Here is a 144,179-nt window from a genome sequence, read left to right as displayed (position 1 = left end):
TTTTAGTGATTTATCATTTATTTCCCCAATTTAAAAATATCATCAAAAATTTATTTATTTATGAATTTCTAGAAGTGAAAATCGAACAATCAAAGAATTAATGACAATGTCTAAAATATAGATGAAAAGAATTATTTTAAATTTATCTTCTTCTGTTAAGAGCTGATCCATAGATTTTTCGGCATCAAATTGACGCTTTTTCTCCTGGCTCGAATTTAATTTTTCGCTGAAAATTCGAAGCTTATATCAAGATTTTCTGCAATTTCAATAGCAGTAATCTTCATTTGGTCATAGCCAAATTTTTTGCAACTTTTAATTTTTTTATTGTTTCTGAAGCGCGAAAATGGGTCCCACAAATAGGATAGGACCCATTTTTCGCGCTCCATTTTATATATAATGATCGCTTTTCTGACCGTATCCTTAAACTCGAGTGACACACATCATCGGATATTTTTCAAATATTCTATTTTGCACGCCCTTTCTTATTCCTATGATTATTTTGATGTATTTTCATTTTACTGATTATGCCGCCCCTTGTGATGCCGCCTGATGCGACTGCCTCACCGCATCATAGCACCGCACGGCCCTGAATTGATGGCATCGATTTATCCCTGGATGATATCTAGGCGTAGCAGTTTTCCTTTTTCTAAATAGAAGCCTTTTTCTAAATAGAAGCTTGAAGAGCCAAAAATTACAATTTACAAAATTTCAAAGTCTTTAAAGAGACACAATATTTTTTGTCAACAATAAATAGTACTCGCATAAATAAAGTTATTATTAAAAAAATTAATCTATTTATTCATAATATGTATATATGGGCCATTCCATGAACATACGCCTGTTTTGGATTACTTCGACAACGAATATTTTACTGTGCAACATAAGAAGTACGAAAGTAAATGGCGATAATAATTATTCCAATAAACAACAATGTAATTTGCAATTGACTTTCGTTCTTCTTATTTTGCACAGTAAAATATTCGTTGTCGAAGTAATCCAAAACCGGAGTATGTTCGTGGAATGGCCCATAGTGTTTTTCACATACATATTATGTATGGACTCTCTTACATTTCATTTATTCAAGTAAAAAATTAAAACATATATTCACTTACAACACTAACTTGTACTTCAATGACAAACAATTGAGCAAATAATCTCAATGGGAGCTTTAGCTTTGCATGGTTTTAGAAAGTTTGGATAAATCTGGCTCATAACTTGTTGTTTTAAGTTTCAAATACCACTCTAAATTTTTATTTGTTAGTTGGCTTTTTAGTTTCCTTTTAATTATATTCATGCAAGAGAACGCTTTCTCGCAAGAACATGTCGATCCAAAGATAGTTAGCACTTCAAATGCCAACTTCTTTACCTCACTGTAGCACTAGCAATCTGGAAGACTATTTCATGCGTCGAATATAAGTCCCTCAATTCGCGGCATTTCTTTCAAAGCTGTTCACTTTTGTTGCGTTACGTACATACATTTCTGAACCTCCAACTCTTCCAACTTGCTTTTCAATTCTGTAAATTTCCACTCCACAAAGCTTTATTTTTTAATCGATCAATTGCGTTTCTAAAAATCCAGTATAAGTTATTCCAAATGGCTCAACGTGGATTTTGTTACTATTTGTGCTGAGAGGATTTACTATGAATGCTAGAATGGTTTTGTCGGTTTTGAATGGTTCAAATCTGCCAGCAGATTCATCTTTATTTTTTTTGTAACTGTGCTGAAGTAATTTGTGTCAACAGTTGCACTGGCTTTATCGCGATAGTTTGGTTTTATTTGTTTTGATAAAATAAATCATATTTGCGTGTGGAACTAAAGAGGTCACATCCAAAGAGCAGGTTGCCTACCCCTGGACTAGGTGAATAGGGTTAAATTGTCTTAAAATTTTCTGAGGAATCTTCGGAAGAAGGAGAATTTCTGGACACCCCGTATGTACTAACAAATACTGTTTTGTTGTATTAAAAGAAAAACATCTCTCTAAACCCAAAATACTTAAAAATATTATTTTGTAAATATGTATTTAATTAAATATTTAAAACCAAGATTAATTCATATTTGAAGGAAAAATTGTACTTAGCTTTTACCGACTCTCGTTGTTATCTCATTATTATTATTATTTTAGAAATTATTGTCGTATATCTGTTTTGACATTTGTTTAAATTAATATAGATAATATGTGCAATATTATGACATGAGATATGTCAAGAATAAACTGATTATAACGGAATTGTCATTATAAACGATTAAAAAATGTTATAGTTGGAAATACCAGATATTCCACCTCGAGACGAAGGCTTAGAATTTCCTACTATTTTAGATCAGTGTCCGCATGAATTTTTTTGGATTGGAGTAACGCGGGTACCCTACTTTTTTTAAATTTTGTCTTTTGTTTTTCCCATATCTCATAGCTGGAGTTGGTATATATACTATAATTTATATTATACAGGGTGTCCGGAAAAGATTGGTCATAAATTACACCACACATTCTGGAGCCAAAAATAGTTCGATTGAACCTAACTTACCTTAGTATAAATGTGCTCATAAAAAAGTTGCAGCCCTTTGAAGTTACAAAATGAAAATGGACTTTTTTCAATATATCGAAAGCTATTAAAGATTTTTTATTGGAAATGGACATATGTGGCATTATTATGGCAGAATCATCTTAAACAAAATTATAGTGAGATTTGTCCACCCCATAATAATGTTATGGGGTTTTTGATCCCTTAAACCCCCCAAACTTATAGGTACTTTCCAATTAATTCATTATTGTGGTACCATTAGTTAAACACAGCGTTTTTAAAACTTTTTTGCCACTTATTATTTTTTTGATAAGCGGGTATTTATCGAGATGCGGCTTCTTTTTTAATATATTTACATAAAAATTGTATGAGAGTTTTGTTCCTTTAAACCCCCCAAATGTTTGCGTACGTTCCAATTAAACTATTATTGCAGTACCGTTAGTTAAACACAGTGTTTTTAAAACGTTTTTGCCTCTTAGTCTTTTCGAGATGTGGCTTCTTTTTTAAAATATACCCAAAAATGTAAATTATAAATACATTTTCAGATTATTAACAGGTTTGTATAATCGTACTTCACCATATACAAAAATATGTGGTGGTTTCGATAAACATTCAAAATATCTCAATAAACACTGGCTTATCGAAAAAGTCCTAAGATGCAAAAATGTTTTAAAAACAGTGTGTTTAACTAATGGTGCCACACTAATAATTAAATTGGAACGTACACAAAAGTTTGGGGGGGTTTAAGGGAACAAAACCCCCATAAAATTTTTATGGGGGTGTACCCCCCATATACCACATGTCCATTTTCAATGAAAAATCTCTAAGAGTTTTCGATATATGAAAAAAAAATTGATTTTCATTTTATAACTTCAAAGGGCTGTAACTTTTTTTGTGTGCACTATTGTATATAGGTAAGTGAGATTCAATCAACCTTTTTTTGCCTCAGAATCTGTGGTATAATTTATGGCCAATCTTTTCGGGACATCCTGTATAATATTAACAATAGCTGAAAGACTATATTTTATTTTTATTACAGAAACCAAAAACTGTTTACACATTATTTTAATAAATGTATAAGCCATATGGACGAAATTGAACAAGCAATAAGATTAGCAAAGACCAGAAAAGCGACGGGACCAGACGAAATACCGAGTGAAATAATAAAGCTCTTCGAAAGTTGAGGTAAAGATCTCTCCTTCATATTTTCATTAAAGTTTATCAAACTGGCTGTATACCAACGTATTGGCTGCTGTCGACTTTTGTGACGATACGTAAAAAAGCAAACGCGAAAAATGTAGTGACTACCGAAACATTAGCTTGATGAGTCATGTTTTAAAGATATTTCTACGAATTTTGCGATCTAGGATGTACCAAAAAATAGAAGAACAGCTTGATGATACACAGTTTGGATTCCGCAATAACCTTGGGACCAGAGAAGCACTATTTAGTATTCAGGTTATGGTACAGAGATGCAGAGATGTCGGATCTGGTTTATATGTGTTTCATTGACTTTGAGAAGGCCGTTGACTGGGTAGAACATACTGAAATGATTGCTATTCTTCAGAAAGTGGGTATTGATGATAAAGCCCTACGCATTATCAAAAATCTTTACTGGCATCAACGTGCAAACATCAGGATTGGCCGGGACACGTCTGAAGAACTTCAAATACGAAGAGGAGTAAGGCAGGGCTCCATTTTGTCCCCACTAATATTTAACAGCTATTCTGAGTTTGTTTTCAATAAAGCAGTGGATAATGCTCAATGTGGTATCAAAATTAATGGAGTCACTATTAATAATTTGAGATACGCGGATGACACGGTGTTAATTATTGCGTAACATCTGATTAATAGGATTACCACAACGTGTGATGAATATGGACTCAAGCTAAACACCGCAAAGACGATGGTTGTCGCAAGGTGATGGTTGTCAGTAAGACGCCAATACAACCGGAAGTAGTAACAGCTTATGGTGAACAATTAGAGAGAACTAACAGTATCACCTACCTTGGTTGTAATCTAAATGAGAACTGGTACATGAGCAAAGAAATTAGAATACGTATAGAGAAGGCCAGAGCTGCATTCTTTAAGATAAAGAAACTTTTATGTGAAAACAACATTACTTTGAATATTAAAATTAGATTAGTGAGATGTTATGTGTTCTCTACTCTTTTGTACGGTGTCGAAGGTTGGCCTTTAACAGATACTCTTCTCAAAGAATTGGAAGCCTTTGAAATCTGGGTATACCGAAGAATCTTACGAATAAGTTGGGTGGATAGAGTTCGTAACGAAGTTGTTTTGAACCGGATGGGAAAAGTTACGGAAGTCAGAACAGTTAAAAATCGAAAACTTGAATATTTTGGCCATGTTATGCGACACCCAGAGAGATATAATATACTCCATTTAATAATACAAGGCAAGGTAGACGGAAGAAGAGGGCCAGGTCAAAGAATAACGTCATGGCTTAAGAACCTGAGAGAATGGTATAACAGATCCTCTGCATCCCTTTTCCGAGCTGCCGTTAACAAAATTGCTATAGCCAATTTGATAGCCAACGATCGATAATCGAGCACGGCACATGAAGAAGAAGATAAGCCATAATGAACTGCGCTCATGCAACATGCAAGATCATGCAGTTTAAGGACTTGATTAAAATTAACTTGGAGTCAGACGAAATATTTAAGGAAGCCTTAATGGAGAAAGCAGAAAGTATTGTTGTGAAAGGTGCAACCACGAACAATGGCTTTGTTCGTGGAGATAGTACATGACTGGTTTCTGACTGATTCACAGTTCCGTTTTCAAGCGCTTCCGTCAGAAATCAATCAGAAACCAGTCATGGACTCTCCACGAACAAAGCTTATATTAGGTACAAGAATAAAAAACCGCTAAACGCCGAAAAAATGAGTGGCGCATAAAATATTCCAGCTACAAAAGATCGGATATGAATGTTACGTGGCGCGCAAATGGATTTTCATTTGATGCAAAACAAAATTTTAGTTTTCTTTTAAAATAGTTTTCCATAATATTTGCTAAATTTGAATTAAACGCGCCACAAAAGAGTAACTTTGATAGAGTTTGAATTTTGAAACTCTTTTGTGGCGCGTTTACTTCAAGTTTAGCAAATATTATGGAAAAATATTTTAAAATAAAACTAAAATTTTGTTTTGCATCAAATGAAAATCCATTTTTGCGCCACGTAATATTCATATCAGATCTTTTGTAGCTGGAGTATTTTATGCGCCACTCATTTTTACGGCGTTTAGCGGTTTTTTATTCTTGTATCAGGAGTTTTTCAAAGTTATTTATAAATTAAATGTATGAAGTTGAATGCAATGTTCCTGTATTACACGTCAAGCTTTATAAATTGTCACCTTTGTTGCATTATCTCCCAAATGATCTAGTGTCTATCGAATGTACACTAGATTTTTTTCTATTCGAAATAGATTGAAAAAAAATATATTGAGATGGCCGGTAAATGAAGTCCGATTGCCCGTTGCCAGATCAAATTTAGCGTCGTAACCACCACAACTACATAAACCATTTGGGGAATAATCGTTAATTGGAGTATACGTTTGTATCTTAATAACTTCTAAACGGCTTAACCGATTTTGATCAGTAAACATGAGTTTGAAACGTATTAACCAGTAGTATCTGATGGATCTAAGGTCAAGTATGATAACTGAAGCTATTACAGGAATTATTGAGCTTTCGAAACCGTTTTTCCCACAGGAAATAGATTTTATCATATTTATGAAGAGATTATATAGATTTTATCATAAAAATTCGAATTTTCCCGGATATGAGGTATACATCGTTAGATTCGTCTTGAGTCCTTCTACAAACGCTAAGTTATTGGCGTAATTCGTACGTTGAAATGTTGAGTAATTGTCGAAAAACCAAAATTTTCAAAGTTTAGTTTTTCAGTTTTTCGGCTATACTGAGCCGTGTATATATGTCTGATTCTGACGGCTTAGACACCATGCTTAAGTCAACACTATTGATTTGATGTATTTGCGGTTCTCCTGCCTCTTCGTGATCCGAATATACCCCCAAAAAATATGCCATTTTGTACCTACTAAGTCCTATAGCTGGCTTATGGGTGGTCAAAAGTAACAAAATACGCCGGTTCTAAATCGGCCCTCACCCCCTCTTTAAACACAGAGAAAAATATCAAATCGGTTTAACTTTCAAACACACATCCATACATATCCACAAACATTTCCCCTTTTTTAAATAAAAATTGAGTCACATTTCTAAGTTCTATAACTTTTGAATGGTATAATCGAGTTTCAAAATTAGACATGCGTTGGAAAGGTAATGATCAGCTCTATTAGAAGCCGCAAAGGTTGGACAAATTTTTTAACTTTTTGGGAGTTTTGGTGACGAGAACGAAAAAGGGGCCCTAAATAGGAAGGACCCCTTGGACCAAAATCGATGGTTGACATATAAATGGGTGAGTCTTTTCTGAACTTTAAGATGGGAGTTGGCCCAATTTTCAATTCAGTCAGATTTAGAAAATCGAACATTTTGTGTATATATAGTGTCGCGTATAGGGTGGTGTGGGTGTGCGCCACTGGCGAGAACTGCCGTTCTCTGGTAATGTTCAAAATTAGACATGCGTTGGAAAGGTAATGATCAGTACTGTTAGAAGCCGTAAAAGTCGGACTTAAATTTTCGAAGTTTTTGGGAGTTTTGGGGACCAGAACGAAAAACAGACCCTAAATATGAAGGGCCGTAAAATCGACACCCTTGGAGAAAAATGGATGGTTGACATATGAATGGGTGAGTCTTTTTCTAAACTTGAAGATGGGAGTCGGCAAAATTTTTAATTCAGTCAGATTTAGAAAATTGAAAATTTCGTATATATAATAGTGTCGCGTGTAGGGGGGTGTATTTCTGCGCCACTGGTGAGAACTGCCGTTATCTGGTAATCTTTCCGATATAAAACTAACAGCTTCGATAACTAATAAATCGAAAACTATTCATTTTATCAAAAAAATGTATAATGAACATTTTTTGCTTATAATTAATATTTTACCAGCATTTGCGGTCAAAATATAAAAAAAAATTCCACCTTCGAGATGAGGTGGCAACCACCCCATGGTAAAAGCGTCTTTCGGCATCATATAGATTTTGATCCTTGGACTATCCACTACTTATTGTCAAATTTTTAAGCAAATCTATCCATTCTGTAAAAATTGCGAAGTGAAAAATTTCAGTTCCTGTACTAATTATACTTTTGGAGCTCTATAACTTCTGAACGGCTTACCTCATGTTGATCACTAAACATGAATTTGAAACGTATTGACAAGTAGTATTTGATGCATTCAAGATCGAGTATGATAACTGAACGTATTACAGGAATTATTGAGCTTGAAAAACCGTTTTTTCCCATGAGAAATAGATTTGATCATACTTATGAAGCCTATAACTTAAAAATTCGAATTTTCTTAGATATAAGGCATACACCGTTAGACGTGTCCTGAGTCCTTCTACAAACGCTCAGTTATTGGCGAAATTCGTAGGTTGAAATTTTGAGTAATTGTCGAAAAACCAAAATTTTCAAAGTTTAATTTTTCAGTTTTTTTGGCTATGGTGAGCAGTGCGTCTATCTCAGCTTGATCGCTTAAGCACCATTTGAAAGCTTAACTCAACCCTATTGATTTGGTGTATTTACGGTTTTCCTGTCTTTCCTTGAACCCAAGATATATACGCCCAAAAAATATGCTATTTTGTATTTACCTAGTCCTCTAGCTAACTTACGGGTAGTCAGAAGTCAAAAATTAGACCGGTTCTGAATCGGCCCTCACACCCTCTTGAAACACAGAAAAAAAATTCAGATCGGTTTAGTTTTTCCACACACATACATACAAACATACATATCTACAAACATTTTCCATTTTTTTAAATAAAAATTGAGTCACATTTCTGAGCTCGATAACTTTTGAATGGTATGAACGATTTTCAAAATTAAACATGCTTTGGAAAGGTAATGATCTATGCTATCAGAAGCCGCAAAGGTCGGGCTTAAATTTTTGAAATTTTTGGGAGTTTTGGGGACGAGAACGAAAAACAGGCTTTAAATGGGAAGGGCCGTAAAATCCACACCCTTGGACCAAAATGGAGAAGTACATATGGATGGACGAGTCTTTTCCTAAACTTTAAGATGGGATTTGGCCCAATTTTCAATTCAGTCAGGTTTAGAAAATCGAAAATTTCGTGTATATATAGTGTCGCTTGTAGGGGTGTTGGGAGCCACTGGTGAGAACTGCCGTTCTCTGTGGATATACTGACGATACCTTAGAGCTGGCTAATTGCGGAGAAGGCCTTCAAAATCTAATGAACGAAATAAAACAAACATTTGATCAGTATGGATTAAAACTCAACGTGAAGGAAACTAAATATACGATGGTTCTTCTTAATATTTTTCTTCTTTTTGTATAGACATGACTCTCCCTATTTTTCAATGTGACTCCAGTAATCTGTTACCATCGTTTTCGTGGTCTTCCCACTGATCGTGTTCCTATTGAGAAACCGCCTCTCGCCGTCTTACTTATCTTCTAATCTAATTCCTTAGAAATTCTTGATCTTCCCCACTTTATGTCTTCGTCGTATATGTGTACTTCAAGCTATACCCAATAGGGTCTTACCATCGATTTTTTTTTCTCTGATTCTGGCTTTGGTTTAGAACTAGAACCTTTAGCCACGTAATTGTATAACTTATCACTAAGTCAGGTACTCACCGGAGGGACCGCAGACGTTCGGAAACCATCGATTTTTAGAGAAGTGTTTTTATCTTTGCTATTTCTAGCATTCTTTTTTTCCTATATTACTAACAAATATATTTATATTTACCATAATTTTCTAATTTTCTAAATGTTTCTCGTTTCTTATAAATGTCAAATAATAAAATAGGTTGGTGTGGTAGATATTTGAATTCCTGTTGTGAATCCCATTGGTCATTTAAAACAAGGCCAAAATATTTAAATTATTTTTAATTTCCGTTTATGTTCTATTTATAGTGAATAATTTATTATAAGATCAGTTTCTAGCTATTACCACTTTAACCACGAATACCGGGTTCTCTGGGAAAGTATTTGACTCATACAAATATTTGTGGGGAAAGTCAACCTTCAAAATTAAATCGATTATTGACAGTTAGGACACAGATTATATCGACTAATTAAACTCATTATCTATGAAATTTGTATATTTTTTATACGCCAGTCAATGAGAGTAAAAACAGGATCTTACGTCCGAATTGTATCCTACTGCATAGATTTTAATGAAATTTTGGGAGTAGCCTCTAATTATCTCCTAATTTAAAGTCTACCCTATGCCGATGTGTATTTTTATCTTGGGGTGATTCCCACCCCTTCTCGGGGGTGGAAAATTTTTTGGTCAAAATAACCACTGAAGTGGATAGAGAACTTAATTCTATGCAAAACTGTTCTATATTTTTTTAAACTCGATACTTTTTAAGTTATTCGTGGTTGAAAATTTGCCTTTTGCATTTAAAAATGTCGCCTTTTCGGACGGCGTTTTGCGAATACCATAAAAATTATGCCTCTGACGAAAAAAAATATATAAAACATTTTTGTAGCTTATGAAAAATCAAAGATACTCATTTTTTGATAAATCTTCTCGTTATGATACAAAAAGAGATTGGTAGGTGAAAAGAGATTTTTTTGGAGCGTGCTTAAATCGGTGTGCTTAACCTAAGATAACAGAGAAATGGTCGATTTTAAGGGTATAATACTACAAACATTTTTTTATAGTGCTTGAAAAGATCTTTAAAACAAGCACTGTTAAATATCAATTTCATTCAAACTAAGCAACAATTTTTTTTACTAATATATTTGAAAAAAAAATGCGAAGTATATTACCTCTCATCCATCAGATTTTTTTAGTTATGCTTTATTTAACAATAAGAATAAATTAACATCCTATAAGTTAAAGTGTTGGCTTGGAAGCTGGATTCCTCATTGGCGTGAAGGGATACCCTCCAGTGAAGGATTCCTAGGTAGTCTTCATGTCAGCTGGCCATAATCTCTTCAACCTTCTGGCAATTGGAGCTTGTACTAGCGGCTGTAATACTGCGTTGGGGTGTGTTTCCATTTTCTCGTGGTGTTTGTTGTACCTATTTTTAATGACATCTGTGATGAATGGAACCTTCAGATCTACATGTAATGTTAAATTCGACACGAGCCAAGGTGCATTTGTGAATCATGCGTAATATTTTTGACTGGCTCCTTTGGATGATAGTAATATTAGATTTGCTTGCACATCCCCAGACTTCGATACCATACATCCATATTGGTTTGATTATAGTATTGTATATCAGCAGTGTATTTTACAAACTTAGTTTTGATTTTCTACCTATCAACCAGTAGAGTTCTTTGACTTTCATGTCTATTGGTTTTGTCTTCTTTGCTATGCGCACTTTCCAAGTACGTTTAGAGTCTAGATGAATGCAGAGGTATGTGGAAGAGTTGTTTTTAGCAATAATTTTGTTATTTATGTATAGTGATGGACACTGATCTTTTCTTGTAGTAAAGTTGACGTGGATGGATTTAGCCCCATTTATCTTAATTTTACATTTTTTACCCAATTTTCTAGGTTTGCTAAGTCATTTTGTAGGATGTTGGAAGCTTCTACTGGATCTTGGTGAACTGCTAAGATGACGGTGTCATCCGCAAAGGTTCCTATGACAGTGTGTGGAGGCGTAGGAATATCTGATGTGAATAATACATATACAGGGTGTAACAAGAATACATGTCATAAATTTAATCACATATTCTGGGACCAAAAATAGTTCGATTGAGCCTATCTTACCTTAGTACAAATGTGCACATAAAAAAAGTTACAACCCTTTGAAGTTACAAAATGAAAATCGATTTTTTCCAACATATCGAAAACTATTGGAGATTTTTTATTGAAAATTAACATGTAGCATTCCTATGGCAGTAGTATCTTAAAAAAAATTATAGTGAAATTTAGACACTCCATAAAAATTTTATGGGGGTTTTGTTCCTTTAAACCCCCCCCCCCCCAAACTTTTGTGTACGTTCCGATTTGATTATTATTTTAATACCATTAGATAAAACACAATGCTTTAAAAACTTCTTTTGCCTCTTAGTACATATTTGTATATGGCTAAGTACGATTATGGAGACTTGATAATAATAGGAAAATTTATTTATGATTTGCATTTTTAGGTATATTTTGAACCAAAAAAGAAGTCACATCTCGATAAAATGTGCCTTATCGAAAAAAATACAAAGAAGCAAAAAAGTTTTAAAAACACTGTGTTTAACTAATGGTATCGCAGTAATAGTTTAATTGGAACGTACACAACCATTTGGGAGGTTTAAAGGAACAAAACCCCCATAAAATCTCTATGTAAACATATTAGAAAAGAAGCCTCAACTCGATAAAAACTGCCTTGTCGAAAAAATACTAGGAACCAAAAAAGTTTTAAAAATATTGAATTTAACTAATAGTATCACAATAATAATTTAATTGGAACGTACACAAAAGTTTGGGTGGGTTTAAGGGAACAAAACCCCCATAACATTTTTATGGGGTGCACAAATTTCACTATAATTTTTCTTTAAGATATTCCTGCCATAAAAATGCCACATGTCCATTTTCAATAAAAAATCTCTAATAGTTTTCGATATATTGGAAAAAATCGATTTTCATTTTGTAACTTCAAAGGGCTGTAACTTTTTTTATGTGCATATTTGTACTAAGGTAAGTTAGGTTCATTCGAACTATTTTTGGTCCCAGAATAGGTGATTGAATTTATGACCTGTATTTTTGTTACACCCTGTAGAATGGACCCAGAACACTGTCTTGCGGGACTCCGGCCTTGATTGGGAGTTTTTGCGAATATTCATCATTCACTTTTACATGAAACTGTCTGTCATGAAGATATGATTCGAGCAGTCGATAGCAGCATAGTGGAAAGATTTTAGATATTTTGTATAATAGTCCATCATGCCAAACGTTGTCAAAGGCTTGGCTAATATCCAAGAATACTGAGGGACAGTATTGTTTTTGTTCTATTGCTAGATTTATTGGATGTGTTATTCTGTGTATTTGCTGAACTGTTGAGTGGCCTTGTCGAAAACCAAATTGGTGTTAGTCCATCAGATTTCAGATTTAAATGTATCATTTTACTTCTAAAACAATACTTTTTATTATAGTGTTATTTCTATGTTCAAAAAGTTGGACGGGTTTAAAATGCATCGTTTTTGAAAAAAATGAGATCAAGTTATATAGCTCATTTTTTAAATTTTCTAAAAAATCTTTTTTTTATGTAACTCGAAAGTAATAATATATAAATAAGATACAGTAAGGAAAGAAAAAACAAAATTCGGTTCTGAAAAAACCCTACATTTTTTACTGTATATACATATTTTTCATACCTCTTATTTTTGAGTTACATAGAGAAAAACAAGATTTTAAAAAAAATTTAAAAATGCGTCTATAATTTGATCGTATTTTTTGTTCAAAAACCATTTTAAACCCGCCCAACCTTTTGAACATAGAAATAACGCTATAATAAAAGGTACTGTAGAAGGAAAATGATGCATTTACATTCCAGTGGATGAGGGGTTAAATACACTTCTCATTTTTTCCTTAAAATACATTAGTCATCAATCATCAATTTTTTTGCACCATATCTCGCTTAGTTTGAATATAACATACACTTAACAGTGCTCGTTTTAAAGGTCTTTTCGAGAACTACAAAAGGTATTTGTAGTATTATATCCCTAAAATCGACCATTTCTTTGTTATTTTAAGTTGAATACACCGATTTGAGTGTGCACCAAAAAAAAACTCTTTTTTCACCTACCTTTTTGTATTATAACTAGAAGATTTGTAAAGAAATCTCTTTCATTTTTCATAAGCTACAAAAATGTTTTATATAGTATTTTCCTTAGGTGCATAGTTTTTAAGGTATTCGCAAAAAACCGTCCGAAAAGGTGTAATTTTTCCATGAGAATGGCAAATTTTCAACAACGAATAACTCAAAAATTATTGAGTTTTCAAAAAAATATAGAACAGTTTTTGCTTAGAATTAGGTTCTCTAGCCACTTCCGTGATTATTTTGTCCAAAAAATTTTCCACCCCCAAGATAAAAGCGCCATAGGATATAGGGTAAACTTTGTTTCTTGAGTTATTTTGTACTTACAATGAAAATATCAAGTAAATTGATGTATAAGGATGGAATTCGCGCCAAATACCATCAATAACTGCACTATTAAGGAAATTGGGCTTTTTCCCGTGGTGTTATGTAACGGCCCATTGTATTTAAAGAGTATAGGTCGTGATTTTGAATTGTTTCTTTGTCTATTGAAAACTACGTATAATTTGTCAAATATAATGTAAGCTGCACAAAAACTACATTTAACGGGACAAATTATTTAAGGGGAAAATGTTTTTCTGAGTCTTGGTCGACTTTTTACTTTCGTTTGTTTGCATCTATACTAAAAATGTCTTTGGTAATAATTGGCAGATTCTGTTTTTATTACTTTTAATACAGAAAACTCCTAATTAACCATACCGACTTTACCCATGATGTCTTGAGCTCTTAGGTTAGGATCTCGTCCAACCTGCCACTACTGCAATTGAAACCTACTTTTAATGAAATACTAAATAACCCTACCGCGATCAGAGAAACTATACAGTTTCTAAATATTGCTCAGCTTTACCACAATATTATTAAACCTGATAGACATTTAGTTACAGTGATATAATTTTTTTTTTCATTATTAAAACAAGCTAAAAATGCAATCAAGCATTATCATAACGAAAATTTTGTTTATTTACGTATTTTAATTCATAATATGGAAAATTGCTATTATGAAAAGTTGTTTAGAATTAAAAATTATGTTTTAATGTACAATTATTGTTGGGAACTATAAATAATAAAACTATAAAATTAATAAAATTTGATATATGATGGTTGCATCATAAATCGTAAACCATGAAGAGCTTTTTATGAAGAATAACTTTTCTTCGTCAAATTAAAAATAAAAGAGTTATAAATGAAAATGTTGGTATTCATAATTTGAGAAAAATCTTCAAATATGTTTTTCCATTAGAAGGATGTAATTGCCCATATATCAGACCATAATTTTTTATTCCAAACAACATTTCATATAGTCGGTCGCTAAACTCAGACACAACTGGCAAGTAATTTTGCCAATTTGGCAAAAAAAATTACTAAATAGTTAATAAGAAAATCAGAAAACAGGAAAAAATGTTTATTTGACAAATAAATATTGGTTTTTGCTTAAATTCAATATTAAAGCAGCCATCCACCTGCCTCTTGACAGTTTGAACATTTAATTTAAGCGAAAATCAATAAATATTTTTCAAGAAAACATTTTTTCTGTTTTCCGAGAGCAGTAAAATGTATTTTCAATTAAATCAATTACATACATTCTTCTTTTTGTGTCAATAAATTTAATTCAAAAAAAATTTTTTGGACACCCTGTATAAATAATTATTTTAATGTTTATATTACTGAATAGAGAATTAAATTACCTTTTAAATGAGCTATCACACGAACCCTATTCTTATTTAAACAAATCATCGATGACGTCATCACGCCCAGATGGGTGACGTCACTAATATGATATAATATATGCCAACAAGTCGTAATTTAAAAATCAAAATTGACCTGTTTCGGGATTTTTTTCCAAAATTCCTAATCATGAAAAAATGAATTTATTCCAACTTTTAGGTGCTCACTGTATAATAAATTTAAAAGTGCAACACACTATAGCTTCAGATAATGAAAATATTATTCATATAACGGAATCAAAGGTTTTTATCTGCAGTTGTAAGGTGTGTTCTAAAAACGTTTTCATGAACAATTTATACATTACCATTACACGTCAGTATTACTAGCATTAAGTATGCATTACTGGAGTTAGTGTGCTCGTTCTGTATTCCGTAGAGGAGAAACTTGGCAAATAAGTTCTCATCCGCGATACATGTTACAATGGCCAATGGGAAACGTTCTATAGATATACAGGATAAGATATAACCAACTAAATTTCTGCTCATCAACTGAAAACATAATTTTTTTATTAATAAAATTTTAATTTGTTGATTGCACAGAACACAGCCCTAGCACGCTATAGATGAAATATCGTGTATAATGTCACTTCTTCCCAATTCGTAGTATTGCTATGGACATGAAGCCAAAAAGTAAGAGATAACCCAGAAGAGGACTTAGAAATAAATAATTTAATATAATATATAATATAATAATATAACATAATATAATAATTCTACAAATCAAATAGTATAAAGAGAAAAAAAAGAGAACTGACCCGTGCCTCCGACTCCGTCTCTACCCCAAATAAAGCTAAAAAACTGACTGTTTATCTTCATCTGAATATTTTCTAAACTGTGCTGTTCACTTTGACTTGTTCAAAAACGGTAATTGTGATAAATGTCACTGAATGTTTATTTGTAAAAGCTTGAATTTTATATGTAAGTATTATCAAAATAATTTTTCGAATATCACACGATAGTAACAATAAATAAGCAAATAATGTGCCAATTTGTTTCCATTCGTCAATAGTAACTCGAGCCCTGCGTGCTCTCGTGTGTTTTGCCAGGCCACCAGTTTTCGAAAAATTGTGGCATTATTTTCGATGTCTCCCTGTCTTGTGATATTAAGGTTGATTATTTCATTCGTAGAGATTCTGACCAATAGAAAGCTATAGAAATAAAAATTACAGCGATTTTTTCATTCACATGAGATTCTGACCAATAGGAAGCTAATTTTTGATAATATCCCGTCGTCAAGCATTACGTCAAATGCCCTTCGTTACTATACAAAAATGAACATTCAGTGACGTTAATGACAATTAATGTTTTGCAACTTGTCACAGAGAACACCGAGAAACACGTTTAGCAACTATTCAGGTGAAGATATCAATAAATGTTTCCCTCGTGCCACTTTGACATAACATAATTTCACTCCCCTTCGGGTCCCCTTCGGGTCGTGAAATTAAAACTGTCAAAGTGTCACTCAGGAAACTAATCGATAATTTTAGAGCTCTTATGCAATTACTTCTGATGATTTTTGATAATTTCCCGTCGTCAGACGTATTACGTCAGATGCCCTTCGTTGCTACGAAAAAATGAACATTCAGTGACAATAATGACGATTCATGTTTTACAACTTGTCAAAGAGAACAACAGGAGCAGGAATAGCAAATATCCGGGCGAAGATATCAATAAAATATTAGTTAAAATTATTTAAAAAACAGTTCTATTCATGAAATAATCTTACCGAACTACAGTCAAACTCTTAAAAATGATCGATTTGATTTGCCCTCGTGATCTTCTTCTTCAAGTGCCGTCTCCTAATCGGAGGTTGGATATCATCATCACTATCTTTACTCTATCCACCGCTGCTCTAAAGAGTTCTATAGAACTGCATCTAAACCAGTCCCTTAAATTCTTTAACCATGACACTCTCCTTCTTCCTATACTCCTTCCGCCTCTTATCTTTCCCTGTATTATCAGTCTTAGCATTCCATATCGCGGTCCCCTCATTACGTGTTCCAGATATTGTAACTTTCTTATTTTTATTGTGTTTATTATTTCGCATTCTTTACCCATTTCTCGCAGTACTTCCGTGTTCGTTTTCCTCTGTGTCCATGCTATTCTAAGCATTTTTCTGTAACACCACATTTCAAATGACTGTAGTTTATTTATGTGTTCTTGCTTTAATGTCCAGCTTTCAAGTCCATATTGTAGTATCGAGAACACGTAGCATCTCAAAGCTCTTGCTCTCAGTTGTAAGCTAAGGTCTTTGTTGCAGAGAACTGTTTTCATTTTTACAAACGCATTTCTTGCTATTTCTATCCTGGTCCTTATTTCTGTTGTTTTATCATTTTTCTCTGAAATCCAGGTTCCTAGGTATTTGTATTTATCAACCCTTTCTATCGGTACATTTCCCAAATGTATGCTTGTTTGTATGTTTGTTTTCTTAGTTATTATCATGTATTTGGTCTTTTTTATATTCACTTTTAGTCCATACTCTTTACAGAAATTGTTTGTTTTGTTCAGTAGTAGTTGGAGTTGTTCAGCAGAGCTTGCTATAATCACGGTGTCATCTGCATATCTTATGTTGTTAATAGATCTTCCGTTAATTATTATTCCTTCACTTTGAGATAGCAATGCTTCTTCAAAAATGGCTTCACTATAAGCATTAAAGAGTAATGGAGACATAATACATCCCTGCCGAACTCCTCTCCTGATTTCAATTTCTGGACTGGGTTCGTTATATATTACAATTTGTGCTCTTTGATTCCAGTAAAGGTTTGTTATTATTCGTAAGTTCCTTTTGTCTATGTTTTTTGTCTTTAGAATTTGGACTAATTTTTCATGTCTTACTTTGTCAAAAGCCTTCTCAAAATCAACGTAACAAACATGCACATCCACATTCATGTCCATGCATCTTTTGAGCTAACACATTAAAAGCAAATAACGCCTCTCTGGTTCCTAGTCCGTTTCTGAACCCAAACTGACTATCATCTATTCCTTCTTCTAGTTTTTTGTTTATACGTCCATGTATTATTTTCAAGAATAATTTGAGAATGTGACTTATTAATGATATTGTTCTGTATTCACTGCAATCTTTAGCGTTTGTATTTTTAGGGATGGCACAAAAGGTTGAGAGTAACCATTGTTTTGGTATGTTTCCTGTTTTGTACACTGTGTTAAACAAGTCTACGATAATGTCTAAGGTTTCATCATTTATACATTTTAAGCTTTCTACTGGGATTTGGTCTGGACCTACTGCTTTACCATTTTTGATGTTTTTTAATGCCGATTTAATTTCTTCTTTTAATATCTTCAAAACCGTATCATCTTCTACTTCGACTTCCATCTGCTCTGTTCTATTGTCTTTGGACAATTCATTTATGTATTCTGTCCATCTCTTTAATTTTTCGTTAGTACTCAACACAAGTTTCCCATCTGTATCTTTTAGTATTCCCGGTTTTCTTTTTCTGTTGATCTGCGTTAGTTCCTTAATTTTTTTTTATGTGTGTTAAAATTATCATGTCTTTTCTGGTGTTCTTCTATTTCTGCGCATTGTTCTTTTAACCACTGTTCTTTAGCCTGTTTAATTTTGGATTTTATTTGTTTGTCCACATTTTTGTACATCTGATTATCTTTGTTTTTATGCTGACGTCTTTCTTCCATTAAATCTAAGATTTCCTCCGTCATCCATTGTTTTTTTTGTATCTGGTTGGTGTAAGAATTTCTTTTTGACATTTTTCTATTTCTGTCTTTATTAATAACCATTTTGTCTCTGTTTCAGTATTTTGCTGGATTTGTTCTTTAACATTCATTAAACGGTTATTAATTTCATCTGTCAGGCCCTCGTGATACTTTGAGATAATTTCACTCCCCTTCGGGTCCTGAAATTAAAACTGTCAAAGTGTCACTCGGGATACAAATCGATAATTTTAGAGCCCTCGTGTAATTACTACTGAAAATATTTTCTTGAAATTGCAATTTACAATTATTTTTCTAAACATTGAAATTAATAGAACTAAACTGACGTAGTTTAACTAGTACAGAGGAAATTTATTTAATAATATCAAACTAAAACCACACTTGTTTGATTAAATTAAACATTACACAAATTTCAGCTTCTTAATGTGGTTACGATAAAAATATATGACATGACGCCACATATATGTTTACATAATATTATAAGATTTATAAGAAATTGAATATTTAAACCTGAAATATAGTATGCGGCAAAGCAAACAGTACTAAAAAAAATATTAAAATTTTTATGATTAATTATTATATATTAAGAATACATGATTTGCAAACATTATTCACGACGACGTTCCCGATAAAACAGGTGTTAAAAATGCCCTCTGGTACGAGAAAATCTTTTATAAACTAAAGGGGTAGTTCCCTGGGTTGGCTGTATACCTTAAAGTTAAACAAACTGGAACATGAAGTAAAACCACTTCTATGTAAAAGGTATATTTACGAAAATTTTTTTAAAAATCCCAATGGATTGAATAAAATGTGTTCATCAGAACGTTTTCGAACCTATCGGTCCATCATCAGTGAAATTGAATACTTGCAAAATAGCCCCAGAACCAAACAATGGTTGTGATTATAAATCAATATACATTATGTTGAAATAATATTGTAAAGGCTAAACACCGATGTTCATGGACATAACCTCTGGGAAGATGGTGATACTCTACCCGAGGACCCAATCAACCAACTTAGGTCAACGATGACTACCAAGTGACTTGATGACTACCAAACCATTGTTTGGTTCTGGGGCTATTTTGCAAGTATTCAAATTCACTGATGATGCACCGATAGGTTCGAAAACATTCTGATGAACACATTTTATTCAATCCATTGGGATTTTTAAAAAAAATTTAGTGAATATACCTTTTACATAGAAGTGGTTTTACTTCATGTTCCAGTTTGTTTAGAAAATCTTTTATTCTAGTCCGAAATTGGTCAGGAATTTCAGACGGTGGATAGGTCTACCTCCTTCAGCATTCTCCATATGTACGCATCAGGTGGCATTATTATATATTGATAAAAATGTTGAGCGTCTAGGGGCCGCTGAAAATCCAATAATGAAATATGAATTGATAATATGCTATTTGTGTATAATGTTTTTATTATATTTTTCCGCCACGAATCATTATTTTTATTGTTTAGTCCTCAGCGCAGCTTTTAGTGTCTGAATGTTTTGTATGCATTAAAAAAAATTAAAAAACTTATCTTTTCCAATTACGAGTATATAACACAAATTTTATTTAAAATAACATATTGTGAGTTAAGAGTAAACAGTAGCGATCAACAGGTAGCAACAAAATATAACTTCGGGAGATAGTATCATAATCTTTGGCAACAATGGTAATCTTTGACATTATCTAAAATTAATATTTTGACAATATCATAGTCGCGCTAAATGGAAGTAATAAAATACGATTTTATTAATAATAAATAGATATTTATAAAAATAAACCAAAATGGGTGAAAATTTTATGTTAAGATAGGTATTTAGAAAGGTATTTGCATGAAATATTTAATAATAAAACAATAATAAATAATCATTTTTTGTTGTGAAGCGAAACAAATTTCGATTTTCGCATAATTTTGGCACGGTTTTTAATGGACTTTTTCTTGGAAGGTTTCACTTTATTTTTCGTTTGATTTATTTTCCATTTTGTTAAATTATTGATAATATTTTTTAGAATAAAAAATCCCCCTAAAACTTTATATACTCGCATTAGAATTCGAAATATTTTTACGTAAAATATACTTACCTACCTACATATAACTAAAACTCACAATTAACAACAATATATTCTTTCAAAGAGCCCAACAACTTATACAACAACAACAAATATATAATAAATTAACTATCAATAAACACTACTTTCCTATGAAATAACAAAAACGAATTCTTAAATTAACACACTACTGCACTGAACAGATATCGATAAAGATGACAGAACAGATTAGAGAAAATCTGACGCAGGTTTGTCAAAATGAGAGTGATAATTTCTCTATGTTGTCTAATTAGTTATTTAGTTATAATATGTTCGATTTCTTGTTAGAAATAAAAAACTTTATTAGTTTTATTTTAGTAGATTACACAAAATCTAGGCATGGGATAAAAAAGTTTATTTGAAGAAAGTTTTTTTTTTTTCTTAATGGCGGTACAGGCTCCTTTTTTCAATATTTTATTTAGTTATAGATTTAGTATATAGTAATTTCCGCGTACTAACATATTTCTGAAATTGGGCTCTGTACCGCCATTCTTTATTAAATTATGAATATGTGTGCCAAATATCTCGACAAAATATTCAAAATTAGAGCCGCAATCTTGGAACGCGTTTGTTGCTACCTGTTTATCGCTACTGTAGCCTCCTAAAAAAATTGATAAATACTTTTATACAGTCTCGTTTAGATACCATGTGGTTCTCCATATTTATACAAACATTTGTTTAGTTATAAACAGTACAGATTATTTTGTATCTTACTGGATATATTTTTTTATTTTACAAAATATCTTCTTTCTGTGCCGTGCTTGTTTTCAAGCTTTGACTATCGTCATATTAACAAGTTGAAGAAATTTTTCTGGATCGACAGCTATAATAAAAAATGCTTCGATCGTTTTCTTTATACATTATGCCCCAAAATAAAGTATACCGAAAGTGAAATATATAATTGAACAACTAAGAGCAAACTGTAGCGATCAACAGGTAGCAACAAACGCGTTCCAAGGAATCTACGTCAAAAGGACGCGGAAAAAAAGACGCGCGACAAAAAGACGCCTATGAAATAAGGACGCGCGACAAAAGGACGCGTATCAAAAATGTAAATGTAGCATGGATATTTATGTAGTTATGTAATAGAAAAACTTAAATTCTACCGAAATCTCCCAGTTGCTTATTATATTACAGCAATAATTAGGATTTACTTTCTTCCAAGAAGGTTATAGTAAATCTTGACTCGGTCGTTTACTCGATATACAACAATAACGAGGGTATAATGCTGGCCACTCACATACGGATATCGAAGAGGCCGGGCGACTGACAGGCGGTTAATTGAAGCCAAAATCACCACATACACGTAGTTTTCGTAAAGGCGTTGGCACGCTCGATCACAAAACTGCATGTGTGTGGCGTCTCAACTGCAGTTCATTAACTTAACTAATCAAATAACGGCCTTCAGTCCTGGCCTGCATGCCACGGCCTCTTCGATATCCGTAAGTGAGTGGCCAGCATAATACATCGGGCAGACTGCAATTGCGCGCAGCGGTCAGGGAAAGGAGGAAGACCTAACCCTTCGGTCCTAACTTAACTTTCGGGTATTAGAGTGAGAGAGGTATTTGACCACAGGTCCATTTTTGGTACGCGTCCTTTTGTCGCGCGTCCTTATTTCCTAGGCGTCTTTTTGTCACGCGTCCTTTTGTCCGCGTCCTTTTGTCGCGCGTCCTTTTTTTCGCGTCCTTTTAACGGTACACCCGTTCCAAGATTGCGCGTCTAATTTTGAATATTTTGTCGAGATATTTGGCACACATATTCGTAATATAATAAAGAATGGCGGTACAGAGCTCAATTTGAAAAATATATTAATATGTGGAAATTACTCTATAACTAAAGAAAATATTGAAAAAAGGAGCCTGTACCGCCATTAAGAAAGACAAAAAACACACTTTCTTCAAATTAACTTTTTTATCCCGTGCCTAGATTTTGTGTCACATTGGAACTACAAAAAATCGATTTTTTTATAACAAGGAACCGAACGTCACTGACTTGGCAACATTTCGCGCCTATGTGTATAAAAATTATTGTTTTTGATAGTATAAACGTCACTGTCAGTGTCGAATTACCGACGCACTGTTGCCTCACTTTTGAAAGTTCGCAGAACTTTCGCAATCTTGGACCGCGTTTGTTGCTACCTGTTGATCGCTACTGTGTGCTCTTAAATAATTTATAATTTATGTCCCTAGAGTGCTAACATTACAAAAAATTGAAGAAAAAGATCTTCTGTGTAAAAGGTATATTAGTTTGAAAACCTCAATAAAGAGCTACATTAAAATACAGAACGTTTTCGCTCTAAAGAGAGCATCATCAGTGTTCTAAGCCTAAAATAGTTACAACCATAATTAGTGAAAACAAGAGTAAGAAATTTTTAAAGGATGACCAAGATAAAAAATTAGGTTAAACGTACAAGCTCTACAGGCTAAGCCACCAAAAATACATTAGTGGAGTCAATGAAGGTGGATATGAGTTATTACCTCAGATTTCGTTGAACCTCCATCGATTTTCATAAAAATTGGTGAGTGGTTAAAGGATACCTCAAGGAACAAAGGTGACATAGTGCCAACTTGCGCTTTTTGCATTTTAGGGGTGAAATACAGCCCTTTTTTAAAAATTATTTTTTAGATTTCTGAAAGTGCAGTCACTGTAAGTTTTCACTTCCTATTTCGTTTAACCTTCATCGATTTTCATGAAAATCGGTAAGTAGTTAGAGGATACCTCAAGCAATAAAAATTATGTAGCATTAACTTGCGCTTTTGCATTTTAGGGGTGTAATACACCCCTACTTTTTAAATTGTAAAAAATGCAGATTTCCGCATTATGGCGCAAGTAATCTCGTTTAATTAAGAAAAATAAATATTTTTTTATATATATGTGCATGAACTACATTTTTTTTTAATTTTTCAAACCTTATAGCAACCAAAAATCCGAAAATTAACAAGTCGAAAATCACGAAAACCTTATTCTTCTATATTTCTGAAAGTGTAGTCACTGAATGTTTTCACCCACGATTTCTTTGAACCTTCATCGATTTTCTTGAAAATTGTTGATTAGTTAGAGGATACTTCAAAAAAAAAAGTGATATGGCACCAAGTTGCGCTTTCTGCATTTTAGGGGTGAAATCCACCTTTTTTTTTAATGATAAAAATGAAGATTACAGCATTCTGGCTCAAGCAATCTCGTTTAATTAAGTAAAATAAATATTTTTTTACATTTATGCGCATGATTTATAATTTTTATTAATTTTTTAAACCTTATAGCAACCAAAAATCAGAAAATTAGCAAATCGAAAAATCACGAAAAAAATTAATCTTTTATATTTCCAAAAAGGCAGTCACTGAAGGTTTTCACCCCTGATTTCGTTGAACCTCCATCAATTTTCATGAAAATTGGTAGGTAGTTAGAGGATACCCCAAGAAACAAAAATGATGTGGTACCAACTTGCGCTTTTATCCTGGGGGTGGATGTTACCCCTTCTCATGGGTGAACACTATTTTATTTAAAATAACCCCATAATTAGATAGAGGAGTAAATTCTAAGCAAACTTTCTTTTATCAAGTTTATAAATTTTTTATTTAAATAATATTTCATAATTTAATAAAATATTATTGGTACAGTAAAACCTGACAATAACGGCCACTAAAAATAGAAAACAATTGGCCGTTATAGAAATGTGGCCGCTAATGCTAGGTTTCCGTTAGTAACTCCGTTAAATTTTGAAATATGAGATTTATCCAAAAACCATTGCAAAGCTAAGTAAAAGTTCTATAACACTATATTAAACATAATTTTCTAAATCCTTTATTTTTTTTTAATACAAGGTGAAAGGTCCCCGGTTACATGGTTCTCGCAGTAAAATTTAGGTTTTAAATGTTTCTATCTCGGTTATTTTTTGTCGTAAAAAAATATTAAAAAAAGAAAAAGCTTAAATATAGTTAAAACTAAAATTTTGTTGTCTACCATTTTTTAAGTATATCGAGTATTTTTGGAGTTATTATCAAAAGAAAATGAAATTAACGAAAATTTGAAAAATTCTAATTTTTTTTTAATCGTATTTTTTTTCAAAAATATGCATTCTAAACCGGTCAAAATTGTTGAAGTTATTACTCATGTTAAAATAAATAAAGTTTTGAATGGGTTACTATAAATTTTAATTTTTGTGGAAATGACGTATGTTTCATTTTTCATTCTTCCCTAAAAAATCTGAAAGGGTCCTTTTATTTCCATCATAACTTGCTTAATTTTGATGCTATCGACTTCTTATATAGCTTTTTGATAGTTACCTTTAAGTACTTTATTAAAATGTTTAATATCTATATTTAACAAAGTGCATCGTTTTCCTGTTATTTAAGCTTGAATACTAAGATTTGAGTACTCGCGGAAAAAAAATATACATTCAATTGCATATAACTCACTTTGTATATGTAATAAAGGATTTTTTGAATAATGAGCTTATTTATAATTATATTATCTTTGATTTTGGTAATAACAACTTTTTTGAAGAAACTTATGGTTTTTGAGTTATTTATGAAAAACTGCTTTAAAACATGGATCTTTTCAGGAAAAATCAAAACATTTGATCTTTAATAATTCAAAAACTATTGATTTATTGAAATAACTTTATATAACAAATTTTACAATTTGTCCCTCTATCGATTAGTGGTATTATTTTTAATAAAATAATTTCCACCCCCGAGAAGGAGTGGCATCCCCCCCCCCCAGGGTAAAAGCGCAAGTTGGCACCATGTCACCTTTGTTTCTTGAGGTATCCTCTACATACTTACCAATTTTCATGAAAATCGATGGAGGTTCAACGAAATCGGAGGTGAATACCTTCATTGACTCCACTACATGGGTTAAAACCTTTAAAATGCCGACCAAAGGTCTTACTGGCATATTATTTATGAAACCCTGGCGATGGGTGAAATTTAAAGGGTATACCTCAAGGCAACATATGAATATACCACAAGCATGTGGGTGGTTGAGTTGATTTCTATGTCTTCACAAATAGAAAGGTAAAAGCCAACTGATTACAGGTGACAGGTGTGAAAGCGTTTCTGACTAATGACAGTAGAGACAGAAAGTGTAACATGAAGTTGTGTGAACTGATATGTAGTTTGGTACATTAGCTAAAAATTTTTTTCTCTTTATAAAATTTAATTTGTGGTAAAATTCAATAATAACAACCAACATCGTGTGCTAGGACTACAAGTATTCCACATTAAGCTGACAAGAACAATATACAGAGTGAAAATAACGTTATTTAAAATGAATTGTCAACAGGGTTCAAATGAGTGTATTACTACATATAGGCAACCAACCATACATGCGATGAATCTAAAATATTATTTTGTTTTAATAGTTGAAAAAGAATAATTTGCCCATATGCTAAAATGCATTTAGGGCAGAGAAAATAAGTAGATTTTTTAAACTATTAAAAATGATGAGGATGAGGGCAATGTCTAGGTTGAAGTTTTTATTCTTATAAGCATGTAGTCACCTGACATCCAGCACAAAGATGATTGATGTACCTGACTGAATGAAATGAAAAGTCGATAAAAGTATTAGTACTAGTGGTAGGACTATAAGGCAAGAGCTCCGTATGTCTGATATTTTAATATTAATATGGAGGATGAATTAATGTAACTGTAATTACATTACTAATGTAATGAAATTCGTACTATAGTAAAGTACAGTCGGAAAAATGAAAGAATATCCATGAACGAACATAAAAACACGCTGTAATTTCATGTCACCGTGTCACACAAAAAATTGTCCAGTGCAAGTACATGTAATAATTATTATTACATGTACTTGCGCTGGGCAATTTTCTTTGTGACACCATGACAGGAAAATACAGCGTGTTTTATATGTTCGTTCATGGGTATTCGTTCATTTTTCCGACTGTATATGGTGTATGTATGGGTTACTTAACACTGATTAGGAATCATAGTTGTTATAAAAGGTTGAGAATAGTTATTCTGTCCTTATATGTGTATATCTAGGACAATGAAAAATTAGGTATGATTTTCTAAGTTATTACCTTTATGGAGAAAATAAAGAAAGAGGGTGTTGAGTAAAAGTTGTTGTTTAAAAAATTTTTTAAATATTAAAAAATTAAAAAGTTAAAGATTAGATTGATGAAAAGTAATTAAATGCAGTTAAGTTGTGGAATAAGTCAATCAGACAGCAGAGTGATTGAGATTGATGATTGAAATGAGAGACTGAGAGCCACAGGAGTCCGACCACCATAATATACCAAAAAGATGAGGATGATAGGCGGGAACATAAGATAGATAGGTGTAAATGTATGATTGAATCAGCAGAGGGTATTGTTGATGTTAATGAAATGAATGTTGTGTAGTGTTGGTTGGAAACTAGATGGGGACCCGTATAAATAGATCAAATTAGAGAATAGTGAGAGGATATAATTGAATAGTTGTGTACGAATTGTGACAGATAGGATGTTTAAAAATAAATGATATTAAGCGTTAATTAAGGAATTTTAAAGAAAGGTTGGTATAAATCGAGTAGTGAATAGATGTACGTTGAATGAAGTGACTGATGGTTTTAATAATATGGTAGCCAGAAAGTATAGAGGAGAAAAACAAAGAGTAATTTATGAAAAAAGTTGACGGTGTAAGGGCTGAAAGTCACGATTGAAAGACACATGACGATTAACACAATTAGGGCTTCTTTGTTTTTCTCTAACTATTTCCAACTCCTCATAAAAGTCCAACCGTAAAAAATTTTTTTGCGGAAGGTTATGAATTAAAGATACGTTATCCGGGATATTAAGAGAGTGGTTGTTTTGTTTTAGATGTAGAAAAAAGTTGATGTATTCTCTCTTTTTGTGTGTTCAAGTGAACGGGAGGTAAGTGACCTACAAGTTCTTCCTATATAAGTGGCGTCACAATCAGTACATTGTAGTTGACAGACTCCACTGCCATTCATGTAATTGATAGGGTCTTTAGAGTTGGAGAGACATTGGCCTAGATTATTTTGAACTTTAAAGAAAATTTGGATGTTGTCGACAGATCTTTTAATAATATCTCTAATATCTCCGGGCAGACGTTCTTGGTGATATGGCAGAGAAGTATAAATAGGTCTGGTGGTCGAATCTCTGGGGAACGCAGCCTCTCTCAAGACTCTGAAATGTCCCTTATGGATAAGTTTAGTTATGATGTTGGGGTCATAACCCATGATCGCTGTTGGGGTCATAACCCATGATCGCTGTTGGGGTCAAACTACATATCAGTTCACACAACTTCATGTTACACTTTCAGTCTCTACTGTCATTAGTCAGAAACGCTTTCACACCTGTCACCTGTAATCAGTTGGCTTTTACCTTTCTCTTTGTGAAGACGGAGAAATCAACTCAACCACCCACATGCTTGTGGTATAGTCATATGGTGCCTTGGAGTATATCCTTTAAATTTCACCCATCGCCAGGGTTTCGTAATTAATATGCCAACGTAAGACTTTTGGTCGGCATTTTAAGGGTTTTAACCCATGTATTTTTGGTGGCTTAGCATGTAGAGCTTGTAAGTATAACCTAATTTTTTATCTTGGTCATCCTTTAAAAATTTTTTACTCTTGTCTTCACTAATTATGGTTGTACTTATTTTAGGCTTAGAACACTGATGATGTTCTCTTTAGAGCGAAAACGTTCTGTATTTTAATGCAGCCCTTTATTGGGGTTTTCAAACTAATATACCTTTTACACAGAAGATATTTTTCTTCAATTTTTTGTAATTAATGGTATACAGCCAGCTACAGGAAAAATTTTCCCTTATGTATGCTAACATTACTTATAAATAGAGATTATGTGTTAAGTATGTCCTCCTTTGATCTTACCTGATGGGTAAGATCAAAAACAAAAGTCGAGGACATAACAACAAAAGTTGCCAAACTTAAATGGAGCTTCGCAGGCCACACTGTTAGACAAAAAGACCAACGTTGGAATGCAACGATACAACATTGGAGACCTTACCAAAGTAAACGACCGAGAGGAAGACCACAGATGAGATGGGTTGATGATATTAAAAGAGTAGCCGGAACGAATTGGAAATATGTTGCTCAGGATAGAGACCGATGGAAGGAGTTGGGAGAGGCCTATGTCCAAACGTGGACGATAGAAGGCTAAGAAGAAGAAGAAGATGTCCTCCTTGTATTACAATACATTTTTCATATCGCTCTTGAAGACTTTTAATCATTGCCTTACAAACGTCACTTGAAATTTCATTTATAACTCGACGAATGTTCTCTTTCACTGTGTTAAGATCATGCGAAATTGGATCCCTGTAAACCTTTTCTTTAAGAATCCCCCACAAATACGCATCAGGTGGTGTAAGATCGGGTGAATTAGATGGATAGGGGTAATCACTTCCTCTTGATATAAGATGCCCTGGGAAGTAGCGTCGCAGCAAAGCTAACGTTACTGCCGCAGTATGCGCTGTGGCCCCGTCTTGCTGAAACCACTGTGAGCGGAATGGTAAATTTCTAGCACGGCAAAACCGGCGAAGATCTTGGTAAAAAGGTGTTACAATGAGTTCTCTGTATCGCTGCTGATTAACAGTTACACGTCTGCTATTTTCATCTAAAAAGTATGGACCAATTATCCCAGGACGTGATATGGCGCACCACACTGTCACCTTTTCACTATAATGAGGTCTCTGAATAAACTCTTGTGGCTTTTCAAATCCCAAAGATCATCTTGTTTGTTTATTAATGTATCCACTCAATGTTATATGGCTTTCGTCTGAGAACCAAATATTCATGAGAAAGCTTTCGTTATCGTAAACCATACTAAATGTTCTCCCGCAGTATTCAACTCTTTCGCGTTTATCAGCCACCCTTAGTTTATTAACCATTTGAATGCAATAAGAAAAAGCACCCAACTCCTTTTCAGCTCGGTGGTCAGTAGACCTACTTAACCCGGCACCTGCCACGCGGCTTTGCAAGGCGCCAACTGCCACGTGGGGATCTCACAGCACCCCTTAACAATTTTCTGTGATCCACTTGTTTAAAAAACAAAATAATGTGTTGAGTAACACAAGAATATAAATAAACATGTTTTATTAACTTATTAGCCACTAATATGTTATAAAAGTTAAAAAATAAAATGAAAAAGGTGTTATAAGCAAATTAGCAAGTACCAAACCATATTAAATGAAGTCAAGTAAAATATCTAAAAAAATTAAGATATAGTGAGTATAGAGTCTATATTAATAATTTAAATCAGTTATTTCAATACAAAATGTAAATTTGACCTGTTTATATCAAAAATACAAAAAAAATTTAAAACATAAAGTGCCAGATGATGACACCCCAATTCGACTTTAGAGCTATAAGTTCAGAATGACACTAAATAACCACTTTAAACACTAACACATATATATATACCTCGTCCAATTTACTTACCGTTGCACGTCATCCGCGCCATAGCCTGTGACACGATACCAACACGAAATATTTAGGCGGTGGGTGTGTTCTTTTTTATAATCAAAATGATTCTAAAGGGGAACACACCTACCGCCTAGATATTTCGTGTTGGTATCGTGTCACAGGCTATGGCGCGGATGACGTGCAACGGTAAGTAAATTGGACGAGGTATACTATATAATATTATAGAAAGCTACTATGACGCACAGCTCGCTTACCAAACTAGAAATACCAAATATTTGATAAAAATATGTTATGGGGTGCTGGTAGATCCCCACGTGGCAGGTGCCGGGTTAAAGCAAGCTCTTTTGAAATTCGCCGTTGACTTTTCTGAGGAGAAGCCAAGATTTTATCAAGAATCCTTCCCATATTGTTGTTGTCCCTAGGGGTTCTCCTCCTTCCAGATCTTCCTTTTCGTTGGGTAGGTATGGAACCGGTACGTCTAAATTTCATCACAAGCAACAATATGCTGCTCTTTGTAGGAGATGGTTTGTTGAAACGTTCTTCAAACCTCGTGGAAACAATTTTTTTAAACTAGGCCCATCATTTCGCCCTACTCCGTATGAACTAAAATAGGTCTCAACAATAAATGATTTTTCTTGAGCACTTATAACCATCATCAATATAATTGTTACACCACTATTGTCAGCAAACGTCAAATATTGTTTTGACTTATACAAAATACTTTAATCTCTCCATGGCAACTGTGATCAATAGCTTTCAGTTCGGTATACTTTATTTTGGGGCATATTGTAGTTACTTTAGCTGATTCTATACTACAGACAATCTGCTCATACATATTGTTTTCTTATATGAAATTAACACTTATTTTTATTCAAATTAGTAATTTTCCATTTAAAATTCACTTTTAAAGTTTAAACTCCGATGATGTTCAGGTCTTCCTTCTCCATTTTTCCATATTTTATATAAAATTAAAATAAATTATTCAAAAATTTATTTCCAATTCCTATTAAAAATTTTATTTCTGCCATTGTGTTTTAGGTACTTAAAACACGATGGCAACATATTAATATTTTGCAATATGACTCTCAATTTCACAATGGACCACAATATTTTCCAATTTTTCTGCTAGAGCTATTGACATATAAAATATTCATAATTTATGTTAAAATTTTCAAAAAGAAAAAGTGGTTAGCGTACTACACGCCATCTCTTCACATATATTATCAAATTTGCACCTCGTTATGCAACAATACGAAAACCCCAAAAGAATTTGGAAAGTTCAAACCGCTAATATTTTACCTGAGCGGCAAATAATCCAAACATCACTGCATATTAAAACGCTTATTAAAAAGTCTGGGATGGGAATTTTAAGAAATCGTTTTGTACACTCACCGGCACAAAATTCCGCCACCCAAAATTTTTGATTAATTTTGACAATCCATAACTTTATTATTTATACTCCGATTTTCAAGGTTCTACACCAATTTGTAGGTGCGTGTATTGATGTCATTTTTTATTTTTCCGGTAACAAAAAATTGTTGCTTAGATGGCATTATACGGGGGTAAATAGAAGCGTTGTATTTCCTTCTAACTTTAAAAAATTCTGTGGAAAAATCGGAGAGCTGATTTTCTTTCATTCTCCTCTTGTATTGTCCTGGAGGTATCACTAAGGTTTTGTTTTTTGGATTATCCTAATATCTCTTTTCTTGTAAGGGCTGTAAATAAAAACACTGCTTTGAAAGTTTTTTAATTAAAAATATCAAACACACTAAAATTAACAAAACAAAATTAACAACAAAACAAAACAATTCAATAGCGGCTATGTCCACCTCTTGCAGCAACGACTGCTCGCAGTCTGTTTGGCATCAAATAAAGATGTGTTATCCTTGCCTGGGGAGTAGCCCGATATTCCTCTACCAGGGCCATCATAACTGTACCAAATTTTCTGGAGGCCTAGGATGACTGCGAATAGCTTTTTTTAATTCATCACATAAATACTCAATAGAATTGAAATCTGAGCTGCATGTGGGCCATTCTAATCTTATCAATCTAACCTCTACAGCTCTTACAAGAAAAGATGCCTCCGGGATAATATGAGAGGACTATGAAACAAAGACCAGAAAAGCGACGGGACCAGACGAAATACCGAATGAAATAATAAAGCTCTTCGAAAATTCAGGTAAAAGATCTCTCCTTCATCTTTTTAATAAAGTTTATCAAACTGGCTATATACCAACGGATTGGCTGCTGTAGACTTTTGTGACGATACCTAAAAAAGCAAACGCGAAAAGATGTAATGACTACCGAACCATTAGCTTGATGAGTCATGTTTTAAAGATATTTCTACGAATTTTGCACTCTAGGATGTACCAAAAAATAGAAGAACAGCTTGGTGATACACAGTTTGGATTCCGCAATAACCTTGGGACCAGAGAAGCACTGTTTAGTATTCAGGTTATGGTACAGAGATGCAGAGATGTCGAACATCCGGTTTATATGTGTTTCATTGACTTTGAGAAGGCCCTTGATCGGGTAAAACATACGGAAATGATTGCTATTCTTCAGAAAGTGGGATTGATGATAAATACTTACGCATTATCAAAAATCTTTACTGACATCAACGTGCAAACATCAGGATTGGCTGGGACACGTCTGAAGAAGTTCAAATACGAAGAGGAGTAAGGCAGGGCTGCATTTTGTCTCCACTAATATTTAACATCTATTCTGAGTTTGTTTTCAATAAAGCAGTGGATAATGCTCAATGTGGTATCAAAATGAATGGCGTCAATATTAATAATTTGAGATATGCGGATGACACGGTGTTAATTGCGAGCAATTATGAAGAACTTCAACATCTGATTAATAGGATTACCACAACGTGTGACGAATATGGACTCAAGCTAAACACCGCAAAGACCAAGGTGATGGTTGTCAGTAAGACGCCAATACAACCGGAAGTAGTAACAGTTTATGGTGAACAATTAGAGAGAACTTACAGTATCATCTACCTTGGTTGTAATCTAAATGAGAACTGGGACATGAGCAAAGAAATTAGAATACGTATAGAGAAGGCCAGAGCTGCATTCTTTAAGATAAAGAAACTTTTATGTGGAAACAACATTACTTTGAATCTTAAAATTAAATTAGTGAGATGTTATGTGTTTTCTACTCTTTTGTACGGTGTCGAAGGTTGGACTTTAACAGATACTCTTCTCAAGAAATTGGAAGCCTTTGAAATTTGGGTATACCGAAGAATCCTACGAATAAGTTGGGTGGATATAGTTCGTAACGAAGTTGTTTTGCACCGGATGGGAAAAGTCACAGAAGTCGTCAGAACAGTTAAAAATCGAAAACTTGAATATTTTGGCCATGTTATGCGACACCCAGAGAGATATAATATACTCCATTTAATAATACAAGGCAAGGTAGACGGAAGAAGAGGGCCAGGTCGAAGAAGAACGTCATGGCTTAAAAACCTGAGAGAATGGTATAACAGATCCTCTGCATCCCTTTTCCGAGCTGCCGTTAACAAAATTGCTATAGCCAATTTGATAGCCAACGTTCAATAATCGAGCACGGCACATGAAGTAAGTAAATGAAACAAAATTAGCTCTTTCGTTTTTCCACAGAATGTTTTAAAGTTAAGGTAAAAATACAACTCTTCCATTCACCCCCGTATAATGCCACGCAATCAAAATTTTTGTGTTATCGGAATAATACCAAACGATACCAATACACGTACCTACAAACTGGTGCAAGAATCTTGAAAACCGGAGTACAAATAATAAATCTTTAAATTTTCAAACCTAATCAAAAATTTTGGGTGGCGGAATTTTGTGCCGGTTAGTGTATTTGCTTACATGGCACTAATACACTGTTAAAAAGCGACTACGCTGAAAGAATATAGGCTAAGAGTCCGCTCACATGACAGACGCTTAACGCGCGTTTTGATAACGCGCGATCACAACTACATACATTTTATTTGAGACCGTTCACATGCCAATAGTCTAAGAGCTAGTGAACCCTCCGACTAACGGTGGTCCTGTAAGGCTAGAAATTTTTCTAGTGATAATTCATAGCACACCAAGGCTAAAAACCCTGACCTGGCAGGCCTCAGTGGTGCACGTGTATCTACCAGGTGAATCGAAAAGTGCAAATTTAGGGGGTAAAATAAACTTTCTCCTGTAAGGTTTAAATTTAAGTATGTGTTTGAGTAAGTCATTCAGAAGAAATGTGTACAATGACAGGCGATTCTGAAGAGCATAAGACCTTGCCAGGCGAGGGGAAAGATTAGGGGTTTTTCCTAAAATTATTCTTTTTGCATCGAACAATTTTTTTTAGGTTTTTTGAATCATTCCAAACAGAAAACGTCTTTAGTGATTTTTCTCTTAAGTTAATAGTTTTTGTTATATAAGCGATTGAAAATTTTGAAAATTGCGAAATCGGTCATTTTTAACCCTAAATCGGACATTTGTTTAAAAATTTCAATGTTGCCAAGATACGTACATATTCTTTAAACATTGATTGATGAAATCCCGAAGAGTTTTTTGCAATAAAATATCGAAAACCCCTTTGTTTTTTTAATTGCTAATCAAGCAGGTGCGACACTGTAGTTTAAGTGAGGACGTTTGAGTTTGCATAAATTCATTTTTTCGAGAATAGGCAAATTTCAAGAGAAATCCTCAGATAGGTCGATTTTTATTTTTAAATTAGGACTTTTTGGCATGTATATAATACTAATGACGTCATCCATCTGAGCGTGATGACGTAATCGATGATTTTTTTAAATGAGAGTAGGAGTTGTGTGATAGCTCATTTAAAAGGTTATTGAATTTTCTATTCACTAATATAAACATTAACATAATTATTTATACAGGGTGTACAAAAAAAATTTTTTTTTAATTAGCTTTGATTAAATTTGACAAATAGAAGAAAACTTTTTTTGTACACCCTGTATAAATAATTATGTTAATGTTTATATTACTGAATAGAGAATTAAATAACCTTTCAAATGAGCTATCACACAACCCCTACTCTTATTTAAAAAAATCATCGATTACGTCATCACGCCCAGATGGATGACGTCATAGTATTATATACATGCCAATAAGTCCTAATTTAAAAATAAAAATCGACCTGTCTGAGGATTTCTCTTGAAATTTGCCCATTCTCGAGATAATGAATTTATGCAAACTCAAACGTCCTCACTTATACTACGCACCTGCGCAGTGTCGCACCTGCTTGATTAGCAATTAAAAAACAAAGGAGTTTTCGATATTCTATTGCAAAAAATTCTTCGGGATTTCATCAATCAATGTTTAAAGAATATCTACGTACCTTGGAAACATTGAAATTTTTAGATAAATGTCCGATTTAGTGTTAAAAATGGCCGATTTCTCAATTTTCAAAATTTTCAATCGCTCATATAACAAAAACTATTAACTTAAGAGAAAAATCTCTAAAGATTTCTAAATGATTCAAAAAGCCTAAAAAAAATTGTTCGATGCAAAAAGAATACTTTTAGGAAAAACCCCTAATCTTTCCCCTCGCCTGGCAAGGTCTTATGCTCTTCAGAATCGCCTGTCATTGTACACATTTCTTCTAAATGACTTACTCAAACACATACTTAAATTTAAACCTTACAGGAGAAAGTTTATTTTACCCCCTAAATTTGCACTTTTCAATTCACCTGGTAGATACACGTGCACCGCTGAGGCCTGCCAGGTCATGGTTTTTAGCCTTGGTGTGCTATGAATTATCACTAGAAAAATTTTTAGCCTTACAGGACCACTGTTAGTCGGAGGGTTCACTAGCTCTTAGACTACAACGAGTGTTTTAATAACTTAAAACGTGCGTTACCATGTGAACGGTCACAAGTGAAATGTATGTATGTAGATGTAATCACGCGTTATCAAAACGCGCGTTAAGCGCTTGTCGTGAGAACGGGGTCTAAGGGCGCGTCCATAGTGCACGCTAGTTTCCGAGTCAGAAAGCCACGCCGAGTCGGTTTAGCTAAATCCTTTATTTTAAATGGCCCTGTCCAAAGTACACCAGCGCGCTGACAACTAAATACGAATAATAATTCGCACATAGACTCGGCACTGGCTGTCTGAATCGGAAACCAGCGCGCACTATGGACGCCTAAGTCTACTCTTTACTTTTCATTCCAACATTCCGTTGGTAGTCACCAACATCACCAGGGAATGCTACAATGAAGTTACATGGAAAATGACAGTAATTTAATACGTTTGTATGTGAGGAGTAATGTGAAGATAGTGCATAATGACAGCTAGTCAAAATTTTAAAAGAGTTTAAAAATTGTGTAAAAAAATTATACTACATCGATAAAACTGGTGCAAAAAGATCAATATCATGTGTTACACGATTGCATCTAGACATACCCAGATTTTTGGGTATGTTAAACTTCTACCGAAGGTTCATACCCAATGCAGCTGAGCTACAAGCACCACTACATGATGCCCTAAAAGGTAATGTCAAAGCAAAAGCACCAATTGAATGGACACCACAGCGAATCCAAGCCTTTGACGACTGCAAAACAGTTTAGCTAACGCTGCTTTACTGAACCATCCTGTAAACGATGTTTATATCTCCATCACTTGTGACGCTTCTGATTTTTGTGCTGGAGCTGTACTACAATAAAATACGGATACAGGTATGAAACCGTTAGCTTTATTTTCTGAGAAATTCTTACCTAGCGAAAAGAAATATAGTGAATGCGACAGAGAACTATTAGCTATATATCTAGCCATAAAACACTTCAGACATATGATCGAAGGCAAGGACATAACGATATACACAGACCAGAAACCAATCACCTTCGCCTTTACTCAGAAGCTAGACAAATGTAGTCCTAGACAGTTCAGTTATTTAGACTATATAGGACAGTCTTGCACTAACATTCAGCGCATTTCTGTATTAGCGAATATTGTGGCAGACGCACTATCTCGTGTCGATAGCATAAGAAATATATCGACATCATGGACTTAACTCTCGCACAAGAAACAGATCCAGAACTGCAAACTTTCTTAATAGAGAAAACATCACTGCAAATGAAGACAATACTCTTTTCCGAACAAAACGTGAGTTTGTTTTGTGACATATCAACATCTACAGCCAGACCATTTGTACCTAAACCACTTCGAATAACAATTTTTTGCACCATGCATAACCTAGCACATCCCGGAATGAACAGTTTTTTGAAGATGATCACACAGCGATATGTTTGGCCTTCCATTAAATCAGATGTGAGGAAATGGACTCTAGCGTATTTACAGTGCCAAAAATAAAAAATATCGAGCCACATTGTTTCACCTACTGGAAGTTTTCTACCACCTTCCAGCCGATTCGAACATGTCCACATAGACATTATAGTGATGCCGATTTCAGAAGGAAACAAATACTGTCTAACATGCGTCGACCGTTTCATACATTGGCCAGAAGCCTTCCCGACGCCTAATCAAGAAGCAGACACAGTAGCCAGAACAGTTTTTTCTGGTTGGATAGCTCGTTTTGGTACTCCCAAGCGCATCACAACAGATCAAGGCCGACAATTCGAATCGCATCTCTTCAAATCAATCTGTAAATTAATTGGAACTACCCATTTAAGGACAACCGCCTATCATCCTCAAGCAAATGGTATGGTAGAAAGGTTTCATCGACAGCTAAAAGCAGCAATTAGCAACAATAAAAGCAAGTGTGTCTTGTTTTAATCTGAAACACCGCCGGAGTGTGACGTCACGGCCAACTGCGGCTATATTCAGTGTTGTTATGATCACTTTTCCAAACAAAGAATAAAGATTGAAAACACGTTGAAAAGATACCCAATCTCAAGACCTTTTAATTCGTATAAAGTTAAAATTTTGCTTCCTCTGCTACTTTTTATGTTCAATTATAGTGTTTTTTAAGTTGACGTACGTACACTGACAAGTATCTGTCAAAGTTGACGTAAACTGGAAAGTATATCTGAATTAATAATAGACATGCACTGTATAGCTATCTCTGTCGTTCACAGCTACCTATGGTGACAATAATTTTGGATCACACGTTATGTATATAATATGTACTATCGATCGTCTTATTCTCTCGAACGGGGGTGTGTGGCGACACGTTTTAATTACTATTTTTGCTAATTTTATTTTTTAATAACTTTTCTCAAAACGGTCATATAAATTCACATCTAATATACAAACCAGATGCTAAGAAGTTTTACGAAACGAAATGTATATCTAACCATAATATGTTTTTGGTGTGTTCAGTTTAACAAACTGAAATCCCCATAAATTAATTACCTTATCAGACTTTATGTCAACTTCACAAAATACAGAAAGGTTGTCAACTTTTAAAATGCCAGATGTAGTAATTTATTGCCTTTTCTAGCCATATTGTAGAAACACAAACATATTAGCGTTTGGGGTTTTCTTCAGCCACAGTCAGTCGATACACAACCACGGGTCGATTTACAACCTCTTGTCGGCAGTCACACCCCAGCGGGCGTCGGGATAAACGTGGTACGTCAACAACACACCCTTTCGAGATATAAGCAAAACACGTATTTTTATCGACACAAATAAATATATTATTGTGCATTGTTTACACTTATTTTTAATTGATTCCGTAATCTACCATCGTAACATAACTACTAGGTCATTTGGGAGAGAATGCGACAAAGGCGACAAAGGCGACCATTTATAACGCTTAACGTGTAATCGAGAAAATTACATTCAACTTCATACATTTAATTTTTAAAAAATTCCTGATACAAGAATAAAAACCGCTAAACGCCGTAAAAATAAATGGCGCATACAATATGCCAGCTACAAAAGAGCTGATATAAGTATCACGTGGCGCAAAATGTATTTTCATTTTGATGAAAAATAAAATTCTAGTTTTATTTTGAAAGATTTTTTCCATAATATTGTCTAAATTTTAAGTAAAACGCACCAAAAAAGAGCCTCAAAATGCAAACTGTATCAAAGTTACTCTTTTGTGGCTCGTTGCACAGTAGCTCCGATAAGTCGGCCCCCGATAACCCGGAAGTCCGGCTAACCCGAACCGATTTTTATCAGACAAACATTTCAACAATAAAAATGTATGTAATATAATATTTGAGAGATAATAGGTATTTGTGTAATTTGATCTACATAATATACGATAGTAAAAATGACTCATGGCACACGACGTTCATTGTCGTGTTATCGGAAACAACAGCCACCTTTAGTATCCTTTATTTATTTAAAACTATCTTGGCATTGTTAAAAAAAGACTAAAAGACTAAAAAAAAAAATTTAAACAATGGTCTTAGTCTTCACTGTTAAAACGTAAAAATGTTGTAGTGACAATGGAAAAGAAACTAGAAGCATTAGGTAGAATTGATAAAGGCGTAATTGATACGTAATTTAGATGTGTACTGTGCATATATATTTCATGTTATTTCAATTATAACGGAGTTTATTTGTAAGTATTCCGTATTTTATTAATTTTTACCATTTTCTCCGGCTAGCCCGGATTTTCGATAACACGGATCGGTCGCGGTCCCGATTAATCCGAGTTAACGAAGTTCCACTGTACTTCAAATTAAGCAAATATTATGGAAAAACTCTTTCAAAATATAACTAGAATTTTATTTTCCATCAAAATGAAAATACATCTTCGCGCCACGTAATACCCATATCAGCTCTTTTGTAGCTGGAATATTGTATGCGCCACTCATTTTTACGGCGTTTGGCGGTTTTTTATTCTTATAATTTTATTCCATAAGTGTTTTCCATCCTATAATACAGTGCCTCCATAAAATAACGCATAAATTCATTTTTTCGTAAACCGGCGACTTTAAGGAAAAATCCCGAAACAAGTCGATTTTCATTTTAAAATTACGATTTTTTTGGCATATATATCATACTTGTGACGTCATCCATCTGGGCGTGATAACGTAATCGATGATTTTTTTTAAATGAGAATATGGGTCACTTAATAGTTCATTTGAAAGGGTCTAATTCTTTATTCACTAATATATACATTAACTTAATGATTTACACAGGGTGTCCAAAAAAATTTTTAAATTAAATTAATTGACACGAAAAGATGAATGTATGTAATTTGTTGAATTCTAAGTACATTTTACTGCTGTCAGAAAACACAAAAATATTTTATTTAAAAAATTAATATTGATTTTCGCTTACACGAAATGTTTAAATTGCCAAGAGGCAGGTGGGTGGCCGCTTTAGCATTGAATTTAAGCGAAAAGAAATATTTATTTGTCAAATAAACATGGCTTTCTTATTTTTGAAAATAGTAAAGCGTATTCTGAATTATCTAAATTACATACATCCGTCTTTTGTCTCAATTAATTTAACTAAAAAAAATTTGTTAACACCTTGTATAAACAAGTATGTTAATGTTTATATAATTAAATAGAGAATTGAATACCCTTTGAAATGAGTTATCACATGACCCCCATTCTCATTTTAAAAAATCACCGCTTACGTCATCAAGCCCAGATGGATGACGTCACTAGTATGATATATATGCCAAAAAATTGTAACTTTAAAATAAAAATCGACCTGTTTCGGGATTTTTCGGTAAAGTCGCCGGTTTACGAAATAATGAATATATGCGTTACTTTATGGACGCACTGTATATTAATACTTATATAATATGATTTTTCGTTCTACAGCGTACAGTTTTATTTGCTATTATCATAAACAGCTATTTATAAACCGAGATTTATCAGCAATTTTATTGGCTTCAGTACCATGTAAGCGATAATATAACTGTTTCTTAAAATTGCTATCTTTTAAAAAGCAGAGATTTTTGGATCATTCGCCACTCAGGTAAAATATGAGTAGTTTGAACTTTCCAAACTCTTTTAGGGTTTTCGTATTGTTGCACAACGAGGTGCAAATTTTGTAATATTTGTGAAGAGGAATCCATGGTGTTTAGTACGCCAACAAGTTTTTCTTTTATAGACTTTTAACACAGATTATAACTCATATTCAAGGGAAATAAGCTAGAAATAGTGCAGATATGTGAAACAATTGTGCATTTAATGATAGAAGTATATAATTTGGACCACATAATACAGGGTGAGGCAGATAAAAGTCCTATTAGAAATATCTCGAGACCTAAAGGAAACAGAATTATGAAAATGGGAATGAAGGGGTTTTGAAGAGTGATCTCTTTAATGAAAATATTTTCATTGATTTGCTACTTCCGGTTATACTGGAAGTGGCTTATAACTTCGTTTTTTTAAATGGAACATCTTGTATATTTTTACATTTTTGGATTCTCCTGGACGTCTTCTTTCTTAAAATATGAGGTTTTGTAATGTTATACAGGGTAATTTAAAAGATAATTACGTTTATTTTCTTAATTTCCTAGCAACATTCACATCCTGTCGAATTGTAGTAGTTTGACATCAAAAACTCTATTTATGTTCAGATGATTTTTAATATAGTCTACTATTGTTAAAAATTGTTAGTATAGCTAAATGTTGCATTGTACTATACAGGGTTGGTCGAAACTCTGAAAGAGTATTTTCTAAGTTTTCTTAAATGGAACACCCTATATTTTATTATTGTAATGAAGTGATATTTTGTGCTACTTTTTTATTTCTTAAGCATTCTCTATACCTAACTGCTTTAATTTGTGATTTATTGGTGATTCAAGCCAAACACTAATTTCAACACAAAATACGTGAAATTTTATTAGGTTGGCCGTGAAAATATTCAATAACAAATAATTTTTCGAAAATAAATACATATTAATCCAGACTGATCTTTAAAATTGTCAATAATGGTTGAGCTATCAAAATACCTACGTAGTTAACATTCTTGGCGCGATTAACAATTAAGCACAAATTAAAGCAGTTAGGTATAGGGAATGCTTAAGGAATAAAAGACTACCGTAAAATGTATTTTCATTGCAATAATAAAATACAGGGTGTTCCATTTAAGAAAATTCAGAAAATCCTTATTCCGAGTTTCGACCAACCCTGTATACTAAAATTTAACATTTAGCTATACTAATAATTTTTAATAATAGTATACTATATTAAAAATCATTTTAATATAAATAGAGTTTTTGATATCTAACTACTACAATTCTACAGGGTGTGAAAATTGCTACGAAATTAATAAAAAAACGTAATTAGCTTTTAAACTACCCTGTATAACATTACCAAACGGCATATTTTAAGAAAGAAGACATCGAGTAGAATCTAAAAATGTAAAAATATACAGGGTGTCCCATTTAAAGAAACGAAGTTTTAAGCAACTTCCGGTATAACCGAAAGTGGCAAATTGATGAAAATATTTTCATTAAATAGATCGCCCTTCAAAACCCCTTCATTCCAATTTTCATGATTCTGTTGTCTTTAGTTCTCTAAATATTTCTAATAGGCCAGTTATCTGCCTCACCCTATATACTACATATATAAAGGTTTAAATTTAGATAGGAGGCCATCTCAGTTTTTGCTCCTTTTACAAAAATGGTGGGCATTCAAAATTGCTACTATACACATGTGACTAATAGCACGATAACTTTTGAACGAGACATCAGATTTCAAACAAATTTGGTATATAGGTTCCTTTTTAATTAGTAAGATCGAGCTCCTGAACTGGAAGAATCGGTTTACCAGAAGCTGTGTTTTTACTGTTTTTTTTTATGTAAAAATATGTTGTTTCTTGTTCACTTATTTTACCCTGTATATATCAATTTTTTAAAAAGGTAATACCGCCACTAAAAAGAGTGTAAAACATTTTTAGAAAATATTTTGTACTTTTTAGTTATGTTAATTACCATTTAATAAATGCATAACGTTTATTCACATGTACCTATGGGCGACAGATTCATTTTGAATGCCGCCCATTTTCGTAAAAAACAAAATTTGGGATGGCCTCATATCTAAATTTGATTCTTTGTATGTGTAGTATGTGTGGTCCAAATTATATGTTTCTATCATTAAATGCACAATAATTCTTATATTATAATTTGCACGAATCTGCCGCCCACAGGTACCTACATGTGAATATACGTTGTGCATTTATTAAATGGTAATTAATATAACTAAAGAGTTCAAAATATTTACTAAAAAATAATTTTATGCTATTTTCAACGCCGGTATTACGTTTTTGAAAAATTAATATATACAGGGTGAAAGAATTGAAAAAATAAACAACATATTTTTACCAAAAAATCAAGAAAAACACAACTTTTGGTAAACCGATTCTGCGGATTCAAGAACTAAATTTTATACATTAAGAAAAGAACCTATATACCAAATTTGGTTGAAATCAGACTTTTCGTTCAAAAGTTATCGTGTTATAAGTCACATATCTATAGTCGCCAATTTGAATGCCCGCCTTTTTTGTAAAAGGCAAAATCTGATATGGCCTCGTATCTAAATTCAAACCTTTGTATGTGTAGTATATGTGTTCCAAATTATATGCTTCTACCATTAAATGCGCAATAATTCTTATAATATTTGCACGAATCTGCCGCATATAGGTACATGTGAAGATAAGTTATGCATTGATTACATGGTAATTAACATAACTAAAAAGTTCAAAATATTTCCTAAAAAATATTTTTACGCTCTTTTTAACGCCTGTATTACCTTTTTGCAAAATTAATATATACAGGGTGAAAGAATTGAAAAAACAACATATTTTTACCTAAAAAACCAGGAGAACCACAACTTCTGGTAAACTGATTCTTCCGATTCAGGAGCTCGATCTTATACATGAAAAAGAACCCATATACCAAATTTGGTTGAAGTTGTACTTTTCTTATAAAAGTTATCGTGCTATTAGTCATATATGTATAGCCGCCATTTCGAATGCCCGCCATTTTTGTAAAAGGTAAAATCTGAGATGGCCTCGTATCTAAATTTGAACCTTTGCATGTGTAGTATATGTGGTCCAAATTATATGATTCTATCGTTAAATGCACAATTCTTATAATATTTGCACGAATCTGCCGCACTAAAATAGACCATGTTTGGGACACTAAAATATCCAGGTAGTTGACTACCTTTTTCGTTATTGTAGACCTATATGAAGAAAACCTTCCTGTTTTCTGCCTAGATTTCGCGTCCGTTTTTTAATTATTAACAATTTAGTGCAAAAACACGGTTTTTTCGATTTTTTGCATCCGCTTCGAGAAAACCAAGGACGGCAGATGGACAAAACGTATTCTCAACCCAGACAGGACGCCTTTTGGAGTAGAGGACGACCACCAACAATATGGACAGATGACCTGAAGCGAATATGCCAAAACTGGATGCAAGCGGCTTAGGACAAGGATTTCTGGAGTGAACTACGGAAGGAATACGTTCAGCAGTGGACAAGTATAGGCTGAACGATGATAACGATGATGATTAATAATGGTTCCTCTTGTTATTATTATAGATTCTATTTTCTAATAAATTTCTCTAGGGAAATGTTGAATAAAAGGCATCATAGGCTATCTCCCTATCTCGCTGTCAAAGTCCTGGTTGTGTCTGGTAAGTTCTTGGTACTCCTTTGTACACTCTTACCTTACACTCGACTGCTGAGAGAGTTGCTTTCACCAATTTAACTAAGTGTATTGGGATATTAAATTCCTTCTTCTAAAGGTGCCTATCTTCTGGAAATTTTGGCGACCACATTGAGCCATACTATTCTACTCACATCAGCTCGAAATAGATCAGTTGACGTTAGACCAGTCAACTTCCTAAGATTGGTCAGCCAGGATATACGTCTACGTCCAGGGACTCTCTTGTCCTTAATCTTGCCTTGTAGAATCAACTGTATAAGTCAGTAATTATTATTACGCATAATGTGACCGAATTAAGCCAATGTTCTGTTCTTTACGGTGTTAATTATTTCTTTCTCTTTTCCTAGCCTCTGAAGAATAGTTATGTTATGTTAGTTGTGTGGTGTACATATGAGATCCTCAACATATGTGGGAAGCACCACATTTCAAGCGCCTCTAATCGTTTTATGGCATCTTATTTAAGACTCCAGCTTTCTACTCCGTAGAGGAGGATACTAAAAACGTAACATCTGATAATTCTTATGCGTATGTTGATACGTAAGACGAATAATAATTGCAAACAGGTGTTATCATAGTCTATCAAAGTACTTAGCTAACAAACGTCTGTCTCAAAAAACTCGTATAAGGCTGTATAGAACATTCATAGTCCCCGTTCTCAGATATGGATCAGAGGCATGGACGCTAACTAAAACAGACGAATCCGCTCTATCGATTTTTGAAAGAAAGGTGCTACGTAAGATATTCGGAGCGGTTTGTGAGAACGGAATATGGAGATATAACTTTGAACTGCAGAATATCTAAAAGCATACGTTTGGTGGAAAAGATATGATCACTATAATTAAGCGAAACCGCCTACAGTGGGCAGGACATGTAGCCCGGGCCCCTGAATCGAACACGATAAAAAAGATTCTAACAGCGCAACCCGTGGGAATGAGAAGACAGGGTAGACCAAAGCTGAGGTGGATGGACGGGGTAACACAAGATGCCGAGAACATCGGAGTCGGCAACTGGAAAATGGAAGCAAGGGACACAACAGAATGGCGTAGAAAGCTTGAGAAGTCGAGGCCCTCTAAGGGCTGTAACACCAAAATGATGATGATGATATTGATAATTAAAGATAAGTTGCAAAGAATTGCAGAGATTCCACCATCGATTTATATTTGCGTTCCTATCTGACATCAACAAATTTAAGATTTGTAGAAAACTTGTCTTAGAAGAAATCTTTGATGGATAGTTTACTTTTCTTTGCGAAACCCACACTGGTATTTGCTTATAATGCTTTAACAATATTACGACAGTCGATCGCAAAGAGTGTAGGCCAATATTTTGTAGGTCACATTTAGCAGGGTAACGCCTCTGTAGTTATCACAACCTGTTTAGCCTCCTTTCTTGTGAACAGGTACACTAATGATAACTAGGTTCCAGTTTTCTGGTAGTTTTACCTACTTCCAAATCAGTTCTACTAGCCTACTTTTACTACGCGTTAGATTTTTGCGCCATGTGTTAAAAATTCAGAAGGTAGGTCATCCGATCCAGGAGTTTTGTTTTCATTCAGTTTTTATATTGCTTTGATGACTTCTTCCTCTTTTGGAATACTTTTTCTCTCTTTTGTCGGCCATGCATTTGAGCTGAATTTCTACTTCTTGCAACCTCATCTCACTTGTTATATTTAGTGAAATACCATGAAGATTTCCTGCCACCTTTCTAGTAACTGATCCTGGTCACAGATTTCTCCTGTTCTGTTTCTAAAGTCTAAGTTTGACTTCCCTTTTTGGTCGGGTGAATCTTTCTGTAAAATTTTCGCGTTTCCATTTGTGTCTTATGCTTCTCTATTTTGTTCTGTTTGTTTTCTATATGATCCTTCTTCTTTCTTTTCATTATTTGTTTTCCGTACCGTCTCAGCAGCCTGTACTCCTCTTCTACTTGTCTCGTTCTTTACGCTTGGAGCCTTGCATATGCTTGATTTTTTCTTTGCGTTTCTTGTAAACATTCCTTGTTAAACCAGTTCCACAATATGGTTCTACACCGCCTCTAATAGTTTTCATCCCCTTTAACTACATCACCTATACAGTACTCTAGCTTACGTTCCAGACTTTCCTCGAATTTCTTGGCTATCGTAGAGTTTTTTAACGCCTTAGCGTTAAATATTTCCTCTTTAACCCCTCTCACTTCCTTTGCATTGAAGATTCTAGCTCTAATTTTCGTGTGGTCGCTAGGGAGGAATACGCTTTATTCTCTGACATGATTATAGCTCCTACATCTTTTTTACAACTGAGTTACAACATTAACCTCACTTTACAGAGTTAAGTTCCATTTAGCTATCCCGTAGTATAAAATGATCCCACTTAATTCTTAATTTTTAATTCTATACAATACAAACACTGCTATACCACATTTTCTTATATGTACATTTTACACTATTTGCATACTTATTCATTATAATTCCATATAAACACATAGTCCAAGTAATGAAGTTTAAAATAGGACAAAACCTCGCAATTTTTACAGAATAGATCGATTTGCTTGACAATTTGAGAATAGGTAGTGAATAGTCCAAGGATCAAAATCTATATTAGGCCGAAAGGCGCTTTTACCATGGGGGTGGTTGCCACCCCAACTCGGGGGTAGAAATTTTTTATTTTATTTTTACCGCAAAAGTTCATAAAAACGTTCAATCTAAGCAAAAACGGTTCTATTCATTTTTTTGATAAAATTAATAGTTTTCTATTTATTCGCTATCGCAAGTGTTAGTTTTATATCGCAAAAATTGATGTTTTTAATAAGTTATCTGCTAATAACTCCAAAAGCTTTCGTTTTATCAAAACAACTTTACTTAACAAAAATGTACCTCTTAAAAAATAAACAGAACCTATATTTTTAATTTTCTTTAAGACCAATAGTAATCGAGCTATACTTTATTATAGTTAGCTCTTCTTCGTCAAATGCTAAATGTTGTAGTTTCAAAGTCAGAAGACGGGAAAACTATGCATTTTTCGAGAATAATTTGTTCAAACTACTTTAAACTATTTAAAAATATCTATCTCCAGAAATAAAAAAAGTCTCTAGCTCAAAAATTAAGTGACATAATATAATGAAAATAATTCCAGTCCCTATTTTTTCAGCGAAAAAGTGATCGGAAGCAACCGCCCTAATCACCACCCTAATTAAAATTATTCATTGACCTTATTTGGTCTTCTTTATTTATGAAATATTAATAGGTTCTAGAAGTTTGATCGGCTTAGAATGCTTAGTTTAAAAAAATGGAGTTAAAAGCCAATGACGAATTTTTGTAGTTTGGAAAAAAATTGGTCTTATCTTCAGAATAGAAAGATTAGTCTCAGAGATACGACAAAATGTTTAAATATGAAATTATAGCTTATTTAGTTCCCAAGAACCTGGTTTGCAAAAATTTTTCCTACGGCAAAAATTAAGTAAGCTATTGACGATTAAAACTTGTAATAACATGCAAAAATCACCTTTACCAACCATTTCAAAGTAACCTCCTTTTGCGGCTAAATATTTAAAAAAAATTATTATTAATAGCCTTATAGATCTTGTAAAAACCTACAATGTTCTTTTTTACCAAACTTTCTAAGATAAAAAATAAAAAAAGTTGCGGTTAGAGAATCAATATATTTTTTGAAAAAAAAAAAGAAGAAATCTAATTGGAAGCATAGTAATGTATGTTAGCGGTGTTTTTAGTCATTGAGCTTATTCATTATTCTCTATTTGTGTATTTTTAATAGATTCTAGAAGTTTGACTGGCTTAGAATGATTAGTTTTTAAAAAAACTGGAATTAAAAGCGAATAACGAATGTTTGTAGTTTGGTAAAAAATGCCATTTTCTTCAGAGTAGAAAGATTAGCATCAGAGAAACGAAAAAATGGATCAAAATGAAATTGTAGGTTATTTAATTCCCAAGAACTTGGTTTAAAACATTTTTTTCTACGGCAAAAATTGCGTGAATGGTAAATGAGTATTATCGAAAAACATTGATTTTTTCGATATAAAACTAACAATTTCGATAGCGAATAAATCGAAAAATATTAATTTTATCAAAAAAATGTATAGAACATGTTTTGCTTAGAATGAATGTTTTTATCAACTTTTGCCGTCAAAATATAATCAAAAAATTCCACCCCCGAGATGGGGTGGCAACCACCCCCATGGTAAAAGCGCCTTTCGGCATCATATAGATTTTGATCCTTGGACTATCGACTACTTATTCTCAAATTTTCAAGCAAATCGATCCATTTTGTAAAAATTGCGAGGTGAAAAGCTTTCGGTTCTAAATCTTCTAAATCTCATCATTCCATTTTCAGGTTTGCACCACAACAACACTTAGGTATCTTATTTCTTATCTACAATCAACCTACAATAAGAAAAATCTTATTTTTTATCTACATATTTTGCACTGATACACAGAGGACATATACAATTTAATTATTCACTTTTTAAATATACTTGTAGGTTTATCCACTCACAAATATACAAAATATATTTCAGTTTTCTAAGAAAATTTAAATACTTATTAAACCGACCTCATTCATCTACAATAAAACATTCAGGCACCCAACTTTACAAAAAACTGTCTCACAGGTTTTTGAATTTTAATTTATTTTCTTCTTTATTAGTTTCACTCGTATTTTACATTTCTAGTTTAATAGTAAGTATGTACCTACATGATTTTGAATATTTCAATTTATATATCCACTCCATTGTACCACGTCATGGTCCCAGTTGCAAGATTTTATCTTAATTTGTCAATTAGAACTAAAATTCGCTTTTTATAAATATAATTTCATTACTGAATTACTTTTAATTAATACATAACTAATAATAATTTTTTCTATGGATGCTATACAATGTGCAACATCTCTCACTACTTATGTACATATATTCCAAACGAACAATTTCTCAGGCAGTGAGAAAAGTCTGCCATTGCAGTGAGAAATATTTTTCTCACGGGTTCTCCATATAGATTTATGATAGCCGTTTCCATGGTAACATGCACAATACAAACACAATTAATGTTGTCAAACCAAATATGTTGATAGAAGCAAAACTTACCAGGAATTACCTTTTAAAACTGTTCAAAAATAACTATTAATTAGAATTTTAAATAAATAATGTAAGTATATAAATTTTAAGAATATTAGACACCTACATGTATATATATTTTATTTTAATTTATGCATATAATATACCTAAAAGCACCTAAATTATTTTTTAATTTTGAAGTTTGAACTCTTGACAAAACCGCATCCATAGAAAAAGTACAGTGTAGTACAACACATGAGAAAATTACATATTTCTCCCTCGCTTGATTTGCGGCACTCGCCTCGTGCCTCGGTTCGTGAAAACAAACTTTTGCGCTCGTGAGAAATATGTCTTTTCTCTCACTTGTTGTACAATATACTATTATTCAATTCATAGATGCTTAACTCACAAATAGTATTACAATTTTACCCATATTTGGTTATAACGTTTCCCAAAGCATACTGCCCCACGTAGGGTGCCAACTATTATATACAGCGTGTCTACTTAAGTTGGAAACATATGGGAAACTTTTTTGTTATGCATTTTACGAAAAAAAGTTATTCTTTATAAAAAGTTCTGCATGCTCTAAAACCTAAGATTCAATCATCTGACATTAAATTTTGTCAATATTATACGAGGTATGTCAAAAAATATGAACTTTGTTCAAGAGTAAAGTACCTTTATTTCTCTCAATATCGAAAATTCTTATTATGAAAAGTTGTTTGGAAATATAAAATAAGATCAAATATGCAATTACATGCTTCTAATTGGAAAAAAATATTTTCCAAATTGTTCTCAAATTTATTGATATTAACTCCGTTTTTATTGATCACACATACGATAACTCTTTTATTATTACTTTTACGAAAAAAAGGTATTCTTTATAAAAAGCTCTGTATGTCGTAAGATCGAAGATGCAACCATCAAATATCACATTTTATTAATTTTATACGAGGCATGTCAAAAAATATGAATTTCACTCAAGAGTAAAGTACCTTTATTTTTCACAATATTGAAAACGGTTATTAAAAAATTGTTTAGAATTCAAAACTATGTCTCAATATGCAATAACATCCTTCTAATTGAAATATTGTGAAATGTAAAGGTACTATAATCTTGAGCGAATTTCATATTTTTTGACACACCTCGTATAAAATTAATTAAAGTTGATATATGATAGTTGTGTCTTAGATTTTAGACCATGCAAAGCTTTTTATGAAAAATAATTTTTTTTCGTAAAATGAATAATAAACGAGTTATCCATATTTGAAATAATTAAAAACGATGTTAGGTATCCACGAATTTGAGAAAAAAACTATTTTTTAATTAGAAGCATGTAATTGCATATTTGATCTTAGTTTTTAATTCCTAACAACTTTTTATCATAAGAATTTTCGATATTGAGAGAAATAAAGGTACTTTACCCTTGACCGAAATTCATATTTTTTGACATACCTCGTATAATATTGAGAACATTTTATATCTGATGATTGAATCTTAGGTTTTGGGGCATGCAGAACTTTTTATAAAGAATAACTTTTTTTCGTAAAATTAATAATAAAAAAGTTTCCCATATATTTCCAACTTAAGTAGACACGCTGTATAAGATAGCGCCACGATGGGTGAAAAAATTTTTAATAATATACGTTGGCTAGCCAAACATAAAATCCAAAGTTACTAATAACAATTAATCTCTGAGGATTTAGGGTTTTTTGCAATGAAAATCACGATGTGGGATGGAGCGGTATATTTCGTGTTTATCATACAAAAGTCGATCGCCAACTAAAAGCAAAAACTAATACCTAATACTGTCTGTTTATCTATTTACATCTGCAAACCTTAAAACATAAACACATCGGTCAGAAGACCACACACACGATATAGGTCACTTCATAATGTACAGGGCTTTTGAATAGCCGTGTGTACTGCCGTGCTGAGCCCAAAGGCGGGAACTGATTTTTTATCGAAAATAAGATTTTTGTATTTTTAGGTAAAATAGGGTATTTACTATATATTTATAAAGTTTTTGGAGTTGTAGAAGCATTATATTTTAAATAAAATTGCAATTTTGTTAGCGGTATCTACACTTTTCAGTTAAAATACTAAGCCATTTGGCGGCAAATGTTAAATACTAGGGCGTTTTGACGGTATCTGCTACAGTTGCCGTCCATATACCTTAGCATATTGCACTTACCGCTAATCTACTTTCAAGAATGCTACGCCTACATTTAGAAACCGCCAAATCGCCTTAGTATTACAAAGTAAATTCGGCCTAACTTTACAATAAATTATTGTGTTAGTTAAAAGAGTTGTGTGTGTGTGTGTGTTCACAAAGAGGGGATGGCATTAGATTTAGATAGTTAGTAAAAGAAATAATTAACGAGGATGGTAAGAAATTTTCGAGTTTATTATATCTATTGAAATGTATTTTCATTTTTGTTTATAATATTTCAAGAATTAACCAAATTATGTTGTCCTAAACAATATGAATCTGCCCCAAGTGGATGATTTTTTTATATCTTGAATTAGGCAGTAAGAGATTTTCATCTTTAAAAAATATGTCTTTTTTTAATTAGGTTTTAAAAACTTAATAATATATCCACACGCTGTCCACAACCATTTTTAGAAAAAGAGACTTAAAATAGGTATTATGTTTTTTTTTAGAAAATCAAGTAGAGTCGAGTAAGAGTTGTGAACCACGAGGTGATACCACTGAAGACAATATTGTAGAAAGAGAAAAATTTATTGTAAAGCAATTACAAGATGTGAAGAAAAACTATGTTCAGCCTATACAGGCGCAAGGTTTGTTTCATACTTTGTTTCAAGGTTTGTTTCAGTTTTCTGTATGTTTAAACCACTGGCGAAGCGTCCATGTAACCACTGTTACCATTGGTAACTGTTAAAAATCTTGCAAATAAATATTTTATGACCACTATGAAATAATTCCATTTATATTTTTTACTAACAGAAATATTTGTTAATAGTACCTAATTCAGTAAATAGTCAACTAGAAGCACGAAAATATTGTCGAGATTATGTGAATCTGTTGCACGTTATTATACGCTGTTACCACATTGGGGTACGGTAACACAGGAGGAACCCCGCTATCGGTCGGGACTAGCTCGTTTCTGAAAATATTGAAGGAGCAACGGCTCTAGAGACGGCGCTTTGGCACGCTGTGTATATCAGTATTGTAACCATATTTTTATTTGGTAACGTTTTAGTTTAGTACCTATTACTGATTACAGTATGCGTGCATTTAAACATGGAAGAGTGTTGTTGCGTATTGCGTAATCGATCAACTACCTGAAAAGTCATTCTCCTTGTGTATTTTTTTATATATAATTTTAAAGAAAAAAATGGGATTAATTATTGAAAATGAAAGACTTAAAATAATATAAACAATAGTTTTCAAAATATGTTCTTTTTCCTACTTGTTCATTTTTTATGTTAATTTTATGGTAGAATAATCTGTTTAGTTTGTTTATTATTTATTGTTATACCTATTACATATACATAATTACATACATAGGTATAATTTGGGAATAGTGATTTGTTTAATTTTATTCCACAGGATTAAAAACAAAAACTTATATTTGGGAGGTTCAAAATAATTTTTTTAAATAAGATTTTTTTGCATCTGGTTTTGGTAACACTTTCGAAAAAGTCACGCGTCGCCACTGGTTTAAACCCTTTGTTGGTCGTACATGGGATTAGAATTAGCAGTCCCATTGATTGCATTTTTTTTTTGTTTAAATACAAGCTAATATCATTGTTTAACTAGATAATATCTAGTAGTCTAGTTATACAATGCTATTATAGATACGGGATTGTAGATTTGGGATATCTTTATTTAATCTTTTGAAAATTCTTTACGTAAGTTTTATACAAAAATGCTGGTTTTATTCCTTTATAAATTTTCTAAGAATGCGTCAGGTACCTGGATAATAATCCAAAAATTTGTTTGCATATTTTAAAAATCTTATATATCCCATAATTAGGTATTTTTCGGTCTAAAAGACAATGGTCATAATATTTTAATCATAACATGTAACTAGTTTGTACAATACAACTAATAAAATGTTAAAATTTGCCCTAATTACTGTAAATTATGGTATTTTCCCAAATATAATATTGTGAAATACCCAATAATATAACAATACCTAATAATACTAGGGCAGGTGTCGGCGATCATAAAAATCTTGAAGCTCTATAATAATTCAGGCCTGTCGTAAAATAGCAAACCTTTGTCGCTAAGAAACAAAATAAAAATAGCTGAGAAAGTCAAAAGTATGGTTTACAATCACATTCACAGTTGAAGAATTCTTTAAAACGCTTCAGAAGATGTTTAAACATCTATAACAATCTGAACGAATTCTGTTTAGTATAAGTACAGTTCTGCCCAAATTATTAGACGCACTATAAAAGATTTTATAAAAAATGTTTATTATGAGGTAATACCATTGTATTGTAATACTAGGTTTTGTATATGTTCCAGACACAAATTATGTTGTTTGGTGGTCTATTAAATTGTCTATATTGAATCACAAATAGAACATTAATATTAATGAACCAATATGTATTTATTGACTCTTGAAAGAAACAGATATAACTACAACTAAATACTGTCAATTTGTTGTTGTCATATTGTAGCTCAACAAAATAATAACATTTAATAGTACTTTAATTCTTTCAATTTAATAAACTGTAATACACAGAAAAGCTTTTTATTTCATATCAATCACAACTGTAAACCACATACCGCTAATAGGCTTAGTTTTATAGTAAGTTTTGATAAGACGTTTTAGCGGTATCTACCTCTTTTTATATAAAACTTTGTTTTAAAATATAATTGTTGGTTCCCTTAATAAACTGGGGCATATATCCATGCATAAAAACTATTAGCTAGTCCATAAATCCCTTACGGGCCAAAATTTTAGCACTCAATTTTGAAATCGATTTTGCCACCATTTTGTGAAATGTTAGTTACCGCCTTTGGGCCTAGCACGGCAGTGTAGATAGTTGACATTCCCTAAATTCCAACATACCTTACATAGGCGCCGCGCAAGGGGCTGGTTTGTTACAGCGTTTAATTATTGAGTGTGTTACGTCTTCTTATAGTTTATTTAATTTTAGTTTTTTCGATTTTATTTTACGATGTAAATTCATATCAGACCATTCTTAAAGTTTGGGTAAATTATTTTCCAGAAATCTGTTAAAAGATTAAAATACATTCATTCTTACCCATATTTCTGGGTAACATTTATCATAATCCTCTTTAGAAGGTAGACATTTGGAAAGTTATGCGAGTGAAGCGATATTGTCAACTTCTGAGAAAGACAGTGATGACGATTAATTAATTACGTTTTTTCCAAAGTGAAATTTTGTAGGAAAGATATAGACATTTTTTGTTTTCCCCACCACCAGGGGATTTCTGGTCGAGAGCCGTTTTGTAATTTTAGTACTATTCAGTAGCGAGCGAAAATTAGATCTGTAAACACGTATAGAAATCAATAAAAACTTCTGTTGAAAAGTGTCGTCGCATATTATTTTAATTTGCTAAATTAATATTTTATAGCAACGTATACTCACGGTAAAGTAATCGTGGGTCAAACAGAGTGTTGACCCAAAAATACACTCAGTGATCTTGGAAATCTTGTCACCTTTAACTGTATCTTTTCCGTGATTAGTTGGTCTGTTTCACGTGCAGGGTGAAGTACGCCCCAATTGTTCGTGCTGGTACATCTATATTCCCTTAAAGTGAATCCGTTAACAACGACCTAGTATCGATTCAATTTTATAATTTAATATCACAAACTGGTAGCGTATTGCTTTTACTAGACATATAAAGTGGGCTAGTTTAAGCTTCAATTATTATAATGTAAGTATATGCCACATCCTTAGTTTAACAGTCAAAATGTTACCCTTTTTATTCATTTTAACGTGGAAATACTTACTTCTAGGTTTTACTGCTGGTGGTCTGACTAGACCGAAAACGTTCTGGAGAATTTTTAAACCATTTGGATGAATTTGAAAGGTTTTTAAATAAATTATACCATTTTAAACAAGAAGTTTTTACTTATTAATTTGTAAGTTTTTTTTAACTATGGTATACAGCCAACTACTGGGATTTTTCCTTTTATTTTTTTTTTTTTGAGATGAGGAGTGTAGAAAATGTGTTTGTGTAGGATGTAATGAAATGTTCTATAATAAATAGAGTCATACGCTCTATTAGACTAGCCTTAAAATCAAACAATTTCGTCGTTAAAGGGTTGACGAAAACTTGCAATTAGAAATAGAACAGAATAGTCTGCAGCTTATTTAGAAAATAAATTTCAATCAACTGAAGCAGATACACATAAAGGGTAGAAGAAAATGAATTAGACGATTCATAAAAGCCTGCGATCTGTTTGAAAGAGCGGATGTCTATTTTGGGTCCAATATTATGGTCATACGTAAACATAGACAATATCTTGCAAACAGATTGTGGCCATTTTACATTAAAAAAAAAGAAAAACCATCGTTGCCATAGAAACAAAATCTTTAAATATTCTCCACCAGTTTATACACATCTAAGAAAGTGTCAGTTAGAGATAGTCAGATGATGCAGAATAAAGTAATAAAATAAAGTTGATGCTCCTTGCCACATAAAATATCTGCCAATAACTCGTATATAATCTCCCCTCATTGACCTCATTGAACATCATCTCATTGACAAGATTTGTCGAAATAAATAAAATACGTCTCATTGTTTTGTTTATGTATTTTATTTTTATATTTTTTTTTTGTATAAAAATGGGTGAATGATAATATCTTCTTCTACTGTCCGGGTTTATTTCTGTTTGATATTTTGACTCCCTTGTTAGGGTTTTTTGTATTTACCAGGCTATTCTCAAAAATCTTTTCTTTAATCCAAGGAAGAAAATGCGAAACATTTGTATATATTCCGGGCCAATCTTCGGTTCCACAACCAAGACCTAAAATTAAAAACATATAATATCTCAAAAAATTAATTACATAAATATGTACCTATATTATACAGTGAGCACGTAAAGGTTGAAATAAATTCATTTTCTCGCGAATGGATGATTTTGGAAAAAAATCCCGAAACAGGTAAATTTTATTTTTAAATTACGACTTTTTGCCACATATATCATACTACTGCCGTCACCCATCTGGGCGTGATGACGTCATCGATGATTTTCTTTAAATGAGAATAAGGGTCGTGTGATAGCTCATTTGAAAGGTAATTTAATTCTCTATTCAGTAATATAAACATTAACATAATAATTTGTACAGAGTGTTCAAAAAAACATTTTTGAATTAAATTTATTGAAGTTGTTCTGAAGCTATTTCCTTGTGGCATTTTTATAATTAAACATTTTCAATGGAAAATAAGCCACAGTTTCGTTGTCAAAATACAAAATACTACTAAAATAAACAAAAATGTTGTTGCTAAGTAAAAAAATTCTTCTAATAATTTATTTAATCTGACTCATTTATATTGACAATTCAGACGTATATTATACATTTTAAAGCAGAAGACTTTAAAATGATATCACCAATATTTATGAGTTGCGTTCCTGGGACGACTTTACTAAAAGATAGTTCATTCGATTACATGAAATCAATCCCAACTCAAGAATATCCGTCACAAAAAAATCATAGCATGTAATCTGTCTTTAAAAAGACAACAAAATGCAACGATGACAGTAGAATTCTCAAGAGGGAAAATGAGGAAAAAAACCTTCGAAACGTTAATAAAATTATTTTTTTGGTAAAATTGTGGCTTATTTCCCATTGAAAATATTTAAATTTATTGACATAAAAAGAAGAATGTATGTAATTTATTTATTTCAAAATACATTTTACTGCTCTCAGAAAACTGAAAAAATGTTTATTTGAAAAATAATCATTGCTTTTCGCTTAACCCATTAACGCCCAGTGATACCAAATGGTATCACAATAGTGCCTTTCAAAAATGGCGTCTAGCGGTTACATCTAGGAAGGGATAAACGTTATTACCGGCGGGAGTGCGGCAGGTGGATCATCTAGTTGTAGTCAAGCCATTGCGACGAACAGTTTATACGTCTAACGCTTGTGGTCACGTGTTTTATTGGTTCGCATTCGTAAACTGTGGTAAAAATGGACATACGCTTCGAGTAAGTAAGAATATACATTTTTAGGGATCATATTTTCTATATTCACTTTAGTATTCGCTTAGTGTGGGTAGCGGGTAGGAACTCCTTTGAAGTCCTTTGGACTCTCTTGGATAGTCCTATCAGGGAAAGTGAATCAATCCCTGCCCCCCGCAGATTCCAGGAGCTTCTTGACCCGGGAAGCTAGTACCTGCTAAGGGTCCCTTGTCCAGGGTCACGGATGAAGTCCAGAACGGCATCCAAGGCGACGAAGAATACTTCCGGTACGGCGAAGATGGCGGAGCTGGCAAGCCTCGATTTTAGGGGTAGTATAAGATCACAAACCTAGAAGCGTCTGACCCGGAGCGGGCGGCTTCAAACAGCGTCGGTACTCACAATGAGCGGCTGAATTAAAAACTCACCAACCCGCCTTGCCAGCGTGGTGTTTTAAGGCAAATACCTCCCAACAAAATGTCAGATTTTAAAACAGAAGCGGATGTACCCCAGGTGAGTATAGCGAGAAATCGAAACTCTCACACTGATTTATCAGTCTGTCCCAAGGATTCTGGGGGGGACAAAAAACTGACGACGCGAAAGACGAAAAAACCTCTAACACTCTTTATCTGTACCTACAATGCCAGAACATTATTATCTGAAGAAAAAGTCACTGAAATGGAAATCGAGATGTCAAAAGTAAAATGGGATATCATTGGAGTCAGTGAAGTAAGACGACATGGAGAAAACCTGACAACACTAAAATCAGGGCATATATTTTATAGTATAGGTAGTGAAACCGAATCAGTCGGGGGAGTTGGATTCTTTATACACAAAAGACTTGCAAATGACATAGTGATTACAAGAAGTATATCCACAAGAGTAGCCTATTTAATCGTAAAGCTAAACCGAAGGTATAAAATAAAGATTATTCAGGTATACGCACCAACAACGAACCATCCGGATGAGGAGATTGAAGACTTCTACGATGACATCTCAACGGCACTGAAAGAAACACCAACACATTACACGATTATATGCGGCGACTTTAACGCAAAGATCGGTCTAAAGCAGGATGAACAGGAAACAGCACTAGGTAAATTTGGATCCAAAGGCAGAAACGAGCGTGGCCAAACACTACTAGAATTTCTATTACAACAAAATCTTTACCAGATGAATAGTTTCTTCTCTAAAAAAGATCACAGAAGATGGACGTGGAAAAGCCCAGATGGTAAGACCAGAAACGAGATAGACTACATAATCAGTGACAAAAAATATATATTCAACGATGTCACAGTCCTTAATAGCTTTACCACAGGCAGCGATCATAGAATGGTAAGAGCCAAACTAAAATTAGACTTAATAACAGAAAGATCCAAAATGATTAGGAAGAAAGCCAACCCAATATGGATTGACCCAACGAATTTAAATGAATACCAAGGCAATATCAATAAAATCCTACAACAAAATGAATGCATGAATAATGTAGATGCCCTAAACGAAAATATCGTAGAAGCTATTCGAGAGGCTCAAGTAAAATGCTGTCCTAAAAGAAGCCAAGACGAAAAAATAACCATTGAAACAAAGCAACTAATGGAAACTAGAAGAAAAATCAAAGAAAACGAAAGCACTGACGAAGAAGAACTGCGAAAAATAAACAAAGAAGTATCAAAAGCTATAAGGAAAGATTTAAGGAAATTTAAGAATGAAAAAGTCCAGCGGACTATAGAAGAGAATAAAAGTCTGAAAGTCCTGAGAAGGCGGCTAAACAATGGAAAATGCGAAATACACAAACTAAAGAACAAAGAAGGAGTCCCCACATCAAATAGAGAAGAACTACTACACATAGTTGAAGACTTCTATCAAGAACTATATACAAGCCAAAGAGAAGACCAAAAGAATTTAGAAGCCGCTGCATCACGCAAAGTTATCAACCAGGGTTCAGAGCTCATGCCAGAGATCACACTAAGCGAAATCCAGGACGCAATGAAAAGGATGAAAAACAACAAAGCGCCAGGAGAAGATGGAGTCGTAATAGAAGCTATAAAGATGGGTGGACGTGTCCTTCTCAACCAAATAAAAATTTTGTTTAACCTTTCTCTAACAGATTGTTGCATACCGGAAACATGGAACAATGCAGTAACAATTTTACTACACAAGAAAGGAGACAAGGCGCACCTAGAAAACTATAGACCAATCAGCTTATTGAACCACATCTATAAAATGTTTACCCGAATAATTACGACAAGACTAGAAAAAAAGTTAGATTTCTACCAACCCCGAGAACAAGCTGGATTCCGCTCAAAATTCGGAACGAACGATCACCTACAAACAGTAAAAACCTTAATAGAAAAGTCGATAGAATATAACAAACCACTGGTACTTATCTTCGTAGACTTTCACAAAGCCTTCGACACTGTGGAATTAGACAGCATTATAACTGCTCTGAACAATAGTAGAATAGATTACCGGTTTACAAAGTTAGTGCAAACATTATACCAAAACGCCACAATGCGTGTAAAACTACATGATACTACCAGAGAAATTCATATCAAGCGAGGTGTGAGACAGGGCGACACTCTCTCACCTAAATTATTTATAGCGGTCCTCGAATACGCCTTTAAAATGCTAAAGTGGGAAAATAGAGGAATAAAGATAGATGGAGAAATGCTCAATCATCTGCGTTTTGCCGACGATATAGTACTTATTACCGAAGATCTGGGTGAAGCACAACAAATGCTACTAGAATTAGAAAACGTGTCTTCAACAATAGGTCTAAAAATGAACATCAGTAAGACCAAATTTATGACAAATTTAGTTCCCAGCGAACACCTAACCATCCAAAATCAAGTGGTAGAATTGACAGAAAAGTACATATATCTCGGTCATGAAGTCAGAATAGGCAAGGACAATCAGACCTGCGAATTTCAACGACGAATAACACTTGCTTGGGCGGCGTATGGATCACTAAGAGACATCTTTAAGAGCAACATCCCGACAGCTATGAAACGGAAGACATTTGACCAATGCGTTCTTCCTATTATGACATACGGAGCAGAAACTCTCACGCTCACAAAAACAACAGCACTAAAAATGCGAGTGGCACAAAGGCGCATGGAAAGATCGATTCTCGGCGTGACAAAAAAAGACAAAATAAGGAACCAAGACTTAAGGAAAAGAACAGGTATCACTGATGTCGTTGAACGTATAGCCAAGCTGAAATGGAATTGGGCAGGTCACATAGCGCGACTGAAAGACTCACGATGGACCAGAAAACTAATTGACTGGCGCCCAAGAGAAGACAAACGCAGCAGAGGACGACCACCAACACGCTGGATGGACGACATTAAACGAATATCCAAGAAATGGCAACAAGAAGCACAGAACCGTGAAGAGTGGCGAAGAATGGGAGAGACCTATGTCCAGCAGTGGACAGAAGAGGTTGTATGATGATGATGATGATGATTCGCTTAGTAAAAGTGTAAATATTTATTAATTGTTTAAATCAGATATCTGAATAAATTTGGGGATATACAGGTCTATCAGATTGATGTTTGATACCATATGGTATCACTGGGCGTTTCCACTGCAATGTTTTTTCATTCCTTTCAGGAAAGGCTTTTCGCTATCTCAAGCTCTGGATATGGTTTGGGGAGACAGTAATTTATCAGAACAGGTAGATGAGATTTTTATTGAGCCTTCCGAGCCTAGTGTGGATACGGACGAAGATTCTGCAGACGAAGATGAGGGAGGCATGACACACAATCTTACAGGACGTCAACTACGCGCACCAGCAGAAGTAAAACTCCTAAATAATACTCGGATCGTAAGTGAGCCGGAACCTGTAGACGCCGATACTTTCCCAGATACATCAAGTCATGGTCAACCAAGCAAAGCTCAGCCTCCAACAGATTATCAGGATGAATGGATCAACAATCATCTTGGCTGCAAAAAAAATGACTATTCATGGATTGAAGGGGATCTGGAACCTGCATCTTGTAAATTCCCTGATCCAGAGTACAATCAGTTTCAAGGAATGTCGTGTGTAGACATGTTTGAATTGTTCGTTGATGCAGACATCATAGAATACATAACAAAGGAAACTCAGAAATATGCTCTCTTCTGTAATCAACCTGAGCCCAATATTACTGCATCCGAGATAAAATGTTTTCTAGGAATATTGATACTAAGTGGTTATAACATGTTGCCATCTAAACGAATGTACTGGGACGTGAAAGATGATGCAAAAAATGTACTCGTTTCCAATGCTATGCGACGAAACCGTTTTTTACAAATACAACGATTTATTCACTTTGCCGACAACACACAAATCGATGCATCAGATAAAGTATGGAAACTACGCCCGCTTATGGATAAAATGCAAAACAAGTTTTCAAAGCATTTTGTACCATCACAGCATCTCGATTTTGACGAATCAATGATCAGATATTATGGTCGTCATGGATGCAAGCAATTCATCCGTGGTAAGCCAATAAGATTCGGATACAAAATGTGGTGTCTGAATTCTTCTGATGGATACTTGATTGACTTTGATCTGTATCAAGGAAAAAATCCACGAGGAAATGAGAAATACGAAATCCTTTTTGGGAAATGTGCCTCGCCTCTGGTGTCTATGCTAGGAGAAATGAGTAATCAGCTTCCATATATAGTACATGTCGATAACTTATTTACAGGAATGAACCTATTCAGTTACCTTAGATATACTGGTGTTGGTGCAATAGGAACCATACGTGAAAATCGAGTTCCAAAATCTTGTCCGTTGAGTGACAAAAAAAATTTTCTAAGATGAAACGAGGTACCTTTGAACATGTCTTGGAAAGAAACACAGGCATACTTCTCGTGCGTTGGCTAGACAACTCAGTTGTTACGATAGCTTCTACAAGTGCGGGGGTATATCCAGTTGCACCAGTAAAAAGATACTCTCAGGTCGAAAAGAAACATATTATGGTAGATCGTCCAAATTGTGTGTCTGAATACAATCGTAATATGGGGGGAACTGATCTCATGGATGAGAATATTTCAAACTATAGAATAAATATACGAAGCAAGAAATGGTATTGGTCTATTTTTACTTGGATTATAGATTAGATACAGCAGTAAATAATGCCTGGTTTTTGTATAGAAAAATAAATCCTAAAACTTCGAACTTAGAGTTTAGGAGAGAAATAGTCCAAGTATATTTGTCAAAATATGGAGTAGCCCCAAAGAGTCCAGGTCCAGCCAGATCTTCCTATCCTAGATTGATGTTGCCTGAATTACGTTTTGATGGTTTGCATCACTATGTTGCTCCATGTAATAGACGTCGTTGTGCAGGGTCCAATTGCAAATCCTTTGGCAGAACAATGTGTTCAAAATGCAATGTAGGACTATGTGTCGCCTGTTTTGCTAATTATCATACCAAGTAATACTAATTGTATGTCAAATTTAACAATAAAATACATCATTTAATAATTGATTTTACTTATTTCTATGCGTATCCTCACCCTATCTATTTATTATGAATTTGCATCTTATTAATAAATTAATGTAGTCCAACCGCCCAGTGATACCATATGGTAGCACTCATTATCTCCCACCTTATCAGATATATCTGGTAAAACTAACCTGATGTGATCTGATTATACATAAAATAATACTAAAACAGCTAAACTTCTGGAAAAAAAACCGAAAAAAAATTCTGGGCGGTAATGGGTTAAATTAAATGTTCAAACTGTCATAAGGCTGTCAAAAACAATATTTATTTTCCAAATAAACATTTTTCCCTGTTTACTGATAGCAGTTTAATGTATTTTGAATTAAATAAATTACACGCATTCTTCTTTTTATGTCAATAAATTGAATTCAAAAAAAAATTTTGGACACCCTGTATAAATAATTATGTTAATGTTTATATTACTGAATAGATAATTGAATTACGTTTCAAATGAGCTATCACACGACCCCTATAATTATTTAAAAAAAAATCATCGATGACGTCATCACGCCCAGATGGGTGACATCACTAGTATGATATATTAAGCCAATAAGTCGTAATTTTAAAATAAAAATTGACCTGTTTTGGTATTTTTTCCAAAATCGTCCATTCTCGAGAAAATGAATTTATTCCAACCTTTACGTGCTCACTGTATAAAAATAACAGTATTAAATTTTTGTATAGATCTTAATATGATTTCCGTTCTTTGACTTGTTCTCGTTGGGAACTGAAATAAACCGATATCTAGGATTATCAATCTATCATTTGCAGATGATAGATAATCCTGGAATTGGAAGAAGAAACAAAAACAAATTTGGGGTGAAAATATATAATGTGAATAACACCAAACTTATTTGCAAAAAAGGGTTTCAAAAATATCAATAAGTTGACGATAAGAAAATGCATAAATATATTAGAAAATATTAAAGAAAATAAAGAAAATCTGAGACAAGTAATATATTATTTAATATAATCTGAGACCCTGATTAAAAAATTGTCCATCAGAAATGTCGCTGAAAACCAGCTGTGTGGTAAGGCTGATGACTTAATCTGTGCAACTGCGAAGGTACGGAACCCACGATGTTCAGTTGTTCTATTGGTACGCTCTCCAGAATTATTGTGGCATTCAACGTCTAACTTATGAACTTAAGAAATGCTTACATTTCTAATATCCCAGTATGTATTTCTTCCTATACCCACGTGGCACATGTTTTTTGGCAGATGTTATAATGATGTTGGTAAATCTATGATAATTAGAACTCTTGCGTGAAATCCATTTAACAGTGATGTAACATACTTCAAGAAATATGGGGCGGTGTTCGCTATGTTGGAAATGATTAATTTAGAACTTGCATTGATAGTTGAAAGACTGATAAGTTTGTACACACTTGAATGAATAAAGGAAATGAAAATTTAGTATGTCAAAGTGTGTAAATAATAATTTATTTCTTTAGCTGAGCACTTTCGACATAATCGTCATCATCGGAGCTAATGCTAAAATAAAAAAAGAGATCTTGTAAGAAAAGAAGTACAAAACTCTTTTTTTAATTACGTCAAATAGTAAAAAAGTACCGCCACATTGAGGTGTAATCATGTACATCTTATGAATATAAATGTGATTTTTGATTGCAAATGCTAATTGCTTTGTCTTCCATACAACACCAGACGTTTTTTTCTGCTTTTTTAATGTTTGGTGTTGTACGGAGGACAAAGCAATTAGCACTTGCAATCAAAAATCACATTTACATTCATAAGATGCACATGATTACACATCAATGTGGCGTACTTTTTTACTATTTGACGTAAGTAAAAAAAGTTTTGTACTTCTTTTTCTTACAAGATCTCTTTTTTTATTTTAGCATTAGCTCCGATGATGGCGTTTATGTCGAAAGCGCTCAGCTAAAGAAATAAATTATTTACACACTTTGACATACTACATTTTCATTTCCTTTAACTTGTATTGAAACTATAATGGGACTATTATAGGTAAAGTAAAACCGAGTTATCTACAACCGCGAGGAGAAGAGACGACAGACGTTCGGTTATGCGGTGCAAGTGATCTTGAGGGTTGCAGTCAAATCTGTTATACTGTATCTTTAGTAACAAATCATAAATCTGGATTGATTTCTGAATCCCAAGCTGTTGATTTAAAGAAACTTTTATTTTTGTCATCTAATATTAGACATATATTATTTACCTCCATCCAGTTGTGTAATTGTTCTCCATAACCATGGACTTTTACAATGTAGTTGGTGGGTATGATCTTGCTTGGGACTTAGATATATTAACGACAGTTATGCTATATATTTTAGTGACAACGTGGTATATGCTTCCAAATATATTTACTTATAGTAACTGGCAGTTTTCTATACTCTTCCGAATAAATTACAACCTGGAAAGACCCTAACAGATCATCCTGATATTTTTCATCTAAATCATTGCTGATCTTCGTTCTCTTTACCTCTCTTTGACTTCACTTAATAACTATTATCGCTAATTAAAAAATCTTCTAACTTAAGAGGAGACAGTAGCGATCAACAGGTAGCGAAAACGCGTTCCAAGATTGCGGCTGTAATTTTGAATATTTTTTCGAGATATTTTGCACACGTATTCGTAATATAATAGAGAATGGCGTTACAGAGCCCAATTTGAAAAACATATTAATATGTGGAAATTACTCTGTAATTAAATACAATATTAAAAAAACGAGCCTGTACCGCCATTAAGAAGAACAAAACATACACTTTCTTCAAATAAACTTTTTTATCCGATGCCTAGATTGTGTGTCATTTTGGAACTACTAATGAAATAAAAAATTTTAGTAGTTCCAAAATGACACAAAATCTAGGCATCGGATAAAAAAGTTTATTTGAAGAAAGTGTTTTTTTTTTTGTTATTCTTAATGGCGGTACAGGCTCGTTCTTTTAATATTGTGTTTAATTACAGAGTAATTTCCATATATTAATATATTCTTCAAATTGGGCTCTGTACCGTCATTCTTTATTATATTACAAATACGTGTGCCAAATATCTTGAAAAAATATTCAAAATTACAGCCGCAATCTTGGAACGCGTTTTTGCTACATGTTGATCGCTACTGTTTTCTCTTAATTACCTATATAGATTTGTAGCTACACACGCACTACCTACAGGATTCTAGAAATACACACGCACTACCTACAGGATTATGTAAATATGACTATTTCACTAGATTATTTTTAACTGATAAAACGTCATAGCAACGCCACGTTTGCTACTGACAAAACTCCTTCCTGTCCGTGATTTTTTAGCGACAAAATTATGACAGATATGTCATGATGGTATGTGGTTATTCTATTGTCATTTTGACAAACGTCATTGAGGCGAATTCAATTTTGGACAGGTATAATGAATTGAGAAGAAAAATCAAGATTTGGTTGCGAGTCATGTGAAGAAATCAAAAAATTATTTCGGAAAATGTACCGTTGAACACGCAGAGGTCCAGAAGCATTATTTGGACCCAATTTTCGGAGTTCCTACGGGTGAGAAATTTTACGCTTGAAAGATGTACTTACTGCCATAATATAACGGAACTAGCAAAAATTCTCGACGATTATGCCTTTAAAATGAAAAAAGGCAATGGCGAAAACTATAAAGAGTCATCTGTAAAGTCAGTGTGGAATACTACAGAAAAAATGTTACAAGAAAAATATTTTACGGAGTACGGCATAAAAATCGTCCCTTTCACAGATATATCTTTCAAATGAGCAAGATTGGCCAGAGATACCAAGTGGAGGCAGCTTCAAAGTGTTCACGAAAAAAGAAAACTCAGTTCAAAAGCATTATCCACCGAAGAACTATTAAAAGTCATCCAATGCTACGACGAGGAAACCCGCGGTGGAGCACAAAAAAATTTTTTTCACCTCTGCTCATTTGAGGCCTCAATGAGGCCGTAAACTGCAAGATTCACTTTTTCCAGAAATAATTTGATTATGGGAGAATATACGGGCCGAAATGAATACAACAGCATTTTTTCCAAAACAAATCAAGGTGGTTCGAAAAGTTTGGCAAGCAGCAAATGGCTGGTAAGAAATTCATCAAACGAAAATTGATGGCCAGTTAGATTATTTTTTAAATTAATGGGAAAAAGGGGACCAAAGATTTTATCAGACAGAATCTTTCTTACCGTTCACCCCAACTAGAACAATGAATCTTGGTTCAAAAACTGTCCACTTGAAATCAATTTCGTATCTAAGTGGACAAAAATATTAGCTAAGAAAATTGGAATTGACACAAAAAAACATAAAATAACAAACCATTCTCATCGATCTTCAGCTGTGTCAGCCTTGTTCAAGCAAGGTGTTTCTGAACAGGAGTTAATTAAATTAACGGGTCACCCAAATGCAAGCTCTCTAAAACCATATCTGCAGCTGGATTCCAGTCACCACCAGAAGTTGGTCGAAAATCTCAGAACAACAAATAGAGCTAGACCTTCGAATTCCCAAAGTCTACAGGTCAGTAATACACAAAATCAAGCTTTGGTAGAAAATAATGGGCAAACTACTGAGCTTATAATAATTTTACATTTAATAGTGTTAACAAATAAATAAAGATTATTTGGTTTCGTTGAGATGGTGCATTAATTATCTCGTCGTGAAATAGTCTTGTCGAATATCATTCGAGAGGAAATTATTTATCGGCAAAAATTTTTTCTGGTTTTATTCAAGTTTGCTGCCTTTTGGTAATTCTCGCTTATGAAATTTTGACAAAATCCCTCGACTGACGTCTCGTGATTTAACTGTCAAAATTTAATTTGCGCAAAATTGCCAGACAACAAACTTTCATAGCAGTCGAAAATATTGCCGGCAAAATGTTCTCTCTTATGATAATATTATTTACGAAAAAAATTACAATTTAACAATAGTAGCATAATATTCAATATCTAATTACCATAGCTGACTATTCCTGCAGCCATCCAGTGAGTACCATTTTCGAACATAAGAGGACCGCCAGAATCTCCAGTACAACTGTCTTTTCGGTCCTCACCACCAGCACAGATTTGAGATTCTGCAACTTCAATACTGACTATACTGTACTTTTCTACACATTGCACTCGACCATATGGCGGTATTTCAAGTTTCATCTTAATTTTACTAAATGCCTCTGTAAAAGTTAAATATAGTAACATACATTAACAATCATATCATGTGTCTTAAGGATCATCAGAATGTTAAAATTGGACGATAAAATAATTAATGATAGGTGCTTTAATAAAATCATATTTAATTACCCTCGCATTTATGACACATACAGTCCGTGCAATATACATACCGTTGCACGTGCCGCAAGTACTCTCTGATTGAACTAGAATATGATGCGGCTGTAGTTTCGTGTGACAAAGAAATTGAAATTGGTTATTCATTTTTGATTTACATGTTTACTCTGATTGGAGTACCTACTAAGGGAACTATTCTCGTTGGAACTTTACCGCGCTTAGCAGATGGAACGTGAATTGTAAATTGTAAAATTCCCTCATCTTCCTTGGTCTCAGCATCCGTTATGGCCTGCAAATTTTAGAACTCTCGGAGGTGTAACCAGAGAATGTTTTCATTGTTTTCAATCTGGTAGGATGTGGAGTTGTAACGGTTCACGTTACGAAATTCGCTCTTTAATTATTTTTATAATTATTTTCCCTTACTTACTTACTTACTTTACTCCTCTTGATTCCATTTGGAACATAGGGCCTCTACAGTCCCCCTCCATTCCTCTCTGTTTCTGGCCAGGGCTTTCACTTCTTTCCATGTTAACCCATTGTCTTCTAGCTCTCTGGTAATATTTCTTTTCCAGGATGTCATTGGTCTGCCTTGTTTTCTTTTTCCAGTTGGTTGGTAATCTAGGGCTTGTTTGGTTATATCATCTTCATTTTTCCTTAATGTGTGTCCAATAAACTTCCATTTTCGTCTGTTTATCGTTTTGGCTATCGGCTCTTGATTAGTTTTTCTCCAAAGTTCCTTGTTACTTATCCGATTTGGCCAATATATTTGCAATATTCGTCTAAGGCATCTATTTACAAATGTTTGAACCTTTTGTATAATCTTTTTCTCTATTTTTCAAGTTTCTGCTGCATATAGCAAAATACTCTTTACATTTGTATTAAATATCCTGATTTTGGTTTTGGTTGTTAATCTATTGGACTCCCATGTTTTCTTCAGCATATAGAACGCATTTTGGGCTTTAGTTATCCTTCCATTAATTTCCTCTTCTATTCCACCGCTAGCGTCAATTATGCTTCCCAGATAGCAAAACTTCTGTACATTTTTACTTCTTCTCCTTCAATGAATATACCTATTTCTCTTTCCGTATTTATCTTCATAAGTTTGGTTTTTCTTGTGTTAATCTCTAGTCCTATTTTTCTTGCTTCTTTTGTCACCTTTTCTGTTTTTTTCTGCATATGTTGTCTTTTTTCGGACACCAGACATATATCATCTGCAAAGTCTAAATCTTCAAGCTGACCGAAAGCATTCCATCTAATTCCTGTTTTATTTTTCGTTGCCTTCTTCATGACCCAGTCAATTAAGATCAGAAATATGGTTGGAGATAGAATACACCCCTGTCTGACTCCACTGTCTATGTTGATTGGTTCTGTGATGTTCCCATTGTGCATGATTTGTGCGGTATAGTTTTCATAGAACATTTTGATAATTCTTATATATTTTAATGGAATTCCATATCTCTTTAATATTTCCCACATTTTTTCTCTGTTAATCCGGTCAAAGGCTTGTCTAAAGTCAATGAAATTTATATAGATTTTGCTCTGCAATTCTATTGTTTGTTCTACAATGTTTCTTAATGTGTTAATATGATCTGTGCATGCTTTATTACTTCTGAAGCCCGCTTGGTTTGGTCTTAACAACTGGTCTATAGTTTCTTTCATTCTTTCTAGTATCATCCTTGTCATGATTTTACTCACTGTAGAAAGTAGTGTTATTGCTCTCCAATTGTTGCAATTCGTTTGATCTCCCTTCTTGGGTATCTTTACAATTATACCTTTTTTCCAATCATCAGGTATTCTCTCCTCCTGCCATATTCTGTTTATTAGTACATACAGGATTTCTTCCGATGTTTCTCTATCTGTTTTCAGTAGTTCTGTGGTAATGTTATCTATTCCAGCTGCTTTCCCTCTTTTCAGCTGTTATATTGCTTTACTTACTTCTTTTTTTGTGAATTCCGATTCGGTGAATTTTAGTTCTTCCTTTATTTCTTCATTTTCAATTTCGTTTTAACTATTTAGAATGGGAAATAAGCCACAATATTATTAAAAAATGATTTTTATTAACGTTTCGACGCCCAAATCGGGTGCCGTTGTCAAAATACAAAATACTATTAATATAAACAAAAATGTTGTTGCTTAGTAAAAAAATTCTTCTAATATTTATTTAATTTGACTCATTTATATCGGCAATTCAGATACATATGATACATTTTAAAGTAGAAGACTTTAAAATGATATTGCCAATATTTATGAGTTGCGTTCCTGGGACGACTTTACTGAAAGATAGTTCATTCGATTACATGAAATCAACCCCAACTCAAGAATATCCGTCACAAAAAAATCATAGCATGTGATCTGTCTTTAAAAAGACAACTACATGCAACGGTGACATTAAAATTCTCGCGTTAGAGATCTCATAGTAAATCACGAGGGAAAACCAGGAAAAACCTCGTGATACTATCCCGACATCGTAAGTATTTGGTCCTACATTTAATTTACTCTCAAAATTAATATCAAATTCTGACTTTACTATAATTTTGTTTAAATTATAAATAATATCAATAATACATGGGTATATAAGTAATACTAAAATATAAAATATGTACTAACTCGACTATTGACTTAATAATTGTGGTATTTTCTTTCTATTGACTTCCTCTTTCAGTATGGGTATCCACATCCTACTGCATTCCACCGAGGAATTTGCGACACAATTGGTTTCGTTTAGCATAATTAGAGCCGCTTCTTTGATTTTTCTCTTTTTACTATCTGTTTCTTTCAGGACTATACTTGAATCTCTCCACTGAACTCTATGGGTTATATATAACGTCATATAAGTCATATACAACGGCACCCGATTTGGGCGTCGAAACGTTAATAAAAATCATTTTTTAATAATATTGTGGCTTATTTCCCATTCTAAATAGTTAAAATTGTAAAAATGCCACAAGAAAATAGCTTCAGAACAACATTTCAATTTCGTGTTCTATTGTTCTGTTGGCATATACTTCTCTAAAATGTTCGATCCATCTCTCAACTATTTCCTTTTCATTCTTCAATATTTTCCCGTTCTTGTCTTTTACATGCTCAACGTTCAGTTTTCCGCGCGAGCTTAGTTTTTTCGTCGTTTTATATAGAGTTCTTCGTTATATTGTCTTTTGTCGTTTCTCGCACTTTTTTTAACTTCTTTATCTTTCTCTCTATATTCTCTCTTCATTTGTTCCCTATCTCTTAGATCATTTTTTAGCATTTTACATTTAAGTAGTTTCCTTTCGTTTATTTTTTCCCACGTGCTTCTCGATAGCCATGGTTTATTACTTCTTTTTTGTATTCCTATCGTTTCTTTTGCTGATTGTGTATATACATACTTGCATTTATCCCACAGCTCTTCTATCGTGGCATTTTCTGTGTTGTAAGTTTTATTATATAATTCTCTTAACTTGGTCTTATATTCTTCAGTACTTTCATTTCCGTCTTTGAGCCAGTGAACGTTATATCTTTCTCGTTGTTCCATTGGCGTTTTCTTACTTCTGGCTAGTTTGAGTTTGATTTTGGCTCTAATCAACATGTGGTCGGACCCTATGTCTGCCCCTCTCATTGCGCTAACATCTAAGAGTGAGTGCCTCCATGTCTTATCTATGGTTATGTGGTCAATCTGATTGTGTGTTTGTCCATCAGGGGATGTCCATGTTACTTTATGTATGCGTTTGTGTTGAAATATACTTCCACCTATGACTAAACTATTTTGGGTGCAGAAATCTATAAACATTTTACCATTCTCATTAATTTGTCCCAATCCTTCTTTCCCCATTACAGTTTCTCTTCCACTATTATTCGTTCCTATTTTGGCATTCATATCTCCGATTATCATCACAATATCTTTTTTATATTTTGTATTTTATCATATGCCATCTGTAGCTGTTGGTAAAACTCATCTTTTATGTCCTGTTCCTTTTCATTTGTTGGGACATATATATTAACAATTATTAGATTTTTATATCTCGCTTTGAATCTAGCCATTATTATTCTATCCGAGATGGCTTCCCATTCTATTAGGGCATTTGTTGCTTCTTTTGAAATCATGAATGCAACACCACTCTCGTGTCGGTCTTTTTCGCCACATTTTCCCGAGTATATAACCGTTTTGGCGTGTTCAATTCTTGTTTTTCCACATCCCTTCCATCTAATTTCAGATAATCCTAATATACTAATGTTATTTTTATCCATTTCTTTTGCCACTTGATGTGTTTTACTTGTTTCAAACAGTGTTCGGACATTCCAACATCCTATGTACGTTGTTTTTCTCAAATCCATTTCCGTGGCCATTTTCGTCATCGCGTTATCCGTCCTATTTCCGAGGCTTGTAGAGGTTTTTTTAGCAATATTATTTTTTATGTGGTGAGGTTGCTAACCTCACGCACAACCCTCCTCCTTTCTCATCCTGGGCTTGGGACCAGGCAATGGTGGAGTAACTATATTATTTTCCCTTAATCTCATTTAAATTCTCTAATTTTCTCGTAAAGGACTACTTACGTGACGTCATACTTCGGTGATGGAACGTACTATATACGCCACCTATCGAGAAATATTACTTCGCATTCTGAGATAAATTTGACATTTCCTAGTGGGAGACGTCAAGTTCACTGACCACTTGATTTGTGAGCCCGGAATAGGTAGGTCACAGTACCCAAATAACGGAATCTTTCTCTTAAGTACTAAGCCTTTATTGATAAATAAAGTTCCCTAGGATGTACATGGTGTTCACAGTGTTTTCCCAGAATCCACTCAGTGTTTTATAGAGGAAAACAATAATGAAGAACTGAGAGATCCGGTAAATAGATACATATTTTTTTGACATCACGAGGTTAATGACATTGCATGTTACATTATTTTTACATCTAATAAAATATTTCTTCAAATTCAATTTTCCTAGTAAATTTATTCAGTGAATTTAGTAGGTATCTTTTAATTATTTTAATATCTTTAAGTAATACTCATTCAGAGAAAATCCTAACCTTAACTTTTAGCTATTTATCTGTAGGTATCTTTGCAATATATTTCATTGCAACATCTAATAAGTATCCTATAATTATTTTAAAGAAATCATATTTATTCTTTACTGTAATTTGAAATTGTCACGTATTTCGCTCTGACGGTCAAATTTTGTCAAGCACTATCCAATAATGAAAGTTTTTCTTGTAGGTTAATGGCCCTTTTTTACATTACAATCTATACTAAAAACCACTTCTTAGTTTCTCTTTTTTCTCCTTTGACTTTTTCCTAGACTTTTACATTGAAACTAAGACTGGGAAAAATTTGTTTTAGCCTTCTGGGGAAATAATACACTACAACATGGGAACACATCCACCTGAGAGGAACCTATTCCGGCTCCAGTCAGTCAACCTGGGAGCAAGCAGAAGCGTTTCGGCTTCATTTTCATTTTTTTTACACCTGGACCTACAGAAGGTTCAGTTTTGCACTACCAAGGTGCTCATTTTCCGGTATGCGGTAGCAACCTTTTGAGAAGTCAGTTGGGATTGTTTGGGAACAATCAGTGTTTGTGATAATAACTTTTTGTATATGGTGTTTCACATCACAGACATTTGGTTAATGTATTACGTTTATTAATTATTTTTCTCAAGAATTAGCTTGAATTTATTTGCTGTTTAATATAGGTACATATAAGGTTAGTAGGTTCCCAAACTGTTGTTATCTACCGTAAGTTCTTGTGCACAGGAGTAAGCCTAGGAAATTAGGTTTTTATACGTTATTGGTTTGATATTTATTTTGTAATATTAGTAGCTTGTTTCCCAGATATTTCGTTGTATTATTCGCTTTATTCCATTTGTTCGGTTAATTTAGGTCATCGTTTCAGTATTTATCTTAGCTTCATTTCTATAACTTTTATTAATTAATTTTGCCTAATTCATCATTGTATTTTCTCTTCGTCAGGCTTGTGCCTATTTATTTATATATTTTTCATATTTGTCGGTTTTAATTTAGTTGTACGTAGCTGGCGTACTATAACCATTTGGTAGAAATCTCATGTGAGTTGTACCCTATATGTAAGTAAGAGGTATGTAATTTTGTAACAGGTAACATTATCGTTGTTATCTTAGATATAACCTTTGTATAACTTTTGTCATGTTAGAGTCACAGTTTATGCTTTGTCTAACTCAGAGATTGTTAAAAATCTGGTAGTTAATTTTAATAAATGTTTATTTATTTTGTACATCATTTGTTCTTATTCCCTTTGTATTTACATTTACTTATATATTTAATATGTTTAGTATTTGACAGCAGTATAAGAAACCTGGGAGAGTGATCGAAGATCATTTCCTTGGCGCCCCTGATTTGTTAGTTTATTTAATTGGTTCTTCTTTAGCACTTATTCATCTTTATACATTTTCAGTACATTATTTTTATCTTACAATTTACCTTTTCTAGTCATCATCATTATCTACTTGGAGCTACTGTTCTTCGACAGGCATGCAAACGAGCCGTATCCATCCTTGAGTGTCAAGTTGATCTCTTGCATATCTTGCTAGCCAACTCTATTCAGTTGCCTCTGTCTCTTCATACTTCTACCTATATCTCTTTTAATTCCCCTGTCCTCAACTTCATATCTTATCATTATTCCCCATTCAAGTACTTCAGTTTTCCTTATTTTTATTACCTCACCCTCTTTTCATTTCTTGTTCATATTTTGTTCAACTAGTTATCTGCTTTTTTCTTACTTCTGTTGGAGTTTATCCCTCTCTTTACATTCATTCCAACAGAAGTACTTCTTTGTGTTTCAGAGTAACATTTTTAGTGTTATTTTATGTGCTCTTAGATTGAAAACTTAATATTTTGCTAGCAGTTGCCACTAGGGCATCTCTGCCATTTCGTTCGTTGCGATTCGTGACTGCACGCCGGGGTTTGTCCTAGTTGGGTCAGAAAGAGCAGCATATGTGCCTCCTGATGAGAGACTAATAAGTTTCGAAGCCGGTAGAGGTGCTTGCGGCACTCTCTGATTGAACTGGAATATGATGCGGCTGTACTTTCGAAAACGAAATTGAAAATGGTTATTCATTTTTGATTTACATGTTTACCTACTCTGATTGGAGTACGTAGGGAACCATTCTCGTTGGAACTTTACCGCGCTGAGCAAATGGGACGTGAAGCCTTGGAGGTGTAACCAGAGAATATTCCCATTGTTCTAAATCTGGTAGGATGTGGAGTAACATTTTTAGTGTTATTTTATGTGCTATTAGATTGAAAACTTAGTCTTTTTTTTTATTCTTTTACATGTCTTTAACTTTTTGAAAGTACCGATAATGCAGATAGTGTTAGTTTTTTATTTTTAGTACCCGACTGGTATATTATTTGACAAATAATGACACGATTTCGAAGTCAGTCAAGTATGATATAATGCCCTAGGGCGTTATTTTAAAAAATAACGCTCTAGGGTATTAAATTTAAATAACTAGTTAAATGCTGTCAAGTTGACAAATAACAACCTAAGTAAAACTATGGTTACCACATTTACGTTACTACTATTGCTGGTGATAGGCTATTGATTATATTCAAAATAAGATAGCTAAAAGGAACTGCAACGTTAACGGTTTTTTATTATTTCATATGGTCAATGGACATCTATATATGAAAAAACCGCGGAGTGCTACTATTTAAAGGGGTGCGTTTTTGAGAAATGGGTGAATTAGTCCCTGGGCACAGGTTACATTAGGTTTAGTTCTATGCACTTTTGGTACAAATATATCTACATAAAAATTATTCCTGGTTAAATTTCCTATCTAAATATCACTTTTTAAAGTCAATGATACTTTTTTTTTACAAAAATATATTCAAAAGAAAAAGCACAAAGAAACCCAAAAGAAAGAAATTTTGTTTTTTGTCCCATAACTTTTGTCCACGAGGATATAGGTATAGACATTGCTTTACAGAAAAAAAAAAACCTACATATTTCTTCTTTAAAATGTTGTTTCGTATAGGTAATTAGGATTTATAGTTTTCGAAATATGATTTTTCAAAGTTCGCCACTCACAGCAATTTTGGGCAATTTTCCTTATTATTTCGCAAATATTGTTCTGCAACTTTTTTCTACGTAAATTTAGGTATATGCAATGGCAAACGTAATAGGAATAAAAATCAAGTACCTTTAAAATGGTCTACTGTATAACGTTGTACGACTTTTTTTAAAGAGATTATGGTTTTTCAAAATTTTATACTTTTAACGATTTTTTATAATATGATATAAAAATAATATATTATATATTATATAATATAATATTATATATAATATAATACGTAATATAAAAAATATTATTTTTTACATTTTTTACGATTATTTTTGAAATTTCTCATTATAACTTTTTTTCTTCTACATTTATGTATGTATGTATTATATTATATTATATAATAAAAAAAGCTTTTTTACTTTAAAATAGTGTATTACAAAAAATTCTAGGACTTTTTTTTAATAAGATATTATTTTTCAAAATGTAATAAGTACTTGTAACGATTTTTGATTTTAGGATTATTTTTTAAATTTCTCATTATAACTTTTTTTTCTTGTACATGAATATACTATATATTGCTCAATAAAGAGGGCTTACTTTCTGTTCTTTAAAATGGTGTATCATCTATATTTAAATAATGGAAACCAAGTGATTTTTTGATATTTTTTTACCTGTGTTATTTAAAATTATTTCTTTTACAAAAATTATATAAACATTAGTCTTAGAAAACATCATTTTAGTTAAAATTATTTACACGTTGACATTTAAAAAAATTTCAAAATCAAAGTCCGTTTCTTCGTTAGCATTCGCTTCAATATCTTCCTCTAACACCTCAGTTATCTTAGAGTTCCCACAGTTAGTGCCCATGCACATGCACCTTTTGCAGAATATTCAACAACTAATTCCTATCTTCCTACAACCACAGTTTTTTGTACATCCTTTGGTACATTTACATGCCATTTTTCAAGCAAATCTTGTGGTGCAGGAGCTTTGACAGTAAATATTGGAATTAATGCATATTTTGAAGTTTGCTCGGCCGAGTGAAGTGGATTCAAAATATTACCTATGAAAAATAAGATTCAATCATAACACACAATCGCATAAAAAAGTTATAATGAGAAATCTAAAAAATAATCCTAAAATCAAAAATCGTTGCAAGTAGGTACTTATTACATTTTGAAAAAGCATATCTTACTCAAAAATAATCATAGAATGTTTTATAATACACCATTTTAAAGTAAATAGAATAAGCTTTCTTTTTTATTATACAATATATATCTAAATATAGAAAAAAAGTTATAATAGGAAATTTAAAAAATAATCGTAAAAAATATAAAAACTCGTTAAAAGTATAAAATCTTGAAAAAGATAACCTCTTTAAAAGAAGTCGTACAACATTATACAGTAGAACATTTTAAAGGTAATTGATTTCTATTCCTCTTACATGTACCATTGCAAATGCCTAGAGTTACGTAGAAAAAGTTACAGAACAATATTTGCGAAATAACAAGGAAAATTGCCCAAAATTGCTGTGAGTGGCGAACTTTGAAAAATCATAATTCGAAAAAAATAAATCCTAATGACCTCTACTAAACATCATTTTAAAGAGAAAATATGTAAGGTTTTTTTCTGTGAAGCAATGTCTATACCTATATCCCCGTGGACAATAGTTATGGGACAAAAAACAAAATTTCTTTCTTTTGAGTTTCTTTGTGCTTTTTCTTTTGAATATATTTTTATAAAAAAAAGTATCTTTGACTTAAAAAAGTTATATTTAGATAGGAAATTTAACCGGGAACAATTTTTTTGTAGACGTTTTTGTACCAAAAGTGCATAGAACTCACCCTAATGTAACCTGTGCCCAGGGACTAATTCACCAATTTCTTAAAAACGCACCTCTTTAAATGGTAGAACTCCGCGGTTTTTTTATATATAGAGATTCATTGACCATATGAAATAATAAAACTCCGTTAACGTTGTAGTTCCTTTCTATAGTACATAATCAATAGCCTATGAATGTACTTATTTGAAAACTAATTAATACAAAATTCATTGATATTTTTTGCAAATAAAGAATAATTTAGTCGGACATTACACGTTGAAGGCACCACGGGTATTAGAGATAATAACGCTTTTTGTCACCGTATATCCCTCGGGCCGAAGAGCCTCGGTATATACACCATTAACATCAAGCGTTATTATCCTTACAATACCCTTGGTACCTTAATAACTATAAAATCCGTTATACATGCAAAGTCTGACCTAAACTAATGTTAACAACATACTGATCAGCTATATATTATTCTAATCTCAAGTTTTTGTAGTATAGTGAAATTTTCAAATAATTTAATATATTTGACTTCTAGACGTACAATACTAAATAGTGTGATCAGTATTTTCTAAAACAAAATGTTATCATTTTTTTAATAAAATACCCTGTATATTGATATCTTATTTTGCTGAAAATATTACAGCCTTTCTTTTATACATATTTAGCAGCCTTCGGTTTTAGACCTAGGTAGGTTTAGGTACCTACTTAAAATAGATCTAAAGGTTAAATGTATTTATTGCTAATTTTTATCAATTTTTTTAAAAACAGAGATTATTTTTTCTACGAGCGTGCAAAAATGTCTACTTTCGCGCACGAGCTTTAGTTTGGAAAGTTTTACTTCTCCGCACGCGTGTTAATTTAGATATGTTAATATGGCCTTAATGTAATTATAATACATGCAATAAACTAATATTTAGATATTATTTACTAATTTATTTCAAATATATTTTATTGTGTTCATGTTTTAATGAAACTAACGCGAGAATTCGATGAAATAAAAATAATTTTGACATAATATTCAAAAGTCAAATTAGTAGACAATAACAGTGGTTTAGAATCGTCGTCATGCTTAATAATTATGCTGAAAGTTTGGTTTTGACAACCTTGTCAAAGAATTAATTTGTGTATGTATTTTCATATTAATTAAATTAATTGATTAAGATTTGGTCATTTTTTAAAGACTCGTAGAAAAAATATTGTTCCTAACGCTTGCAGAAAGTCTCGTTTCCGCACTCGACTGCTTGTCTTGTCGAACTCCCGCTTCGCGTCGTTCGGCAAACTGCAGTCGCGTGCGGAAAAGTATGACTTTCTGCGCTTGTTAGGAAAATAACTATTTTATAACAAAAAAATAGTAATATGTATTAGAATAATAATTATAATCTGACTTTAAAAAACAAAAATTGTTTGAATTTAATAACTCATCGTGTTACAATATATATATATCGCACCTACGCTCAAAGAGTGTCATAACTCAAAAAAATTTTAAAATCTTAATTAATTTGATTTTGAGTGATTTAATTTAAATTATTTTTGAGTACTAAAAGTAATATGTGCAAAAATATAATCTTATAGACGTAAAATTCAATCAAACGCAAATATATTTATTATAACTTTTTTTAATTTTCTATTACCTGTCTCAGTTTTTCCCCATCCACTTATATAATACCGATTTGGAACCACATTGTCCATTTGTAAACAAATTGGTGTAACAAATTCTGTAAAAAAAATTAAATGCATTTAGAATGTTTCTCCTTTAATTTGTTAAGTATAAGTTTGCACGTAGTGCAGGTTGCTATAGTGTACTTATGACTTAGGTCAATGTCAAGAATTGTAAGCATGAGAATAAAAATAATGTATCACCTTGATTTAAAATAATAAAGAAAAAATCCGTACATAATGAACTTATTTTGTCATTTCTTAACTAAATATTCAAAAGGTTATGGGCCCAGCTGACTCTCTGATAAATGAGAAAAAAAATAGAAATCAAGACGCGGTTGCCTTGGAAGATGTTTGCAGGTCAACCATTTCCGATTCTCGCATGAGAGAAAGTTGACAGTTGTAATTATCGTAATAAGACCATATTTAAGGGATTTTAATATAAAATTTGTATACTTTTACAAAGGATTTTTCACTAACTTTTTGTAATTTATGGTATCCAGCCAGCTACACGAAAAATTCGGTCTTTTCCTTTTGGATTTTTTAAATATAAATGTTTTAGATAAAACTGGCCCGACCGGAGTAGGTATAGACGTGAGCATACTATCTTTGCCTCCATTAGAGTCAAATTCTTCAACAAATCTCTTACAAATTTTATGTATAGTGGGCACTTGTCTTTCAGTTTTTAACATAAAATGGAGGCAAAGAAAGTATGCTCACGTCTCCTATTCCGGTCCGGGTGTACTAGACTAGTGGTACACAATAATAGGGAAATACGTGAAGATGCATGGAGTAGAATTAGGGTGCGATAGATAAAATGAAAGTTGAAAAGTAGTATGTCGTGAAATAGAAAGATTTCAATGAAACCAACAGGAAAATTCTATAAAACTGCTAAAAGACCAGCTATGTACAGATTTAAATCTTGGTCAGGTACAACTAAAGAAGACAAACACAGAGTAACTGCTGATTTGCATGTCTAGAGGGAAATTTAAAAATCTTTTTTGGCTTTAGGATTAGTCCATGCAGTCAGAAATGAAGTAAGCAATAAATTTATCTTTTATAAATCTTAGGTTATTAGTGATATGCACTCAGAAGCTCCTTAGATATGTAATTTAAGCCTATGTCCCCTATTTGCCCCTAAAAAACTTGAAATTGCTCAGTTGATCACTCTGTATAATATCCAAGTGTCGCTTAACATAATATGGCAGCAATATTTATGAGTTCGAAAAAATAAAAAATATATAAAGCTAGATGTTCATCAACATTTACAAAAACAAAGAGTTTTTTACAAGTTACATATAAATCCACTAGGGCAAATAAAAAGTATTTTTCACTGGAAATTCTTCATTTAAATCAAATAAAGCTAATCTCATTGGTATTTGTCTGGTATCTTTAATTAACCGAACTCAACACCCTATCCAAAAGGTTTTTATCAACAAAATTCCTTTTTTTTTAACTAATTTGCTTACCTGTAATTCTAGCTGCCTTTTTTAAATGAATAAGGGCTATATCATTATAGTGGCCGGGAGAATCGACGTCGTATCCATGGTGTACGATTACTTGGCCAACTCGGCTAATTTGAAGGGGATCCGCACAGTTTGTCCCTATGGAACTACAATCAATTTTGGTTTCGGTGTTGTGTTCTCCCATTTGGACAAGAAATCTAAAATGGAAATTACTGTTTATGGAAACTATCGAATTTCAGCATATTGGATGGTTAAATGTAATGCTCTAAATTTAAACAAGAACTGCATAATAAAAACAGTAAAGTTCCAAACGCTGGATACTTTAAAAAAAAATAAGGGAATTTGTTTTTAACAGGATGGCCGGTCGAAAAAGAAACCGAGACATTTAGGTGAGGATATAAACAGAGGCGTAGCTACCGCCGTATCAGCCGTATTAATTATAAGGGGCGGGGCCCCCGACATTCAGAGGCCCCAACGCGGCAGGTCGAAACAAAATTGAATTCAAAAAATTGAACAAAATATTCTGCAATTATTTTACTATTAAAACGCTTTAAAACAGTGTACATATACTAAAAAAACAATAAAATCCTTTATAAAAGGTAAATATTTAAAATCCCTACAAGGGCTACATCATAGAACTAGTTTTAGATTGGTTGACCAATCATCATCAGTGCTTGCGTGAAATTTACATGCTAACGACCAAGATGTACATCTAAGATTGTGGATTTGTACATATATTGTTGGGATATGTATATTTATCTACTGTACAGGTACCTATCTATTTTTTGTCTCTCGTCGTTCTATAACAACAGAGGTTTTTTTGTTTTCAAGCTACTTCTTATTGTCTATTCACCGTTGGCTGTGTGAGACATTGTATAATGTATAATGCGAAATTGCAATATTTGTAATCCCTTTACCTTTGATAATTTAAAACATTGAAACTGTGTATTGTTTTTGTATATTTTCGTGTAATCTGTTCTTTATCTATAAATTGTATTTAGGTATATCTATTTGCCGGTCGCTCGCCGTTAAAGAACAAAGCTTCTTTGTTTACGCTTCTTTTTAATGTCTATTCATCCTGGTCTTGAAAAAACTGAATCTGTTTTAAAGAATGAGTCTCAATTCAAATCTGTTTTTGGACTTATTATTAGAGTTTTCGGATAGATTATTCGGATTATTAGAGTTTATTAGATTTATTATTATTATCTATATTTGAGTGTTATACGCTGAACTTATTAGTTCTTAAGGTTGTATTATGCAATTGGAAATTTATTTAAATTTTGCAATATACAGGGTGTTTCATTAATAATTAGAATTAATTTAACTGTAGATTCTTGGGCTCAAAATATGTATTAAGATTTAACCCAAATCATCTAGTCTGAAAATGCTTCTTACAGAAGCTAGATCTCTTTGAAAAAGGCGTCTTGTAATTAGTTTTTTTAAATACCTCCAGAACGCTTCTATTTAAAGAAACCAAAACTGGTACGCCTATTTATCTTCCTTTTTTATCTTTAACTTTTAAGCTTTTTTTACACTGGATTATTAGATTGTGATACATTCTAGTAATAAAAGGTATTGTTGAAGCGAAGATCGGTGGAATATGCGCATTTTATCAATGAAATTCGATATTTTTAAGATATTCCAGAAGCCGCTATAGATAAAATGTTTTAACGACCTATTAATCATTCATAATTACTCAACGGATATTAGTACAGTTAAAATAATTAAGACGATAACCGGACAACATTGATTTAATGAGTAAAATTTAGTTTTTTTTTTATTTTAATGACAAAAAAAGCAAGCCCATTAGCAGAACCCAATTAAAAATTATTTTGCACATCATATTTGAAACATTATTTGGTTGAAAAATCTCATTTTTGTTGGCAAAAAAAATATATTAATTTGTTTGGACTAAATTAACGTTGTGCTTATCTTAAAAAGGATATGTTAGTATCAACATTCGCACAGTGTTGCCAAACTGAATTTTGTTATTTTGGGTGTAAATTTTTTCCACGGATCTCCGAGGGTACAATACTCCTGCTTTAAGTCGGTAGGATACACCGTTTTGTAGAAATGTCGATTTGAAAATTTTGTGTTTTTTTAATGTGAGAAAAATTTTCAAAAAAAACTATGAAAACAAAAAACGAAAACGGGTAAGTTTATTCCAGAGATGAATCGATTTCATCAATTGCGAATTTCTAGTACTGGTCATAGCGTCCGTTTTAAGTAGGTCCGCGGTTATTTTATCGCATTGTTTTTTGTGTGTTTAATTTTGAAACATTTTTGACACCAGATTATTAAATTATGAGGTATATTAAAATTTTTTATATTTTGATCAAATTCAAAAAAAGGAAAAAATTTCAAATCGATTTTTATATAAAACGGTGTATCCTACCGATTTAAAGTAAAAGTAACTTTCAGTACTAGAATACCATAAAATTTAATAATCCACTGTCAAAAATGGTTAAAAGTTAAAGACAAAAAAAAAGTTATGCGATAAAATAACCGTTGCCCTACCCAAAGAGGACGCATATGACCGGTACTAGAAATTCGAAATTTAAGAAAAAGATTTATCTCTGGAATATAATAGCCGTACCAGGTTTAGTTTTTCTACATAGATGTGTTCTAGAGGTATTTCAAAAAAAAAACTAATTAAGGCACCATCTTCAAAGAGCTCCAGCCCCCTTAGGAAGCCTTCCCAGGAATCTACAGTTACAATATTTCCAATTATTTATGAAACACCCTGTATTGTTTTGTTTTATTTCACTACCTTTTATTTGGAATAATATTGACGATTTGTGTAATTTCAGTAAACTGTATTTGTTGTTGTTTTTTTCCTACTCCTTGTACATACCTACGCTTTGTCCATAAAATTGTAAAATTTTTAGTGACAATAAAGTATATTTATATTCTATTTTATACTGCTGCTTTTGTTGAACATTTTTTTAGCACTATCCCATATCAGTCGTGGAAAAGGGCCCCGCGACAATCTTTGATAGGGGGCCCCTCTGGGGCTAGTTACGTCACTGGATATAAAGCACTTAAATCACTTAAACCTGTATGAAACCTTTTGCATAATATTCGGGAGCTTCAGGAAAAAAGTTTAACTATTCTAGAAATAGAACTCGATGACGCGTTTTCACTGAAGCACTATGCCCCCTTTAGGAGTTTAATAACATTATATATATATATATATATATATATATATATATATGTTATAGTCAAAGCCCGAATTTCAGGCACTCCTAGGTTTGACTAGGCAATCCTCAGGTCTGACTGACGGTCTTAGTCAAAGCCCGAAATAAATTATAGTTTCGGCCTTTGACTAGTCAAACCTAGGAGAGACTAAGTTGGTCAGGCAAAGGTCGAAATTTAATTTTAGGAAATCGGGGTTTGACTAGTCAGAAAGTCCATTTAAGAAAATACTCATTCCGAGTTTCGACCCACCCTGTATATTAAAATTAAAAATTCAGCTACACTAATATTTGCTAACAATAGTAGACTATATTAAAAAACATTTGAACATAAATGGAGTTATGTCAAACTACTACAATCCTACAGGGTGTGAATATTGCTACGAAATTATTAAGAAAACGTAATTATCTTTTAACCTACCCTGTATAATGTTACAAAACCTTATATTTTAAGAAAGAAAAAATCGAGGAGAATCCAAAAATGTAAAAATATACAGGGTGTCCCATTTAAAAAAACGAAGTTATAAGCAACTTCCGTTATAACCGGAAGTACCAAATCGATGAAAATATTTTCATTGAATAGATCAGTCTTCAAAACCCCCTTATTCCAATTTTCATAATTCAGTTGCCTTTAGTTCTCGAGATATTTCTAATAGGCCCTTTATCTGCCTCACCCTATATAGTGATCAAGTCGATTGAATTTATTTTTAAGAACAATATAACTTATTTAATGCATTCGAATTCATGACAAAAGCTCAGTTCTTTACAAATGGACACAACATTTCAGCGAACCTCTAAATATAAACGATATTGAAGGAGGTTATAACATAGATAATCAGCAAAATCTACATCATCAACTACACAGAGAAGAAGTGTCAATTGCCATCCTTAAATTCGAAGATAATAAAGCCCCAGAAATCGATGAAATCTGATCGGAAATTAATAAAAAAAAGATGGTGATGAACTTTTTGCAGCAATCCATAAACTAGTAGTACTTATATGGCAGAATGAATTGGTACCAGAAGAGTGGCAAAAGGGAATAATATGTACGTTGCACAAAAAGGCTGATGAACTGGATTATAAGAACTACAGAGGCATTACTCTGTTAGCATCTGCGTATATAATATTCGGCAATGTATTGTTTGAAAGATTTAAACATTTTACAAAGGATATTGCTGGTCAATGTCAATGCGGATTTACTTATGGAAAGTAAACTATACATCAAACTCAAGCACATAGGCAGGTTCTAGAAAAGTCACTAGAATATAACAAAGATACACACACACACACCATATCTTCGTCGACTTAAAAGTAGCCTAAAACAATTTTAAAAGAACTGCAACATATAATGCAATTATAGACCGTGAAATATAGTTATTATAGAATTATAGTTTGGTATCCCACCGAAGTTAGTTAAGTTGACCCAACTAACAATGCAAAACGTACGCTCGTGCGTTAGGATTGAAGGAGAAAACTCTATGTTCTTTTACATTGATAATGATCTAAGGCAGGGGGACGGGCTGGCGTGTCCCCTCTTTAATATTGTCTTGGAAGAGGCAATCATAAAATTAAATACAGTAGACTTCCGTAAGTTCGGCCTCGGTTAGTTCGGTTTCCGTTAGTCCAGTCTGCTCTCTGCCTGTAGCGGTCACCAAATTTTCTTCAAAATTTTAAAAAATTATTGGTGACCTAAACTTGAGCATTAACAGCAAAGATATGATAACGGTCGCCTTGTGTTTAAATGCTTCGGGGATCCACAATTACTGCTATTTGTCATTGGCAGAGCAGCAAAACCGAGAGCGTTTATAGTTATAACATAAACGTGGAAACTCTCCCAGTGTATTTATCGGTCGCAGAAATCAGCGTGGATGGACACATATTTGTTCAAGGAATATTTTGTTTAAGAATTTGTTCCCAAAGTGAAAGAACATTTGACAAAATTAAAACTGACATCAAAGCCCTTCTACTTCCTGACAACGCACTTACTCACCTGGAAGATATTCAGTGTCACGATGAAAAGAAATTAGGCTGCTGTTCCCAGTGTTCAACAGCCAATAGATCAAGGGGCCATGGAGTGCTTCAAGAGAAAGTATCGTCGAAAACTTCTTTCTGAAGTTCTTTCCAAACTGGAGACTGGTGATAACTTAGACTTAGAGTTACTGAAGAAGGGCAGTTAATATGAAGGATGTTGCGTATATGTCGGCCAAGGTATACGACGAAATACCAGCGTCGACTTTTGTAAAGTTTTGGAAAAAACTTTGGCCAAATATAGAACATAATATTGACCAAGCAAACACAGCAGCAGATAAGTCAAGGAACATTCTTGTTAACAAACCTGATGTCAAGGCAGCTCTATTGCACGACCTTCAGCATCTACCGAAGTGTGATCCCATTGTTGAAAAAGATGTTTTTGAGTGGATCAACTTTGAAAAGGAGCTACACAACGAGGTTTTGAACGACGACGAAATCGCCGAGTGTGTCATTCGCCAGGAAAATGGAAGGATAACGACACAGTTGCTGCTTAGATAGAAGAGGAAGTTGAAGAAAATAAAATAAGCCACGCTGAAGGTAAAGCAGCTTTGCAACTGGCGGCTACCTATATCGATCAGCAAAACATATTGAACAGCAAAAAGGAGCAACTTCCATCGATGTTATGTTTATTAAAAAGTGGCGTGACTTTGCACATAAAAAATTATTAGAAAAGAAAGAAATAGCACATTTTTTTTAAATGTTTACGAAGCCAAACCACCAATGTAGAGTAATATTTTTAAATTTCATTAGGCATATTTAGAGTTCTGTAAGTATTGTTTTGTAGTGTTTTGTAACCTTCTGTCTTTTCATGTGTTAAATATATTGTATCAGAGTATCCCTTTGTGTATATTCTACAGAATGTGCAAGTGTTTTGTGTTTGCTAGATCCTTACAAACAATAAATGGGCATTTGTTAGGTAGGCATCGGTTAATTCGGCCACTTTTAAGTCCGGCCTAGGGTCCAGTCCCGAGGTGGCCGAACTTACGGGAGTCTATTGTATTAAAATGAATGGAGCTATTTTCATTGGATCGAAGCAAATTCTCGCATTCGCCGACGATATAGTCATAGTGAGCAGAAGTATGAGAGATATGATGGAATATTGGTTTTACAAGGCAAGTTGGACGCGGCAAGTGAATTAGAACTTGTGGTAAACGAGGAAAAACAAAATATATGTTGGTTTCTAAAAATTTCCGAAATATCCAACAAGTATACTAGTCCTAGAATCCTAGTTAACAACCATATCTTTCAGCAAGTCAAATAATTCACATATCTTGGATCGCTGGCAAACGTAAGAAACACAACAAGCGACGAAATAAAAGACGCATAGCAATAGCAAACAGAACTGTTCACGGTCTCCAGAAAAATTTAAAAATAAAAATATAAAACGTACAGTAAAGCTCAATATACAGAGACGGTATTTTCTTATAGATGGTATGCGCCTTTAATAAGAGCAACAAAGAGACATGTATTTATTATACATTTAAAACGGGTTAGAAGATGTGGGACGGTCGAACGTGGCGGAACTGGGAAGGGTCACCAAAAAATTTCGGGTCGTAGGTAATGGCTTTGTCAGACAGGGTTGCCAAAGTTGGAAATTATCAAAAGAAATATTAAAATAGAAAAAATAATATATTTAACTTTTGTAAACAGATATAATAAACAAATTATTTAAAAGAAAAAAACTTAAGTAAAAAAATATTGTTTTAGCCAATTTTAAAAAATGTGAAAACGTTGAATTATATTTCAACGTTTATTTTTTTATTAGTTTTTTCTTTTAAATAATTTGGTTAGTACCTACACTATTTGTTAACAGAAATTAATATAATATGTTTTCTAGTTTAATTATGCAAGTTTTTCTGTCCCAGAGACTTTGTGAACACAACTTTTCCGTCATAAGATCAGACAGAAGAACAAATGAGGTGTAAGAGTGAAAGCTCTTAACCCAAGGATGATATTAAAGTGAGAAACTTGATCGCACAAGTACTATTTTAAAGTCGCCGAAATAGTACAAGCGACATATTATTCGACGCGCCGTAGCAAGATGCTTCCGGTATTAGTCAAGTCGGTCCGTCCGACAAAAAAATAGAATGACAAATGATGTGTCGAATGAGAGCTTATAACCCAAAGATGGCATTAGAAGTAAGAAATTTAACCTCGGACTTCTGTTTATAGAGTTACAACCGGGAGTACGGTTTTAATGACGCCGAATTAATACAAGTAATGTATTATTTAACACGCTTTAGCAAGACGAAAACAAATGTATTGTACTATTTCGGTGATTTTAAAACAGTACTTCCGGTAGCAACTGATACCATCTTTGGGTTATAAGATCTAATTTGATACCTTGTCTTCGTATTGCTAAAGCGCATCGAATAATATGTCGCTTGTACTATTTCGGCGGCTTTAAAACACTACTTCCAGTTTCAACTCTGCAACCGGAAGTGTGAAGTCCAATTTCTCAGCTTTAATACCATCCTTAATTCGACACCTCATACTTACTACGTACTACGTGGCGTTACAACCCTTCGTGGGTTTTAGCCCACTCGACAGCATGCCTTCACTCTTCTCTGTCTTAGACAATCTCTGTGCAGTTTTCCACGCCCGTAGCTTTCAGGTCTCCTGCTATATTATCTTGTTATCGGAGTTGAGTGTTTAAATAACGTAGGAGTTATATTCGATAGACAGACGGACGGACAGACTTGCACAAAGCCGGAAAAATATAATGGTTTTCGTCTTGCTAAAGCGCGTCCAATAATAAGTCGTTTATAATATTTATTGGGCGACTTTAAAATAGTACTTCAAGTTTCAACTCTAAAACTGGAAGTGCAAGGTCAAATTTCTCACCTTAATAAGATCGTTGGGTAATGAACTTTCATTCGACAGCTCATTTGTCCTGTCTTATCTAATGTATATAATCCTTGACGGAAAAGTTGTGTTTACAAAGTCTCTGAGAGAGACAGACATGCGTAATTATCCATCAAAGTAGAAAAAAAATAATACAGTGATGAGCGCGCTAATAACCGGCAAAATAACGCAAAAGATGGAAAACTTAATACGTTGTGAAATAAAAAGAGATGAAACTAGTAGATGTGTAAAATTATATATAGGAACCTATAAGTTTACATTTCATCAGGTACCTACATAGTTTCCCTCCTTTTGACGTCTGTGACAGAAAACATATAGAATTTTATAAAATTCTCCTGTCACGGTTAGATTTGTTATACTCGTCAGATATGTCTAAAGGTGCGAAAGTATGTAATGTTATGTAAATTTATAGGTTCCTATCGATAATTTTACATCTCTATTAGTTTCATCTCTTTTTATTTCACAACGTATTATGCTTTCCATCTTTTACGTTATTTTGCCGGTTCTTAATAGCGCACTCATTACTGTAACTATATTATTTTTTGTGAACAAATAAGTACCTCTACTAAACAAATTATTTAAAAGAAAAATATAAGTAAAAAAATAAACGTTGAATTATAATTCAAAGTTTTCACATTTTTTTAAAATGGGTGAAAACAATATTTTGTTATTTTTAAATAATTTGTTTATTATATCTGTTCACAAAAAATTAACTATATTATTTTTTCTACTTTAATATTTTCTTTTGATAATTTCCAAATTCGGCAACGCTGTCTGACAAAGCCATACCTACAACGCGAAATTTTTTGGTGACTCTTCCTACTTCGGCCGCCCAATATCTTCTAACCCGTTTTAAATGTATAATAAATGCATGTCTCTTTGTTGCTCTTATTAAAGGCCCATACCATCGATAAGAAAATACCGACTCGTATAATACAAGACCTTAATAAGACCAGTTTTGATATATGAAGCTGAAACGTGGACCAAAAATGATGACAGACTTCTTGGTATTTTTGAGAAAAAAACTCTCAGAAAGGTTTTTGTGGCCATAAATTACAATGGGCTATGGCGTCAAAGATATAACTTTGAACTATATCAGTTATACACCTATCCAGATATTGTGAAATACGTTAAAGTGCAGATACTTAGATGGGCTGGGGACATTGCTAGGATGTCAGATCATGAATACAGGAAGAGATTAACATTTTCAAAACCAGAGGGCACAAGAGGTAGAGGACGACCACGAAGAAGATGGATTGATGATGTGGAAGAAGACCTAAAGACTCTAAGCAGCAGAAAATGAAGATAAGTTGCCAGGAATCGTCAGGAGTAGCGACTTCTTTGCGAGTATGCCAAGATCCACAACGGATTGTCGAGTCACTTATCATATTCCATACCGTTCATGCCACATTCGAATTATCTTTGGTGACAAATACAGATCAATTTTATATTTGGTAGTTAATGATATCCAAAAAAATGCTTTAAATATTTCACCAAATAATAAATACATACACTGGTCCTCTGAATTGGATAAATTTTCCATGAACACAATGGGCTGCAGTTAACACATATTTTGTATGAATTAGGAACCCTGTACATCCAAATGTTTTATACCCACGGTCGTTTTGATGAACAAGCCGAATCATCCAAGGGAATTCACCAATAGATGCTGTAGTACCACCGAGGATTCTTGATTGCATAATATGTTTTTGGTGTCCACATCGTTTGGGAAAAATGTTAATTTCGTCTAAAAAGAATTTTTTAAATAGTATAAAAAACCAAATAACATATTAGTACTATAGGTACTAGTATATTTATTTGGTACTAATATAGGATTCTAGGTCAATTGCTCGAATGCAATTGCTCGAAATCAATTGCTCGAATATCAATTGCTTGACATAAAAATTGCTCGAATATCAATTGCTTGACATAAAAATTGCTCGAAATACAAATTGCTCGAATAAAAAAGAGAATTATATATCTAAAATATTTATTCACAATAATGCAAAATAATAATATGTAGGTATTTACATAAGAAAGACACTTTTATTATGCCAAATTATAGGCTATTGATTATGTATTTTAGAAAGGAACTACAACGTTAACGGGGTTTTATTGTTTCATAGAGTCAATGGACCTCTAAATATGAAAAACCCGCGAAGTGCTACCATTTAAGGGGTGCGTTTTTGAGAAAGAGGTGAATTAGTCCCTAAGCACAAATAGTCCCCTGGTACAAATAAGTCTACAGGAAAATTGTTCCAGATTAAATTTACTATCGAAACATCACATATTAAAGTTAAAAATATTTTTTTTTACAAAAATATATTCAAAGGAAAGCAAGAAAAAAGCACGAAAGATAGCAATTTTGTTTTTTGCCCCATAACTTTTTTCCACGGGGATATAGGTATAGGCATTGCTTTATAGAAAAAAAACTTCCATCCTTCCTATTTAAAATGAGGTTTGGTAAAAGCCTATATGATTTATTGTTTTCAAAAGATGATTTTTCAAAATTTGCCACTCACAGCGATTTTGGCCCATTTTTCTTAATACTTCCGAAACATTGTTCTGTAACTTTTTTGGGCGTAGCTTTAGGTATAAACAATGTTACATTTATTACGAAGAAACGTTAATTGCCTTAACAGTGGTCTTTTTAGAAGGCTTTATGACTATTTTTAAGCAAGATATGGTTGTTCAAAGTTTTATACTTTTAATGATTTTTGATATATTTTACGATTATTTTTAAATTTATCATTATAACTTTTTTATTGTATATCTAAGTATATACATTGTACAATAAAAAAGCAAGCTTATTTTCTTTACTTTAAAATGATGTATTGTAAAAAATTCTAGGACTATTTTTAAACAAGATATCCTTTTTCAAAATGTGACGTATACACCTGCAATAGGTCCCACTAAGTTGGAACCATATGGAAAACTTTTTTATTTTTAACTTTATGAAAAAAATTATTATTTATAAAATGCTCTGCATAGTCCAAAACTTAAGACGCAATCATCAGATATAAAATTTTATCAAGAGTGTACGAGGTATGTTAAAAATATTAATTTCGCTCAAGAGTAAAGTACCTTTATATTTCACAATATCGAAAAGTGTTATTAAGAAAAGTTATTTAGAATTAAAAATTACGTTATAATATGCTATCATATTCTAATTGAAAAAATATATAAAATTTTTCTCAAATTTGGATATTCTATGGATATCTTGTTTAAAAATATATCTGTTTAAAATTTTTTTGCAATACACCATTTTAAAGTAAAGAAAATAAGCCTTTTTTTATTCCAGAATGTATATACCTAAATGTCAAGAATATCAAAAATTATTCAAAGTATAAAACCTTGAAAAAGCATAACTTGCTTAAAAAGAACAGTATAGCCTTACACAATAGACCGATTTAAAGGTAATTGACTTTTCTTTCTAATAAATGTACCAGTGCATATACCTAGAAATTCGAAGAAAAAAGTTACAGAACAATGTATGCGAAATAATGGGGAAAATGGCCCAAAAATGCTCCGAGCGGCGAAATTTGAAAAATCCTATTTGGGAAACTATAAATCCTAGAGACTTTTACCAAACTTCATTTTAAAGAAGAAGTATGGAAGTTATTTTTCGCTAAAACAATGCCTATACCTATATCCCTGTGGAAAAAAGTTATGGGGCAAAAAACAAAATTGCTTTCTCTCGCGTTTTTTTCTTGCCTTTCTTTTGAATATATTTTTTGTAAAAAAAAATATTTTTGACTTTAAAATGTGATATTCCGATAGGAAATTTAACCTGGAATAATTTTCCTGTAGACGTGTTTGTACCACAAGTGCATAGAACTCACCCTAATTCACCCTGTGCCTAGGGACTAATTCAACCCTTTCTCAAAAACGCACCCATTTAAATGGTAGCACTCCGCGGTTTTTTCATACTGAGAGGTCCATTGACCATATGACACAATAAAATCCCGTTTTACGTTGTAGTTCCTTTTAGCTCTCTTATCTTGAACATAATCAATAGTCTATTATGTGAATTTCCACGTATATAATCACAGATGTTAATTTGTGGTTCATAATTGAAGAGATAGATAAGTGGATAAAGGTCATATGTCACATTTTTTGAGAAAATTCTTTTATTAGCTTTTTGCTCTTCTAATATGCTGTTTAACCTGTTAAAATTTTAAAATTACCTATTTTTAACAAAATAAAAATAACAGGAAGGTATTAAAGCAATATGTCACACAATGATTTTTGAATTGTGGTGGATAGAGGTATTATGTCCAACATTGCGTTTAGACATCATACCTTTATCCACGTCAAATGTGTAAATATGGAGAATTTTCTACTATTTACTATTTGGATAAAGGTAATATGTCCACAAAATTTGAAATATTTGGCTTAAGGTAACTTTTTTTAAATTTAATTTAAAGCGTAAAAAAGTACCTTCAGATACCTGTTTAAAAAAGTGTAGCAGTGCAAATTTATAAAACAAATAATTAACTTGGAACAAAAGACACTGAAATGCTCATTACTCAAAAACATTATTTTGTGACATATGACCTTTATCCACGTATGTCTTCAATTGTTAATTAAACGCAATAAACTGTCAGCAGTGTCTCTATAATATCTCCTATGACTTACTTGAGGTTGTTCGCCACTTATGAACTTTTCAATTTTTAGTTCATTTAAACTTTGTTCACGTTTTCGGGCGGAAATAAATTTCCAAATGCTTCCATTCAGTTTTCATTTGCAACGAACTCAAATTCACCTTTACATAATTTTTTTTTCTAAGTCCGACCCTGTACGTTATTTTTGCTTCCAAATTTGCAGTCATGTTGAGGATATTAGGCTATTAGCCCCGTAAAAAGGAATTAAATCGCCCAAAAAAACAAAAAGTTATTTTCAACTAAAAAATGTAATCCTTTATTTCGGCCCACAGTGTATACGTGTAATATCACATAGTTTGTCCTATTTCAAGATTATTTCTTATGTCTATATTTTGTATTATTGTAAATAAATATTTTAAATATATAATTTTCTTTTTTATTCGAGCAATTTGTATTTCGAGCAATTTTCATATCGAGCAATTGATTTTCGAGCAATTGAATTCGAGCAATTGGTTTCGAGCAATTGCAATCGAGCAATTCACCGGTTACCCTAATATAGGTACAATACTAAATTTAAATTCAAGATGCAGAAGAAATAAACAAACCAAGACATGGAAAATGCTACTAGGAGCAATCCCGAATAATAATTTACAATATATAAACTTTGGAAATCATGGTTTGGGATTTACAATGTATATACATTGTAAATTATGATTTGGGAGTGCTCCTAGTAGCATTTAACGTGTCTTGGTTTGTTTATTTCTACTGCATCTCAGTGACGTCCTGACCATATACATGAATCGATGCAATCACCGAGAGGCCGCGGCCTCTTGAGGCCGGTCAAATAAGTTTTCATTATAAATAATGAATAAAAAATTCTGATGATAGAAGGTAACATGAGGATGGGAGGCCGCTTCCTTATAAAATCACTGGGCCGCTTGAAAAGTTCCAACACGCCACTGCGGCATCTTGATTGTAAATTTAGTATAGTATAATTATTTCGAATTAATTATAATGAGTGAAATCTATTATAAATACCCATACGACGTAGTTTTTGCAGATAATCTAGATGGTTTGCAAAGAATAATGTTGCTCATATCAGATTTAAGTAGAGAACACTGGCTTGATCTCAGTACAAAAAAAAAACAAAGTACATGGTAGTCCAATTGACAGGGTAGACAGCTACACATACCTTGGTACCAAGAGAAAATAAGCAGCCAAGGGGACCACACAAGTGAAATAAAACAACGCATAGGAAAAGCGAGATCAGCTTTCAAAATGATGAAGCCTCTTTCCAGAAGTCACGATTTACCGCTTCAAATATACTGAAATATCTTCTTCTTCTTAAAGTTCCCTCTCCTATCGGAAGTTGGATATCATAATGGCTATGGTCACTTTGTTAGCTGCTGCTCTGAATAGTTGTAATGAAATTAAACCATTCTCTAAGGTTCCTCAGCCAGGAGATGCATCTTCGTCCTATACTTCTTCTTCCTTGGATCCTTCCTTGCATAATAATTCTCAGCAACTCATATTTTTCTCCTCTGGTAATATGACCCAAATATTCCAGTTTTCTAGTTTTTATACTTTTCATAATTTCTAACTCCTTATTTAAACGTCGTAGCACTTCAACATGGGTAATCCTTTGAACCCACTGGATTTTCAATATTCTTCTGTAACACCACATTTCGAACGCTTCTATTCTTCTTATGTGTTGTCTCTTCAATGTCCAAGCTTCCATTCCGTATAGCAATATAGAAAATATGTAGCATCTTAGAGCTCTCAATCTGAGAGGCAACTGAAGGTCTTTGTTTGTAAGCAGTGTCTTCATCTTTATAAATGCTTGCCTTGCAGTTTCAATTCGGACTTTAATTTCTTTGTTTTTGTCGTTTTTGTCATCAACCCAGGTTCCCAGATATTTGTATGTCTTAACTTTTTCTATTTGGGTTTGCTCTATCATTAACCTTTCATTTCCATGTTCTGTTTTTGAGAAAATCATAAATTTAGTTTTTTTCTTGTTTATTTTTAGTCCGTATCGAATGCAATAATCGTTAATTCTATTTAGCAATTCTTGTAGCGATTCCAGGGTGTCTGCCATTATAACGGTGTCATCAGCGAATCTTATGTTATTTACTATTCTTCCGTTTATAGAGATTCCATCACTTAGCTCCGCTATCGCTTCCTAAAAGATGGCTTCACTGTACAGGTTAAACAGTAGCGGCTACAGAACACAACCCTGTCTTACTCCTCTCTTTATATCAATATTCTCGGATTCTTGTTCTTCTACCTTTATATTGGCCTTTTGATTCCAATACAGATTGATGATAATTCGTAAATCTCGTCTGTCTATATCTCTGTTTTTCAATAATTCTATTAGTGTTTCATGTCGGACCCTGTCGAACGCTTTTTCGAAGTCGATGAAACATGAATAAATATCCAGGTTCATATCTAAGCATCTTTGAGAGAGGACATTAAACGCAAACAATGCCTCTCTTGTTCCAAGTCCTTTGCGGAACCCAAATTGGGTATCATCCATATCATATTCTAGCTTTCTGTATAATCTTCCATGAATCACCTTTAAAAATATTTTGAGGCTATGGCTTATTAGTGATATTGTGCTACAGTCCGAACAATTTTTGTCGTATATTGTTTTTGGTATTGTTACAAAGGTGGACACCAACCATTTCTGAGGAATTTTTCCGGTTTTATATACTTCATTAATCCAGTAGTACCGGTAGAGTTTCATCGTCTAGACATTTCAGTAATTCCGCAGGTATTTCGTCTGGACCTACAGTTTTTCCGTTTTTTGCGTTTCGTATTGCTTGTTCGATTTCCTCCATTATGATCTCTGGTCCCGTTTCGCTGTCGATTTCTTCCGGTTCTTGTCTATTATCCTCAAACTAATCTGTTATGTATGTCTTCCACTTTTTTAATTTCTCTTTGACTTCTATAATAATTTTTCCATTTATGTCTTTAAGAAGGCCATCTTTCTTTTTTCGCTGTGTATTTGTGATTTCTTTTATTTTCTTGTGCATGTTAAAGCTATCATACTTTTTAGAATATTCTTCTATTTCACTACATTGATTTGCCAGCCAGGTGGATTTGGCCTCTTTTATTTTCGTTCCTATTAATCTCTGGATTTCCTTGTATTTTGCCTTACTCCTGCCTTTATGTTTCCTTCTTTCCTCCATTAGCTCTAGGATTTCTGAAGTCATCCATCTCTGTTTTTTTATTATTTTTGTGGGTAATATCTTCTTTGCTGCCTCTACTAACGTTTCTTGTATCACGTTCCATTTGTCATTTACATCAGTTGTTTTTATCACATCTTGTTTGATTTTCTTTAAGTTATCATTTATTTCTGCTTTTAGCCTCTGACGTACAGGTTCTTCTTTTATATTTGAGGCATCAAATCGTGGTATATTTGTTTGTTTTTGGATCTTTTTCAGTTTTATCTTCATTACGCCTACTAATGGATTATGATCTGAATTTATGTCAACATGTTCTCACAGACTTTATAGTGTTTTTTATCTGGATTTGATTAAAATGTAATCTATCTGGTTTCTTACAATGTGATCTTCCAAATCCGACGGTGATATCCAGGTATAAAGTCTTCTTTTAGATAATTTAAATAAGGTATTCATTACTACCATCTCCTCGCTTTGGCAGAATTCGACAAGTCTGTCTCCCCTTTCATCTCTTTCTCCCAAGCCAAATTCTCCCACACATCCATCCACTTTTCCTTTTCCAATCTTGGCGTTGAAATCTCCCATCACCAAAAATGTGTCATCTAAAATATACCGATAACAAAATCTCTATCGTCAGATGCTATGTATTTTCTAGGTTATTATACGGAGTAGAGGCCTGGATACTTTCCGAAGCTTATTTAAAACTCGAAGCATTCGTGATGTGGTCTTACAGACAAATTTTATGAACTCCTTGGGTGGATTGTGTGGCTAATGTTGACGTCCTACGTAGAATAGGCAAGACATGCGAGATTATTAACACCACCAAAGAGCGCAAACTAAAATATCTTCGCCATGTTATGAGGAATGAACAGAGATATGGCTTGTTGTAACTCACCCTTCAGGGTAAGGTATTTGGAAAGAGAGGACCAGGGAGAATAGGACCAGGAGAAGAATAACTTCAAAGCCTGTGGTTTCTGAGAGACTAAAAAACCTGAGAAAATGGTTCAATACATCGACGACCGGACTATTCCGAATAGCAGCAAGCAAAGTTAGGATAGTCATGCTGATCGCCAACATCCGTCCGGAACGGATAGACATCGTAAGAAGAAGACGGTGTTATTTATATATGATTCAAATAATAAAAAACGAGTCTTACCTAATGACGGATCCTGGTACTTATCATACTTCCCACAACAAACTTTAGGTCTACGTGAGTCTTCATTTGGAGGTCCACATCTTGAAGCAAGCAAAAATGGTCTTGCATCTATATTCGTTATCTGCTTAAGTAATAATGGACAGTCTTGAATTTCTAAACACCAACCCGGATCTCCGTTGGGCGTCCCGCATTCTGTTGGTAGTCCTAAAGCAATGCATGGCTTTAGCTAATTAAGTCTTTAATATAAATTAGATAATTGTATTGACGTTAATAAATAATAAGATTTAAATGAAAGCTACCTAAGTTTCAGTAGCATAGGATGAAAAACTCCAACAAGATAGCGAGCACATCATCAGAACGATGCCCAGTCGGGGCAATGAGTGTAAAATAAATCGTGGATTCTCAACCCATTATTGAACTAGCTTCTACAGTTAGCTGACGTATCAAGCTGAATTAGTCGTTTTACTAGTAAGTGCTACTGAACATGTATACCAAAAATTATTCAAATCGGATAGATATAATGTAGGTGCTTACGTTTTTGGTCACACAGTTTATATTGGACATTAACGTCTTAGTAAGTGGTATAATAATAAATAATATAAAAATTCAACTACGATAATACAGCTAAACGGAAATACAAATACTATACCCAGTAAGAGAGAAGTGAGATAACGAGACGTAATATCGCCAAAGCTTTTCAACCTAGCCCTAGAAGACTTCTTTAAAACTACAAATTGGTCAATTTATGACATTAATGTTAATGACAACAAATTGAACTACCTCAAATTCGCTGACGACATTGTGATTATAGCGAGCAAATTCGAAGAACTGCAAACTATGATGGAGGAACTCGCAGGCAGCTCCCAATACGTCGGCCTAAAAGTCAATATTAGAAAAACATAAATAATGAAAAACACAGATGACTCCAGATGTAAAACTATAAATAGCAATAAGATAGATCAAGTCCAGGAATATATCTACCTATGCTAAATCCTGAAACTTGACAAAGAGAACCAAAGTGTGGAAATTACAAGAAGAGCAAGACTAGCATGGGTAGCATTTGGAAAACTTAGTTGGGTACTTAAGAATCGCAAAATACGCCAATAATTGAGGAGCAAAATGTTGAACCAGTACCTCCTTCCTATAATAACATATGGACGTGAAACCTGAACACTAACCAAAGCAAATAGACTAAATTAGCCACAACAGAAAGAGCAATGGAAATAACAATGTTAGGTGTACGACTGTCAAACAAAAATAGGAACGACCGGGTAAGCTCAAAAATTAAAATCTAGGACATATCAACAAAAATTGACAAACTTAAATGGAATTGCTCAGACCACACTGTTATACAAAAAGACCAACGTTGGAACGCAATAATACAACACTGGAGACCTTACGAAAATAATCGACCAAGAGGAAGAACACAGATGAGTTGGATTGATGATATTAAAAGAATAGTCGGACAAATTGGAAGTATATTTCTCATGATAGAGACCGATGGAAGGAGTTGAGGGAGGCCTATGTCCAATCATGGACGATAGGAGGCTAAGAAGTAAAAACTTCGAGATGCATTCTGGTATAAAATCGTTTATTTAAAAACTATCTAAAATGTCACGGATTGCAAAACGTTTTCGTTCTAATACAGAACATCTTCAGTGCCTCGAATGAAGTATTTCCACATTAGATTTAAGCAAAAGGTTAAAATTGTGACTGTTAGAATGAAAAAACATGTGGGAATACTTACATTCTGCCGAGTAGTTTGAAACTAGCACACTGTATATAGTGGTAACCCCATAATATATGGTTTACATAATATAATTTAGTAAAATTTTATTACTACAAGTCGATGTTGATAGATATAATGGAACACATGCTAAAAGGGCACCATGCTTCCCTGCTCGAAGATGCAAAGGTTGTTGCATTTTACTAAAAGATCCTAAATCAAATTAAGCTTTAACCAAAAATTGGCTTTATCTTGTCATGTCATGTCACTCTTGTCAAATTGTATGTCCACTTCTTAATTTCTCAGTTGGTCTGTGCCCATTGAATTGGCAAGTACCTAGCATCTTCGAGCAGGGAAGCATGGTGCCCTTTTAGTATGTGTTCCATTATATCTATCAACATCGACTTGTAGTCATAAAATTTTACTAAATTATATTATGTAAACCATATATTATGGGGTTACCACTATATCCAGTGTGCCAGTTTCAAACTACTCGGCAGAATGTAAGTATTCCCACATGTTTTTTTACTCTAATAGTCACAATTTTAACCTTTTGCTTTAATCTAACGTCGAAATACTTCATTCTAGGCACTGAAGATGTTCTGTATTAGAACGTTCATTTATTAACGATAATTAATCTCCAAGGAAACCACAAATTGTAAACCAATTTTTTATTTAATAAACTTAGTGACGCGCTTCGACATCATTGTTATCATCAGCTTGATAACAGGAGAAACCAAATCGATATAAAGTTGATGATGATAACAATGTCGAAACGCGTCATCAAGTTTATTAAATAAAAACTTGGTTTACAATTTGTGGTTTTCTTGGAGATTATTAATCGTTATTCCTCCCAAACCACATTAAAAAGATACCATTCATTATAAAAATTATGCATGATAGATAGAATCTAATATCTTATCAATAATTAATAATTTAATATGTTATGAATCATCTTAGCATATGTGTAAGTAAGTTAGTAAGTCAGACTAGTAATAGATCTGACAGTTATATTTTGTCAAGTTTTGTCATTATTTTTGGCACGTTTTTTTGAGATTTAAAGAATTTAATAAACTTGTTAAAACACCGTAATAGTTCACTTAATTCCTGAACCCATCAAGAATTACAACAATTGGTGTCAGAAGTAAAGTGGGATTAAGTGAAATTATTTTCGAGAATTTTTATGGTCAAAACAAGAAGCGAGACCAAGATGGAGGAAATTATTCGTCCATGATATTAGACATTTTGCAGTTCTGAGACATGAAGTCTAAGAAAATCGCCTACTCAGCAGTGTACATCTCCAACTTGTCATAATCTAACATCAGATATACCAAATTTGGTGCTTATCCAAACAAAGAAATTGTTATAGGCCATTTTATGTTTAATAATTTTTTATTAACTTACGACCATATTATATCATAATTGATACATAACCTGTTTTTGTAAAAAAAATAATTTTAAAAAATGTTTACCAGCACATTATTCGTAAGCATATCGTACTATATTCAGCAATATATAAAAAAAATTTTTGCATATTTCAATGTTTGGTAGGTAAGAGTTTAAGAATCTTTCAGTTGGAGAGTTTTTCAGTTTACTTGTTTAGAGTATTGGAATCTCTATTGGATCATCTATGACTTCTTTGCCTGAGAAATAAATTAATACAGATTTGATGATTACATTCAGTTGCTGTTGCCTTGCGGATTGCAGCTTATTTTAGTAAATATCCCATTTAATTTGCAATCTGTAGATTTTATATTTTTTATTTGCAATTTGTAGAAAGTCAAAGTAGCCCAGTCGGGATACCATTTGACCTTGCATTAGGAGCTGCCCCAAATTTTATTTTTCTAATCTTTAGGGGAGGTCAATAGTAGTACAAATTTAAAATCTCGACTAAATTTGACCGTTGCGTTAGCCGCCATCTTGATTTTAAACGAGAACCGTTTTTGCTCAATATCTCCGCCATTTTCAACTTTTCGACAAAAAATATACAAACTGAAATTGTTTAAAGTGTGATTTTCTATAATTTCGTTTATTATATTTTTTTTTCGTGTGGTCCATATTTTCCGAGCTATGGGGAAAAACAGTGACAGTTAAAGCATAATTATTGATTTATTGAATTATCTCGTTTATTATTACTTTTACAACAAATTTTAATCCATACAAAAATGAAGAGAATTAAATTTTGTACAATTTTATTTCTTTAAATTTTTTTAATAAAATCAATATCTAAGGTAGTACGTATGTTCAATTGTTTTTGTTCAATATCTTCCCCATTTTCAACTTTTCGACAAAAAGTGTAAGGACTGAAATTGTTGCAATTACGATTTACTACAATTTTTCGAGAGAACCAGTGGCTGGTCTAAGAGGGGGGGATGGGTGGGTCCAAAATTTAAAAAAAAATGTTGAAATATTAAAATATGTTAGCTGACATGAAACTTAATTATCGACAGACAAATTCAACCAATAAAACCCGCTAGTTAATAAAATTAAGTGAACTTAATGCATATAAGTTATTATTTGTGTCTTTTTTGTACTTAGTTTGGTTGGTGTTTCATTGGAAGTTTCAAAAATTGTATAAAATATAATTCTCTTTATTTTTGTTTATGTACAATTATGTCGTAAAGTTATTAATAAATGAGACAATTCAATAATTATGCTTCCCTTCCGCTTCCACTATTTTCCTCCTTAACTCGGAGAATATTTATCACATAAAAAAATTGTGGAAAAGAGATTGTAGGAAATTGCGTTTCCAACAATTTTAGTTCCTACCATTTTTGTCGAAAAGTTGAAAATGGCGGAGATATTAAGCAACAACGGTTCTCCTTTAAAATCAATATGGCGGCTAATGAAACCGCAGAATTCAGTCGAGATTTAAATTTACACTACTATTGATCTCCCCTAAAGGATACAACTATAAAATTTGGGGCAGCTTGGAAAAAAGATTCAATTCAGTAATTATGCTCCCCCCACCACTTTTTACTATTTTCCCACTTAACTCGGAAAATATCAACCGCATGAAAAAAATTGTTAAAAAGATCTTGTAGGAAACCATATTTGGAACAATTTAAGTTGAAAATGGCGTAAATATTGAACAAAAACAATTGCTACAAAATCAATCAGGTCTTACACTCGCGCCATTATCGCATACATACTACCTTAAATATTAACTTTACCAAAAAAATGAAAGAAACTAAAATTGTGTAGAATTCAATTCTCTCTATTTTTGTATAGGAAGATTTTTGTCGTAAAACTAACAATAAACGAGATAATTCAATAATTATGCTCTATTTATATAATAACTGTCACTATTTTCCGCTATAACTCGGAAAATATCGATGGCACGAAAAAATTGTAAAAACAGAAATGATAGAAAATTAAAAATCCACAAGGAAGAACTTCCTGTAGTTGGCTGTATACCATTAATTACAAGTGAAATTTAATAAAAAATTTTCCTCTTGGTAAAAGATATATTAGCACTAATATACCTTTTACCAAGAGGAAAATTTTAAATCTCACTCGATAGAAAATTAGATTTTCAACAATTTTGGTTGTCATACTTTTTGTCGAAAAGTTGAAAATGGCGGAGATATTGAGCAAAAACGGTTCTCGTTTAAAATCACAATGGCAAAATGTGGAAAAGAAATTGTAGGAAATTGCGTTACCAACAATTTTAGTTCCTACCATTTTTGTCGAAAAGTTGAAAATGGCGGAGATATTAAGCAACAACGGTTCTCCTTTAAAATCAATATGGCGGCTAATGCAACCGCGGAATTCAGTCGAGATTTAAATTTACACTACTATTGATCTCCCCTAAAGGATACAATAATAAAATTTGGGGCAGCTTGGAAAAAAGATTCAATTCATTAATTATGCTCCCCCACCACTTTTTACTATTTTCCCACTTAACTCGGAAAATATCAACCTCATGAAAAAAATTGTTAAAAAAAACTTGTAGGAAATCATATTTGGAACAATTTAAGTTGAAACTGGCGTAGATATTGAACAAAAACAATTGCTACAAAATCAATCACGTCTTACGCTCGCGCCATTATCGCATACATACTACCTTAAATATTAACTTTACCAAAAAAATGAAAGAAACTAAAATTGTGTAGAATTAAATTCTCTCTATTTTTGTATAGGAAGATTTTTGTCGTAAAACTAACTATAAACGGGATAATTCAATAATTATGCTCTATTTATATAATAACTGTCACTATTTTCCGCTATAACTCGGAAAATATCGATGGCACGAAAAAATTGTAAAAACAGAAATGATAGAAAATGAAAAATCCACAAGGAAGAACTTCCTGTAGTTGGCTGTATACCATCAATTACAAGTGAAATTTAATAAAAAAATTTCCTCTTAGTAAAAGGTATATTAGTACTAATATACCTTTAGTACTAATATACCTTTTACCAAGAGGAAAATTTTAAATCTCACTCGATAGAAAATTAGATTTTCAACAATTTTGGTTGTCATACTTTTTGTCGAAAAGTTGAAAATGGCGGAGATATTGAGCAAAAACGGTTCTCGTTTAAAATCACAATGGTGGCTAACGCAATGGCGGAATTCAATCGAGATTTTAAATTTGCACTACTATTGACCCAGAAGCGAATCTGACTGTCGTTTCCATTGATTTTGTTGGGACCGAAATATTTGACCTTGTGCACCAGTTACAGAATAGAACTTGATGTTCTAAGGAATAGACCATTCCAAATTAGGTAATATTTTTATGTAAGTTGTTATTAATTAAATATGAAATATAAAATTTAACTATAAAATATAAATGAAATATAAAATAAAACATATATAAATATAAAATTTAACTATAAACAACTGTCACGTCAGTCGCAAAAGTGAGGTTGCACCAGTTACGTTGACACATGAGCATGAAAATTATGTTACGGTTTTCGGCAGGAGTTTCACTTCTGTATGGTTATCTATTCTGTGCTTTAGTCATGGCGTGCTCCGCTTGTCGTCGACTAGCCCCTGATAGGCCAGGGTAATAAGACAAAAATATACCCTGTTCGTGACACTTCAGCAGCCAGGGTACTGAAGCGTTTTTTCGACAGGTATACCAGACAGGAACAAATTATAATTATTTCCTGCTTAGCATCTGGCGGCCATTTTTATTTATACACAATTAACTGTCAAAAAATGGCATTTTCCTTTTTTTTCAAATGAGGGGAAAACAGTGAAACTTATGATTTTTTTAGTACAAGAATCTTCGAGATTATAGAAAAAGCTTTAAAATGACGTATTACAAAGTTTGATATACTCATTTATTGTTAATATAATTGCGAAAAAAGTTCGGAATAACAAAAAAAATATTTTCTCAATAACTGTTGAGAAATTAGTGTACAGCTTTGAAATTTTTGTCAAATGAGGGTTCTTTGGGGCTTAATATGTGATAAAAATTTCAAAGCGATTCATTCAGTTGTTTAAATTTTATTCAAATTGTTTTTCCCAGAGAGCATTTCTTTTGCAATAACATAAGTCAGAAGAAAATGACGTTAGAACCATTCCACAGGTCTCAAATGAAAGAGCATGAGCTACATTTTCAACATTGTTTAAAAAAGTGAATAAAAAATGCATTTATTAATAATAAATAATTATGCAAAAGTATGGTCAATTTTTTCTTTATAAACTTTTTGAATAACTTTTACTGTTTTAAGTGCACAAGTACCAAGTAATGTCATCTATATCATAATTGATAAAAAATTGTAATAAATATGTATAATTTCTTATACAGTGAGCACGTAAAGGTTGGAATATTCATGTTCTCGAGAATGGATGATTTTGGAAAAAAATCCCGAAACAGGTCAATTTTTATTTTAATTTACGACTTTTTGGCATATATATCATGCTAGTGACGTCACCCATCTGGGCGTGATGACGCCATCGATGATGTTTTTAAATGAGAATAGGGGTCGTGTGATAGCTCATTTGAAAGGTTATTTAATTCTCTAGGCATTAATATAAACATTAATATAATTATTTATACAGACAGGGTGTCTAAAAATTTTTTTTTGATTAAATTTATGGACATAAAAAGAAGAAAGTATGTAATTTATTTAGTTCAAAATACATTTTACTGCTCTCAGAAAACTGAAAAAAATGTTTATTTGAAAGATAATCATTGCTTTTCGCTTAAATTAAATGTTCAAACTGTCACGAGGCTGGTGGGTGGCGGCTTTAATATTGAATTTAAGCAAAAAGCAATATTTATTTGCCCAATAAACATTTTCTCCTGTTTTCTGATAGCAGTATAATGTATTTTGAATTAAATAAATTACACACATTCTTCTTTTTATGTCAATAAATTTAATTAAAAACAATTTTTTTGAGCGCCCTGTATAAATAATTATGTTAATGTTTATATTACTGAATAGAGAATTGAATTACCTTTCAAAGGAGCTATCACACGACACCTATTCTTATTTTAAAAAAAATCATCGATGACGTCATCACGCCCAGATGGGTGACGTCACTTATATGATATATATGCCAATAAGTCGTAATTTTAAAATAAAAATTGACCTGTTTTGGGATTTTTTTTTCCAAAATCGTCCAGTCTCGAGAAAATTAATTTATTCCAACCTTTACGTGCTCACTGTATAACAAAATAAGTTTATAAGAAAAGATTTACGATACTATTGCATAATTATTTATTACTAATAAATGCATTTTTTATTCACTTTTTTTAAACCAAGTTGAAAATATTGCTCATGCTCTTTCATTTGACACCTGTGGAATGGTTCTAACGTCATTTTCTTCTGACTTATGTTATGGTAAAAAAATGCTCTCTGGGATAAACAATTTGAATAAAATTTAATCAATTGAATGAATCGCTTTGAAATTTTTATCACATATTAAGCACCAAAGAACCCTTATTTGACAAAAAATTCAAAGCTGTACACTCATTTTACAACAGTTATTGCGAAAATAATTTAATTTTCTTGCAATTCCGACCTTTTTTCGCAATTATATTAACAATAAATGAGTATATCAAACTTTGTGGGGTGGCGATTGGGCTATGCTGGTCTATTACGCAATCGAATTTAAAGCGGACTGTATGGAAATAATAACAAAAAAATTCTTACCTTATTTTAACTGGTAGGTCGAGAAGTCTTCAGTTATTAGTAAGGTGAAGGAAGGAGGGAGAAAGGATTAATTTATTTTTTACTATAACTGAAACCGGCGTTTTTTGGCGACACTTGATAACTACAGGAAACGACTTAACAATTCAATTTGTTCTTACTTACTGACAACCACGACTAGTTAGTACTAACGAAAGGTAATTAAAGAGAAAACAAAAAATTTAGTACAATATCTGGGCAAGAAAATAGGCCAGGTACTTCGAATGAAATAAATTTAATGAGGCCAAAACATCCTGCCCCCCCGAGTTTATTTTTAAAATAAACGAAAAATCAACGAAAACTAATTTAATTTTAATATGCTAAGTCTGGCACATGAACCCATCACCCTAAACTAAAATTTTAACTATCAAATAAAATAAAAAAATCCTCTCCAGTTTATTGGCTGGGTAGAGGACACAGTTTAACGACTGGGCGCATGTAACTACCGTGCTTGGTTCGCACTTTTACGATTCGAACAATCCCATCTTTTCCAGGATACAAAGTCTCTATGACTGCCAGAGGCCACTGTAAAGGTGGGATAGTTTCATTTTTTATTATAACTACCATTCCCTCTTTGGGAGGGTTCGAGTTAGTGTTCCATTTTAAACGAGACTGCATAGAAGACAAATATTCTGAATGCCATCTTTTCCAATAATGTTGAACAATGCAATCTAATAATTTATATCTTTTCAAAGTACTCATATTTTTATCAAGATCAATATCCATCGAGGGTAATGACACTAAAGGTTCTGTACATAAAAAATGCGATGGAGTCAGCGCGACTGGATTTTCAGGGTCGTTACTTTGAACACAAAGAGGACGCGAATTCAAAAGACACTCGATTTGTGTCAGAACAGTTAAAAATTCTTCGTAAGTAAGGATTTGATTCCCCACAACTCTATTTAAATGAAGTTTTACACTTTTTATATTGCTTTCCCAAATACCACCGAAGTGACTGCCATAAGGTACGTTCATTTTCCAAGAAATTTTGGTATTATTAAGTTCCTGTTGGAATGCATCTTTATAAGTTTTTGAAGTAGTTAATTGATATATTTCATCGAGGACTCTCTTGGCACCCACAAAATTTGTGCCATTATCTGAATATAAAACCTTACAATTTCCACGACGAGATAAAAATCTTTTGAAAGTGGCTAAGAAACAATCTGTAGAGAGCGAGGAGGCTAATTCAAGATGTATGGCTTTCGTACTTAGACAAACAAACAAACATACGTAAGCCTTTTGAGTTTTTACGCCACGATATTTTCCTATAGTAATGGAAAACGCACCAGTATAATCTACACCAGTGTGTAAAAAGGCTTTTGCCTGATTGACTCTTACGGCGGGTAAGTCAGCCATCATAGGATAGGTAGGTTTAGGATTAAGACGAAAACAACGATTACATCTCCAAATTCTATTTCTGATGGCCTGACGACTAGATAGTATCCAATAATTTGTTCTCAGAAGATTTTGCAACAAATACGCTCCAGCATGTAAATGCAATTTATGGAAATAATCTATTAACAAAATGGTTAAAGGATCGGCTTTGGGCAACAAAATCGGATGTTTTTGTTCAAAACTACATTGGGAGTTGGACAAACGTCCACCTACTCTAATTATTCCATTTTCAATAAATGGATTCAAACGACGTATGGAAGATTTTACAACGAGATTTTGAGAAAGGGCTTTATATTCTTCAGAAAAATGCTTTTGCTGGACAGCTCGAATTAATTCAATTTCTGCAATTTTTAAATCAAATAGAGATATCCGTTTATTTAAAGACAATTTTCTAAGAAATCTCAATACGTATACTGTGGAATTTAAAAGTTTCGACCAACTGGAAAAATATTCAATAAGAGTATACAGCGGAGAAATTACACGAGTGACATTACCAAAGAAGGTTTGTGATCTATATTCAGAATCACAAATCATAATTTCCTGTCCGTTGACAGACTGAATAGGCCAATATTCTGGCTCCAACAGTAACCAATTTGGACCAGTAAACCATGTGGAATGGTTGACTAACGAAGAAGGAAACAAACCTCGAGAGGCGCAATCAACAACATTTTCCTTTCCAGGAACAAAAAACCAATACTCTGACGGAACCATCTAATGAATTGTAACAACTCTATTTTGAACAAATATTTTGAGATTTTTCTCTGAGGACTTTATCCAATTTAATACAATCATGGAATCACTTAAGGCAAAAATTTTATCAATATTATGTCTAGGAGAATAAGTTTCAATAGCATGTGAAAGAAGCTTTGAGAGAAGAAGCGCTCCACAAAGCTCTAATCGAGGAAGAGTTATTTTAGACATTGGAGATACTTTAGATTGAGAGTACAGTAAAGTAACTTTAACTTGACCTGTACAATTAACAACCCTGGAATAAACAATGGCTGCGTATCCAGCAGCACTTGCGTCTGAAAATCCTACAAAAGACAACGACGAATTAGGTGTAACTGCTATATGGCGTGGAATTTGTATTTTGTATAGGACATGAAATTCATTTTGAAACTTTTCCCATGCTATTTCGATTTCTTTTGGTACGGTACTATCCCAATCTACCTTTAGAGTCCAAAGTTTCTTTATCCAAATTTTAAGCAAGAGGGTTATAGGAGATAGGAATCCCAAGGGATCAAACATACGAGCAACAAGTGAGAGCATGTTTCTTTTTGTACAACGGGTCGATGAGGGTATTTCTAACCCAAAACTAAAATTGTCACATTTTTCTTCCCATTGCAATCCTAACACTTTGGAGACTGACTTATCAAATTGTTTGGTTTTGACCAATTGAAGGGGTTCGGGGATTGTCGATAGTAGATCGTTCGAGTTCGACATCCATTTGGTTAATTTAAAACCACCTTTTTGAAACAAATTCACTAACTGAGTGTGTGTAACTATAGCTTCAGAAACATTTGGAAAACTGCTAATAAAATCGTCTACATACATATCTCTTAAAATTGGGATGATAGCATCAGGAAAACTTTTAGATTCGTCATTACATAATTGTTTTATTACCCTGAGACTAAGATATGGTGAGGCTTTTACTCCAAAAGTTAAAGTATTTAATTGGAAAAGAGGAATGGGATCATTGGTATCAAATCTCCACAAAACTCTTTGAAACGAACAATGAGATTCAACCACTTTAACCTGCCTATACATTTGTTTCAAATCAGCGACAATTGCGATTGGAAAAAGACGAAAATTCAACAATATTGTGGTAGGATTATTTTGTAATTTTGGACCTTTATAAAGAATTTCATTTAATGACGGTCCTTTACTAGTTTTCATAGAGGCATCAAAGACTATTCTACAAGGAGTGGAAGGGCTATCTGATTTAAAAACACAATGATGGGGAATATAATACGACAACGAATCAATGGTTTGAATGGGAACTAAACTCATGTGCTTTTGGTCTAAATAGTCTTGAAAGATATCACAGTAAAGTTTTCTAAGTTCTGGGTTTGGTGCTAGGCGATTTTCTAAGGACAACAATCTATTTTTAGCAAGAACAAAAGAATCACCCAGTACATTAGGATCATTTTGGAACGGCAATGAAACTGTGTATCTACCATCTGCATCTCTACATACATTTTCTAAAAATAAATTTTCACAAATTTCATCTTCTGATGAACTATTAGTAACAGTGGGCAACAAATTCAACAAAGGGTTACAGACGAAAGACAAATATGTGTGGATTTTTTCAAAATTTGGTGCAGCTGAGCCCATGACTACATAACCTAAACTAGTCTCAATAGCTGATAGAGAATCTTCGCATGACACTCTATTACAACTAGCGATGTGAAATTACGTGTAATTTCAGAAATTGTAAGTTACACGTGTAAAATTACCCAAAAATTACAAACCAGATGTAATTTATGTAACTTATGTAATTTATGTTCATTGTATTAAAAAATCAATTGTTTGCATTCATATTGAATATAATAAACACAAAGTAACTACATACTTATGAAATAAAGAAAAGTGGATAAGAAATACATACAAATAATAAAGAAATGAAAACATAGGTTCTTTAGTTTTGTTTTAAGCGGCTTTTATAAATCACAACTTCCTTTTTCGCAGACAACTGGAGACCTTCTTGTTATAAAACGTCGAAGTTTCAATTGTTTGCTCTTCCAATGAGCCTTGTGTAATTTTTTTTATCTCCGGCAAATCCAGAACTGCATCCTGAAATTAAATAGGAAAGTGTAAACATAGAGAGTAAAAATAATGGGTTTATAATATAATATATACAGATCTAACTACCTTGTTTTCGGCATCTGAAGTATCCTTCTCGACTTCCGTTTTTTTTTGGGGTTGTTCTGTGCCTTTACCCTGAAATTGATAATTTTGGAATATAAACAATAAATATGTATGTGTTTACACTAATTTACCGATTTCATTAAGACGTTTTCTAAAATGTTCACTTTGCTTTGTCTCAAAATGCGTGCTGGTCTCTGTTCCCTAGTTTCCATTCTTTGATCAATTTCATCATCGGTCATTGCAAAGTCAGCAAAATTAAAATCATCGTCGGAATTTCCATTTCCTGTTGTATTTGAATGCCATGATGATATTGTCTGAAAACATAAGATTTATAATTTTTTATTCGAAAACGGTGGAATGCATTGGAAAATCGGAAAAGAAGCAAACTGCATATATCACATGCACATATCACATATCTAAAAAATGCCTAAATTTAAAATTACCTCGTCTAATTCTTCCTCTTCGGAAATATGGTTTTCAATTACTTCTATCTCCTTCTGTAAGTTTCTACCTTCTATCGAAACGTTGTTCTGTACAGTCTCTTCTATAGGATATTGACTTTGTATGTGATGTTGTCGTGAACGTTTCAGCAATTTTGAATTATATTGTATATAATTTAAATTTGCTGCCCTTTGAGTTGTTAGGCGATTTCTTCTCTTCGTATGAATGCTGCTCTGGGAGCTAAAGCTTCTCTCTGTTGCCGCAGAAGTGCACGGCATTGTCAATATCCTGACTGCAACTTTGGAGAGGCATGAATGTCCACAAAATCCTTTCCACCATGTAACCAAAGAGACATTATCGAGTATGTTCCATAAAAATGTTTCGCCAAAAAAGTCTGTTTTAGCTAAATAGTTTCCTAAATCCTCAGTAATCTTTGACACTCCTTCATCACCAATCTCTATCGTGGTCGTGGTTGACATAGTAGTAATGTATTTCATCGCTTCAATCCTTTCGGCTGATGATAAATTTGCACCAACAGACCGAGGGTTTAGTAAGTCTGCGGCAAAATGGATCGGTTGAAGGGCGTATTCCTTCCTTGATATAAATTTATCCATCGCTTCTGTTTTTTCGCAATCCGTTAGTTTCACGCATTCTAAATGAGTAGATATGTTACTACCGATTTTCGCGAAAGTTTCACAAACCAAATGAATTGACGAAGAATCTCCTTCAAGACGTGTTATTGCTTCAGTAATTGGCTTAAGCAATTCAACAAGAGCGCTAGAATTTATCCAGAATCCTTCATCAAGTAAATTTGCTTTTGCGCTGCGTATTCTATCTTGAATTGTTTTATCTGGAGATATTGCTAGACGTTGTAGGACGGACTTGCATTTAGTCAGATCTTGAAGACATTTTACATGTGAACCCCATCTTGTTTTTACAGGTAGGCTAAGAGACACTCCACACTTCATCTCATTTCTTATTTCTGTGAATTGAGCTCTCAGTACTTGACACTGGTTAATAGTTTTAACGATATGTATAATATGTGACAAATGTGTCTCTATTGAAGATAATTTCAAAATATCGCTGCACAATAAATGTAATGTGTGCGCTAAACAGCCGTATGATACAAGATGGGGATACATCTCTTCACATTGTCTCACAGCCTTCCTCATATTCTTTGCGTTATCAGTCACAATAGCGAAAAATTTTTTAGGTCCATACTCCTCCAGAACTTCAACCATTAATTTTGTTATATATTCTGCGGTATGCTTCTCTGCTTTTGTTAGTACTGATTTGACAAATAACGGTTCGGGTGTTGTAACAATGAAATTAATTACACTTTCATTTCGCAAGTTGGACCAACCATCGCATTGCAATGATAAATTGTCAGCTTGCTTAATTTTATCATTAACTTGAACTTCAACTCGCTCGTACTCTTCGGTCAGGAGACGATTTGATAACATATATCTCGATGGTAAGGTGTATGAAGGTCTAATTTTTTTAAAAAACAATTTCCAATCTTCATTCTCGGTAATTGAATGTGGTGCTGAACTGGTGTAAATAGCTCTAGCAAGCAAAATATTCAATTCGTTATTTTGTTCGTGTGTCATTCGATCACAAAATGATTGTATTCTGTTGATTTTTGTGCAAACAGGTGTTTCCACATGAATGTTATCAGAAGCAGATGTTGATGCTGTGGAAACCGTTGATGATGTACAAGCAGCATCAGTGTTATCGTTATCCAATTTTGCCGATGTGATCTTTTTCATGGATGTTTCAAATGGAAATTTAGAGTGATTCCCCTTTGACTTTGGAGTTAAAATATTGAATTTAAGTTTTATCATATGCGGCACATAAGTGCATTGTTGAAGATGAGATTTCATTCTTGTAGCATTTTTTGCATGTACACTCTTGCAAAATTTACACCTCACATTTATGGTCTTTTGATTAGAAGAACCCGCAGGTAACACTTCAAAATAAAGCCAGATATCTGTCTTACGTTTCACCATGTTTTATGACCTAAAAAAAATATTCAGGTAGACTTAAACATTAAGAAGGGAAAAAACATTATTTTTCAAAGTATTTGATGGGCACGAGGGCATAAAAAATTGTTAGGCATCCTTAAATAGAAGAAAGATTAAAATTGAATCTGTGTAACAATTTAATGAAATTCGAATAAGCAGAATACTGGATCGGACAACTACATTATTTTGCCCTCAACGTTATCAAAATTTTTTATTTAGTAAGTTATGTCAGTGTAATTCAATTACACATGCTACATGCACAAGTACCCCGTTGCTCCTATCATTCTTATAGTTATTGTACAGTAAACTAATCTAAAAAATCGAATAAAACTTGGTAAACCGAATTCAGAATTAAGTACTGTAGCCACATATAAAATGACGCGCGTTAGATTTAACGTACAGTCGATATGCGATAGGCCCGCCCCTGTGTTTCCCAATCTAAGGTTGCTATGGACATCACCGGCACGTGTTTTGCTGTTTGTAGAAATAATATATTTCTTACCTTATAGTTTCTGTGCTTCCTTATAAATAAATGTAAAGTAACCAACGCTGCGTGAATGAATAGAGAAAGAACAGTCGAAAACTAACTTATACATACACATTACACATACAATAACAGAAATGTAAACATAACCTGCCTGACTCAGACTAAGGAACGACTAACGAGCGACGAGCGTAATAGCACCCACTGGTTCGCGCGCGCCGGCACCGGCGCACCGCACTTACGACAATTGCGCGCGCATAAGTTGCCATAATATATGTAATTTTACCAGTAATTACATAAATTACGGTAATTTATGTAAATTTATCATAAGTTACGTTAAATTTCATAAATTACGTAAATTCCAAAAATTACATAAATTACATTAAGTTACGGGTATCATGTAATATTACCGTAAGTTACGTGTAATTTATGTAACGTAAGTTATGTAATTTTACAACTCACATCACTAATTACAACCAATGATATTTGAAAAGACAGATAAGCCTAAAATACCATCTATCTTGCCAGGAAAAAAGAAATTCGGGTCAGCTAATTTCAAGTGTTCTATACTGTTAATACAGTCTTTGTCAACTGGTTGATCTGGCAACTTATTAGAGATTGTGTCTATAAGCAACACTTCTATAGGATATTGTATTTTTTTATCAAAATGGGAAAAGATAACAATGTTGGTTTTACCTACTATCGGGGTGGTTGATCCTCCTATACCAGAAACTGTCAAATTTAATTTCGAATAACTTAGGCCTAATTTTCGGGAACAATCAAAAGTAAGAAAATTAGCAGAAGAACCACTATCTAACAAAAATCTAACCTTGTGAGCACTACCCCATTTATCAACAACTTTAACCATTATTGTCCCAAACAGACTAACAGAACTCGATTCTGATTCATTTGGGATATTTTTAGAATGGCGGACATGTAAACTAGAAGGATTATCAGAAGAACCAGAGGTAGGCTCAGTACTAGTGGAGGGAAATGGAACATTCTCATTAGGCCGAGTAGTATTTGGCTTATGCAACTTGGAATGGTGCCTAGCTTTGCACACAACACAAGAAAATTTTGACGGACAATTGGATACTCGATGCTTTGAAGAAAAACAATTTAAACATAAATTATTTTCCTTCACTAATTTAAATCTGGATTCAAATGGTAGCCCTAAAAAGTGCTTACAGTCTTTAATTAAATGTGGGCCTTTTTTACAAACAACACAATCTATGGAGGAATACGTATTCTGTTCTTGCAAATGAAACGATTTGTTCGGTTTTTGAAACGAAAAATTATTTTTGGAATTCCTTGATCTATCATTTTTAATAAGAGATTTACTACGTTGGCGTAAAAATTTCAATAAATCATCATAAGCGGGTAAATCATTATTATTTCTTATTAAATCAAATGAATCTATGGTATCTTGTGGTAATTTTAACATAGCTAAATAAGTTAAAATATGATCATCTAAATTATCGAGATTTAATCGTTTTAGTGCAGAAACATTAGTATCAAACTTTTCCAAAAATATTTCCAAATATGATGGATTATTAGATTGCAAACCGCGAAAATTAACAATTCGATCCATATAGAGATTAAACAAATATTTTTTATCATTATATCTTTCAACAAGCATATTCCAAATAATGTCATAATTATTAGGAATGGGTTCTATTGAGCTACAGCTTTTCAAGGCTTTCCCGGAAATACAACTCAACAAATACTGTAGCTTATCGGACTTGGGATATTCTATTTTGTTATGAACAAATTGTTTGAAATTTTCATAGAAAACAGGCCACAGAGATATATCTTCACCATCAAACTTAACTAATTCAAATTTGGGCATTTTAATAGTAGAATTATTAGTACTATTGGGATTATTACTCAAAACAGCAGGTTTATTTATTAATAATGAAGCTAAATATTCAATATTGGAGTAGAGATCATAAAATGCATCTAAATGCGTATGGTATGCAACGCCAGCATCTGGCTCCATCTCTTGTTTTAATATAACGATATCTTGAACAATTTCCTCATATTCTGATAGAGTTTTTTCGAAAGTACTATATCTAACTGCAAAGTTACGCATTTTTGAGGCATTTTCTGGATCTTTTTCTAAGGCCGACCCGGCATCGTAACATAATTGAGCCCTACGAAAGATAGTTTCACGTTTAGAGCATAATCGCTCCAATTTTAGTTCGTTTTGACTTTTAGGCATGTTTAATAATAAATATTGAAATTCTTTCAAAAAATTATCAATGATGAAGAAATAAAATGGAACAAAACCCAAAATATGTCAAGAATAGTAGTTAGGTGTATATCTTTTTTCAACAATTACTAAAATTTTATTAAACTAAATCCAAACAAATTATTTTTAGGTTTGCAAAATATCCAAATCAAATATATTTACTTAATCAAAATCGATTTCACTAAGCGATGGGTTCAGAAGCAAAAACACGAATTCAATGTTCCAACTATAGTCGACCGAAGAACAAGGTTTTTCGATACACGACAAAAAAAGGGTACACTACGATTTAATTAGATTTTAACACGACAAATATACTATACCGATTACAATTATAATTTTAAATAAATTTATCCAATGCGAAAAATACGATAGATCAGATCTTGAACCGGCAAAGCAACAACGAAATTGATTCAAGACGATCCGGCTAGAAGGCCAAACTTATGGGGTGGCGATTGGGCTATGCTGGTCTATTACGCAATCGAATTTAAAGCGGACTGTATGGAAATAATAACAAAAAAATTCTTACCTTATTTTAACTGGTAGGTCGAGAAGTCTTCAGTTATTAGTAAGGTGAAGGAAGGAGGGAGAAAGGATTAATTTATTTTTTACTATAACTGAAACCGGCGTTTTTTGGCGACACTTGATAACTACAGGAAACGACTTAACAATTCAATTTGTTCTTACTTACTGACAACCACGACTAGTTAGTACTAACGAAAGGTAATTAAAGAGAAAACAAAAAATTTAGTACAATATCTGGGCAAGAAAATAGGCCAGGTACTTCGAATGAAATAAATTTAATGAGGCCAAAACACTTTGTAATACGTCATTTTAAAGCTTTTTCCACAATCTCTAAGAAATTTGTACTAAAAAAACCATAAGTTTCCCTGTTTTCCATTGATTTGAAAAAAAATTAAAAATGCCATTTTTTGACACTTAATTGTTTATAAATAAAAATGGCCGCCAGATCCTACGCGGAAAATAGTTACAATTTGCTCTTATAGGTATTATCTGTCGAAAAAACGCTTCAGTACCCTGGCTGTTCAAGTGCCATGGAAAAAACCTTATTACCCTGGACTATAGCTGTTTCTGCAAATACACTTATTTTATTAAGTCAGTTTGATTGTTCAATGTGTTTGTATTGTATGGTTCTACGGTTGCTATGGACGACGCGCGTTTATAAACTTTAACGCGCTAGAGATAAAGTGACGGTACTCAGTAAACGTCAACTTTTCATTGCCACTGACAGGCAAAAAAGTCTTCTTTATCAAGTGATTGTAGAAAAAATAAATAATAACCTATCAGTAAGGTATCGCTATTTTAAATAGATACATAAATATTTAATTAACACCTTATTTTAAATCTATCTGTAATAAGAATTTATTAATAATTCTAAGAAATGTTTATATCGAAAATACCGGTTTCGTTAACTACAAAAATAGGTTATTTGGACAATAATTATTGATTCAGTATTTGCTAACAAAATATAATATGCATACGTTTTGTAAATAATAGAAATTATGTAAAATATAGTATGGTATAACTAGACCCAAACCCAGACATCCAAAGTGAAAGTTATCTTTCAACACCAAATTGTTCTATATCGTCCACATATTGTTCAGTAAAAAGTTTTACCATGTTGAGCGTCGGATTTTGGGGAGGTGGAGGGGAGAAGTCGGCAAATTAGTAGTTTTTTACGTTTTTCGTCAATATTTCGAAACCTAAGCGGTTTATCGTGAACAATATTGTGTACAAAAATGTTCTACATTAAATTTGAAACGAAAATTTTACTATTGGAAAGATATTGATGCGATATTGTCCATAAAAGTTCAAATTAGGTTTCTCCGTACCACAGATTTATATGGCCTAGGCCTGTAGAAGCCTCTTTACTTGGTGAGGTTAATGTTCCTTCAAGGGCTTATCAGTAACATACCACCGGCCAATTAAATAGCAAATTATATTTAAAAAACAAAATACTGTTAAAAAAATTAGTTTCTTCGGTAATAATGTTATAATTTGTCCAAACAGTGTAAAAAATATGGAAAACCTCCACTTTATACTCTCCGTAACTCCGGAACCGTTGATTTTAGAACAAAATATACATAGGATCTTTTTCGTTTTAAATTAAAGGTAGAACATTTTTGTATAGAATATTTTTCACGCTAAACCTCTTAGGTTTAGAAATATTGACGAATAATCTAAAAAACTACTAATTTACCGACTTTTCCCCTCCCCTCCACCCCAAAACCGACTCTCAAAATAGTGTAACTTTTTACTGGACAATATGTTGACCATACAGAACAATTTGGTGTTGGAGGAAAACTTTAATTTGGGATGACGGGGTTAGGCCTTTTTTTGGATCAATTATAATATACTACCTCCGTAACTTTGGAACAGTTCATTTTAGAAAGATTATGCATATGACTTTTTTGTTTAAAATTGAATGTAGAACATTTTTGTACAGAATATTGTTTACGCTAAACCGCATAGTTTTAGAAATATTGACGAAAAACGTAAAAAACTCCTAATTTACCGACTTCTCCCCACCTACCCCCCAAACCCGAAGTTCAAAATGGTGTGACTTTTTACTGAAAAATATTTGGACCATATAGAACAATTTGGTGTGGAAGGATAACTTTCACTTTGGATGTCTGGGTTGTGCCGTTTTTTGGATCAACTGTATCATACTAATAGTATTATTTAAAACTTCACACCAAGTAGAGCAGCAAAAACACAAGGAATAATCTGAGTCCAAGGACTAAAATACGGAATCTATGGAATATTTGTACAGAAAAATACTATGAAAAACATTATTAAGAATGAAATATTAGAATACGATAACACCGAGGAAAACTGGGAAAATCTCAAACATAACATAATTACCTCAGAAACAAAATCACTTGGAGAGAGAAAAGTAACGAACACTGACATATCAGAAAAAGAACATAATGGATTAGAGAGGAAGTGAAGATAAAATGTGAAGAGAAGAAGAAAGCCTTTTTACAATAACGCACACATAAACACAACATATACAGTGCGTCCATAAAGTAAAGCATAAATTCATTATTTCGTATACCGGAGACTTTAAGGAAAAATCCTGAAACAAATCGATTTTTATTTTTAAATTACGATTTTTTGGTATAAATATCATACTAGTGACGTCATCCATCTAGGCGTGATGACGTAATGGATGTTTTTTTTAAATGAGAATATGGGTCGTGTAATAGCTCATTTGAAAGGGTATGTAATTCTCTATTCAATAATATAAACATTAATATAATTATTTATACAGGGTGTCCAAAAAATGTTTTTTAAATTTAATTAATTGGTACAAAAAGATGAATGTATGTAATTTGTATAATTCTAAATATATTTTATTGGTGCCAGAAAACATAAAAATGTTTTATTTAAAAAATAAACTTAGATTTTCGCCTAAGCGTAATGTTAAACTTCCAAGAGGCAGGTGGGTGGCAGCTCTAACATTGAATTTAAGCGAAAAGCAATATTTATTATTTTGTCAAATAAACATGTATTCCTGTTTTCTGACAAAAGTAAAACGAATTTTGAATTAAATAAGTTACATACATTCTTTTTTTGTCTCAATTAATTTAATTAAAAAATTCTTTTTGGACACCCTGTATAAATAATTATGTTATTGTTTGTATTAGTAAATAGAGAATTAAATACCCTTTCATATGAGCTATCACACAACCCCTATTCTCATTTAAAAAAAATCATCGATTACGTTTTCAAGCCCAGATGGATGACGTCACTAGTATGATATATATGCCAAAAAATTGTAATTTAAAAATAAAAACGGACCTATTTCGGAATTTTCCCTCAAAGTCGCCGGTTTACGAAATAATGAATTTATGCGTTAATTTATGGACGCACTGTATACATGCAACCTCTGTAAATGAATCAGAAAAGAAACGAATACTTTAGTCAGACAAATAAGAAGGGAACACTGGCAGAGCTATTCAAACAAGATGGAACACGACTTCCAAGAATACAAAAAGAAATCTGGAGAATGATCAGAGGATAAAGAACAGAGATAAACGAACTAATAAAAATGAAGCACAGGCAGACTACTTTCGATCTTTATTTGCTAAAATGTGACGATAAATAACCAACAACACCAGAAATGGAGACAAAGGAAGAAATAAACATTGAGGTAGGAGAGCTAAAGGAAGCATTAAAACTAATCCAAAAAATAATAGAACAAAATAGAGTACCACACAAATGGAGATCAAGCATCCTAATAACTCCCTTTAAAAAGAGAGACAAATATAGGACCCGTAGAATTCGCACACAGAACACAATATTCGGTCCTCAAGAGGTCAAGAATCTTTCAGTTGGAGTATGTCAACGAATTTGAATTTGCGTGTTGTTTACAGTGTTTGAGCCTCGTTTGTAAGTGTGAAAACATTTTGTCTATAATTTGTTTGTCGCAGAAATAAATACATAAAAAAAGAACATCAAAGTTGTATGTCAGGAAGATCATGCAATAACGTGATATTTATAATGGGAAAATTTCAAGAGAAATCATTAAAGTACATCAAACCGGCATATTTATGTTTCATGGACCTTAAAAGGCACTTGATAGGATAAATTAAAGGACGTTGATATGCACTAATTGTATGCAAGAGAGGTACCTCAAGGTATAATCAAAATAATCGCAAATATCTACCAGAATAACACAATACAAGGAAAAGTAGGAGAAGAACTAATTGACCCAATTTTAGCTGGCAATGGGGTACGACAGGGGGATATTCTAAGTTCTCTATTTAATTTTTTTCCTTCTGATCGTGGATGAATAATAAAAAATCTAAGAACTCTAAATCGGTTCCAAATGGGAGAAAACAATTTAAAATAATCTGCTTTGCAGACGATGCACTGCTAATCTCTCAAATTGAAAATGGAAGCTGCACCAATTTGATATAACCGCCGCAGAATATAGCATGTCCATTGTTCATTGCCCTAGAAAAAAGGCAAAATGCATGGTTATAACAGCAAATCTGCTAAGATGTAAATTGGAGCTGCTTGGTCAGATAACAGAAGAAGTAATAATGGAGATTAGAGTTTCCCAATACGAAAACGATCAGTGAGAAGAACACGAAAACAATGGAACGACAACTTACTGGAGATACAGTGGAAAACAGACAGAGTCATATTTACACAAAAAGAAAAGGAAGAAAGCGCGCTATAAAAAGGTATACAAGATAAACCTCTTTAAGACAAACAATCAACAATCCTAATACCATAATGGCATCCCAGAAACGTACCACCAAAATATGAACTTGAATTAATATATTTCAAAATGCTTAACAAAGTAGGTACCCAAGTTTTTGATTAAATCCGGCAATTGAAATTAGAACATAAATACAGTTTATTACAAGAGTCACTATAACGAACAAAACAATATAGTTTATTTTCTTGTTTTGTTTGTTTTATTGCATTTTAAAAATGTCTGACATAACCTTGATCAATCAAAACTTTCAAACAACACAAAATTTATTTTATAATTTGGATTTTTTTCAAGAAATTATTGAGAACGTATGTAGACTTTAGTAAGAAACACGTCCAAAACGTCAATACCAAAAAAATGGTAACTTACAGCTAATTAGGTATTTAAAATACATTTATCAATATCACTAACATAAACAATTACTTACTCAAACTTACTGATAAATTGGTAACTGCATTAGTTGATATCACAGTTCGCGTAGATTCATTAAAAACTGCAGAAATTGCACTGTTCGTAGTTGCATTGTTAATAATTGTAAAATTAGAACCACTAAACACGTTAACTATACACAAGAAAAACAAACACAACAATTTCAGTCTTACAATCATTTTGTGTGTACAACGTCTGAGTCTGAGTTCGAGAGCTGGTCTGTGTTTTCTTGATCTTTGAACTATTTTAATATATTCAATGATAATAATCCGTACTTGGGATTTCTGTTTTAAGTTAAGAGATTATTTCATTCTTAGACTTATTCCAAGTATAAATAAAATAAGCAGGAAATATATTTGAATGTGTTTACCGCAAAGAAACCTGTTCAGAAAAACCAATAGGTTATGGTTGTGTAAATGTGTGCAGATTTGTTATATTATATCGTCATAAGAATTCAAAAATTATAAAAAATAAAAAAAATAACTAATACAAAATGCTAACCATCATCGCTCATTTATAATAATAATAGGTGATTTGGCAAAAGAATAATTATATTTTGGATTCGAAACTGGTTTCTTAACTAGTAAACAGTGTTTCCGATTAGCTCTTAGTTTTTATCAAAATTAAGGTGGTTTTACTTGTTAGAAAATTATCAAAGTTGGTATAATAGTGTATTATATAGTGCTTAATCCGATTTTGGGATCAAACTGTAAGTTAGATCATCTTTATTACTATTTTTTAATCAACAAACAGTAAACAACGGTTATAAATACCAGTAACGAGGTAATTAAGTAGCTTAATTACTAATGAACCTGTCCAAGCACAAGGGCCGTAATCAGGCAACATAGGCCCAATATGCAGGAAATTTCAGAGGAGAGATCTTCTGAACTTCAAAATTCTCAAGATGTCATTAATCCATCCAATCAATCAAAATTATATTCAACCGCTCTGACTCAACCTAACAAAAAATTCGCAAGCAAAAACCAAGCCATTTTATTCAATTCACTTCCAAATACAAAAATTGAAGATTATTTAAATGCCATAGCAACTAAAGTCGATCCCAATAAAATTCTCGCCATTTCCAGGATTGTAAATGATCGTATTTGCGTATATTTTACTACTGAAGAAACAGTCACCGAATTTTTAAGAACAGATAATGGAACAATAGTAATCAATCAGGAACGTATCCAAGCCAGGAAGTTAGTCACACCAAGCGAAAAACTGATAATTTCTAATGTCCCCCCATCAATACCTCACAGTATTATAGAGACTCAACTACAAAATTTTGCAATTCATCAAATAACTCCATTGGATTTTCTAAGAATAGGTACAACTAACTCTTTATTTAAGCATATCTTGAGTTTCCGACGTTATACTTACATTTCTCCTAAAAATCTGGAAAATATTCCTGAGTCTATATTAATTAACTATGAACAAATCAATTATCGAATTTATTTTTCACTTGAAAAACAGTCTTGTTACATTTGTAAAGAACAAGGTCATCTAGCCTCTCAGTGCAAAAAAAATACAAACACTCAAACATCTATCGAAAATTCATCACCTACTGCTCAACCAAATTATATCCAAAATTGCCACCCTATCATAACAGATGCTCAGCCAACTATCCATCCTTCACAATCTTCGCAACAATCCACCAGTCCACAATCAAAAGAAACAACCAATACTTCTCTATTTGATTCAAATCCCATTCAAACACCTATCCAGCCAGATAATGTTGAAATGAATAATCACAGCCAAAATCAACCTCCTACACCCTCTGACACTCAATCGTCTAAACGAGCGGTGTCAGAAATAACGTCTCCTTCAACATCAGTAGACCAGAACCCATTTAAAGAACCTCTGCGTAAATCTAAGAAAGCAAAAACTATTCCTGAAGATAATAAGACTTTAGCAGAAGATCTTATTAAATGCACTAGTTCTTTTTTCCAAGATAATTCTGACAACGGATATTTAACCCAGGAAGAACTAATTGATTTCTTTGAAAATGCATACGGCTCTGCAGATCCTCTCAGCATTGCAAAAACGTATACAGAAGATATCGAAGGACTACTCAATTTTTTAACTAAAATCCATCCAGCATTAACTCCCAAGTATCTGAAAAGTCGCTGTACAAGATTAAAAACTAAGATTAATAAACAGCTATTATTATCCGCTTTCTCTACTGATCACAGTGAATACAGCAGCGACGCCTCTGCTGAAATTTAATACAACATTCAACTGTATACTGCAATGGAACCTAAATGGGTATTACACCCATTTAGAAGAACTTAAATTAATTATAGCTAAGTTTAAACCATCTGTAATATGCCTACAAGAAACCCACTTCAAAGAAGATAACTGTCATAATTTAAGAAACTATACTCCGTATTATAAGAACAGAATAACTGCTAGCCATGCTAGTGGGGGAGTAGTAATATATGTCCATAACTCATTTAATACCGAAGTAATACGTTTAAGAACTGAGTTGGAGGCAACAGCAGTATCTATAAAAGGCCCCCACAAAGTCAATATATGTAATATTTATTTTCCTCCGAACTTAGACCCGTCCATAAAAGAAATAACTGAACTCTTCAATCAAATTCCAGAACCGCGTATTATATTAGGCGATTTTAATGCCCACAATATACTTTGGGGAGGTAAAAAAACAGATTCCTTGGGACGTAAAATCGAACAAATTGTTACAGATTCTAATATGAATATCCTTAACGATGGAAGAATCACAAGGTTCAATATTTCCACCGGCAATGGATCCCCAATAGATTTATCCCTCTGTGACCCTGTCTTACAACCAACTCTGTCGTGGGATGTGACATCCCATTTGCATCGAAGCGATCATTTTCCTATCCTAATTACGAACAATAACCATATCTCCTCATCAATTCCATCCAATAAATGGTGTCTGAAAAATGCAGATTGGTCTCTATATTCCTCTTTAATTTCACAAAAAATTTCTCAGTTGGTTCAGCCCTTTGATACAGACATTGATATTAACTCCAAAGTACTCCATCTCGTACAGTTTTTAACGTCAATAGCTCACGAGTCCATAGGTTATTCAAAATTTCCAAAAAAACGTGCTCCAGTCCCGTGGTGGAATTCCCACTGCGAAGCAGCAATTAAAGAGTCAAAAAAGGCGTTTTATAAATTAAGAAGGCACCCAACTTTAAATAACCAGCTAGAATTCAAAAGATTAAGGGCGTATTGTAGATACACCTTAAAGAAGAGTAAGAGAGAAGCCTGGAAAAATTATGTATCATCTTTAAATTCATCTACCCCGACTTCTGAGGTTTGGCAAATGATAAGCAGAATGTACGGGAAAAAATCATTTAACACCATTCATTACCTAGAACATCATAACCATATTTATTCAACTAAGCAAGAAATAGCCTCCGTACTAGCAAACGTATACCAACAACATAGCAGTGACGAAAATCTATCTACAAGTTTCCTAACCCATAAAAATAAATTTAATAATGCATGTATAAATCTTGATGACCACAATAATTTACCTCTAAATGCCATATTTACGATGGATGAACTGTTAGAATCTTTAAACAAAGTTAAAGACACTAGCCCAGGGCCTGACAACATCCCTACGACATTTTTAAAAGCTATGCCAACGGAAGGAAAACAATATCTTTTGGATCTTTATAATTTCATTTGGACAAATAATGTTTTCCCCATTGATTGGTACGATTCCATTATTGTACCAGTTCTTAAACAGGGCAAGAATAAATCGGACCCAGAGTCTTACCGACCAATCTCCCTAACATCTAATATGTGCAAAGTACTTGAAAAAATGGCAAGCAACCGACTATTGTGGTACCTAGAAGATCGACAGCTACTAAGCCCTATACAAAGTGGATTTAGAAAGTCCAGATCTACATTAGACAATATAGTGGATATTGAAAGTAATTCATGTAAGACTCTTAATTTTTTACGTACTATAGGACTCATTAACCAAATTTAATATACCTAAATTTTGTAATTTGATGTAAATACAGTTCATTGCTAATAACCCTTGTGGTTGAAGCAAATTGTAAATAAAAAAAAAAAAATAATTATATTTATAGAGAAGTAGTATTATTTTATTACCGCTTTACGTCACCTTTTAAATGGAACTATCAAAAAAGATTTTTAATAATAACGCAACGCAAAGATTACTGCGATTTAATCGGTGTGTCGACGACACGATTTATCTCGCAATATAAGCGACAGCGTTTGTTCATTAGGGGAGTGCATATAGATTTTGAAAAAATCAATCAAGATAGAACTATAGAACTTTTTGAAATTTCATTAAGAAATGTTTAATAAACAACATATCAAAAAGCTCTACTCGACAAGTGGCTGCTTCATTTTTTATTAAACAAATGAACTACGAAATTAGATTTTTTTAAATAACTCCGAAAATATAAATTTTAGAAAAAAACTGACTTGACCATTAAAAAATTCAGAAAATTTTACGGAAAAAAATATATATAAAGAATTTTCTAAAATTAGATCTGCATCTTCTATAATTTTTTATTTTTAACGCTCACCCTAAAGTCACCCTTCTCACAAACATTGGCGCAATGTAAACTAGCGTACGGCGAAGTGCACGGTTGAGTTATTTTAATGTAATTCTTTAACTAATGGATAAAATAAAATTTTGCAAAATGAGCCTGAAAGAAGAATATTTAAGCTATCTTATGGTTATTACAGAAAGAAATAAAATGTATGGGCGGTACGGTGTGGGCGGAAAATGAGCCTAACATGAATTTTGTTTAAAAATGATTTAAACTTTATGATTTATTACAACTAATACAATTTTTCTTATAGAACTCTCAATTTTGCACAACTTACCTTTTAAGTATTTTACTAAATGATGTTTCATTAAAAAAAATCTCAAAAATTTAATTCAAATGATATGACATCTCAAAAAATGTAATTTTTGAAATCTTCGTAGTTTTATAGAATTACCACCACTTTAAGACGGTATTACTCAAGTTTGAACAGATCTATTACAGTTTTATAAGTGCTTTTTTAAAGCTTAGGATGTAGTCTTTAAAATTCACTTAAATATTTTACTTTAGAAATAAAATAAACTATTTCTTTTTAAGAAAATTAAGAAAGATAACAAAAATGTAATACAAAAACCAAACATTACCAGCTAAAAATGTTTATACAAAGTGATCAAAACTTTTTTCTGTAAAACTTACCTAAAATACATTTAATAATAAGCTTCAACAATAATAAATGTTCAGCAAAAAAATTTTTTTTAGCTATTATACAGTATGTCTTCGCAACTTGGAACCTATTGATAACTTTTTATTATCAGTTTTACGAAAAAAAGTTATGTTTTATAAAATACTCTGCATCGTATATAATCTAATGCAATTATGAAATATCAAATTTAATTAATTTTATACGACGTATGTTAAAAAATATAAATTTCACTCAAGAGTAAAGTACCTTTACATTTCACAATATCGAAAACTGTGATTAAGAAAAGTTGTTTGGAATTAAAAAAAATGTTTTAGTGTTCAATTACATCCTTCTAATTAAAATATTGTGAATAATAAAGGCACTTACCTCTTAATAAAAATTCATATTTTTTACATACCTCGTATAGAATTAAAAAAGTTTGATATCTGATGCTTGTATCTTAGATTTTAGGTCAGGGAGAGCATTTTATGAAGAATAAGTTTTTTTCGTAAAAGTGATAATAAAATAGTTATCCTAATTGTAGTAAAATGATGATGAGTATCCGTAATTTGAGAAAAAATTGAAATTTTTTTTTTTTCGATTAGAATGATGTAATTGTATATTTAAACATAGTTATTAATTTCAAACAACTTTTCATAATATAATTTTTTGATATTCTGGAATATAAAGGTACTTTACTCTTTAACGAAATTCATATTTTTGACATAACTCGTATAAAATTGACAAAATTTGATATCTGATGATTGAGTTTTAGATTTTTAACTATCCAGATCATCTTATGAAGAATAACTTTTTTTTCGTAAAATTGATAATAAAAAAGTTTTCCATGTGGTTCCTAGCTACGCAGACATACTGTATAAGAGCTGTATAATAATTTTCAAATTGCAATGCCATATTCTTCAGCATAATCAAAAACAAAATAGAAACATATTTGATCAAAGTAAAATGATGAATTTAACGATATTTTTAAAATTATTTTTATACAAAACAATTGTTATTGTTTAAACAATTAATAAACAATTAGCGGCCAAATATGCGAGTAGAACTTTTTACTTTAACTAGTTTATAAACGAACAAAAAAAGTTTTAGAAAAATATAAGCTTGTTTGAATTTTTCCGAAACAATGTATGTTTTCGTTCTAATTGCACTCCCCGTCATGAACACATTGCTGCGATATTATAGTCGTTGTGACGACGACGTGTTTTGTTTCATTGATCACACTGAACCGACGACTACAGCTACAGCAAGTCTGGAATGGGTTCTTCAGAATCGGAGGAAGATTTAATCTTGCTAGTTGCTTTAGCATAATAAATAATAATATCATAATTGGAATGAATAAAAACTTTAAATTCGATAGATTTTTAAAAAATATTGAGCACATTTTTTTAGTTTTTCGATCTGTCATTAATTTCGCGAAATATTCGCTTTTTCCTTGTGAAACTTTGGGACTCGCCCAGTTCCTGACGCCCGGCTCAAATCGTCAGATTTTTGAAATGTGCACTCTTTTGCATGTACTTAACTTACCTTATCTTAATCTGACAATTTCGAGTTTTTTTAAGGATAGATTTTTTCTTTCGGGCACCCCTTAACGAACTCCCCTGTGTTAAGAGCCAATATATGGTAGAGGTACACCTGCAGGGTACCAGGTTTCTCCCCATATGATAATCTGACGCGCTCGAGTAACTGCAAAAATCCCCGCTTGGGCTCCCCTACCATTGTAAATTCGCAACGACAACGCAACAAAACGCAGCGGGCTGCGTTAACAAAATATAAGGCAGTACCACAGCATAATAAACGAAACCAGCAAGGACACTCCCTGATGCCGCCTTTGAAGTTGAAAAGTACAGGGTCGCCATTTTTCGCGTAGTACATCTCAGTGGTGATGTGATGTGTTGGTTAATCAGTGTTGCCGATGTCACCAACTTTATTACCCGTAAGAGATTCTTTTTGAATAATTTCTGGAATTTATGCAAAAGATTAACAATACAATCGCCATTCATTGTCAATATCTTGTGTTATGTCCCAATTATTGACATAATTCCCACAGGCATACGTATAAAATTATGTTAAAAAATATGAATGTCATAAAAGTTAAGTAAATCTGATAATTATGTACAAATCGGCAACACTGTCGATTTTCTACATTGTCTGTACTACGCACAAAATGGCCGACAATCTGCGCAGTAATAGTGCGCGAACTTTTCCCGCCTACTAGTGTGTCACTGCTGTTGCGTTTTCTATGCTGTAGCAGTACTAACGCTATCGCTGCGAGATATCGTCGCACCGATATGTGTTGGTTCTCGTTAATCGCCGTGGCCGTTCGTTTCGCGAAAATTTCGCATTGCGATGTTATCGTCGACTCGGTGATTAATCGCAGCAATCTGTTCATTTCCTTATTTAAAGTACCGTGTACACGTATCCAGTATCTGGCGCCAGTCTCACTGGAATGTCAGTGGCATGAAAAATAGACCACCTTTCTATTCGAGACAGCGCTGGACTGGCGCAAAATAGCTATTTGTATAACAAGGGAGGAAAGTGCTACTTTTTCTTCCAAGAATGGAGGGCAGTAATCATTCAAGGGAGGAAAAGGCACTTTACTCCCATGTTATACATATGGTTTTTCCACCTTCCTCAAATAACAAGTCATTTTTTCATTTTCACTGAATTTATTTATGTAACTACCCAACAAAATGTATTAAAACTAAAACTAACAAGTAGGTACAATATAACTGTCAACTGTCAAATATAAGTCAAATTATTAATGTAAACATTGTTAAATCAAAATAACAATTTACTGTTTTTTACCATTTTGCAAAATACAGGGTGTTTTATAAATAAACGTTAAACTGTATAGATACTTACGTAATAAAAAATAGATATTGTACAGGGCGTCAATAAGTTATATTTCATGAATGAAATACCATGACGTCACTTTTACTTTTCCTCCCTAGTGAGGAAAAATATTTTCCTCCCTAGGGAGGAAAAGTACAACTTTGCTCTCTACAATCAGGTCCGGAAAAGTATACTTTCGGTAGAGGTAGGTGGAAAAAGTGTTTATATGATGCAACTACCATGCCAGCGCTGTCGTGTCAGTGCAACGGGCGCCAGTTACTGCATACGTATAAACGCGGCTTTACTAACTTATTAAATTTCTTAAGGTAGATTACGCAATTTGCAACTTTTTAAATTTTGCAATAGATTTTTATTGTTGTTTTTTTGTTTAACTTAATTATATTTTATTTATATTGACGATTTATATAATTTTAGTAAATTGTATTTGGTATTGTTTATTTATGACTCTTGTGACCTTTGTCTATAAAATTGTTAAATTTTCCATTACAATAAAGCATATTTCTATTCTCTATTCTATTGCGGTTGGCTGCGCCGCCTTTGTCGTAACTCATAGTCGCAAATGGGGTATACGGGACATACAGTCCATCTAATTTACTTACCGTTGCACGTCATTATCTGCGTTAGAGATCTAAGTTGACATTGTTGCCCAATTACAAAAAATTCTTGAATTCATTTTAAATCAAATACATCACACAATTTTTGCGGAAGTGGATTATACAGCAAAACAAATTAATATTCCATGTAAATAAATAAAAACTTCAGAAATAGAAAACAAGAATTAAATTATAATCTTACGTTAAAGTACATAATAAAAACAGTAAATATAATGAAACAAATACTTATAGCAAAGAATATAAACAAATATGAAGTGTCATCACCGCAACTGTCAAATAAATGTTACCAATTTATGCCAAAATATCACCTGCGTTCGATTTTATAGTTACAGTGTATTCCGAACAAATGTGCTTCATAAAAACGCTTTATAATCCATTTATACAAATTAAATTAAACATATGATTGTGTATTTCATTAAGTTGACATTAATAGAAATCTTTAAATATTATTTCTACGCGTATATAATAAAATATGTCTAGTGGCTGTAATGCCAGTGTACTCGGTAAAGTGCTTCTAAAAAAGAACACACCTACCGCCTAAATATTTCGTGTTGGTATCATCTGACGTCACGGGCTATGACGCGGATGACGTGCAACGGTAAGTAAATTAGATGGAGTATATGTATCTCTAAACGTAGCCAATGTGTTAAGATCTAATTGTTTCCATTTAGTTTAGTTTTAGTTAGGGATGGGAAAAACCTACCGGTTATAACCTAAAACCGGTTTTTTACTTCGCAATAATCGGTTTTTCCGGTTGTTATTTTGTTCCGGTTATAACCGGTTTTTTCTTATAAAATTATTAACCGGTGAAATACCGGATAAGTTACTTCTGGAAAAAATAATTAATTCAGACAAAAAATGGGGAGGTTTTTATATATTGTAGGGTTCAAATGTATTAATTCGCCCTCATATATTTACACATAAACGTCTATGATATAAAAGCATTTATAAGCTATATAGCTATAGAGTACATATTCCTCGAACCTAATATTGGTAGGACGATAAAGATAGATTTGAATAATATAGAATAGATCGACTGTCTTTTCATCAGTGTGTCAAAATTGTGAATTACTGTAAGTATAAACCACAAAACTTATGACATTTATAGGGATGGACTCGAGCCGAGCCAAGCCGAGCTTTTGAAAAGCTTGTGCTCGGCTCGAAATTTCGAGCCGAGCTCGAGATAGAAGCTCGGCTTGAACTTCGAGCTTGCAGGTTGAGCTCGTGGCTCGTGCCGGCTCGGCTCGAATAGTTCGAGCCGAGCCGAGCCGAGCTCAAAAACATAATAATGAATGTAAAATATAACATTCGTAGTAATTTTTTTTACTTATAATAGTCAAATATAAGAAATAATAAGAAATTCACTAAATGCTTTTCACATAATAGCTACATACTCTGTCATAGTAACGTTAGGAGACAAGAAGAGCGAGATATTTTTTTTCTTAGATTAATGAACAAATAGGAGAAATTAAAAATGTTTATTTCACAGTTTGTCTTAATTTCTGTTTAAAAAACTATGATAATGTATGATTTTAGTGTTCGTCCTGAAATAATGTCAGTCTTTTTAAAATAACCGGATTTAAAGGAAGCCAAGAAAATAGTTTTATCGCTGAGAAACTATATAGGTAGATATATTACGATAGTTTAATATAAATTTCAAATAAGATGGCATATTTGTATTAAGTATTATGACAAGATAGTGGATGAATTGTTTGATAACACCCGGATTTCGTATAGTGTAGTGATAATAAATAATACAAATAACAATAAAAAGTAAAGTCTAATACGACCAGACTAATCCATAAATAATCGGAGTAGGAAAAAGCAGCATATTTTATGAAAACATTTTTTTAAATATCAATATTCATATGTACATACAGTGTGGCCAAGCCAAATGGAATAAATTTATTATTTCGTGAATAAGCGCTTTTGGAAAAAAAATCCGAAACAGGTCGGTTTTTATTTTTAAATTACAATTTTTTGGCATATACTCGTATATGATAGTAGCTCATTTGAACGGTTATGAAATTCTCTATTCAGTAATATAAATATTAACATAATATACAGGGTGTCCAATTTTTTTTTAATTAAATTAATTGACACAAAAATGAGAATGTATATGTAATTTATTTAATTCAAAATACATTTTGCTACTGTCAGTAAACAGAAAGAATGTTCATTTGACAAATAAACATAGCTTTTCACTTAAATTCAATGTTCAAGATGCCACTCACCTGCCTCTTGGTAGTTTGAACATTTAATTTAAGCGAACAGCTGTGTTTATTTGTCAAATAAACATTTTTTATGTTTTCTGACAGCAGTAAAATGTATTGTGAATTAAATAAATTACATACATTCTTCTTTTTGTGTTAATTAATTTAATTCGAATTTTTTTTTGGACACACTGTATACATAATTATGTTAATATTGATATTACTGAATAGAGAATTTAATAACCTTTCAAATGAGCTAGCACATGACCCCTATTCCCATTTAAAAAAATAATCGATTACGTCATGACGCCCAGATGGATGACGTCATTAGTATGATATATGTAGGTATTATATATGCCAAAAAATCGTAATTTAAAAATAAAAATCGACCTGTTTTGAGATCTTTTTCCAAAATCGCTCATTCACGAAATAAGGAATTTATTCCATTTGGCTTTGCCACACTGTATAATACTATTGGTAATATTGTAATGTAGTACCTACCACCTAAAAGGCCTGCATAAATAAATAAAAAATATAAATAAAAAGTATCAAGTATTTTATTGTCTTATATTACTAGATTCGCATAAAATAAATCTTTCACTAAACTTAATACAGATGAGTTGTAACTCTTTTTTTTTTAATTTAAGTAACTAAAAAACCTGTGTCACCTGAAAAATATTTTTGCACACTTACAGTCAATTATAAATAGGTACATAGTATCTCCATTAACATTTTATATCGGAGATACTATTTAAAAAAAATTACATTGTTAATAAAAATCATTTACAAGAGGAAAGGAGGAAAGTGTAGGTATATATTTAAAAATAACATTATAACTCTATTCTTACCAAATTATACATATACGACTCTACTTCAACAATAAATAAAATTAAACCTAGAACTAATTTAAACGATTAAAATTAAAAAAAAAATTGTTTTACACATTTTTCAAAATTGGGTTTTCTACCCAAGAGTTTAGACATAAGAGGCACTTAGCCGATTCATTAGTCAATCTATTGCGTTGTTTTCGAATAATTAAGCCAGCTTTCGAAAACAATCGCTCAGATGGTACGGACGTAGCAGGAATACTTAGTAAGTCTCTGGCCATTTCAGCAAGAACAGGAAATCTTCCTTTATTTACCTGCCACCACTTTAAAATATCTTCGTTGCCAGTACTTTGCGGGAGTGCTATGTAGTCATAGAATTCAGTACTTAAGTCTTTTGGTTTTGTTATGACCTTTGATTGATAATAGCTTTCGAAATTGATTTCAAGCTCATCTTGTACTTCCATGACCACCGACGATTCAGATGTACTTTGCGTTATATTTTCTACAGCTTGCTGATTTCCTTCATACTTTTTTAACAGTTTTTTAAACACTGAATACGATTCGTTCTTTAAGTCCCTTCCCCAAAGTGAGTTATCAAATGCTTCAAGTTTATGTCTTGGGTCTAAAATAAGTACTGCACAGTAAATCCAATTTGTTTGTCTGCAATGTTTTAAAATTTTATCTCTGGCCTTTTGAAATGCAGTTAAAAGTTGTTCATCTACACAGGAACGATTCGGTTTATCGTCAAGCAACTTTGATTGTAATTCGATTTTGTCTAACAGTATATTTAAACTGACTATCACTGATGGAAGCGTTGCGTATTTGTCTCCTCCAAGGTTTTCGCTTACTATTTTAAACATCTTTAAAAATTTACAGACGGAAGCTAACATCTGCCATTCGTTTTGGTGTAGTCGAAAATTGTTTAATTTATTGACACTGTCGCTTGCACATAGACAGTCGATCCCCTTTTTTAACTTTAATGCGACATCCAACATATCATGAGTGGAGTTCCATCGTGTTGGAACATCCAGAATAGGTGAAATCTGTGTAGATGCCCCAGCAGTTTGGCACGCACTTTTAAAACGGATCCGTAATTTTTCAGATTTTTTTATTTTCTTAAATATATAACGAATTTTATCCAAACAGTTAGTTGGTGTTTGAATATCTTCATCTAGAACATCGTTGTGTTCGAACTCAACCTCTTCATCTACGTTACTGCTTTCTTCATCTTCAGCCTCCCCTCCTACGTCTTCTTCTATTTTCAGAGATTTTAAGCAATCTTGAACAGCCAAGTTCAGAATATGTGCTACACATTTAAAATGTTGATTAACGTCATCAAAAGAAGGAATAAGCTTTTTTAACTCCTGCATGAACGTTGTATTTGCTGCAGTGTTGTCAACAGTTATGCCTTGAATTTTCGATGTGATGCCATAGCTCTGCAAAGATTCATAAAACAACTTGGCAATATCTCTCCCAGTATGAAGCCCATGTGAAGGTGAGAAATCGATAACTACAGACTGGAGTTGCCAATGGTCATCAATAAAGTGGGCGGTGATCCCATAATAAGATTTTCCATTAATTGCCGTCCAGCCATCAATGGTAAAAGATATTCTTGATGTGTTTTGTTGTAGTATATGCATAACTTTTTTTTGATCCTGTTCAAAACGGGACACAACCATTATCTTTAAAGCTTTTCGTCCAGGCAGGTTTATTCCAGGTTTGATTTGATCGAAGAAGTTCCTTGTTGCTTCGTCGTCAAAAAACGAAAAAGGTAGGTATTTAGTGGCCACCCAATCAACGATAAAGTTTTCATCTTTAGACTAAGTTTTCACTCTAATGGCATATAACATATCCCACCAGAATGAAAACAATGGGAACCTTCTCTGGTTACACCTCCGAGGCTTCTACAATTTGCAAGCCATACGGATGCTGAGACTAAGGAAGATGAGGGAATTCTACAATTTACAATTCACGTCACATCTGCTCAGCGCGGTAAAGTTCCAACGAGACTGGTTCCCTTCATACTCCACACAGAGTAAATGTAAATCAAAAATGAATAACCATTTTCAATTTCGTTGCAAAACGAAAATACAGCCGAACCATATTCCAGTCCAATCAGAGAGTGCTGCAAGCACCTCTACCGGTTTCGAAACTTATTAGTCTCTCATCAGGAGGCACATATGCTGCTCTCCCTGATCCAACCAAAACAAACCCCAGCGTGCAGTCCCGAATTGCAACGAACGAAATGGCATAGATGCCCTAGCGGCAACTGCTAGCAAAAGACTAAGTTTTCACTCTAATGGCATATAACATATCCCACCAGAATGAAAACAATGAAATTGAAAATGGTTATTCATTTTTGGTTTTCATCTTTAGGTTCATTCACGGATTTCTGCAATAAACATAAACGAGTGTAAATTACTTGATATTTGAATGTAAATTTGAATTATTTTTAAAATAAAGCTATTATTTTATTGTATTTATTTTGCTATTTATTATTTCCCAGCCAACATGAATTCACACTAAATTACCAGAGCCCGCTAATAGTTAAAATAGGATTGGAGGTCGTTGGGTAGGTACAATGAACTGCACACTAAAGGGATTACCGAATTGGGCGCTGAATTTTTTGAACTTTTTTTTTTGGTTTTTCCATAAATAAACAAATTAAATTGACCTAGTCTTTTAGAAAATTATGAAATATAAAATATTTTAATTATAACTTTTATTTGTTCTTTAAGTCAATATCATTTACATTGTTAAAAAACTAAAACATTGAGAAAAGTAGTAATAGATAATGAGAAATTATCTAATTGTTTAGAATTATTATAGCAGCCCAGCGGGTAAACAAAATTATTTTTACCAACTTTACGGCAATTGAACCAACAAGAATATTAGCAAGAATAAGGAGACAATGGTTGTTAAGTGTTAAATGTTCTTTACGTATTTTATATTTTAATTTTTGGTTCCTTTCAGACTTTTGTAAGCTTTGGTTTCAAACAACACAAAAATAGAAGTAATTAAAAACTAAATTATGGACGAAAACGGCAAGAATTACTTGTCGCAGACGGAAAAGTTTTATAAAAGTAAAATGAAAGTGATAAAACATGGTAAAAAACATAAAAGGGAGTTTGGGTGTGGTACCAATTATTAAAGATAAAATGAGATAAGTTTAAGGTGGTTATGGCGCGTACAATGCGCAAAGGTACCATTTCATCCAAAAAGCGAAAATGTGTGTCGCACCTGGAGCTAGTAAGAGAGGAAGAAGAAGCCGTTATGGTAAAGTTAGGAATGACATGGCGGTAAAGAATATTTATTCTGATGTGGCTCAAGACAAAAAAGGCAAATATGTATAATGATGATGATGTAATAGAAGAGAATATATTAGGCTATTGATTATGTTCAAAATAAGATGGCTAAAAGGAACTACAACGTTCACGGGGTTTTATTGTTTCTTGTTTCATATGGTCAATGGACCTCTAAATATGAAAACACCGCGGAGTACTTCCATTTACAGGGGTGCGTTTTTGAGAAAGGGGTGAATTAACCCCTATGAACTAAGGTGCATAGTATGAGTTCTATGCCCTTTTAGTACATACATTTCTACAGCAAAATTGTTCGAAATTAAATTTACTATTGAATTATCACCTTTTAAAGTTTAAAAGTGTTTTTTAAAAAATATAATAAAAAAATGCAAATTCATCCTTCCTCTTTAAAATGACGTTTGGCAGAGGTCATCGCTTATAACTCGACAACAACTAATTTTAGACAAATATCACAAGAGACCTTTTTTGCTCAGAATTATCCAAAGAATCTAAAAAGACCTTATTACTATCAATTTCTTTACAGGGCTTCTCATAAAGCCCTTATTTTACCATAATTTGTTAATAACAATTAAACGGACCATATTTGGGCTTCCAGACCACTTCCATTGGATTCAGCGACCCAAAAAACTTATAATACCACCATTAAATCACGGGGAGCTCGAACTTTCCCACGGGACCCCCTCTGTTGCGACTAGACAATGGATCTCGGATTTGCATTTTAGGTTAAGTAGGTATATCAATTTTCATTATAATTAATGCAATTGTTAGTACTGAAAACTAACAGCTTAAAATTTTATAATTTTACTCAGTTTGACAACATTGTTTAACGTTAAGCAATTATTTAATGCCAAATATTTATCAGATTATTACATCGACCAAAATTTTATTAAGAAAATTCCCAAAAAAACTGGTTATGAACAAAAAATTTTATTACACTTTTTTTCCAACAATAATAAATAAAAACTGAAACATCATGCAAAAAAATAATAAAATATTATTTTTGAATATTTGCATTGTTTTGGCACATCGAAAACTTTGGCGTTAATACTTTGAATATTGACATTACAATAGTAAAATGTGTTCTTACCTTAATTGTTAAGAAATTATGAAGTGGTCCAGCTTTGCTAGTTCCAGGTTGAGAGAGCTTTGGAAAAATAGTACCATATTCCTTTGGATGTTTACTTAATAAGTGCCTTTTTAAAGTAGTTGTAACGGAAAGTTTTACTTTAAACTCACTTTTAATTTTTCGTTTGTTACATAATTTGCATGTCGCTAATTTGTTTATTTTGTCAATAATTTTAAACTCAAAAAAGCATGTAAACTTGCTCCGAAATGTCGAAGTTTCGTCAAGAGTATAATCGCCGCTAACGCTTTCAGTCGACTTAGTTGACACTTCACTATTTTCACTTGGACTTGGAGAAGGAAGATTTGTGTCCATAAAACTATCATCACTATCGTAATTAAACATTTTAAAAACGCGAAAAATTTGGAATTAGGTTCCTAAACAGAAATGGACGAACAGCAACTTCAACTTCTTTCTCAAGACTGAAAAGATTGTAATAACTATTAGATTTCTTTCCTACTACCCGTAAAATACAAACGTGCTAGTTTTCTTAAAATCGGAATTATTTTCTTAATACCTACAGATTTAGCAAAGTTTATACTGAGAAATAAGTTACAATAAAACATTCAACTGTACAGATTAACAGTAAATTTCTATTGTTAAATTCATATCATTATGTCCAAAACCATTCAAGTATGGAGGTACGAGGTAGAATCCTAATTTTATAATCCTCCATAAACTTAAACTGCCTCTTGTAACCTTCTTAAGAATTTGTTTATCAAAAAGACTAACTTCTAGGAATGCGAATATTTACATTTTACCATAACAAAAAAATATGTTCATTAAAATTTTTACCTCTTCCGAGTAACTATAGTAAAAATGAGAAGTACATAACTGCATTTTATAAATCCTATTCAAATATTTAGTGACGATATTAGGGATAATCGAAATGCAAGAATATTATTTAAAAAGGAATTTATACAGAGTGTCCGTAAAATATGTAATAAATTAGATACTTCCTTAATCCTTTTTAAAAATATCTGGAATTCGTGGAGTTTTAATTTTAATGTTCTACCTTCTACCATAAAATTTGATTATACAGGGTGATATACATTAAGCTGATATGTATGAGGTAAATGTACACTCTGTACCTACGTTGTGACATTTTTAGATCGAAAAAATGAGCTGATGTTAAAAAGGTATGATACTTGGGGTCTAACGGACAGAATTTCAAAGATATGCGCTATGAAAATAAATTTTATTGATTTCAAATTATTAATCTAAGAATTTGAAAGTAATCCAGTAATTGATACATGACTTTATCTTAAATTTTCACACTCCCACGTCTTCCAATCCACCTGTTCGGAAAAAATTCGTCTACGTACCTTGGAACATCTACAGCATAATGCGGAGGCGCAATATCCTATTGAAACCATAAACTTTCATCAAAACCTCCAGGATTAATTCTACTGGGAAATAAATAAATTAAAGTAGGTGCGAGATACCCCGTTAAAGACTGATGTTATGCGACTCGTTTCAATTACCTTTGAAAAGTAGGGTCCGATAATTGTTAGCCCACATATTTACCTTTTGCAGGTATTGTGTATGAAGCTGTTATATTTACAAAAAATCCGATGGCGTCATCACCTTTATGTGTATCACTCTGTGTAATTAAATTTGGTTGTAAAATGTAGATCATTAAAATTAAAAATCGACGTGTTTTAGATTTTTTTCAAAAGACTTTTAGTTTAGGAAATATCCCATTTATTTAATACATTACGGACACACTGTATATTGCAAATACATATTTGTCGTCTAAATTACTTATTCTCAAACAAAAGTATCAGTGGTATCAAAAATAAATAGAAAAAATATTAGAGTATTAGCTAAAATATTGACAAGCTCGTTAAGGAAAGCTCGGCTCGTTTCCAATTCAGCTCGGCTCGGCTCGAAAAAAATTTGGCTCGGCTCGAAGCTCGGCTCGCAAGAAACAAACAGGCTTGAGCTCGAAGCTCGGCTCGTCAAACGAGCCGAGCCTCGAGCCGAGCCGAGCTAAGCTCGAGCTTGTGTCCATCCCTAGACATTTATCAAGAAAAAGATAAAGGAAGGTCAAATATACGTCAGTAAAACTCCAATAAAGCGGGTGATGGACTACAGCTACATCGGCACCGGCAACAACCAGGATATAAGAACGCTCATCGGAAAAGCTAGACCTACAACCGGAGGAGGACCTCTTTCAAAACCCACAACCTCACATTTGGCATAAAAGTAAGAACACGGCAATGTTACGTATTTTCCGTCCTTTTTACGGTGCTAAATCATGGATCTTAAACTAAGGTGCGGAACATTGGAAACATTTAATATGTTTCCAATCGGAAAATGCTTACTCCATTATGTCCACTACTCGTGGACTGACGAGATCACGTAGGAGGAGGCCTTCAAAAGAATGAAAAGTAACCGAGACCACTATCAAATCTTGAAAACTATAATATTTTGGACAAATTATGAGAAATGAATACAGATATGCCCTGTTATAATTCATGCTGAACGGTTTATACAGGGTGTAACAAAAATACAGGTCATAAATTAAATCACATATTCTGGGACCAAAAATAGTTCGAATAAACCGAACTTAACTTTGTACAAATATGCACATAAAAAAAGTTACAGCCCTTTGAAGTTACAAAATGAAAATTGATTTTTTAGAATATAACGAAAACTTTTGGAGATTTTTTATTGAAAATGGACATGTGGCATTCTTATGGCAAGAACATCTTAAAGAAAAATTATAGTGAAATTTGTGCACCCCATACTCCCCCCTCCCCCAAACTTTTGTGTACGTCTCAATTAAATTATTATTGTGGTATCATTAGTTAAATTCGATATTATTAAAACTTTTTTGCCTCTTAGTATTTTTTCGATAAGGCAGTTTTTATCGAGTTGAGGCTTATTTTTCAATATGTTTACATAACAATTTTATCGGGGTTTTGTTCTTTTAAAACCCCCAAATGTGTGTGTACGTTCCAATTAAAATATTACTGCGGTACCATTAGTTAAACACAGTATTTTTAAAACTTTTTTGCCTCTTTGTATTTTTTGTTCATATTATAATGTTCATATTATTACAAAGTCTCCATAATCGTACTTATACATATACAAATATGTGGTGGATTTGAAAATTATTCGAAATATCTCGATAAAAACTGCCTTTTCGAAAAAGTACTAGGAGGCAAAAAAGTTTTAAAAACATTGTGTTTAACTAATGTTACTACAATAATAAGTTAATTGGAACGTACACAAAAGTTTGGGTGGTTTAAAGGAACAAAACCCCCATAAAATTTTTATGGGGTGTCCAAATTTCACTATAATTTTTTCTTAAGATGCTACTGCCATAAGAATGCCACATGTCCATTTTCAATAAAAAATCTCCAATAGTTTTCGATACATTCGAAAAAATCGATTTTCATTTTGTAACTTAAAAGGGCTGTAACTTTTTTTATGTGCACATTTGTACTAAGGTAAGTTAGGTTCAATCGAATTATTTTTGGTTCCAGAATATGTGATTAAATTTATGATCCGTATTTTTGTTACACCCTCTATATCGAATGTTTATCTTGGTATCGATAAATTCGTTCAATAGTATCGGCATCGATCATTATCATTCTCTTTGCCTTATCCCTATGCGGGGTCGGCTTCCCTAATTGCATTTCTCCACACAATTCTATCTTGGGTCATATCAATGTTAGTCCCCTTTACCAACAGGTCTTGCCTTATCGTCTCCCCCCAGGTCTTCTTTGGTCTTCCTCTCCTACTCCTTCCAGGAATCTGCACTTCAGCTATTCTTCGTATTGGGTGATTAACGTCTCGCCGTTGAACATGACCAAACCATCTTAACCTATTCTCTCTCATTTTGGCATCAATTGGTGCTACACCTAGACTTCCCCTAATATACTAATTTCTAATTTTATCCTTCTTTGTCACTCCACTCATCCATCTAAGCATTCTCATTTCCGCCACATGCTCGTTGTTCCTCTTTCTTTTTCACTGCCCAACATTCGGTTCCGTACATCATAGCCGGTCTTATGGATGTTTTATAGAATTTTTCCTTCGGCTTCATTGGAATTTTTCTGTCACACAACACACCACTCGCTTCTTTCCATTTCATCCATCCAGCCCTAATTCTACTGCATGCATCTCCATCTATTTCTCCATTACTCTGTAATACCGATCCTAGGTACTTAAAACTATTGCTTTTCACAATCATTTCACCATCCAAAGATACCATTTTATTTGTAGTAGCTCCATCTTTAAATGAACATTCCAAATACTCTGTTTTTGTCCTACTAAGTTTTAAATCCTTTTCCTCCAGAGCTTGTCTCCACTGTTCCAGTTTTTGTTCTAAGTCTCTTTCACTATTTCCTAATAACACGACATTATCAGCATACATTAACCACCATGGAATGTTACCCTGTAGTTTCGCTGTTATGTGGTCCAAAACTAATGAGAATAAATTCGGACTAAGCACAGAGCCTTGGTGCAATCCTACTTTCACATGAAATTTATCAGTCTCTCCCACACCTGTCCTAACACTAGTCGTTGCTCCCTCATACATATCCCTCACAATCTTCACATATTCACCAGGGACTACTTTCTTATTGAGTGCCCACCACAGAATCTCTCGAGGAACTATCATATGCTTTCTCAATATCAATGAATACCATATGAGCGTTTGTTTCTTTACTCCTGTATTTTTCCATCAACTGCCTTAAAATGAAAATTGCATCTGTTGTTGATCTACCCTGCATAAAGCCAAATTGATTCTCGGATATTTCGGTCTCTTCACGTATCCGTCTATCAATTACTCTCTCCCATATTTTCATCGTGTGGCTAAGCAGTTTTATAGCCCTGTAGTTTGTACATTGTTGTATATATCCCTTGTTTTTGTAAACAGGTGCCAGTATACTGCTTCTCCATTCGTCTGGCATTTGTCCAACTTCCGTAATTCTATTAAATAGACCTGCTAGCCACTTTGTTCCTGTCTCTCCCAATGCTCTCCATACTTCCCCAGGAATATCATCTGGTCCTACCTCTTTTCCTTTCTTTATTTTTTGAAGCGCTTGAGCCACTTTCTCGTTGGTTATTTTGGTGACCATTGCTGCTACTGTCTCCGTTAACTCTACAGGCTGTCTGTCAAATTCTTCATTTAATAAGCTGTCAAAGTACTTTCTCCATCTCTTTTTGACATCCCTTTCGTGAACTAGTATTTTATTATTTTCATC

The 144,179-nt window shown here is 32.9% G+C and overlaps 1 protein-coding gene across 1 annotated transcript; it reads right to left on the bottom strand.

Moving 5' to 3' along the window:
• Positions 1–56,640: 56,640 nt before the first annotated feature.
• LOC114330417 (phenoloxidase-activating factor 1-like) lies at positions 56,641–123,041 on the bottom strand. The gene is made up of 7 exons (XM_028279760.2): positions 122,783–123,041; positions 98,776–98,979; positions 91,346–91,580; positions 81,747–81,940; positions 80,253–80,336; positions 68,448–68,660; positions 56,641–56,869 (listed from the first exon to the last, which is right to left on the bottom strand). Exons 1-7 carry the CDS (start codon positions 122,961–122,963, stop codon positions 56,712–56,714), a joined length of 1,269 nt encoding a protein of 422 aa, XP_028135561.2. The 5' UTR covers positions 122,964–123,041; the 3' UTR covers positions 56,641–56,711.
• Between the last annotated feature and the right edge of the window lie 21,138 nt (positions 123,042–144,179).

This window comes from Diabrotica virgifera, chromosome 7 (genome assembly GCF_917563875.1).
Source record: "Diabrotica virgifera virgifera chromosome 7, PGI_DIABVI_V3a".
NCBI classification, from domain to species: domain Eukaryota; kingdom Metazoa; phylum Arthropoda; class Insecta; order Coleoptera; family Chrysomelidae; genus Diabrotica; species Diabrotica virgifera.
The sequence above is the reverse complement of the archived record's forward strand: the minus strand, read 5'-3'. Positions and strand labels throughout refer to the sequence as shown.

Coding starts and splice junctions, on each gene's coding strand:
- LOC114330417 (XM_028279760.2), bottom strand. CDS start 122,963: ATGATTGTAAGACTGAAATTGTTGTGTTTGTTTTTCTTGTGTATAGTT. Junction 81,941..91,345: donor ATCCAATTCAGAGGACCAGT/GTATGTATTTAT, acceptor TTTCCATTTTAG/ATTTCTTGTCCAAATGGGAG. Junction 80,337..81,746: donor AAAGGCAGCTAGAATTACAG/GTAAGCAAATTA, acceptor TTTTTTTTACAG/AATTTGTTACACCAATTTGT.